Source organism: Canis lupus, chromosome 16 (assembly GCF_048164855.1).
Source record: "Canis lupus baileyi chromosome 16, mCanLup2.hap1, whole genome shotgun sequence".
Classification (NCBI taxonomy): Eukaryota; Metazoa; Chordata; class Mammalia; order Carnivora; family Canidae; genus Canis; species Canis lupus.
This window is the reverse complement of record NC_132853.1, coordinates 15,702,229-15,826,686: the sequence shown is the minus strand read 5'-3', so window position 1 is coordinate 15,826,686 and position 124,458 is coordinate 15,702,229. Positions and strand designations below refer to the sequence as shown.

At 49.5% G+C, this 124,458-nt stretch overlaps 1 protein-coding gene and 1 long non-coding RNA gene across 2 annotated transcripts; one reads left to right on the top strand and one right to left on the bottom strand.

Annotated features, from left to right (window-relative positions):
* Window positions 1–3,067: 3,067 nt before the first annotated feature.
* On the top strand, window positions 3,068–104,971 carry RPH3AL (rabphilin 3A like (without C2 domains)). Its single transcript, XM_072779141.1, is given in 10 exon segments — window positions 3,068–3,086; window positions 16,130–16,241; window positions 21,556–21,699; window positions 25,107–25,236; window positions 51,390–51,476; window positions 78,041–78,215; window positions 98,931–99,044; window positions 101,954–102,069; window positions 102,071–102,100; window positions 103,831–104,971. Coding segments are annotated over 9 exon segments (1,056 nt in total). The 5' UTR covers window positions 3,068–3,086; window positions 16,130–16,164; the 3' UTR covers window positions 104,014–104,971.
* On the bottom strand, window positions 20,640–28,470 carry LOC140606165 (uncharacterized). The gene is made up of 2 exons (XR_012008554.1): window positions 28,260–28,470; window positions 20,640–26,130 (listed from the first exon to the last, which is right to left on the bottom strand). It is a non-coding gene; the product is annotated as an uncharacterized lncRNA (long non-coding RNA).
* Window positions 104,972–124,458: the final 19,487 nt, after the last annotated feature.

Here is a 124,458-nt window from a genome sequence, read left to right as displayed (position 1 = left end):
ACATTGGGTTGTTCCCACAGCCTTTTGGCCATTGTAGACAGTGCTGCTATGAACATTCTTTGGGGGACACACCTAGCAGTGGAGCCGTTGAGTCATATGGTAATTCTGTATTTAACTTTTTTTGTTTTTTTAAGATTTTATTTTATTTTAAAGATTTTATTTATTTATCCATGAGAGGCACACACACACACACACACACACACACACACACGGCAGAGACACAGGCAGAGGGAGAAGCAGGCTCTATGCAGGGAGCCTGAAGCAGGACTCGATCCCAGTACTTCAGGATCACAGCCCTGAGCCAAAGGCAGACGCTCAACCACTGAGCCACCCAGATGTCCCTAATAAGAATTTTAATGAGAAATTTTTTAAAAGATTGTATTTATTTATTCATGAGACACAGGGGGAGAGAGAGAGAGGCAGAGACACAGGCAGAGGAGAAGCAGGCCCCATGCAGGGAGCCTGACGTGGGACTGGATCCCAGGTCTCCAGGTTCCGGCCCTGGGCTGAAGGTGGCGCTAAACTGCTGAGCCACCCGGGCTGCCCAGATTTGCAAATATTTTATCTCATTCTATGGGTTATCTTTTCACCTTCTCGAGAGTGCCCTTTGGTGCACTGAAGTTTTTAATGTTGATGATGGCCAAATTTTCTGGTATTTTTTTCTTTTGTTCCTTATGCTTTTAGTGTCATATCTAAGAAACTGCTGCTAAATTTGAGGTTGTAAAGATTTACCTGTATAGGGGTGCCTGGGTAGCTCAGTCAGTTAAGCATCTGTGTTCAGCTTAGGTCATTCCCAAGGTTCTAGGATTGAGCTCCACATTGGGCTCCCTGCTCAGTGGGGACTCTTCTCCTTCTGCCTCTGCCCTTCTCCCTGCTCATACTCTCTCTCTCTCTCTCAAATAAATAAACAAAATCTTTTAAAAAAAGATTTGCCCCTATATTTTCTTCTAAGAGATTTTTAAAAAATATTTTATTTATTTATTCATGAGAGATACAGAGAGAGATGCAGAGACACAAGCAGAGGGAGAAGCAGGCTCCATGCAGGGAGCCTGATGTGGGACTCGATTCCGGAACTCCAGGATCACACCCTGAGCCAAAGGCAGACACTCAACCACTGAGACACCCAGGTGTCCCTCTTCTAAGAGTTTTGAAGTGTTAGTTCTTCAATCCATTTGGAGTTACTATTTTTAAATGGTGTGAGGTAAGGGTCCAACTTCATACTTCTGCATATGGCTACCCTGTTGTCACAGCAGCATTTGTTGAAAGGAGTCTTCTTTCCCCATTGAATGGTCTTGACACCTTTGTCTAAAATCAGTTGGTCATAGATGTATGGGTTTATTCCTAGACTCTTAATTCTATTCCATTGCACGTGTTTTGTTTTTTTGTTTTTTTTTCCATTGCACGTGTTTTGAGCATCGTCCAGGCATGAGTCTTGTCCCACTCCCAGGGAGCTTTTGGTCTGATAGGAAAAGTCAGACACATTCATAAGCCATCAGAAATTGGCACATGCTGGGAAGGGGTAAAAAGTAAGTGTTTATGAAGATGTCAAGGAGGGAGTAGTTGCTTCAGGCTGGGATAGTGGGTATGGAGGAGGGGGCAGCGAGAGAGAGCCTGGAGGAGGAGTGGGCTTAGACACAGGGGATGATGCCAAGTGTTTCTGTGTGTCTGGAGACAAATTTGGCAAGGTAGAGTAGAGCCTGTGGATGGCCATGAACTTCTAGGTGAAGATGTTGGGCTTGATTTGGAAGTGTCTGAGTAGAGCCTGGCCTTTGTCGGGCCCATCTGGTGGCAGGGTAGGTTACATCTGGGCGGGGGAGCCTGGACAGGTGAACCACTTAGGATCAGAGGGTGATTGGTGTCTGGGTGAGCTCCTGGGCTAGGCAGTGGGAATGGTGAGGAGCAGGGGTGTCACAGACCTGTGACTTTGTGCCACACTGCTCTGTGGGCCATAGACTGGGCCAGAGCAGCCTGCAAGTGCTGCTATGACCCAGGTAACCCTGAGCCTTTTCAGAACTGTTTGGCCAGTTTCTCCATGTCTCAGTTTCTTTGAACTCCTGGCATACTCCCTTGTGCTGGGAACACAGAAGATGGTTGGGTCTGTTGTTTTCATAAGATGTCACATGCCATAGCCAGGGCTCCTTGGGGGACAGAGAGGGTGACAGAAAGGGCCAGGGGCCAGCTGGATGGCCTTGAGGCTGCAGCTCTTGTGTCCAGTCTCAGGCTGCTTCTCTGGAAGGGGATGATGGTCAAGCCATTCCCTTAGGGATTGTGATGAATTTCAGTAGGTCAGCCTACGGCAAGTACTGGCAGATTGTCCATGCCCCGTAAAGCCAACTGCTTTCCCTTTCCAATCAGATAGCTCAGGGCCAGGGATGAACATTTGCAGATACATTTTAATTTGTAGGCTGCTTCTAAAATCCTCAAAAACTATGGCAAGATGCTGGTGGTCCTGTTTGGCTTTTTCCCTGCTCATCTCCTCTGTGCTATGCCATGCTCTGGGGATGATTCCCTCTCTCATCCGGAGTCCTTAGCAGTCCTCACCATGGGCATTCATCAGGGCACCCCTATTTGTTTGGGGTCTAAGCCTCTACCAGGGGAACAGGGAGATGCAGAGAAGTTGACAGCTGGCACCTGGCAGCGCAGTACTTAACCTTGAAGTTGGAACAGAGAAACGTCTGTTTGTGTTTCCATGAACGAGAGGGGACAGCTGGCTGGCAGATAGCAGGCTAGGTCAGCTGGGGCTTGCCTTGGCTGCTGGCTTTAAACAAATAGCCAGGGCCAGGGTTCCCACCCAGGCTCTGGTGAAGTGGGTGGAAGAAGAGTAGAGAAGTACCTGGCAGAGCCTGAGAAGAACCACCTGAGAGCTGGTGTCCTAGCAGGACTGGGGGCGGGGTGGGGGTGGTGGGCACTGGGGGTGGCAGCGGTGCAGAAGCTGATCCAGGGACCTGGAGGACTGCCCCTGGCAGCATACCTGAAGATTGGGACTTTACCAAGCAGGTGAGAAGGGGTGAACATGCTTTCCTTCCAGAGGTTTCTCTGCTTCACAGAGAAGTTTCTACTGGGCTCCTCCAACAAGCTGCTCCCAGGTGCGAACTAAACTCAGATTTCCTTTGCAAAAATTGTTTGTCTACGACTTTTCAGACACACACAAATTACATCCATGGAAGCAGGCTTGCCTTTCTGTACTGAAAGATAAGCAGCACTAACACCCTTTACTGTGTACCCTAAGCCAGGTGCCTGGCGGCCCTGGAGGACTTGAGCATTTTCTGAGCAGAGTCCCTGGGGCCACAGATACCTGATTATCCTGATAAAGCTTGTTTTCTCCTGGTAATGTTAATCGAGCTCTAATTCTATCTCCTGTTCTTTTTTTGTGCCATCGACCACCTTTCTTTGATAGTCTGGTGAATCCTGTGGAACCTTTCTCGAGATAATGATTTTTTTAAAGATTTAATTTATTTATTCATGAGAGACAGAGAGAGAGAGAGAGAAAGAGAGAGAGAGGCAGAGACACGGGCAGAGGGAGAAGCAGGAGCCCAATGCAGGACTCCATCCCGGGACTCCAGGATCATGCCCTGGGCCGGAGGCAGGTGCTAAACTACTGAGCGACCCAGGGATCCCAAGATAATGATTTTAAATGCACAAACAGGATTACAGAGGAGCTAATTATATTGACTTAGAGTTATCAGAATATTTTTTTAAAAACAAGCTTTAGATACAGTAATCTATATCCTTGGTTTTTGAATCATTAAGTAAACGACTTCACAATAGGTCTAATAACTATTCTAATTTTGAAGTAGCGATGAACATGAATAATATTTTGAGATATCTACAATTCTGTGATATGTAAATATCTGTTGATCTGTTAACCACCGAGCCATGGGTACTGATGATATGACTGTGATGTGTTGCCTACATTCATAGTGAAAGAAAATAGACAATTTCAGTTGCAGGTTAATGAAAATAAAGGTATAACTTATTCCCATCTGAGTTCATGGCTCCCCTGTTAAGAGCTCCCAAGAGAAGCAATGACCAAAGGAGGTTGTTTTCTTGAATCCTCATTTTGAATCAACTGTGATGGCTTTCTTAGATTTAGACTCCTCTCCTAGTTTTCTGCACTAAGAAACTCCAGGGGGCATTTTAGACCAACTGTGCGTACACACGCAAGGGCCCTCCCCCCAGGGCAGGGAGGGCTTCGGTTTCTGGCATTGCCCTGTGTTGCAGGTTGAATTCTGTCCCCCAGAGGGATATGTTGAATTCCCAGCCCCAGCCCCTCTGAATGTGGCCTTATTGGGAAATGAGGGCACTGCAGTTGTCATTGGTTATGGGGAGGTCACCCTGGAGTCTCCCTGTCTCCTTCCTGTATAGTGAAAGACACAGGGGAAGAAGACCATGTGAAGAGACTGGAATGACACAGCTTCAAGCCAAGGAGCATCAAGGATTGCTGTGCAAACCCCAGCAGCCAGGAGAGAGGCATGGGGCAGATTCCTCTTTAGGTCCTTCAGAGAGAGTTTGGCCCCGTCAACATCTCAGCTTTGGACTTCTGAGCTCCAGAACTGTGTAAGCCTCCCAGTTTGTGGTAAACAGATGGAGCAGCCCTAGGAGACTGATGCTGTGTGGTCCCGTGGGGGATGGCCCACCGCTGGGGCCTGGCAGCCAGCCTGTGAAGCTTCCCTCCCTCTGTACGCTTGCAGGTTGTGTCTGGCCCAGGGGGTCTGGTTACTCGGTAGTGGGGCCCCACCAACAGTGCCTGCTTTGATCTAGGACATGTCCCTGCCCTGTTTTAGACCTTTCAGAAATGACAAAAGCGAGCTGTGCCTCTAGGGACATGTAGGCAGAGCTTGTGGCTGTTAAAATTGGAGGGCTGGCTCTAGAAGTGAGAGGGAGAAGTGGGATGCTTTGCATCTCATTTTGGTTGGAGGCTTTCCATAGCATTTCATCCTGGGAATAAGAAAACGGTTTCGGTTAGACAAAAAGACGGGCAGGGGCTTGGGCCCAACAGAGTGGGCATTGTGGATGAGGATTCACTTCCATAGGGGGAGGCACTGCCGACATCAGGGAGGCCCCCTACCACCTGAGACTTTCTGGGGGGCACAAAGAACTGCCCCAGCTCACCCAGCAGCAGACTCAGACATACGGTCAACACTCAGGGCTGGCTTGTTGAATGAATGAGGGCAATGGAGCCAAAAGTACCTGCTTCTTGCCTTTCTGAGGACCACAGCAGACTCAGCTCTGTGATTCAGTGGGGATAGGCCACGGAACAGGCCACAGGGTGTCCAGGATTGGCTGGCCTGGAAGACCACAGACAAGAAAGGCTGTGGGAATGCAAGCAGGGGCTGCTGGGTCTTACAGAGCCCCACCTAGAAGGAGGAATGTGGGCAGGAGCCAGAAGGACAGGTAGGGTGCCTAACTTATCCTTGGAAAATATTGCTGAAATAAATTCACCCACAGTACCACACTGTACTCCTCTAATACAGGGACTCTGCATTTCCCACATGGGTACATGTTGGGGATATCGTGCTATCATTGTGTTTACCACTCGTTCTACTTCTTGAAACTAATTTTGCCGTAAACCTTTTTCTGGGTCATTTGTTATTTGTGATATTAATTGTGCCTTTGTGCCCAGATCTGGTATGGTTGACTATTCTCAAGAGTTGGGGTCCTTCTGTATTTCCTGTGGTTCTAGTTGGGGAAAACCACTTTGCAGAGGAGGCCAGAGGCAGGGTGCTTGAGGCCCATGCAGTGGATGGGCCTGTGTGTGTTTGAGGAAATGTGAGAGTCACACTGTGAGGCCTTTGGTTCAAGACCAGGGAGGCCAGGTGTTAGTCCCTGGGCTGCGGTAAACTCTTGAAAGTTAGTGTTGGGTCCACAGAGGTGTACGCATACCTGCTAAGTTCTGAGCACTGTGCTAGCCCCGGGACACTGAGGTGTATCCTGGGAGCTGTGGTCTTCATACAGGTGACGGAGGTAAAGACCCCCCAGGATACAAAGGGGGATGAAATGCTGTGGGAAGGCAAGGGAGGTAGAATCCAAACAGGAGCTGGATGGGAAGGAGGGAGGGAATTCCCGGAGGAGGTGGTACCAGGCCTCTGCAGGTAGATAGTGTGCAGGAATGACACTTTACATGTGAAGTTCTGGAGAAAGAGCTGAGCAGTCAGAATGTGTCCAGGTGCCCAGTGGCTGGAGTGTGAGTTTTGTGGAGGGATGCAGTAATTGGTGAGACTGGAAGGGTAGCTTGGGCCAGATCATAGATGACCTTGAGTGTGGCTTCTGGGTTTTTTTCCTTTGGCAGTGGGGAGCCATCGAAGGTTTTTGAACAAGGGAATCACATGTCCTGACCTGAGCTTTAAGGAAGACCTCTCTGGCTGCAAGGGAATGGTGTGAGGCCTCAGGAGGTCCAAAGGCTTTTGCCACAATCAGGGCAAGAGAGATCAAGAAGTGAACAGGGAGGGGTGAAGAGTCATCCAAGGAAACAGATCTGTCAGGACGCCTGCTGACAGAGTGGGTTCTAGGGATGTTTGTCAGGCACTAGCTTCCTCGGGATTCCTGTCTCGTCTCCCAAGCCCTCAAGCCTTGCCTCATGCATAATTAGCCCAAGACACCATAGAGAGATTCCTTCTGGTTTCAGACAGGCCTTTGAGGCTTCCGGTCTGGATCTTTCATCCTCCTGGTGTGGTGTGACAGGTGGAGGAAAGGTGGATGTCTCAGCTCACCTTATCTTACTATTAGCATGGTGCCCGTATCATGGTAACAGAACAGATGTCAGGGCCTGTTGCTAAGGGTTCCCTGGAATATTAATACCTGGGCGTAGAGCTGAGGGCTCTTACAGGCATCTCGGAGGCCTTGGGAAGCACCAGCTTGGGGGCAAGTATTTTTTATATTCATCTCTGCTTTTTCTTCCTCCATTTCCCTACCTTGTCTGCTCCCCACCCTCTACCCTGGCCAATCACAGCTAGCTTGTCTTGGGATGGCAAACTGGACAGTAGCGGATGTATAGCCCCTCTCCCAGGCTGCCCCAGGCAGGCATGGTTGAAGGCACACAGCAGTATGTTCCCCCAGAAGCTGGATACAGGCTCTGAATCCTTCCCAGGGCAGCTCTCTGGATGTTGGCTCAGACTTGGCACCAGGATGAAGCCTCTTTTCCAGCCTGGCACTGGCCACCTGAGAAGGCTCCAGGCCCTTCCTCCACCCTCTGTCCTCACTCTGGACAGAGTGAGGGCGGGAGTAAATGGATTCTGTTGGCCCCTCGTGTCTCCTGTTTGCCTCCCTCACCTGGTCTGTCGGCCTTCTCACCACTCACAATTTTGTCTTTTTTTTTTTTTTTTTTTTTATGATAGTCGCACACAGAGAGAGAGAGAGGCAGAGACACAGGCAGAGGGAGAAGCAGGCTCCATGCACCAGGAGCCCGACGTGGGATTCAATCCCAGGTCTCCAGGATCGTGCCCTGGGCCAAAGGCAGGCGCTAAACCACTGCGCCACCCAGGGATCCCCTCACCACTCACAGTTTTGAAAGTCAAACTCCAGACAGCTCTAGGAGGGGTTTGGCTGGATATTGAGGTCCAGGTCGGGATTTTATTTACCAGATATAATTTGTATCAGTTATATGTTTCCGTGATAATGCTGCATGACAACCACCCCCAAACTTGACAGTGTACGGCACTTATTTATTGTTCCTAAGTCGGTGGGTCAGCTGTCTGTGGCTCTTGGCTGGACCCCACATTTCATTCATTGTGCTTCGGCAGTGAGAAAACCTCCTGCGCCTCACATGGAGGGATGTGTGTTCACTTATCCTCTCACTGGCTGTTTGGAGCAGCCGTGTACTGTGCTTGCTGCTGACTTGTATTTGCCTTTGCATGTGGTGTCCCCTCCTAGACCCTGTGGTCTCTTTGAGCCTGTCCATTTGGTCTGCTTTGTTCCCACTGTTTTCTCTGTATCATTTCTTCTCTTTCCACAAAGTTGTCTATCCACACCTGGGGGAGTCATCAACAAAATCAAGGAGGCAGAAAATGCCAGGGTCCAAAGGCAGGAGACTGAAGCACACCAAGGACAGGTTATTAGCTTTGGTAACGAGGGCAGTTGCCTCTCATCCCCATCCTGGCCCTGGCAGGCAGAGCAGAGAGCCCCAGGGTGTGTGTGTGTGTGTGTGTGTGTGTGTGTAATCCTTCTCAAAGGGCAGATTGTTTGGTAGCTCACCACCCTCTGTTACCTCAGAGAGAGTGTGGGCTGCAGTGTTTCCCAGCTCTGTTAAAGCAGTTGTAAGTTTTGGAAGGTTGGGGGTCTGACAACGGTGTTTTCTTGGATGATTAGTGATGATTGTGCTGCTCTGGGTGCTTTTTTAAAAATATTTTATTTATTTATTTGAGAGAGAGTGAGTGAGAGAGCACGAGCAGGGGCAGAAGGAGAAGCAGACTCTGTGGAACGGAGAGCCCGATGCAGAGCTCAACCCCAGGACCCCAGGATCATGACCTGAGCCAAAGGCAGATGCTTAACCTATTGAGCTACCCAGGCGTCCCAGGAGTGTGCTTTTATCTCATCCTCACCAGGAACCTGGGGTGGAGGGAGAGCCCCTGGCCCTTTTTGGAGGAGAACATTGGCTGGAGGGGTGTTCTGTGACCACCTGGGTCACTTGGGGCTCTGTGTTCAGCTCTGTGTTCACTCTACTGGATTCTGAGCGCATGAAACCCTTTAAGGGGCAGAAGGTTTCTTTCAAGTAGATATGAATGTTTGTGGAGAGGAGACCTTTTTATTTTATTTTATTTTATTTTATTTTATTTTATTTTATTTTATTTTATTTTATTTATTTTTTAAAGATTTTATTTATTCATGAGAGACACAGAAAGAGAGAGGCAGAGACACAGGCAGAGTGAGAAGCAGGCTCTGTGCAGGGAGCCTGATGTGGGACTCGATCTCTGGACTCCAGGATCACTCTCCTAGCCAAAGGCAAATGCTCAACTGCTGAGCCACCCAGGCGTTCAGAGAGGAGGCCTTTTTAGTGATTACAGGACTATGTGCATTATAAAACCAACTTGGGAGTGTTCCAGATAAGCTTTTCCATCTTGGAATCCTGGGATCGAAAATACAAAATCCGCATGAGGCCAATAAGACAGAGCTACAACTCTGTCACTACAAGAAGAAGTGGACCATTCTAGAAGCACCTTCAAGAGAGTAGGCTGAGGCCCGTGAGTGATGGCTTTGAGCGGCTATAAATGTCAGTGTGGTAAAAGTTGCTTCAACAATATATTAGAGAAAAAGTATACTTTGCCTTTGAGGAATTTGTACTAAGGAAATGATCAGAGATAGGCACAGAGGTTCATCTCCCTGATACCTATTTTTGTGTTGAATATAAACATAATAGAACAGGGAGGCCTCAGTGACTCAGCAGTTGAGCATCTGCCTTCAATTCAGGGTGTAATCCTGGAGACCTGGAATCGAGTCCTGCATCGGGCTCCCTGCATGGAGCCTGCTTCTCCCTCTGCCTGTGTCTCTGCCTCTCTCTGTGTCTCTCATGAATAAATAAAATCTTTAAAAATATATAATAGAACAAAATTGGAAACAATCTGTGTGCTCCCAAGAAGGAAAATGATAAAATACAGAATGCTAAGTTACAATTAAAACCCATGTTTTTGAGAAATTTTAATACTGTGAGAAAGTACAGCGTGAGAAGAAAACAGCAAACAGGACGTGTAGTGAGAATCGATTTTATTTGAAATCTCTACAGAAATACCTGGATAAAATTGGGAGGCCTCCTACTGAGATGTCAGGAGTCTTCCTCTGGGTGGGTGATGATGTGTGTGGGCTGGTTTTCCCTGTGATACCCCGTAGACCCTAGGAGACGCTGTGTGCAGGTGCGTCATGGCCATTGCCCCTCAGAGACAGCCAGCCATGACTGTAGTGTTTGCTGGTGGTGACTAACACCCAGGGTGATGAGCTTTGGACTTGAGGGAGAGGAGAATTAGGTCTCCTGCAAGAATGAGTTGGCTTTCACAGATCTGCCTCAGAAAGTTGCTGGAGGCTCCAGAACCTCCTTCTTCCCCCACCCTGAAATGTATCAGGAAATCCTAGGCAGGCATTTCCTGTTCCTGGTTCCTGGTTCCACCCACACACACACCCCACACACACCGTGAGGCCCCCTGAGCCCATGGGCTCCTGAGGGCACAGCCTCTGCTAGCTTGGCTAGTCTCACTCAGCAAGATAAAGGTGGCACCTGGAGGCTCAACGTCCTAGTGGAGACCTTAGGGCACGCTGGTCTCTTGAGGGGAGGTGGCTCAGCTGCCAAGCCACTGGGTGCTGACTACCCTGTGGGGAGTCCTGAGGAACAAAGTGTTTTGTGAGTGAACAAGTCACAGAGCATGGTTGGAACCCAACTCTGCTCTGTTGTCTGAATTACTCCTTATCTGGGAACAGCCATCTCTCTGATGAAGTCAGTTCCACCCAACAGAGTCACTGAGCACCTGCTTTGTAGCAGGCCCTGCGCTGGGCTCCAGGATGGAGAGAGGAGGAGACACAGGCCCCTAGGAGCCCACAGGCCTGTCGGGGAGGAGAGAGGAGCAGACTGTCAGTAGAGCAGGACTCTGGGTCCCCAGGTGTGAGCCCACCTCCCCCAGGAAGTCTTCTTTCCTCAGCAGAACACACAAGCACATGTGCACATACACACACAGGTGCGCACACGTGCACAAATGCACACCACATAACCTCTCTCCTTCCCACTTACAGCTGGAAGGACTTCAGGGACAGGCCTGGCCCCAGCAGCCTGTTCTCCCCTTGTTTCCAGAGGAGGCCAGAGCTCCATGCAGCCCTCTTTCCACAGAACGTGTGGCCTTGCTTCTCTCTAGGCCCTTGGCTGAGTCCCTCTTTCCCCCTGAGGAATTGCCAGGGGGAATCTCCTGCCTTTTCACTTGCCTCCTTCTAGCCCCTGTGTGGTTCCCTCATCAGTTGATTTTGGCCAGGCATTAGCATTGGTTAAGACAAGGGTGTGGCCCACATTCAGCTCCCCTAACACTGCTCTTTGGAAGCTTGAAGGACCCAGCTCGTAAGAGGGCACAGGTCTGGGGAAGGGGGCCTCCCTGGCCCTCTTCCCAGAGTCCCCAATGGAGGGGGGCCCAGCCCAGGGTGTGTGAGCACACAGTGGTTCTGGATGAAGAGGGTTAAGGAAGCCGGGAATGGGGCTTGGCTGGAGAGTCCGGAAGCTGGTGGTTCAGACTGAAGAGATTTGGAGAACCTACGCTGCCTTTGTTGGCAGTTCTTAAAATGTGGCTCCTGGAGCTGCCCTTCCCTCTCACCATCTGTCCCGAGGCTGCTCTGTGTGGGTGGAGGACAAGTGTGCCTTAGGAGACGTGTGTTAGGTGCAGCCTGGGCAGAAGCCCCAGTTCTCTCCCCGAGCTACCCCTGTGGACACGCTCAGCCGGGATCTTAGCATCATTGAAGACCTGGCCAGCCAGTGTTCACAGCCCCAGGCCTGGGAGTTGACCTCCGCCTCCTAAGTCTGGGTGGGGGATAGAGGGATGCCTTTTTGCTCCCGCCCAGGGGACTAGGCTAGGGTGGGGCTCACTTCCCACCTCCCAGGTTGGAGCAGCCACCAGCCTCCTGCCCCAGGTCCGGTCTCCCGTCTCCCCACCTCCACCCCCTTGCCTCCCTGCGCAGATTGGCAGGGAGGGTTGACAGCTCAGATTGCTCAGGGCAGTATCTCCAGCCTGTCCATCTCAGCCTTTTTGGGGACCTATGAGAAAACCAAGGCCCGAGGAAGATAACTGACCGGTTCCTGGCCTTCCAGTAGGTCTGCATAAAAGCCAGACTCTCTCGGATCTCTTTTCTCTCTTCTTGGAGTCTTTCTTCCCCCTTCCTTTTTTACCCCAAATCCTCCCTCTGCCCTATGGCAGAAGGTGATCCAATGCAGAGATGTTACTATGGAAAGAAGGGTTAGTGGACCAGCACAGTTAGCTGTGTGACCTCACCTCAGTCTCTTAACCTCTCTTGTTTCTCTTCTGTCCAACAGGAAAAGCAGTGATTAGATTCAGGAAGAACAGAGCAGAGTAGCCTGTGGGTCATTGCAGAGTTGTTTGACCTAAAGTTTTCAAAAGAAAAGAGGAATAGAACTCAAACAAGGGGTTGGGGGGTTGTGGCACCTGGGTGGCTCAGTCAGTTAAGTGTCTGCCTTTGGCTCAGGTCATGATCCCAGGGTGCTGGGGTGGAGCCCAGGATTGGGCTCTCCACTCAGCAGAGTCTTGTCTCTCTCCACTCTACCCCCACTCATGCTTTCTCTCAATGGCTCTCTCAAATAAATAAATAAAAATCTTTTTTTAAAATGAATTCAAATAAGTCAGAGGAAGGATAAATGTTAGCTTGAAAGTTTTCTTGACAGTGATCCCTAAGGATTTTGCCCTCTTTAGAAGTAACCCAAAGGGGACAAAAGGGACTCATTCCCTAAAGATTGATTTTGGCCTGTGAAGAACTGCTGCCTCTCTACTCCAGTGATGTTGTCTTCTCCTGGATGTCCCCACCTGTCCTCACCAGAAAGGAGGTGAAGGTTTGAGTGTGAGAGCATAGGACCCCTTCTTTCTCCTCAACCCCCCACTCCAGCTCCATACACTCACTGTTTAGAAGCTTCTGCAGAAGATGGAATTCCCACCCTGAGGTTCCCTGGCTTGCTCCAAACTTCTGGGGTCTCCACTGGTGTGCCCCTGCTTCTATGGGGGTGCCTAGTAGAGCAAAGGGGCCACCCCTTTCCTCACTGTGTCCAGCTGCTACTAGACAGGCAGGACGGCTTGGGACCCTCCAGTCCTGGGAGCTGTGGCCCGGGATGTGGCGCCCCCTGCAGGTTGTGGCAGGAGCGGTGGCATCTGTGAGATGATCATAAATGGCCAACTGGATGCCCAGTTTACCCAGGCACAGCCTCCTGATCAGGGAGGCCCCTCATCACTTTTCTTTCTTTCTTTTTTTTAAGGTTTTATTTATTTATTTGAGAGAGAGAGTGAGTGAGAGCCCAGGGTGGTGGAAGACAAGAGGAGGAGCAGATTCCCCACTGAGCAGGGAGCCTAACATGGGACAAGGTCCCAAGGACCCTGGGATCATGACCTGAGCCAAAGACAGACCCTCAACTGACTGAGTCACCCAGGTGCCCCACTTCAATTTCCTGAAACTCGTATTCTTTTAAAAAATAATAAACAGGGCTAATGAATTATAGTATGTTCTAAACGTTTACTTGGAATAGAGTAATGCTTTTCACACCCACCTGGCAGTGTGATTGTGCTATTCACAAGATAACAGATTCTGGAAAACAGCAAAACAAACCATAGAGCACTGAAGGCTGGAAGTGAGATGCTGGTTTGCACTTGTTTGATGAGTGTGTCATTTTGACTCTCTGTTTTCCTGGATCATATGTTAGCCTTACTTGGGAGAAGGTCAAGACTTTCGATTTGAGGAGGCTTTTGGGATGGTGGCATCCTAGTGCCAGGCCTGGCCATGGGGTCTCCACACGTGGCTCTTTAGGGTCTGGATGTGCCCAGGGCTCTCTCCAAGGTGGCCCACAGAGGAGAGCAGGTGCTTGGATGTACTACACACGGGATAGAGAGACCACTGCAGTCAAGGTCATGGGTTTGGTCTCTGTGTGGATCAGTTGGCTACTGTCAACACGCTGCCCCCTGCTGGTCACTATAAAAATCGGTGACCTTGGTCTGGCACAGTAGGTCTCAAACTGATCCAGGGATCCCTGGGGCGGGGGGAGGGGGGGGTATCTCCAACACCTTTCAGGAAATCCACAAGGTCAAAACTATTTTCATAATAATAATAAAATCCTGCATCCTATCCTCTCAAATATACAGAAAAGGATAAGTTCATTAGTATGGTTTCAGATGCCACATTAGAACTAATCTTTAAAAAAAAAAAAAAAAAAAAAAAAAAAAAAAAAAAAAAAAAAAAAAGAACTAATCTTTAAGAAAGTACCATCTGTTGAATTCTGGTACAGTATGAAAGAAGAATATCCACAATTAACTGGAAAGACTGTGAAAATACTCCTCCTTTTTCCAGGAGTACATATTTGTGAGAGTCTAGATGTCCTTCATGCACTTTAACAAAACCGCATAATCACAAAAGATTGAACAAGAAATCAGATATGAACATCCAGCTGACTTTTGTTAAACTAAACATTACACAGATTTTTGAAAATGTGATACATAGCTGTTATTTTCATTAGTTGCTTTTGTTCTGGAAAATATAGCTTTTTATTACTTTTTATTTTTATTTTTATTTTTTTAATTTACTTATTTATGATAGTCACACAGAGAGAGAGAGAGAGAGAGAGGCAGAGACAACAGGCAGAGGGAGAAGCAGGCTCCATGCACCGGGAGCCCAACGTGGGATTCGATCCCGGGTCTCCAGGATCGCACCCTGGGCCAAAGGCAGGCGCTAAACCGCTGCGCCACCCAGGGATCCCCTTATTTTTATTTTTTAAATATTTTATTTATTCATGAGAGACAGAGGGAGAGATAGAGAGAGAGGCAGAGACACAGGCAGAGGGAGAAGCAGGCTCCATGCTGGAAGCCTGACTCGCGACTCGATCCCGAGACTCCAGGATCACACCCTGGGCCAAAGGCAGGCGCTAAACTTCTGAGCCACCCAGGGATCCCCTGGAAAACATAGCTTTTTAAATAAAATATGTGAGCATCTAATATGTTTATTGTTTTTTGATCAGTATTTCACCTTTATGGCCAAATAATATTCCATTGTGTATAGATACACCATATGATACCCATTTATCAGTTGGCAGACATTTGAATTATTTCCACTTTTGGCTGTTGTGAATAATGCTGCTATGAACATCCATATACAAGTTTTGGTGTGGGCATGTTTTTACTTCTCTTGCATATATACCTAGAAGTAGTTTCTGGGTCATATGGCAATTCCATTTAACATTTAAGGCACTGGATGCCTCATGGCTCAGTCAGTTAAGTATCCACCTTTGGCTCAGGTCATGATCTTAGGGTCCTGGGATTGAGCCCTACATCAGGCTGTCTGCTTAGGGAGTCTGCTCCTTCCTCTACCCCTGCTACTCCCTCTGCTTGTGCTCTCTCCCCCTCTCTCTATCAAATAAATAAGTAAACTCTTTAAAAGAAATGTAAGGCACTGCCAGACTAATTTCAGTAATTTAAAATAAATTCAGTAATTTTTAAGAGTATGAAGGATTCCTGTGTTTGAGATCTATTGGTCTAGATTGGATTGGACCAGGGGAGTGTGGATAACTCAGTGCAGGCTTTCATCTTTGCTCTGGGATTGAGTTCCCCCTTTTTTCTCCCCCCAACACTCTCTCTCTCTCTCTCTCTCTCTCTCTCTCTTCTTTCAGAATACGTGAGCAGTAGCCTTATACTAGATAATCCAAGAGCTGGTCATAGCCTTGATAGCAAGGAGAAAGGCAGCTGAGCTAGACTGTACATGTCAAACCAACAGGAAGTTCTGAAGCAGGGTTGGCTCCCTGCAGAATTCCCAAGGGTACCATCTTCATCGTAGTCTTGGTGGACTGTGCCAGGGTACCCCTACAGTTGTACAGGGTGGCAGTCCTGGCTGTAGCTGCTGCTCCCCACCCTCCTTCCTGCTCTGGGGAGCACTGTGATGGCCAGCAGAACATGCTGGGGAGAAGAACCCATGAAGATGGCCAATTTTAGCTGCACCATGGGCCTGGAGGTGCCACGATGGGTCCCCCAGGTTTGAGAGTGGTATAAGGGTTCCCCGGGTTGTCTAGATGCGTGCACCCTGGACCTAGCCCCTCCTGCTAAGCACTGTGCTCAGTACAGTAGGGGCTGTGCTTGGGAGGAGCAGAAGTCAGGAGGCTACCAGCCAAGTTGAAGATTACTGAGATGTGCTTCTTCCCCCCTCTTTCTGCTTCTGACTTGTGATGTCCTGCCAGTCATGTCCAATTTGGTCACTTAGCTACGTGAGCCACCTAGTTAACCCTCCCAGAATTATGATCCTTTTGAAAGAGGAGCTTTGAGGGAACAGTATTTAGTTGGAGGATTCTGATGGCAAGGCATCCACAGGTGGCCAGGTTTGGGGATGCACTGGAGTGCCTGGTGCGTGAGGGACCCTGGCTGCCATCTGCACCCCAGCTGATGATGTGCTCTTTGTTTTTCCCTTCTCACCTCAGATGTGACTCTCTGTCCTGGCTGGGCACTCCAAGCCATGGCTGACACCATCTTTGGTAGTGGGAACGACCAGTGGGTTTGCCCCAACGATCGGCAGCTTGCCCTGCGAGCCAAGTGAGTACCTCCAAGACACTGCCCGGCCTTCCCTTCCCTACCTCTCCCCAATTCCTTCTTTTTTAGGGGCAAGACTCAATATCAGGGACTCAGAAAGAGGCATTTGGAGACAAGTGCATGTCTAATGCACACCACACTCCAGGCCCCGCGGTCAGCACTTAACAGCCATTCACTTATTTAACTGCCATATGGAATTGACCCTCATTTTTACGAGGAAGAAAGGGAGGCTGAGCCCCTTGCCCAATGGCAGGGTTGGGACCCACACTTAGGCCCACCTGTCTCCCATGGCTACAGCAGGCTACAGGGGATCAAACCACTTCCTCTGCCTTCTCTGCTGAGAGTATAAATCCCCATCACTGAGCCTTTGGTCCCCAAACCCCCGGAGGTAGGAAGCCTTGGATACTTGGATACCTACTTCATGGTGAATGCCTGGCACTTACAGGACAGAGTAAAGGCTTGTTAAGTGAACGAAGTGTTGCCGTCTGGGCTGAAACACACAGTCCACCTCAAAGCATCCCCAGTCTCTTTTGTGCCCTGTCAGGGTCTCTCTGGTTCTTGTTTTTTCCCTTAGGATCCCAGTTTTCCTGTCCCCCCCGGCCCCATCCTGGTGGCCCCTCAGATGCAGTTAGGTTAGGCCATCTCTACCTACTTTCCTCCCATGGCCAGAGGCCTGGGCCTCCTGGATGCCTTTCCTGCCTTTCAGTCTTCCCCATCTATCCAGGGATTTGGAGGTCCCTGGTGTCTGGTAAGCCCAAGAATGCCTCTCTATCTGTCAAACCATGCCAATTATGGAAGCCAGCATTTCCCAAATGGGACCAAGTTCAAGAAATTTGCAATTAGATGTTATAGGCCTGCAGGGGGACAGAGCTGAAACATCAAAGACAGATAGAAAAACTAATCCAAAATGCCCAAGAGTTGAGTCCTGCCTCATTTGCAGGAATCTCTGTGCAACAGTTAATTTGTTCCTCTCTCTGGGATGGTTTAGCTCTGTTTGGCCCCTGCACAGCCCCCATAGGGGAGAGACCAGGGAAGAAGCCAGCCCCTCTCCCTCTCTGCTCTGATCCCAGGCAAGATGATGTGTCCTCCCTGGCAGGATACAAGGAGCTGGGGAGAGCTGTGCTCTTGTACCAGGGCCTAGTGTGACCCCTGGCAGCCCCTTTGGCATTTCCATCAGTTCTCCCTGACCTTGTCTTGCACTCAGCAGCAGCCAGAAGCTGTTGTAGCATCTTTGAATAGAGCAAATGCTTTGATCTCCTCCCCAGGGTGTGCTGCCTTGTAATGCCAGGCTCCTTGTAATGCCAGGCTCCGTAAAGAAGAGTACTACAAATCTTGCATCTGGGTGCTGTGCCCTGAGGGTTCCTCTGGGAGGTCCGGGGAAGTTACGTTCCCTGGCTTCAACTCAGGTCTGTCCTCCAGAACCATCAGACATTTTCTAAACCCCTACTATGTCCCAGGCACTGATTGCACAGCAGTGAACAAGATGAACATGGTCCTTCATCTTAAGGCACTGATGGGGAGACGTGAACATTATACATGTAATTACCCATGTGTAGCTACTTCTACAGTGGAAACAGGCAGTGGAGTGAAGACAGATGCTGACTTAATCTGGGGGTATATAGAGGCTTGCCTGAGAATGTGATGTTTGAGTCCTGGAGGAGGGATAAATATTAGATGGACATAGGGGGAAGAAGATTCTAAACAGAAGGAAGAACATGTGCAAAGGCCCTGAGGTAGAAGGAACAGAATGAATAGAGGGCCTGACAGGAGGCCTGTGTGGCTTGAATGCAGAATGAGGTGGTAAGCAGGGTAAAAGGAAGTTGAGGAAGTGGGCAGGGGCCAGATGGTGTAGGACTGGTCCTCCAGACACATTCTAGAGGAAGAGACAGAGGATTCCACCTGGCCTTGAAATAATGTTTAATCCCCATGATGGACCCATGCTTGGGCCTTCTGGGAGCTCTGAGAATGAACTCAACCCATCTTGAAGGTGATCTTCACCAGGAATCTTTTTTTTTTTTTTAAGGTTTTGTTTATTTATTCATGAGAGACACACACACACACACACACACACACACACACACACACAGAGTCAGAGACATAGGCAGAGGGAGAAGCAGGCTGCCTGCTGGGAGCCGGATGCTGGACTCAATCCGAAGACCCCAGGATCATGCCCTAAGCCAAAGGCAGACGCTCAACCACTGAGCCACCTAGGTGTCCCTTCATCAGAAATCTAAATGAAGTCTTTTTTTTAAAGGTTTTATTTATTTATTTTGGGGGGAGGGCATGAGTGGGAGGGCTGGTAAGAGGGAGAGGGAGAGAGAGAATCTCAAGTAGATACCACACTGAGCACAAAGCCTGACAGGGGCCTCCATTCAAGATCATGACCTGAGCCAAACCCAAGAGTTGGACGTGTAACTGACTGAGCCACCCAGGCATCCCCTAAAAGAAGTCTTAAAAAAGAACAGGAGTAGCCTAGTGGACAGGAGGTTTGGGAGGTGGGCAGGCACTGCAGATGGAGGGTGCAGCATAAGCAAAGGCTTGGCTGCAACCCAGAACACAAGGAACTAGGGGCAGCTTTGGCAACCTGTGTGAGGCCAGGGCAGCTGAGAGATGAGGGCACTGTATGGGGGGCCGTACAGATGGGGGGCACCAGGTGCCACTGAAGATTCTTCCTTGGAGCTTACAACCACAGCTACATTTGCTGGCCAGGAGTTGGCCACCTTTGGCAATATGGTGGGGCCTTTAGGGGAACAGGATGCTCAGAGGCAACCAAGGCCAGATGTGGGAATTGCAGTCTGACTGGACAGGAGCAGTGGGCCAGGGGAAGAGGTTGAATGAGAGGACAGATTGTCAGGGCTTGGTTGGTGACCAGATGGAGGCAGAAAAGGAGGCTGAGAGGATGCCCCAGGGAAGCCTGGAGGGTCTGGCAGCAGCCACTGGCCATGGACTCCTTGGGTCAGGAGGCTGGCCAACCTCTGACTTGACTTCACAGAGCCATGTAACTGCTCTCAGCCTCTTTACCCCACTGAGAAAAGGAGAGGCCCAAGGGGAGGCCTGCCTGATAGGATGACAGGAGGGCCTGGTGCAAAAGGAGGTGTCCCATGCCCTGGACTGGCACCACGCCCACAGCTAGCTGGGTAAGAACTGTACTCCCAGGATACAGGGTGGTGCCATGCCTTCCCATTTCTGTGCTCCTTGGTCTGCCTTTTCCCTATGTGGTGCAGCTCTGAGCTTGAGGACCCTGTTTCTCAGTTCTCCTTCCCTGGCCCAGGGGGTCACACATGGAGGGCATCCTGGCCAATCACTAACTGCCCGGTCCCTCAAATGCTCAGGTGGAGAAAACATGCAGGTTGGGATGGGAGCATGCTCCTTTTCAGGGCCTAAACCCATTGAGTCTGCTCGGGAGATGGAGGAAAGGTGGGTGTGTGCTCTCCTGCCCTTTCCAAGGACTGGCCTCCCCTCCTCTGTCCCCCAGCCCCACTCCTTTCCCATTGTTGGCATCCCCCAGCCCTATGAGGACTGCTCCAAAAGTATTCATCTAGGGCAGTGCTGCTTTTTTTTTTTTTTTAAAGAGTTTATTTATTCATAAGAGACACACAGAGAAAGAGGCAGAGACATTAGCAGAGGGAGAAGAAGGCTCCCTGCAGGGAGCCCAATGTGGGACTCAATCCCAAGACCCTGGGACTACCACTAGAGCTGAAGGCAGATGCTCAACCCCTGAGCCACCCAGGTGCCCCTAGGGCAGTGCTTCTCTTTGAATTGGAGACATAAGCAGTCTAGAAGTCTGGAGACCTTCGGTGCAGCACATGACTATTATGTCTTTGCACCTTTGCACATGTGGCTTTCTCTGCCTGCACACCGTCTCCTTCTTTCCATTGGCCAAGTTCCTGTTCATCCTGCAAAACCTTTCATGAGCACTGCCTCTTTGGTCTAGCCATTCCTGATGGTTCTACCCATGAGAATTACAGTAATCATCATTAACCACCACTGATTAAGCAATTGGGCATTTGCTATATGCAGAGCACTTTGCATACCCTGCCTCATTTAATCTGCATGGCTTCTTTTAAAGAGACAGATCAGGTAATCTGGGATGAGCAGCTGCCCACATTCTCACGGCTGGGAAGGGACAGAGCCTAAGATAAGACCATCCAGTAGACTCCAGTCTGAGCCTCTCACCTTAATCAGCCTGCTCTCCTTACAGAGAAAGGACATGTTCTTTAGCTCTCCTAACTTACACAGTGTCGACAGTACATGAACTGTTGGTTGCGGTAGCTCGGATCAGGCAGTGATATGAGACCACCAGTGTCAGCTCATGACAGGGAACCGCCAGGAAGGCATCCACATCCTCATCCTCCTGCCCTGTGTCCCGCATTGAGGACCCTTGGATGCTGTCACTTCTTCTTTTTTTTTTTTTTTTAAGATTTTATTTATTCATTTTATTCATGAGAGAGAGAGAGAGAGGCAGAGATACGGGCAGAGGGAGAAGCAGGCTCCTCACAGGGAGCCCAATGCGGGACTCGATCCTGGGACCCCGAGATCACATCCTGAGCCAAAGGCAGACGCTCAATCCCTGAGCCCCCCAGGCGTCCCTGTTGTTGTCACTTTTTAGGGAAGTGGGTTTAAGGAAGTAGGGGCTGCCCTCCTGCCCTTCAAACCCTCTAGTTTTCAAACTGCTCTGTGCATCTCCTTTTATATTCAGGGTTCATTTTTAATCTAATTACCATTCTTTCCTGTTCCATAGTAAGTTCCATTTCCCTTATATGCCTCAGATCTCTGTCTTTTTTTTTTCTTTTAAGATTATTGATTGATTGATTTGAGAGATGGAGTGTAAGAGAGAAAGAGAGCATAAACAGCGGGGAAAGGTAGAAGGAGAAGCAGACTCCCTGCCAAGCAGGGAACCCGATTCAGGGCTTGATCCCAGGACCCCAGGATCATGACCCGAGCCAAAGGCAGATGCTTAACCAACTGAGTGACCCAGGTGCCCTCAGATCTCAGCCTTGATGACCTTCTATGCTCTTCCTTCAAAGCCCCACGTGCTGTGGCAGTGGCCTTCTCTGTTTGTCCAGTGGGTCACACCCCATGCTCCTGTCTCTTGTGGTGCTAAGGTGGCACTGCCATCTTTGTGAGGCCCAGTGGCTGGCAGGTGGTCAGAGCCAGCATTCGAAACCTCTGCCCTGTTCCCTGAACCCTTCTCCCTGACACACTGCACCTGGGCTGTTCCCAGACTGTTCTCAGCAGGGGCTTTGTGAAGTGGCACTATGGGGAGGCCTGAGTTTGCACTGTGGTGGCCTCAAGGCTGGCTGTGTTCTCTCTCCAGGCTGCAGACAGGCTGGTCTGTGCACACCTACCAGACAGAGAAGCAGAGGAAGAGCCAATGCCTCAGCCCAGCCGAGGTGGAGGCCATCCTGCGGGTCATCCAGAGGGCAGAGCGGCTGGATGTCATGGAGCAGCAGAGAATTGGGTAAGGGCTGCTTCTGAGCTGGGGTAGAAGCAAGATCCTGGAGAGGGAAGCAAAGTCCTTTTGTGTCAGATCCATGGGCTGAGAGTGGCGCCCTGAGTCCTAGTGACTGCTACCCCTGGGAGTGAGTCTGCTCTGCCCGAACACTTCTGAGGTGTAGATGTGTAACCCAGCCCCACAAAGCCTTAATACACTCCTCTGTAAGAAGTGGATAGTGGCTCCTGTGTGGGCCCCAGGCCATGGGGGGGATGAATGAGCATGGTGACATGCATCAGGGGCTCTTCACTTCACATACAGGAAGGTTGGCTGTGGTTCAGCCAGAGGAGGGATTCAAGTTGGAATTGAACCTAGACCTCCGTGTCCCAGTGAGGGTTCCAAGAGAAGAGCTGCTCTCCAGCATGTGTTCTAAGCTCTTCTCCTGGCCCCCTGCACCCAGAGCTGACTTCTGTACAGCCTGCAGACAGTTTGTTGTGTCCATTGTTTAATTACAAAAGCAGTTCATACCTCCTAGAAAATTGGAAAAACACAGAAAAGCACAAATGCAGTTCACTACACTGGGCAGGAATTCATTTGATTTTGCTCTCCTTGTTCTTTTAGTCGTCTTTTAGTAGTCTTTTGTTTATCAAATGTAAGATCATTTAAGAAGTCAGACCTTAATAGAAACGCATAGTTCTAAATGTGAAAGCACCACTACAAAGACCACTGCTGCCCAGTTTGTTGTATGTGCCTTGATAACGCGGACATACTAAGGGCAGTTTATTACAAAAATGGTGTATATCAGACAGACTGATTGTCTTTAGCTCTTTCCTTATCTAAGCTGGCTAACCCTGTCCCCTGCCTAATCCTTCCAGGATCCTGCAAGAAGCTGTGCAGCCCCAAGCTCATGACTGACATGCCAGCACCCCCTGTGTCCCTTGGGCTCCCCCAGGAAGGCATGCTGGGAGCTGGCAGGGGGTGCTTCATGTGGGTCCTCCCACGTAGCAGGAAGTGTTTGCACCCCCTCATCCATCTGTCTGGCCCCCATTGTGAACACTGGTTTTGACAGAGCTAGGGAATGCCCCAGAAGGCAGTGCCTCAGATTAAATGTCTCAGAAGGAGGAGGTGTATCCTATGGGTTTCCATGAGTTAGAAGGCATGGGCTGTACTGACGTGGGTCCCTGAGAGCAGGCAGTTCAGGCCCGAGGTGGGGCTGGGCTTCAGCAAGGCCCCTGGGTGAGAGACAGTGGAAGGGACCTCTGTGGAAGTCAGGAGTGCTTGCTGGAGGGCATGTAGGGAGAGGCACCTTCCCCTTGGCCTCCCAGGGAGAGCCTGATCACCTCAGGGGAGAGTATAGTATGAGATGAGGGCCTAGGCGTTGGGAACCACCTCTTAGGAACTATGTAATTCTGGTGGAAAGTGACTTTACATCTCTGGACCTCAGTCTTCTTGACTTTAAAATGGGGGGAAATAGCATCCTCCTCCCTGGGAGGGTTGAGATAATGTATCTGTGCTCTGTCCTCTGTTCGTTCATTCAGAAATTTTCACTGAGTGTCCCCTGGGTACTGGAGATACAGGCCAACAAAACGGAAGTGGCCACCAGTTTAGTGAGGGTCATAGTGTTGCCATGAAAAGAGGGGTCATAGTGGGCTGAGAGGCCATGGGACCCTGAGGAGAGTCACCTACCTTGGCTTAGCAGGGTTCTGGGATGGGCTCCTGGACACTCAGCAGCACAGGTTCAAAAAAAAGCTCATTTTTCTTTCTTCCTCTAGCTGCTTCCTCTACCCACTTGCTCAAACCAAAACCTCTGTATCACCCCAGATCTCTCTCTTACCTCCTCGCCCCCTATCTCCATGGATGTTGCCTCTGTCTCCCAGACTCAGTGCCCATTCACTGGGCCTCCTACCACCTCCTGCTGGCTTCCTCACCTGCCCTCCCCCACTGTAGTCCTGGCTTTCCATGGCTGCTGGAGTGAGATTTTAAAAATGCTGCGCGAGGGCAGCCGGAGCGGCTCAGCAGTTGAGCATCTGCCTTTGGCTCAGGGCGTGATCCTGGAGTTCCAGGATCGAGTCCCACATTGGGCTCCCTGCATGGAGCCTGCTTCTCCCTCTACCTATGTCTCTGCCTTTCTCTGTGTGTGTCTCTCATGAATAAATAAATAAAATATTTAAAAAAATAAAAATGCCACTTGGGGACACCTGGCTGGCTCAGTCAGAACAGCCTGTGACTCTTGATCTTAGGGTCCTGAGTTTGAGTCCTGCATCAGTGTAGAGATTACTTAAATGAATAAATAAATACAAACTTTTAAAAATTACAATAAAAATTTTAAATGTCCCTTAGATCAAATCAGCCCTCTAACTAAAACTCTTCAGTGGTGGGGCACCTAGGTTGGCTCAGTGGTGAAGCATCTGCCTTCCACTCAGGTCGTAGTCCTGGGGTCCTGAGATCAAGTCCTGCATCTGGCTCTCCGCAGGGAGCTTGCTTCTTCCTCTAACTATGTCTGCCTCTCTCTCTCTCTGTCTCTTGTGAATAGATAAATAAAATCTTAAAAAACAAACAAAAAACTCTTCAGTGGCTTCATGTTGATCTTAGAAAATAATCTAAATTCCATTCTGTGTCTATAAAACCCATGTAATCTATCCGGTCCCTTCCTCATCCCTCCAGCCTCCTTTTATCCCAGGCTCTGGCAGGCTCACAAGGCAGTTGCCACACTGGCCTCCCTGCTGTTCTAATGTGCCAAGGCCTTTGTCTTTGCCCCCTGCCCTGCCTTCCCTCTGCCTGGAGTGCCCTCCACCTCCACCTCCACTTCACCCTACCCCCACCCCTGCCCTGCTCTTTACCTGATTTGGCCTTGTTATCCTTTAGCTCTCAGTTCACATGTTCTCAGAGGGGCCTTCACTGATCACCACCTGACATGCCCTCCCCATCAGTCTTCTCCCCAGTCTGGAGCTGTTTCCAAGATACCGTATCTTCCTCTTTCCTTTGTTTTTCACTCTAGTTTTCCTGGTACCTATCTTCCATGTGTTTTAAGCCTCGAGTTATTTTGGCCAACAAAACAGAGATAGAAACTTCCGTCCTGAGATTACACTGGGTGAGACACTTATTTGATTTCATAGCACTTCCCTTGTCTGAAGTCAGTTTGCTTGTTGACTTGTTTATGGACTTTATTAAACGTAAGTTCTGTGAGAGCAGGGATCATGTCTGTCTATCTCTGGCTTGCTTGCTGCAATATTCCTAGGGTGTGGCACGTTGTTGGTACTCAATAGTTGGTGAGTGAATGAATGATTAGGAGGTAGCCTAGAAAAGAAGTGGGGCAGGGAACAGTACCCCAGGTGAGGGAACAGCACATGGGCCATGTAGGGAGCCATACCTGGGCAGTGGTCAGGTTGAAGATAGGAAACATTCCATCTGACTCTGTGTGTCCTGTGTTGCAGACGCCTGGTGGAGCGGCTGGAGACCATGAGGCAGAATGTGATGGGGAATGGCCTTTCCCAGTGTCTGCTCTGTGGGGAGGTACTGGGCTTCCTGGGCAGCTCATCAGTGTTCTGCAAAGACTGCAGGAAGGTAAGGCCCTTCTCTGGCTACCCAGTCTGGACCTGTTCTGTGGCTTTGCACCCTGGCTTCCATGAGTGTATGTTGTATGTGTCTGTGTGTGTCCATGTATGCATGTGTATGCACATGGTATCCTGTGCTGCTCGGCAAGAAGAATTAGGGCCTAAGGTTGAATGGCCTGGCTTCTAGGGCCAACCCTGGGGAGTGGACCTCTGGATCCCACAGACCTGGGTATAAGTCTAGCTATTTCACTAGCTGGATGACCTCAGAAAACTTGTCTAATATATTGAGCCCTATCTTCCGCATCTGTAAGATATAGATAATGATAACATGTACCTTAGAAAATCATAATGATTAATTATATGCATAGGCCTTAAAAACTTTGGCACATAAGTACTCAGTGAATTTTATTAATCATTATAAAGGAATAAAATTCTCCTCAGGACCAATCATTGTGCTAGGATTATGCTCCTTATTCTCTTGATCTGCTCTTGACCCCTGACCCCTCAAATGAGAATGATCTTTGCTGCAAAGTCAAATGGATTTTTCCCTTTTCTTATACTCCACTGATTACTCTAAATTATGCCCCATATTAAATTGTTACATGTTGAGTCCAAGACTTCTTTAAAATAACTTTTTTTTTTTTCTGGAGTTTCTAATTGTCTTTTCTTGTTGACTCAAGTATAATATGCCTTCTAATCCTCAGGATTATTTAGCATCTCAATTTTACTCTATTGCGTGGAGCCTACATTTTTTTCTCCCTTTTAGACTTTTAGTTCTACTCCAGCATAGACTAATTGCTGCATAGCTGTTATCATGGTCTTCCCTTTACTGCCCTCCTAGGTTAGAGAGCTGTTTCCAAGATACTGTATCTTCCTCTTTCCTTTGTTTTTCACTCTAGTTTTCCTGGTGGAACCAAAAACAAATAATGATCAAATAAATAAGAATATTTCAGGAAATAAATAGTACATTCTAGGAAGAAATAACAGGAAATAGAAGATTGGTGATGGGGCATGGTGGGTGGTTAGAGCTAAGAGGACCATGGAATATAGAGAAGACAAAGAAGTAAACATGGACTTAGCCACATGGAAGTCATTGGCAACCTTATTAAGATCATTTTGAGTGGCAATTAAAAGCTGGATGAGAGAATCCAGATGCAAAAAGGTCAATATACCAAACTAGTAAGTGGAAAAGCCAGGATTCGGCTAAGGTCATTTTTCCGTGTTTTGTAACATGTGGTGAACTGGGCTAAGGAATGTGGATTTGCTGGTGAAGGGTCCCAAGAACAGTGGAGATGTGGGAGGGGCCTGGATGACAGGATAAGGGTGGGCACCTTCCATAGTCCCTGAACTAGATACTAACATAGGCAGCAGGCAAAGGGACTTGGAATGTCTTGCTCCCAGCCCTTGGGTAGATTAGGTTATACTTTGTGACTTCTGTCTGGGAGAATGGGGCCCAGCAGCCTGTTTCCACTCTCTGCCCCTCAACCCCACTGTAAATGCTGTAAATGTTCAGGTTTATAGGACCATGATGAAGGAGCAGAGCCTTGTCTCTTCCTCTAGAAGTCTAAGACGTCTGCTATTGGGGCAGGCTGCTGTCCTGACTGCCAAAGGGTCCTTGGAGAACCAGGCAGTCTGGGACTGCCACTGTTGTCTCCCCTCCCCTCCACTCTTCTAGATGCTCTTGACACTCACTACCCCATGATACCCTGGAACACTGGGCTGGTGCAGTTTGAAATTGTTCTTATTTTGCAGCAGGCTGAGGACCTAGTCTTGGCTTGGGCAGCAAGGTGAGGAGGCCTTTAAGTTTCCAAGAGGAGTTGCTCCTGGGTAGAAGTGGGAGGAAAGGGTGCTAGCTGGGGCCACAGCTGAATAGTGGGCATTGTGCGTTTTCTTCTCCATCCTCAAGAAAAGCATGTCACCTGTTTGCTCATTCATTCATTCTGCAAATAGTAGAGGGCCTGCTGTGTGCAAGGCCTGTTCTAGGTACTAGCAATAGTATGAATGAGAGAGACAAAACCCTTGCTCTCATGGTGATTTTTTTCCAGGAGTGAGAGAAGGGAGACAACAGACAAATAAAATACTGTCAAGTAGACTGAGGGCTCTGTAGTAAATTGAGGGCAGTGTGGTAGGGTATGGCCAGGAGTGCCTCTCTGAGCTCAGACCTGAGCATAAGCAGAAGCCAGTTCTGGGAAGATCTGAATGGAAAAGGGTTCCAGGCAGAGGAAGCAGCAAGCATGAAGTTCCTGAGGTGGAAACCCACTGGGCATGTTCAAGGAGCTAATGAAGGCATCGGAGACATGCCCATCACACAAGAGCTTCGTAAGTCAAGGTCAGGAGTTGAGATTTGATTCTAACCTTCATGGGATGCCACTGGAGTGTTTTAAGCAGGGTGTGATGTGATCTAATTTGTCTTTGTGAGGGATGAGCCTAGCTGCTATCTGGCGAGTGGATTGCGGAGGGACATAAAGTAACAGTGGGAGATAAGTTAGGCACTGCCTGTCATTAGGGGTGAGACAGTGGGGCTGGAGACAAGGTAGCACAGTGTGGGGGTCACATGTTAAGAAAGTCCATCTTTTCACTGTATCTGAGCAGGTGGGTGATTGAGGGTCCCGGGAGGAAAAGTGGGTTCTAGACTACAGACAGGCCAGAGCAAGGGATCACTTGGTCCATCCCGTGTGATGGGTGACTGTGGTCCTTCTGGGCTTGCCAGTAAGTGCCGTTTCAGTGCCCACGGGTATGGGTTGCAGCCCCAGCTGGACTACAGCACAGTGTCCTCATACGAGTCACTTAACCTCTCTGGGCTTCTGTTTCTTTAACTGTAAATGGGATAGGAAAGCTACTTATATCACCATTGGATGGGTGTGAGGAGGAGATGAGCTAAGAGGGCTCATCTCAGGCTCAGAGGAAGCCTTTAGCGGAGTGTAGGGTCCATTTCAAACACCCAGTATGGGATACCTGTTGCTGTTATTATTAAATCCACTCCAAGGTTCTAGCTTTTGAGACTGCCCACGTGTTACAAAGAATGGAACTGACCTTTCACAAAGCTCCGGTAGATTTGGTGACCCCACTGGTCTTAGCTCAGGCTGCCATGACAAAATACCACACACTGGACAGCTTCAGGAACAGAAATTTGTTTCTCACTGTCGGCTGATCGACTTTCTAGCAAACCCCCATCCTGGCTAGTCTTCTCATGTGGCAGCAAGCCAGCTCTGGCCTCTCTCTTTTTTATAAAAGGACACCAGGCCTCCTGGATCAGGGCCCCAGCCTTATGACCTCATTTAACCTTAATTACCTCCTACAGAAACTGTCTCCAGGACAGTCACAATGGGGGTTAGGGCTTTAATATTTGAATTTTGAGAGGCTACAATTCAGTCCATAACTCCCCACATTTTCCTTGTTTTAACTCATGTTTTCTTTTTTTTTTAACTCATGTTTTCTTGAACTTAAAATTGAAGTTCCCCACAATTAGTCTCATATTTCTGATAATTTATATAAACCTCCCAGATATCTTTTTAGCCCTCCAGCATTGGATGTCCTGAGCCAACAGAGAGATGCCTTGGCTTTTGTACAGTACCTCATATAAATGTTAACACTCAGTCACTTAACTGTTGTGGGCTAATTCTGGGTTAGGGGAATCCAAAAGGAGAAGTGTCTAGAACAGTCATTTCCCTCAGGTCCGGATGGTCAAGGTGGGCACTGTATTCTCTAGAGTGGTACTCTACCTGGCTGGACCCAGGTTCCAGGATGAGAGCAATTGAGAGATCTGCCTGTAGGAGCTGGCTCCTGGAAGCTGGGTGGGCTTCTGAGAGGCTGAGAGTAGCACAAAGGGTGTTTGGAGGAGGGAAGGACAGCACAGAGCAGGAAACAGGCTGGGCAGGGACCTGTCAGTGAGGATGTAGGCCCTGAGGGCAAGTAGAAGGGGGCTGAAAGAAGGAAGGACCCAGGAGAAGGCATCAGATTTGACTTGGGAACAGGAACCTTGGGGGAGGGGCAGGGCAAGATCCTGGGGACTGGAAGGCCTGGGGCAGAGCTGAGATCTTTGGGAAGGAGAAGGGGGTTGTTAGAAGGAAGAGTTATTTGAGGACAAAGCTGCATTTGAGCAGAGTGGGCAGGTCTATAGGGCATTAGGTCCACCAGGAAATAGTCAAAGAGATGCAGACAAATCCCCTGGGGTCATTCTATCAGATGGTGGTCACTTAGGAGCCAAGTCCCAGAAGAGTCAGGAGCAAGGCCCAGACTTAACCTTACAGCCCTTCGGAACATCTGGGAGTGGAGGGACAGTGGCCTCCATTCAGTCATCCAGCAAGTATTTATTGTAGGTCTGTGTTTGCAAGCCCTGGGAATACAGCGTAAAGACACACAGACCCCTGCTCTGAGAGGGGAGTGTTAAATGGTTGTGGATAATTAATTACAGTTGTAATTGGGGTTACTGAGGCAGCCCTGGGGGCTGAGAGAGTCTAACAGGGCACTGGACCTAGTGGGGGTACCTCAGGAACCCTCTACTCTGGGCTCACCAATTTCTGAGGAGCTTCCCCTGTTTATCTCCATGTCCACCTTCCACCTCCTTCCCTTTTGCCTGGAGCCCTGGGTGCTGGGAGGTGTGCATGTAGGGGCAGGCTGCAGAGAGGGGATACTGGGAGATCTCTGACATGGGATGCATCTAGATCTAAGGCTCAGGTGCTCTTGGCCACATGGAGCTGTCCCCAGCAAGAGCCTTGGTGTATTTAGCCATAAGCTAATGAGTGTGCCAGTAGAGCCTGTGATGCCAGTCCTTGATGCCACGTCTGTCCCCTCTGTAATTGGGCCTGCACGCCCAGGCTGCCAGCCCTCATTATCGAGGGCCGTGGTGGGAAGGGAAAGGGGCTGGCTGGTTAATTAGAGAGGCCTGGTGCTTCTGATTGCTTAGAAGCTGAGTCAGCCAGCCTTTGGTTTGATTGAGAGTGTTTCCACCAACCATGGGGAGCCAGACAAGGCTGCAGGAGAACCAGCCTGAGCCCCAGATGGCACTGTCACTATGCAGGGGAAGCAATTGCATTTTTTCTGGTCTTAGCCAAAATGTGTTCCATGGTTTGGGCACAGAGGGGCCTGCCCATGAAGCTGTGGGCTCTATAATGTATGCTGAGTCCCTGGGGAAAAGGGACTCTTTATATTTGGGTCAAAGCCCTTAGAGGAAGTCCAGTTCATTGGGTTGTCAGGGATCTAGCCTGGTCTAGGGAAGCATGGAGGGAAGGGACCATGGCTGAACCAGATTCCTTGATTCCTGCCCCCCACCAAGGCTCTGAGGTGGTATGTCCTGCAAAAGTCAGCCCAGACCCACAGCCAGGGGAGCCTCCAGGAACCTGGGGCTGCTAATCTCATCTAGAGGGCCCACCTCCATGACCTCATCTCACCTTAGTCGCCTCCCAAAGTCTCCCCTCCAAACACCATCCCAGTGGGGGGTAGAACTGTAACACATGATGGGCAGCCCCAGTAGCTCAGCGGTATAGCGCCACCTTTAGCCCAGGGTGTGTGATCCTGGAGACCCGGGATCGAGTCCCACGTCGGGCTCCCTGCATGGAGCCTGCTTCTCCCTCTACCTGTGTCTGCCTCTCTCTCTCTCTCTGTGTCTCTCATGAATAAATAAATACATAAATCTTAAAAAAAAAAAAAAAAAAAAAAAGAACTGTAACACATGAGTTTTGAGGGGGTACCTTCAGTCCCTGGTACCTACTGAACAGAAGCTCTGGGGGTGGGGATATTGATCTGTGCTTAACAAACACTCCAGGAGAAGCCGATTGTCTTTGGTTTGAAAACCTCTGCTGTAAGGTCCCAGACCCAGACACAGCTAAGGACAGTGTTAAAATCCCTCTGCTCTTCCCACTCCCCTTGTCCTCCCCCACACTTCCCCACCCTCACCCCTGCACCACACACCCACCACCAGCTCAGGGTCCCCCCACCCTCCTTCAGGCTGTCCTTGCCCTTGCAAACAGTAGACACCGAGGCTGTGGTCTTTCAGTCCTTGTGATGTCCTCTAGGGTTTTTAAAGCTCTTTCACAAAACTCATCCTTTTTGATCTTCAGGACAAAGCTGTAGGGAGAGCACGAGTGGTGACACTGTTCCCCAGCCACACAGATGGAGAGCAGTGGTTCATCTGAGGTCACGTGGCCTACTTGGGTTCCCCACCCCCCCCGCCAGGTGGTGGGGAGCTGGGTCCCCCAGGGGTGTTCGCTGGGCCATGCTATGTCTCCACACCCTCAGGCCAGAGCAGTCACAGCATTTCCCTTCCTTGGAGAAGCAGGGCTGTCTTTCAAAAGAATGCAGGAGAAGTATATTCATGGGTTAAATATGGAGAATTTTTCTCTAAAATCACGAATAAGACAAGTTTTATGGATCTTTATCACTGCTTCTATCCACATAGAACCAGCAGCCAGGCCAGGGCAATCAGGCAAGGAAGGAAATGTATGGTATACAGGTTGGAGAAGCATAGCTAAAGCTGTCATTATCTGTGAATAACATCGTTATGTAACTAGAAAGTCTGACAGAATCTAAATACAAATGTGTACAATTAGTAGGTGAATTCATTAACAGGGTTGTTGTATACAAGTTCAATACAGGTGTAAGAAAATCAGTATTTCCATACATCTGAGACAGAAATGAGAGAAAATAAGTACAATTTAGTACAAGGGAGCCACTGATATGCAGAGAATGGTCTTTTGAATAAATAAGGCAAAGCTATCTGGATATTCATGTGGAAGAAAATGTATCTTGACTTTTACCTCACACTAGTCACAAAAGTCAACCTGCAATTGATTTCAGATTTACATGTGAAAGGTAAAATGATAAATATTTTTGGAGGAAAGATAGACCAATCAATAAAGAATGCAGGGGAAGTCACATTAAAGTCGAAGAGTGAGTGCCTGTGTCAGCATGGAAGATGCATTTGGGGACCCCACACACACCCAGATGGCCCTGTCAGGGGACCACCCTCCCACCTGTACTCTGCCTAGTGCCAGCAGTGTGGTTAGCTGGCTGCCCTCACCACCACTGGGGGAAACAGCTTTCTAGCCACCCTCCAAGCCCTTCAGAAGCAGCCTGAATGTTCTCAGGATGTACCCAATGCAAAAGCTAAATACCTGCAGCGGGATGGAACCTACCTCGAGGGGCCAAGGGCCTATGTGGGCAGGAGAAGGGAGCAGCCCTTTGGAGCCAGCTCAGCTCCCTAGGCCTGTCCTTGCAAATGAAATTGACTTTCATGAAGGGCTGTCTCTCTCCAGAATTCTGTCCTTCATTCATTCTGTGGTGTTAATTGTGTACTGACAATATGCAGGCCATGGAGGTACCTGTGATGAACAAGGCAGGAGGCAGCCCTGTGCTCATAAGCAATGCTCATAACCCTGACAATCAGTACTTCTCTCATGTCATACCAGATACTGGTCTAAGGGCTTTTCACACATTCACTTACTCAGTCCTCCTAACAACCCTATGGGGGCAGCACTGTTAGCATCATCCTTTTACAGGTGGGGAAACTGAGGCACTGAGTGGTTAAACCTTGCCCAACGTCATTCAGCAAGTTAGTTATGGAGTGAGGATTTGAAATCACGCAGGCTGGTTCTGAGCATCCTGGCTGTGCGCTGTGGCCCTACCTCACCTCTGTAGAGTATATGGCCTAGAAAGGCAAGATGGACAAGAATAGCTAAATACAATAATTTCAGAAAGCGGTGGGCAAAACATGAAGAGCAGAGGGAGGCACAGCAACTGCCAGTTGGACGAGAGGAGGAAGGAGCTATTTTATTTTGGACACACAGCATGGGTCTCTATGAGATGACATTCGAGCTGAGACAGTGACAAGACACTTACATTGGATCTGAAGAAAGTGTCCCAGGCCAAGGGGTGTGTGGACGAGGTGCTGGTGGGGGGGAGAGTGAGGCACAAGTGAGAAGCAGAAGGAAGAAGGCCAGGGAGCCTGGGGAGGGAGAGGGCCCCACGAATGACCCCTCAAATCTCTGTAGTCTGCCCCTCGCTTGGCCTACAGAGTGGGGCTGCCCCACCCTGCTCCTTGGATTGACTTGAGTCCCTCAAGACAAGAGGTAATTTTTTCAAATGTTGTTTAATTTGTAGGTAAAACGTACATAACAAAAAATTTACGATTTTAACCGTTTTTAAGTATATAGTCTAGGGGCATTAAGTACATTCACACTGCTGTCCTACCATCTCCAGAACTTTCTTATCTTGCAAAATGGAAACTCTGCATCCATTAACACTAACTTCCATTCCCACCCACCCAGTCCCTGGCACCTGCCACCCTCCTTTCCATCTCTAGGAGTCTGACTTCTTCAGGTGCTCATGTAAACAGAATCATACAGTGTTTGTCCTTTTGTGACTGGCTTCTTTCACTTAGCATGATGTCCTCAAGGTCCGTCCACGTGGTAGCTGGTGTCAGAATTTCCTGCCTTTTTAAGGCCAAATAATATTCCACTGGGTGTATGTAACACACTCTGTTGATTCATGAATCAGTTGATGGAAACATGGGTTGTTTCCACATTTTAGCTGTTGTGAATAGTGCCTCGATGAAAATGAGTTGTGCAAATCTCTCTTCAGGGCTCTGCTTTCCATCCTTTCCAGAAGTGGAATTGCTGGATCATGTGGTAATTCTGTGTCTAATTTCTGAGGAGCTGTCCTCCTGGTCTCTGTGGCAGTCGCCCCATTTTCACAGTGCCACCAGGGTGCAGGAAGGCTAGGAGGGAATGGTTTTCCCCGCACAACCTGCCCCTTGGATGAGACAGCTGTAGGTCACTCGGGACGCCCTGTCCCCCTTCTTAGCCTCCCTCCAGTGGCTCTGCTCTGGCCCATGGGGGAGGCAGCCTCATCTCCTCACCTTGTCCTTACTCCTCCATGACCTAATTCAGATGTAGAAGACGTGCATTGGTGCCTCATTACCAAGATGGATTTTTTCATTCGGCTTACTCATGTTTCCTTAATTCCTGGGAAAAATCACTTAATTCGCCTGCCCTGCAGGCCTGCTCTTGCTGCTTGTGCATTGCCCAGGCTACTTGGCAGGAATTGACTTGGCTGCTCTTGCCAAGATCGGAGGATTGGACCAGACACCACACAGCATCTTGGAACATCTGCCTTGCTCCGGAGTCTAAGGGACAGAATATCTCCATCCGGGCACACATCTCTGTTGCTGCTCTGGTGCCCATGTGGTGCCTGTGGCATGGCTCCCCTTCCCCGACCCTGGCTTCCTTTTTGCTATTGTATGCAGTTCCAAGCCCATTCTGTTCACCCTGTCAGGCCACTACCCTTCAACTCAGGGTCATCAGAACAAAGGCCCCAGAGGAGCTGCCAAGCAAGGGTGGCCTCTGGGAACCATGCAACCTCCAGAGGTCAAGCCCTACAGCTTCCCAGGGAGAGAGGGCAGAGTTGTGGCTATTGGGTCACTTCCGGCAGCCCTTTGGAGACCCTCCCACTTAGATCACCTTCGTGCCAAGCCCCACCCCCTGGTGACTGGACAGTGCAGTGTGATGTGAGAACTGTGTGGCTCAGAGGTGTGGATGTGGAGTGATGGAAGTGGGAGGGCTGCAGAGTATAGCTGGTTCTCAGCCGGGCCAGGCCCAGGAGGGTGGGCACCAAGGCGCCAGAGGAGGGCATTTCAGGAGACATAGCTGTGTAGAAGCAGGGTGAGTGGAAGTGCTGGCACTGGTTGCTGGTGGTTGAGGGTGTGGGAGAGTCAGCAGGGGAGGGAGGGGTAAGAGGCAGGCTGGAGGAGGGAAGGAAGGGGGCGGGGCTGCTGAGGATCCTGTAGGCAGCAAAGCCATCAAAGAGTGTTAAACAGGGATGACAAACAGGTGGGTCTTTGCAGAGGTTCCATCCAGAGGCACATTTGGAGGAGGGTATGCTTAGTGGGTTGGAGAGCCTGTTGGATGCTGAATTATCCAAGTAGCAATAATGAGGGTCTGAATTCAGAGAGGAACCAGGATGGAGACTCAAAAGACAGTTATGAGTTATAAATAACGAAAGCTGTCAGGGATTGAGAGCCCACTGAATTACCAGCCACCCTGGGAGGTCATGATCCCTACTTTGCAGGTGAAGAAACAGGTGTATGGGAGTTAATCCCTCATCTGGCCACACGAGGGTCAGTGGCCAGGTCTGGCAGCCTTGACCTCTGTGCTATGCTTGTGCTCAGGGCCTGGCCTGCTGGGCTGGGCTGGGCAGGGGCAGGCATGGGGAGGGGCTGGTGGGACTGTTTGGGGCATGTGGGTGCCGATGGGACTGAGATCCTTGGGGGAAGTCATGTGAACCGTGTGGTCTGTGGGCAAGATCCCAGGCCACGAGATTTAAAGAGGGACCCTGGAGGGAGATGAGCAGCCCAGACGTTGGGATGTCAGGGCCACGGGCGGGGGGGCAGATGTGACCGAAGTGACATGGGAGAAAGTAAAGGTCTGGGTTGAATAGAAGACTCCCACCACATGCAGCATGGTGGAAAGGTAGGGGGCAGCTGTCTTCTTCCTTTGAACCTGCCTAAATGACCTACCTGGAGATATTTCTGTGACTTCCTGTCACCACGTGGGTGTCATACTTTTGAAGTGTTGGGGCCTCTCTGTACAGCAGGTGAACCAGGCTGGGTACCTGCTAGGTATAGTCAGATCACCCAGGTGTAAAGGAGTCACACTGAGAAGTACTGATCCATATAAATGTCAGAGAAGCTGCCTGGTAGGGTGTTGGGGGGCAGAGGACATTGCAGAGAGCTAGGCCTGGGGGGTTTCTCCCCAGCCATGAGATATGCACCACCCATCCTCCTGATTGGCCCTTGTGGAGCCCCTTCAGCAGAACCAAGAGCTCAGGGTTCTTGACCGTGCCCTGACTCTGCCAGCGTCTGCACTTCCAGCTCTGAACGTGTTTCCAGAATTCACAACTCCTGTCCCCTACAGGCTGTGCACTCTGGAGCCTATACCAAGCATCCTGGGGACCCTGCCTATGCCCTGTTCCTCTCCCGCACCAGGGACCAAGAGCTGGGGTCAATAACTATTTTTGTACCATCTTTGAACTAGAATAGTTTTTACCTTTGTAAATGGTTTGGGGGGGGAGGGAATCAAAAGAATATCTTGTGACACACAAATGTTACATGAAATTTAAGTTTCAACATCCATAAAGTTCTGTTGGAACAAACTCTGCCCATTCATGTACATATGGCTACTTTGGCTTGACAGTGGCACCATTGAGTAGTTATGACAGCCTAAAATATTTATCTTCTGGCCATTTACCAAAAAACTGTGCCAACCTGTTAGCCCCTGCCCAGGGCGCCAGGCCTCTGAGAAGTGAGAAGGGGTGTGTAACTTCCTTCCCCTCCTTGCTATGTGTTGTGGGTGGCCAGGGTTTTTGCTGGGGCTCCAGAGTAAAAGGATTTAGTAAGATAACCTTCCCTTATTTGTATTAGTTCTGTTTTCCTGGAGTTTTACTTTTTTATGATTTTATTTGAGAGTGAGAGAGCACATACACAAGCAGTGGGGAGAGGCAGAGGGAGAAGTGGACTGCCCGCTGAGCAGCGAGCCCCTTGCAGGACATGATCCCAGGACTTTGGGCTCATGACCTGAGCTGAAGGCAGACACTTCACCAACTGAGCTAACCGGGCACCCCTCCCCTTGGAATTTTATTTATTTATTTTTTAATTTTTATTATTATTTTTTTCCCCTTGGAATTTTAAAAAGTACTTTTCAGCATCTCATAGAGGTTGAGAGCCCTGACTTCCGGCTGCCTGGGTTCTCCTCCTCCCTTGGGCACATTGCCTCCCCTCTCTACCTTAGTTTCCTGACCTGGACATGAAAACTCCTGATAGCAGCTACCTCACGAGGTGGTAGGAGGGTCGGAATGAGTGACATGTATGGTAAGCTCTTAGAAACAATGCCCAGCACATGGTACCTGCACAACCATTCTAAAAGTCAAATACAGAGTATATAAAATTCAACTCCACACACCCATCCTTCACAGCCTGAGCGTTTGTCCTTCTGCACCCTTCTCTCTGTGCATGCATACAAGTGGACACAGTGACCCAATAGCCACCCACATGCACTTAAATGGGGCCATAATATACTCTTTATACTGTAGTTTCCTTTTTCCCCCCCACTTATTAACATCAAAGATCCCTCCCCTTCAGGTCTGTACATGGAATCTACTTCCTTCTGTGGGAGCTCTATGATGAAGGGGATCTTTCACACTTCCCTGAGGCCCTTCTCTTCAGGCTGCTTGCATACCCTTTGGAGGTCAGGACACAGGTGGGATGCTGGGCCATCCTCTGTCCCCCATCCCCATTAGGTGTGGACTCTTCTCCTCTCCCAGGGCCACAGCCCACCCTGCAGCTCAGCTCTGCTGCTTTCCTCTGCATAGGCCTTTCCCACACACAAACCCCAGCCCCCCATGCCTGAAATCCAGTTGGGGCATGGGTCAGGTTCTTTCTCAGAAGGGAATCCGATGGTGGACACAGCCAGTGGGTGTGGTGGGAGCAGTGGTGCCTGGCCCTGTAGGTGACAGATGCCACATCTGTGTCAGTGGTACCCACACCTGTGGCAAGGGGACCCATAATCAGGAGAGCCGGCTGCAGATGCAACTCTGTTCTGATGGCCCCAGGTGATTCTGAGTCAGAATCCCTACCATCCCCCACTCCCAGGCCTTGGTCCTCCCCCTGTAGAAGGTAGTAGGGTCCAGGTGAGCATGTCTCTCGGGCCCTTCCAGCACCTTCCTCCTGTGACGCTTAGGCTGCGTCAGCCAGCATCATTCCTGCCCCAGACCTGCTCCCCAGGGGCCAGTGCCCGCCTTGCAGATCAGGGAGCAACAGCTGAGAGCTAAACCTCATTTTTCGAGCCTCCAGAACACAGTTGGGCTTGTTTTTTTAAAGCCATCATCAGTTTATTTCCTAGTCTGCTTTGGCTCAGGCTGTGATTGCATCTGTGTCCTCTCAGTAGGAGGAAGCCAGTGTGGGGGTTGGCATGTGCTTCTGGGAGCTGCTCTGCCTCCGATGTTTCTCTGATGCCATGTGGCCCTCACATCCCCCCTCAGAGGTAGGGTAGGCAAAAGGCAATGATTATACCCATTTTCTAGATGGAGAGATAAGCTAAGTGAGAACTACTCTCACTGCTTGGTTCAAAACTTTGCCCACATACCCTGTGGGAAGTAGAGAGAGCTAAAGACATACAGGAGGGTATCCCTGGGTGGCTCAGTGGTTTAGCGCCTGCCTTCAGCCCAGGGTGTGATCCTGGAGTCCCGGGATTGAGTCCCACATCGGGCTCCCGGCATGGAGCCTGCTTCTCCCTCTGCCTGTGTCTCTACCTCTCTCTATGTCTATCATAAATAAATGAATAAATCTTTAAAAAAATAAAATAAAATAAAATAAAATAAAGACATACAGGAGACCACCACCGCCACCGCCGCCCCCCCACCAAAGGAAGATGGTCTCTAGTGCCAGCTTGCCCATGGGGTACCAAAGGTGTTGACTGCATAACCCCTAGAGCCGAGTATCACAGAATGCTGCAGCCCTCAATCCTAACACTGCCCCCTCGAAGCAGACTCATCACAGAGTGATCCTGGGGCCTTAGCCTAGTTCATCACACCCCTGAGGTATCTGGGTGGCAAGACGTGCGGGGGAGATCTGCAGGGAGTTGTTAGGGACCAGAGTCACTGTGAGGACAGATCCTCACTGAGCAGGCAAACGCTTCTGCAGGCTTGGGGGGTATTGGGGACCCTGGTCAGGCCTCTTCCCTGAGGACACCTGTCCAGCACCCCCTTGAGCCCCTTGCCACCTGAGCTCAGTGGCTCTTTTCCTCAGGTCTGGTCAGCGTAGCTTTGAGAGCACGTCGACAGCAGGAAGCAGTGTTGGCAAATCGGTTTAGTGGCTGTTACCAAGAACAGTAATTTTGTGCAGCCTCTTGTCCTCTGTTGTGGTAAATAGCAGATAATGACATTTCCAGTTGGTGGTGTGGCCCTCGCCTCTCCGGCTGTGCCCTGCAAGCCGCCACGCTTTGGAGGGCCTGCGATTCTTCATTGCTCTCAAACGGCCTCTGTTTTTCCTTTCACAACATTTCCCTCCCAGCTGTTTGCTGTTCACTGACCTTAACTGGAGGTGGATTTAGCCAGTTCTCCATTTCCCCATGGGGGGAGCACAGGGCACCTCTCCTGCTGAGGGGAGTCTGGGGGCTGGGGGGAGCTGACTCTCCTCTTGTGGCTCCCAGTAGGCCCAGCTTCCAAACCAAGAAAGAACCAGGGCTTTCTCAGAGACAGCTTGGGGGCTTCGTAACTTCCATTCCAAGCCCATTCCTCACCCTTATCACCCCACCTTTCGTGGGAGGGATGACTCTCCCAGGTGACAGATGGAGAAGCTGAGGAGGCCAAGAGGAGTTCCTGAGACCCCTCTGGGAGTTTCCAGACATGGCCAGGAGTGGGGTTGCCCCAGTGGGGCCTCCCCGCCCAGTTCCTGCCTGCTTATAGTAGAGTCTCATTTGCTTTCCAGCAAATGAGACTCTATTATTTGCTGGAAATAGTAGAGTATAATAAAATAATACATTTGCTTTCCTCTGCTTCTTTGCTCTGTCATCTTGCTTAGGTGGGATTGATGGCTCCCTACTGCCTACAGAATAAAGTCTAACCATCCCCGTATGGTATCCAGGGCCTCAGTTTGTTCCCTGGGCACAAACTGCTGACTTGAGCAACAGAGACAAACCCCCTGTGCTGGGAGTTCTGAGGCCTGAGGATTGGGCCTGGCTCCACTCCCCTTGGTGCTCTGTTCCTGCACCCCATCAGGGCCCCTTCTCAATTATTAGTGCTGCTGCTCCTGGAATGTTTTGAAGCCCTGGGGTGTTTGTCTAGCCTGCTGTATTTTTTCAAGTAAAAAAAAAAAAAATTGGTTCCAACAACAGGTATTATTTTGGCTTCAAGGATGTTTACTGTGTCCCAGGCACTGGAGGGAAAGGGTATTTTCACTTAAACTGACCTTTGGAGAGCTACGATAATCCTGCAAAGTCAGAGAAGGCAGTCCTAACCCCCAGATGGAAGGTGGGGGCTCCCGAGAGGCCAGAATGTCTTATGCTGAGTTGGTGGGGGCAGGGCTGGGGGACGGCTGGGGTCTCCTGACTTTCACCAGGGAGCAGCTGCTGCTGGCTTGGCTTCTGTCGGACCCTGATTGGCCATCCCTTGTCTCCCCAACCCTCTCCTATCTCCCAATCTGGTCTTTTTGGCCAAAGCAACTTGAGTTTATTGAACGACTGGCAGTCGTGTCCAGCTTCGGGCCCCATGGATGTGCTCTGGGTCCCCATCTGCCTCTCCCCAGGTGCTGGTCCCCGTGGCAGCCCCTACCCCTTCTGTGCTGTCCCTCTCCATCAGCTCCTATCCGTAAGAGCCCAAGTGTTCAAGTCCCCTTCAGACTAAACAATTTGTTGAGCACCAACAGCACCGTCCAAGTTCTAGAGCCCCGTCAGAGAATGAGGCACGCCCTCCTGAAGCCCCTTCTAGAGCTGGTGAAATTGACAGTAGACAGCACACAGATCACTATAGAAAATTCACTGATGTCCAAGGCCTCTCCACCGCCCTTAAGTACCCAGGCTCAGCCCTCTCTCCCCAGCCCTGGTCCTGTGTATCTGCTACCACCAGGCAGCTCTTCCAAGGGAGTCCACACACACTGCAAATAGCATGTCCAAAGCCAATTATCCAGGCTGACTCTCACCCTGCCCCATTAACTCCACCACCATATGCATCCTGTTTTTCATGCTAGCAGCCTCAGAATGACCTGGAGTCCTTCCTTTGCCTTACCTCCCTTACCCAGCCAGGAGTTGGAATTCCATAGGCATCTGGGAATGTTCCAGAAAAAGCATCTTTGCCAAGAATGTGGAAGACAGATCAACTGGGAAAGTGACTGAATCACTCTCAGCGAAGGCACTTTTTCTGAAACGGAGATCTACTCTGTCCCTCTCTCCTTAAAAGCCATGGAATCCCAGCTATGCAGCAGCCTGTGCTTGTCCTGAGCCCCCTCCATATTTTCCTAGCCAACGTCATGCTAGCTACCTGCTAAAGTTGAGCATTTGGATGCAAACCATGTCCTTTTTCTCCAAGGAGTCGTTATCTCAGGGGGCACAGTCATGGGAGAGGCAATTTCAGTATGATACAGTCAGCACTCTAGAAATGTCTATTCATTATGGAAATGCACAGGAAGGAGTTAACTAGTGCTTTGCTGGGAGGTAAATCAAGGAAGGAGCCTTGGAGGAGGAGATACTTGCATTGTGCCTGAAGGATACACAAAAGTTTGCTAGGCATGAAGCAAGAAAAAGCACGTAAGTCCCTAGAGTGTTGGAAGCAGACAGTGGGGCAGGGGGTGGGCTTGGAGGGGCTGAAGAGTTAAGGAGGGGCCAGATTCTCAGGGGTGTGTGCGTGTTTTCTTTTCTCTCTGCCGGAAGCCTCACTGTGCTTGTAGCCTGGCCCAGGACCTGGCAGTAGCAGGGCCTTGGGAAGTGTTTATTGAACCCCCTTGACCTGCATTATCTCTGGCCTGCAGCTAAGATCGCTGCCCACCAAATTCTTAGGAAAGGGATGGTGGAGGCTTAACAGAACACTCACCTTACCATAAAGATTTCAAGCCTTCCAACTGGGGGTTGTGACATCAGGGTCTTTGGAGGTTAGGCCCACACTGGTCACATGCCCTGGAGGCATGGAGTTTCTGAGCTAGGATCTGTTGGGCATACCTGGCCAAAGGCTCCTTGCATGGCCAGTGCTGACCACACCGAATATCCCGCCTCCAAGGTATGGCTTTGTGGCAGCCCCTGAGGAGCCAGGATTACATGCAGCTATTACTTCAGGGGATGCTGAAAGGGACAGGGCATTTTCAAGATGCTAGACGTAAGGAGGTTAAAAAAAAAAAAAAAAAATCCAGTCTCTTCCTCAGCTGTGGTTCTGAGAGCCAGGTTCCTTTAATAGAACCCGAGCCAAATTTCTACCAGGTGGCAGGAGTGCCTCCCAGTGAGAAATTGTCTGTGAGAGGCCTGGGCCTAGGGCTTCTGGAAAGCAGAGATTGATTATGCAAGCATGGCTGGGCTGAGGGAGGCCAGAGCTGGCTCTGGGACTTTTAATTCCGTGTATTCATATTCCTGGCATGGCCAGTGTCTGTCTCAGAAAGTGGGCTATTTATTTTCAGACCACCATTGTTCATAGGATCACTCTGTCCACTGGTTTTCTCCCAGTGACTCGGTTTCCTGGGCCCTATAAGCATCCTTCTTAACAAGAGTGTAGGTGGAAGGGGGCATCATAGAGGGCACAGGCAGGAGACAAGATCAGGACCAGAATCCCAGCCCAACTCTCCACTTCCTACCCTTGTATGACCCCAGATGAGTTACCTAAGCTGTCTGCCCCATTCCTGTCATTGTTAAATGAATAATCCATATGAAGCACTCATCCCCTGCCAAGCACACGGTATGTATTATATAAGCTCTTACTTTTATTATTATGGACCCAGGTCCCCACCCTGACTCTGCCACTTCCTTGTAACATGAACTTGGCCAAGTCACCCAGCATCTCTGGGCCTTCAATCCCTCATCCACAACATTCAGATCATAAAACCACCCTCACAGGGCTGTTGCAAATGTAGACGAGATTGAATGTAATAATGATAATGTGTGTTAAGCGCTGAGCATGGTGCCAGGCACAGAATAAAGTGCTCAATAAATGGTGGCTATTATCATTATTATGAGTTGTAATTCTAAGTAACCACCCAACAGGGAGCAAGATGGATGTAAGCCGGCTCCCTCCACCACCTGGGCCTCACTCCATCCTGATGGCACAGAGATGGAAAGCTACTGGCTGCTGTGTGACAGGAGGTCCTGAGAGCCTGTTGGTCAGAGCCTCAGCCTCCAGAGATTCAGTGGAGCCCAGTGGACCTGCAGCTAGGAGTCGGGGACAAAATGTGCTCAGCCAGGCCTCCACCACCATCAGTTCCAGGAGTCCAGGCTGGCAAGCAGGGTGCAAAAGCCAGGAGTCCTTCCCCTGCGTTGGAAGGAGCTAGTGAGGGCTCAGGATTCTAGTCCCAGGACTTGTTAGAGCCAAGCAGGAGGAGGCAGGTCATGTTCGGAGCTTATAGAGAGCTTGCTGGTGGAACTCCATCGACCACGTATATTCTTCTCCCTTGGCCGCTTGGCTCAGGGACAGGGGAGCCCCAAGGTGCATACCGGGCCCGGGAGGTTTTAGGAGGGTTGTGTTCAGGGACCTGATAGGACCATTCTCAGAGGAGTGGCAAGTTCTGAGACACACATTGTTTCCCATGTTTGTCTGGAAAAGAGGCAAAAGTCGGACACACGGGGTCTGGTCTGAAAGGTGATGCTGAGGATAAGCAGAACCTGAAAGAGTTAGTGGGGTTGAGGGGGCAGGTGGGGCAGCATCCATACCCCCACCCCTGACAGCCTGGCAGCTTCATCTTACCCAAAGTAGCTATATCCCCGTCAGACATGCACTATGGGGCTTGAGCCCAGAGATGACCCAAAGCCGCATGTAAGCACAACTTCTTATCATGCGCTTATGAATGTTAACAATCCAGAGATGATTCTGTTGCTTTTTTGAACCCCCCTGTCCACTCAGGGCTCAGTGCTGACTGGCTGGGGTGAGGTGTTCCTGAAATCTGCCGTGGTTTCTTTCAAATGGGAGAGGCAGCTGGGGGCTGGGGCCTGGGGGTGGCTGATGGGCAGACGTCGGTGGCTCATCTGGTGGAGGTGGGCCTGCTCAAAGCTGACTGTGAAGCCTCCCGGAATCTTGGGTGAAGAGGGGAGACCTGGCCCTGCATGGCCCTGCACCTGCCACCCACAGCCAGGTTGGAGAGAGCAGGTGTTTCCTGGGCTGGGCATATGGGGGGAGCACGGAGAGAGTTGACTTCCCTCCGAAATTCTTCTCCTGTTGTCTTCTGGCTTCTGTCTCTGAAGGAGCAGCAGAAGGCTGGCATTGTCAAGGCTGCATGTCTTTGGGCCCCAGTGACTCCATGTTTGTAGGTGGTCAGAGCTAAAGTCAGTGTGCCTTCAGCCCCACTGGCCCCCAGGCTGTGTCCCACTGAATGGGAAGGACACAGCGCCAGGCTGTGTCCTCTCCCACTTTAGGCTTGACCTAGTCTGCAGCCCCGGAGAGGGGCCAGCTCTGCTTGTGTGGGGGCGAGGGTGGGGTGAAGGCTTGGGTGAGTATCTGCTTAAGCAGCTACCTGGGGCCCAAATAGCTTGAGGTTCACATCCCAGCTCCCCTTTGTCAAGTTACTAACCCTCAAGCCTCAGATCCCTCATATATGAAACAGGGAAAGTAATGCCCACCTTCTAGGTTATTATAAAAATTAGTAAGATTCTACATAAAACACTTGTAGTTTGGTGTCTGGTGTAGCATAAGTGCTCAGTAAAGTGTATAAATATTTATAATATGTACCTCAGTATCTCAGCTATCTGAGGTCCTTTGACAGCAGGACCTGGGTTCCAGATACTGAATGTGTGGCCACAAGTCCATCCCCAGCCCCTGCATTCCTGGCCCCTGGGGCAGGTGAAGCACCTCCTAACCTGCCTCACGACTCCAGGGTTGAGCAGTGCTGAGCCTGTGATGGGGAGGGGGGTGGTCAGTGACTCAGTGACACCATCTGGGAGAGGCTGGGGGACAAGGCTGACTGTTGACATTTGAGCCATAGTCAGCCAAAAAGCCCGGTCTCCTGCCTATTCATGCATGTGCTTTCAGTTTCTTTAATCCTTCCTGACCCACAAAAATCCAGATCCAGCCAGAAAATGAACTTGGGGCGAGTGATTTCCCAAAGCATTTAGCATAGGCTTCTTTTAAATAGGAATTCTGCTTAACCATTTAAAATAGATTTTGACTTAGCACAATGTGATTTACATTTGGGGCACTATCCTTCCATATATTTTCCTGTACATGTATTGATTTCTAAATAGATACAGGCACTTATACATATTTATATGGTGGAGAATCACACCATGCATGCTGTTTATAACATGCTTTTAAATTTAATTTATTGTGAGTATTGCTCCATTTCAGTACAAATACAGCTTCACTGTGATTGTTTTCACTCTTTTGGTTTCCATTGTCAGCATTTTTATTGCTGCATAGCTTTCTCCAGCAAAAGCAGGTTGTTCGTTGTTGAGGATTTGATCTCTAGCCCTGGGAGCACATTGTGTGATCTGAGGGGCATGCTTGCAGGCTTGGTCTTCACGTGGCTTCATACAGGTGCTACAGTGATTCGGGTGGGGCCGTTTCTTCCCCCATTCCATGGGGATAGGAAGGCCACTCCGTGAGTATCACAGCAGCATTGGTCCTCACGATGGCATCTCTCCTCCAGATTACCCTGAGATGATGGGAACTCTTAGGAAAGTCCTTTCCTCGATGAGTTTTGTCAGTTCATAAACTCCTCCGTTCAGTGGGACCTCACTGAGTCATTGTGGACAAGGGGTCATGCCTTGTTCATCCCCTTCCTTCCTAGAACAGAGCCTTACTTCCAGTATCAAGTGTGTGCTGAATTTTTTGTAAAGATTTTATTTATTTATTCATGAGAGACACAGAGGGAGATGCAGAGACATGGGCAGAGGGAGAAGCAGACTCCCTATGGTGGGGGGATGCAGGACTTGATCCCAGGACCCAGGATCATGACCTGAAGCTAAAGGCAGACGCTCAAGCACTGAGCCACCCAGGCATCCCTAGTGTTTGTTGAATTGAAGCATCAAATATCTTAAAATTAGCCATCTTCAATATTCATTTCTACAGCACAGCGGACATCTTCTGGTCTCCTTGCATGGAACATTTGAGCACATTTTCATCTCTTTTTGCTTGACTGAGCATCACAAGTGTGGCTTTCTGTGTGATAACTGATAATGCTGTGAAGCTCTCAGGACCCGTTGAGGGGTGTATGGCTGTTTCCCACTTGCTAAATGCTCTCAGACCTCTGTTCCTGGGAGGTGTTGGAGTCTGCATGCCCTGCAGCGTCATTCCTGCCCAGTGCTGGTGCTGCGCCCCCTCCCTTCTCCTAATTGGCAGTAGGTTGGGAACCCCCAGAGAGCATGGGATCTCCCTGAAACAGGTCAGGGGCTCACACTGAGGATGAGAAAGCCTGGCCTGGGAGTAAAGTGCGTGAGCTCTGGTGCATGTGACTCATAGACCTTGTACTTTTGCTTCTTGGCTGTGGTGTGGGAAGGTGATGCTGTTGGATTGCAATGCGCATTTTCAGGGAGTAGAGGGGTAACTGAAGTGGCCAGGATTATGAGGATGTTGAAGAGAGCACCCAATGAGATCTTGGGCTGAGTCTGCACACACAGGTGGCCTGTAGGGTGTACCCTGGGGCAGCAGGCAGAAGCAGTCAAACAAAGGGTGGGGGACACATCCCTCCCACCACACCATCCTTAACAAAGGACCCCAGTGTCATTTCTTCTGTGACTAGGGCTGCCTCGATTCATGCCCCATATACCCTAACAGTGAGGCCCACCTGGCCAGCATCCCTACCACCTTGGACACTGCCCTACATATGGGCTCTCCTGTTGCCCTGCTGGTGAACATCGCTTGGTGTGGACAGGAGTGCACACCCTGGCTTGTGGTGTATACTGTTTCCTGCCTCTGGGTGTCTCATCTCCCCAACAAATTGGCACATTCTAGGAAGGACTATGTCTTGCCTCCTCAATTATAATACTAAAAGTATCTCCTATTTATTTGTTCATTTATTCATTTCGCAGATATTCATTGTGACAGTCATGGAAACAGGAAAGTGAACAGAAATGGACATGGCCTCCACAGTTGGGGATATGACAGCCTAGTAGAGGCAGTGACAGTGGAGGGCAAAAATCTTGACCGTGACAATGGAGGAAAAGAGGCAAGAGCCTGTTATGGAAGCTCCAATGGGGTAAGAAGTCAGGGAACACTTCCTTGATGAAGTGGTGTTTTTGCTGAGGTCTGAAGGATGCATAGGTTAACAATGAGAGAGTATGGCCTAGTATATCCCAGACAGAGGGAGCAGCATATGCAAAGGTCTTATGGCAGAGGCAGCAAGTGAGGACCAGGGACTAAAGGCAAACCAGCAAGGCTAGGTCTCAGCACGTGGAGAGCAAGGTAGTAAAACAGGGGAGAGGGATGTAAACTGAGGCAGATGAGGAAAGCCCAGCCTGAGCAGGTGTTGCACAGCATGTAAAAGCAGGTGGTCTTCATCCAGAAAACAGTGGGAAGACTCTGGAGCCTTTTAAGCTGGCAGGGACAGGAGAAATGACATGATTAGATTTGCATCTTGAAAAGATCACTCCTGCTGCTATGCCGGGAACCAACTGGAAGCTGGCCAAGATAGGGGTGAGGAGATCTACTGGGAGGCCGCAGTGCAGGCCGGGCACTGGAGGTGACCACAGGGTGGAGTAGGGGCACGGTAGAGGGGAGGTGACAGTGTCAGGTGAGATGTAGAGTTCTTAGTAGTGGGTTGTTTGGTGGGAAGGAGGGAGCATGGGGACCAAGGATGATTCTGGGTTTGCTTGTGTGACTGATGAGTGTTGGCACCCTTCACTGAAACAGGTGTGCAGGAAAGAACGGTGCTTGTTGCTGCTCTTTACCACGCAGTGTGCTAAGCACTTTCATGAATCATCTCCCTTGATCCTTCCAACAGTGGCAGGAGTCTGCCTATTACCACCATTTTATGAGCAAGGAAATGAGGCTCAGGGAAACTTAGAAACAATCCCAAGGTTGCATCTAAATGGTGGACTGTGCTTTCTTGCCCCAAAGCCTGTGTTCCGTGGACTGTGTCCTGAGCCACCCCTCTGAGCTGGAACACAGAGTTGTAAGAGGAAGGTGTAAGGGCAAGGAGAGAACAAGGGCAGGCTGCAGGCCTGAGACTTTGTCACTTCTGCTTGGAGGCAGGCACAGGAGCTAGACTCGTGTTATTTCACTCTTGGACACAGTTCTAGGCTGCAGGAAGCAAGAGACAGCCACGCCCGGGAAGCTGGTACCAGCTCCCCCTAGGGCAATTCTGCTCAGTGGAAGCTCAATTCCCCAGGCAGAGAAGTCAGTGAGCACCTCAGGCCCGGAGACCATCCCGACATAATGGCGCGGTGTTCCCTTTCCACCGAGTCGATATTGTGGCTGGCTTGCCCTCTCTGTCCCTGGCTTTTTAAAATGCCACCTGCCTAATTTTCTTTATTGGAACCTAGGAACAAAGACCAAGCCCATAAGGTGAAAGGTCTCATTATTCACATATTGATCCAAGATTTAATAGAGCAGCAATTGTGTATTATTTGAACTGGAGCATGATATCTTTTTGCTGGCTTGGATTCCCCAGCCAGAGATGCTGCAGGCATGTGAAGACAACAGCGCAATAGCGAGACCTGTGGCTCAACCAGCGATGGCTGGTCACCTGAAAACAGGCTTGTGCATGGGCTGGAGCAGATGTGTCCTGTTGTGCCACCTGTGCCACCTCTGAACCCCCCACAGCACTCCACAGGACAAGAGGCAGGGGGACATTTGGGACATGCATCCCATCCCTCTTCCTGCCCTCCAGACTGGGAGTTGACCAACAACAGCCTTTAACCCAGCCTCGAGTGCCACTGGTCCATGCCACTCCTGTCCCCAGACTGGATGGGTCTGTGGGTAGAAGACAATACAGCTGTTATGCACTCTGTTCTAGTTTCTTGCATTGCCCCTGGTAGCACAGATGTTCATTCAGCCAGATATTTATAGAGGGCATGTGCCCACCCACCCTCCTAGCCTCACGTCCAGGTGTTGGCTCCTAGAACCTGTGTCATGCAGCTGGTAAGCAGTGTGGCTGCTCCCCCATCCCCAGCAAAGCCTTGTCTCAGGGTCATCCTGCGTTGCCCTCTCTGCCTATTCGAGAGGCATCAGCCCCACTCCCAGGGACATGAACCAGCTCCCTGGAGAGCCATGGGCATCAGCTGGGCACCTGGGCAGGGGAGGGAGTTATCCAACTCTTCCTGGAAGAAATGGTGGAAGAGATCTGGAAGAAGGGAGCCTCCTAAATCCTGACTGCCCCCAGCAAGCTGGGGTTCTTGGGCAATCGCGAACACTTCCGAGCCTCAGTTTCCTCATCTTTATAATGGAGATGGTGATATCCCCGCCCTCATTCATACTTTGTCGTCAGGGTCCCAGTGCATGGCACATGCCATTGCTCAATAAATGGTAGCAACTGGTCCCCTACTCTCTCGTTATTCCTCGCACCTTCATTTCACTGGGAGGAGGAGAGCATGCTGGGAGGGCGAGCTGTCATCCTACCCTCTAAACAGTAGGAAAATCTTGCTTCTCTGGGAGGACCACACTTACTTTCACACATGTCCCATTTTATTTATTTTTTTTTAAGATTTTATTTATTTATTCATGATAGATAGAGAGGCAGAGACACAGACAGAGGAGAAGCAGGCTCCATGCAGGGAGCCTGATGTGAGACTCGATCCTGGGACTCCAGTTTCACAACCTGGACCGAAGGCAGGCGCCAAACTGCTAAGCCACCCAGGGATCCCCACATGTCCCATTTTATACAGGATGGTGGGAATTAGCAAGGAAAACAGCCAACTGGCTTCAGTGCTTCCTACCTCTCTCTTTCCCCCCAGCAAGAAAGGTCCACATTAGGTTTTTTGGAGGCCCACCTGATGGGCTTATGGGAGCCCCTGTCCTAGGTGGTAGAACAGTTGTCAGGTGGGGTAGGAGGAATCCCCAGACTAGGTCAGAGAGGTCAGCCCAGGGCTTTTGGCCCCTGGTGACACAAGCCCCAGCCTGTCACAGATTTCCAAGCCCAGGCCTGGTACAGAAGTGGCTGGGCCTCTTCCCCCTCTGAGGGACTGTGGGAGCCCAGGAGGGAGAGAAGCACAGCAGTGAGCAGCCCAGACAGCACTCACTGACCCCTTCCCAGATGGGGAACCACACCACCCAAGACCCCAAGCATAGGACCTTCACAAGAGCTGGGTAGATGTCTCTTCTAGCCCCGACAGACAAGAGCTTGAAGCAGATTCCATTTTATTTGGAGAAATAAAAGTGACACTTCTCATACCTGAGTGTCAAATGATAGAAAATGTCTACCCCCCACAAATGTATCACAGCTTTCCTTCTGCTGAGAGCTGAGTCCCACCTCCTGCAGCGCTGGGCTCAGCCACCTGAGCCGGGTGACGACATGTTCTGGGAAGCCAAGTTGGTGACATTTTCCTCTCGGAGGAGAGTGTGCTTCTTGCTCAGTTGGCAGCCTGCAGAAAAGGCCAAGCTACAGCTCTGGACTTCCCTGGGTGGCGGGAGACAGGAGAGAGCCCCCCAGCCTGGCAGAGACCGGGCAGCTGCCCTGCGGTAGGAAGATTGATTAGCCGGTGGGACAGCTCTCTGAGGAGGACGCACTGTCACTGAATCATCCTCTGCCTGGGTTTGCTGGAAACTCATCTCAGCCTCACGAAGTCTCCCTTTGCTTCCCTGTGGATTTCATTTGACCTTGCCCACCCCCGCTTGTTGCTATGTGTTTCAGAGAAGCAAGATGGAAATGATGCAGAGGTTAGGAACTTAGGCAACACCATAGAAGGAAAAACACTGCAGAAATTAGGTTCTGGTTACTTGTGTGTCTGTCTAAAGAAAATAATATAATGGCTCTAGAGTCATACCTAAGTGCATTATTTACCTGCTATGTGAACTGGGGCAAATTTTCAAACTACTCTGACCCCAGATTGCTCACCTGTGAAATGGGCCTAATATTTACATAATAGGATTCCTGGAATCATTCTGTGGGCAACGGGGCATAAAGCTGTCACTGGTGTTTCTCACTCAATCACCTTCTTACCTTGTCAGGCACAGGTGTGAGGTTTTTGTGCAGTTATATACAAAAGTGTGTTTTCTGTGTTGAATAATATCATTTCCTGGCTGCATTACCAAGTATTGACACAATCTGCTAAGTCAAGGCCACATCATATTCTGTTGTTTGCCTGGTGATCCAAACAGAACGTAATGGGGATAGTAGTGATGACTTTATATCGTGGTGAATGCATGGATGGGTACATCCATTGTGCCCCAAAGCCAGCTACAGATGATCTGTGCCCTCTGAGTTGGGTACTCTGACAGCCTAAAGCTAACACCATCCCCTTGGAAGATGCCAAAGGGCTCCTTGATTAGATTTCTCAGCCCCTAAGCTGAGGAGGAATTAGCTGAAGTGCTTACATTCCCATGTCCTCTCTCTTGTAGAAAGTCTGCACCAAATGTGGAATTGAGGCCTCCCCTGGCCAGAAGCGGCCTCTGTGGCTATGTAAGATCTGCAGTGAGCAGAGAGAGGTAGGATGCCCAGGACAACAGGTGGAGGTGGGCTGGGGCAGGTCCGAGCACACTTGCACTTGGGGAAATTCATGGGTGGTCGCTGAAAGGGCCTTCTTTAAAGGCCAAGGAGGACCTACCAAGCATGGCCAAGGAGCAGGGTGGGGAGGGCTAGCCTGAGCTATAGTGAGTGCTTGCCTGTTCCATAGTGGAGAGCTGGCATGCGCCTTGGTTCTGCTTTGCCTGGGTTCTGTGGTCTCAGTGGGAAGCCCCTCACACTGTGTGTAGGTACATGCAGCATTTTGGGCAAGGTTATTATTATTGTAATAGTAACGGCTATCCCAGGTTGAGGGTTTACTAAATTTAGTGCCACTGCACTAAATTCTTTACATAAATAAATTTGTTTCATCCTGACACAACCCCATAGGTGGGTGCTATTATTACCCTCTTTTATTGATGGAAAAATGGAGACACAAGAGATTAACTTAGGGGCACAGTGCTAGTTAATGGAAGAGCTAGAAACCAAACATAGCCGTGGTCTGCTGTGGGACCAAAGTCCCTTCTGATGCGATGTTTCCATAATTCTAGTTCTGACCCCATTTTAGGAGAAGAAATCAAGGCTCAGTGAGTTCTCTGAGGCAATCATGATCAGGGACTCAAAGTAGGTCTCCTAACCCCAAACCCAGAGCCCCCTTCACTGCACCAGGATCAGGGCTAAAACAGAGCAGGACATTGGCAGGCAGCTTCTCTCTGGAGAGGGTCATGAGATGGGGAGTGTGGTAACAGAACAATCCCAGCACCAGGGAGTAGATCCCCTGCTTTTCCAGATGTGGAGTTATTTTTTTCACTTAACTCGCTTGGCAACCAATAATGGGCTTTTAATCTGAGGATCCATAAAAGGTCTTCAGTTATGGGAGATTTTCAGCCATGCTGTCCTTACATGTTGCTCTCCTGCTAATGCATGTCTCCTCTTCTGGAAGTCCCGTTGGATACTTTGTAGAGCCTCAGTCCATCCTCCTGGAGCTCCCAACAGCTCTTTCCTGTTTCTTTCTTTATCTTGCTGGGATACTTTCTGGAGAGTCTTTAGTTCACTAAACCTTAGAGGTTAACTCCCAACTGTTGGTTTTGTCGGATGCCATTCTTAGCGTCTGCTTTCCTCAGGTGTTTTTGGAATTTGCGTTTGTACACTTGAGTGGGAGTCCATCTGTCTCCCTTCCCACCATCTCCACCCAGCTGTCCTTGCGAAAAGATCTTGCATTTCCTCCACCCAGGTCCTGGGTCCCTCTTCTCACCTCCCATGTCAGTGCAGAGCCGGGTGTCTTGGGTTAGCGATGGGCTTTGTGTCCATAGTGACAGTGCCCAGAGCTGAGCATCACTACGTCAGGCAGCTTAGCCAGGCCCTGGATGTGTGTGTGCTACTTCCAGCTGCCTCAGCGGTCACATTCTTGGTCTTGGGCCAGGAGGCAGTCTCTGCTTTTTTCAGCCTCCTTCTCAAGGTGGGAAATCCCTTCACCAGTTCCCATTTTCAGTGACTCTGGCTCTTGGGCCCCACCCCCCAGGCACCACTTTTAACCCCTGTTCCCTGGCTTTTGGCTTCCTCCATCTGCTTCTGTACCCAGACCCCAGCAGGCTCTGTCTTCAGCCCCTCAAAATAGTAACTTTGGAGTTTCTGATCTGTTGGATAGGTAGATAGATCTTATTTTTAAACACAGATAAGTTTTCTGTTTGTTTTTAGAATATTTTTATCTGTCACTGCTGTGTTTTTGGAACAGAGAAGGTCTTAAGAGTATGGATCAACACTTTGTCTTGCCCAGAGGTACCTGATTTCTCTCCCTGAAATGGAGATGAAAGCACCAATTTCCTAGAGGTGTCATGGAAATCAGCAAGGTCACTGAAGCGTATAAAATGCACAGAATGTCTGGCCTAGGATAGGTACTTCGTAATATCAGAGGCCTCCCTCTCACCCAGCCAGAAATCCCACCTTGAACCTGAGGTCCTTCTGGTCTTGGAGGTGGGGGGCTCCCTTTTTAAGATGCAGATACCAACTGTCAGGAGAAAGGAAATCCCTCCAGAGATTATCCTGTGGCAGACACTGAGCAGGATGAAGTGCCGGTCACCCCTCCACCTGCCAAGCTGTGGGAGGACAGAGAGGAAGGAGCTATCCGGGAAAAGGAGGTGGAAGACAAATTTAGCAAACAGAACACTTTAGTGGAGCATTGAGGAGGCAGCTGCCCCTGACCAGCCCCCCACAGGGTGCCCTCACACCCCCTCACCTTCCTGAGCTGCCACGCACAGGGCCCACCACTGGCCCATCCTAATCTTCAGAGTGCTCTGGTGCCCAGAAAAGTCCAAAATAACTTAGGGTGAATTTTCTTATCTCTTCTAAGGCAAAGAATATGAGGCTGTGCATTATGCTATCAGTTTGTCCTTGAATTTCTAGAGGTTGATATAACTTAGCAGGACCAGGAATGGCCCATTTCCTCTCTGCAGCACTGGGCACACAGTGGACAGCTGGGAGGGTGAGTGTGTAGACAGGCTGTGAAAGTGCATGTGTCTAGGCATCTGGGTGCCTGTGGGGACCATACCTGGATGCTGCATTTCCCTGCCTGCTTTTGGGGTGAGAGAGTGACAGGGTAATTGGTTTTCTCATGCCTTTTTGTCTTAAAAAATTATCTAATCACAAGAAGATAGAGCATTTAGAATGTCATTTTAAGTGCCGCACATAGCTGATTCTGAGTCTGTGATAACACTGTCCTGCAGCAGAAGCCACATCCAATGGGAGAACTTGAATTTTCCAATGGAAACTCTTACTGCTATGCCCAGACACTCCTGTCTATCTTTCCTTTTGATGCTTCCCTTCTGTCCTCTCTGACTGTAATTGTATGTTATTTTTTCTGGATACTGGTTAAATGTCCCTGGGGCTGTCACGTTGGTTTGCTGCCCACCTTATGTACCTCAGTGGTACAGCAGTGCGAACTGCAGCCCCTAATCTTTTTTTTTTTTTTAAGATTTTATTTATTTATTCATGAGAGACACAGAGAGAGAGGCAGAGACACAGGCAGAGGGAGAAGCCGGCTCCCTGCAGGGAGCCTGACATGGGACTCGATCCCAGGTCTCCAAGATCAGGCCCTGGGCTGAAGGCGGCGCTAAACTGCTGAGCCACCCGGGCTGCCATGCAGTCCCTAATCTAATGCATATATTTATTCAAGCATTCAACACGTATTTATTGAGCATCTTCTATGTGCCAGGCAAAATAACTCTCTTGTGGGGAAAGGAGATCACAGACACCCTAAAGTAAATTCTGGCATGTTACAGATGGTGACAAAATGCTCAGGACAAAGAGCAGGGTGCTGAAAACATTGGTAGCTGCTATATTTTACATGGGAGTCAGGGAAGGGCTTACTGACAAGATGACGTTGGAGACACTATGTGGCTATGTGATCGGAACATATTCCAAGTGGAGGGTACAGTGAGTGCAAAGGCCCTGAAGTAGGTGTGTCCTTGGTGGGTTTGAGGAGCAGCAAGGAGACCAGTGTGACTGGATGAGGAGGTCAGAGTAAGGCCAGGGTCAGAGCAGGTTGGTCCTTCTAGACCATTATAAGGACTTTGGATTTTACTCTAAGTGAAATGGGGAACCCATGGAGGGTCTTGAGTAGAGGAGAGACATGACCCGAATCCTCTCCCTCTTTTTATTTTTAATTTTATTTATTTATTTGAGAGAGATGGAGAGAACGAGCACACACACAGAGCGAGAGGGAGAAGCAGGCTCCCCATTGAGCAGGGAGCCCAATGCAGGGGTTGATCCCAGGACCCTGAGATCACGACCTGAGCAGAGGGCAGATGCGACTGAGCCACCCAGGTGCCCCTCCTCTCCCTCTTTTTAAAGGATGCTCTGGCTATATTGTTTTGAGAATAAATCATGTACTATAATGTCAGTGTTTCATCTCTCCTAATCATGTTATTTAAGTTCTTAGCTGTTGTTACTCTCAGAAGTTTTCGTTTTAAAAATTTTTTTTAGGGGACGCCTGGGTGGCTCAGCTGTTAAGTGTCTGCCTTTGGCTCAGCATGTGATCCTGGATTCCTAGGATCGAGTCCCACATTGGGCTCCTTGCATAGAGCCTGCTTCTCTCTCTGCCTATGTCTCTGCCTCTCTCTGTGTCTCTCATGAATAAATAAATAAAATCTTTAAAAAATAATAAAAATAATAAATTTTTTAAAATTTTAAAGTTTTTTTTTATTTTTAAGTGACCTCTTTCCCCATTGCAGGGCTCAAACACACCACTGAGATCAGGAGTTACATGCTCTACTGACTCAGCCAGCCAGGCGCCCCAAAGTTTTCCTTTTTTTTGAAACATTATATACATTTTACTCTTTTCTGATTATGAAATTAATATGAATCATTGACATTTACAGTGTATTAAAAAACAGAAATATCCCCCAAATCGAAAATCTTATGATTCAGAGACAATCACTGCTAACATCTTGGCATGTTTACTTCTGACTTTTTTTCTGACTTTTTTTCTTTATTGAACCTGTGTTTTAAAATTAACATTATATCGTAAGTAGTTCCAAAATAATCAGTAACTCTTTGTAAATATTCTGCCATATGGCTATTTCTTTTAATTTAGGATATCTAAGTTACTTCCTTTTTTTCCCTTCTTTTTAACAACCGCAGTATACATCTGTACACAACTCTTTGCCTAAATTTTAAATTATATCCTCAGAATGGGTTCTTAGAAGGGGAAAATAAACACCAGCATTTATATTCCCTCTTTTCTTATAGGCTCTCAAGTTACTATTTTGATTCATCCAATAATTAGCTGGTATATAATTTTATGTAATTGTAAATAAGGGCACATGGATGGTGTTTTCTGAGTCTTTTGCTATCTAATAATAACTCTTGCTTTTATTCTTTAATTTTTCAAAAATATTTATTTGATAAAGAGAGAGAGCAGGGGAGGGGGCTGAGGGAGGAGAGAGAAATCTCAAGCACACTCCCCGCTGAGCACAGAACCAGAAAACATGCAGCTCCATCTTACAACCCCAATCGACTGAGCCACCCAGGCACCCCAGTAGTTCTTGCCTTTACACAAAAAGACAAATTGACTGATGGTAGAATTGATAATAATCTTTCCCACTCAAAATTCTGTGCCCCTGTTGTCTGCCAACCATATGTGGAAAGAATCACCATGAGGGAGAGTCAGCAAATGTAACAGCTAGGATTGGTGTCTATAAAACTGGGGATAATAGAGAAATTAAGAGATATAAATACATTTTTTAAATTAGTGAAATAAAAGAGATAAGAGACAGAGGAGAAACCACACTGAACAAATAGGACCTTTAAAAAGGGAATCAGCAAATTTGAAAAATACCCATTGAAACGTTTTCATTTCTAAAAATGAGAAATGTTATAAATTTAAAAACTCAACTGAACCATGCTTCAGTAATTTTGTAAAGCAATAAACCTTGTCATTCCCATTAGCAGCCACACACGTTTCCTTACCATTTGCTTCTTACTGTTTTTGATTTTTGATCTCTGGTTGGCACACCCAACAGCCTGGAGTCCCGAGTCTTTATTTCTGCTATACCAACTGTCGTGAATATGAAGTCTTTGTGACCACACAAAACTACAATCCTTACCCAATTAGCCTTTTTTCAATTTGCTTCTAGGTAAGCTTTCGATCTCTGAACTCCTTCCCCCCACCCCCATCTCCATTCCCTCCCTGAACAGGCACACTTTGTGGTCACTTTCCTGACTTCTTTGTGGTCAAATGAATAAACTCAGACATGTGTTCAAGATTTAAATAACCAGAAGGGACAAGCCATGAGAGACTCCTGACTCTGGGAAACAAAGAGTTGTGGAAGGGAGGAGGGTGAGGGGACAGGGTAACTGGGTGATGGGCACTAAGGAGGGCACTTGATGGGATGAGCACTGGGTGTTATACTATATGTTGGCAAATGGAATTTAAAAAAACAAAACAAAACCAGAAGGGGGAATGAAGCAGCCCTCGGTAGACTGGTTAAATGGCACATCAGGCAGGACCACAGAACCCCAAGACAGACTTTGTGAGCCAGAGGACCATTTCAAGGATGCAGCTGAGCCTACAAGTAGATGAAGCCCGTTAAGAGAAAACTGAGAAAAAGAGAAGGCGGGATGACAAGATCCAGTGCACAACAGAAAGTAGTTTTCACGCAAGCACAGACATGGGGGAGAAGTCTAGAGCCAGACTTTGCTTTTATTCCTCTTTAAATAAGCTATGGACATGTTTTATATATATATTAGCCTTTAATCTCGATTCATTAAAAAAAAAAATAGAGTGGCACACACTCAAAGTTACACTGTAACCCATGGAGAAGTTAATTAGATTCTAAATTCCCCAGGATTGGGGATCCCTGGATGGCTCAGTTGTTCAGCGCCTGCCTTTGGCCCAGGGCGTGACCCCTGGAGACCAGGGATCGGGTCCCTGCATGGAGTCTGCTTCACCCTCTGCCTGTGTCTCTGCCTCTCAGTCTCTCTGTTTCTCATGAATAAATAAATAAAATCTTTAAAAAAATAAATTCCCCAGGATTCTAGAAACCTTTCCTCTAGCTCTTTTTAGGGCCTGTAGCTCTGGAGTAAGTCTTTGAGGATGCAGGCATTCTCCAAGGCAGCTGAGCTGGAGAGGGGAGAAGACCAATTTAAGCAATTGAAAGCTGATTAATACAATTAGAGCACATGCTCTGCCTTCCCAGTTTCATTCCACATCCTGATTATAACTCAGCAGAGTCCGGGAAGGGGGAGGGGGGCCATGGACACTTACTCTGTTTCCTGCAGTGCTCTGCACATGAAAGGTGCTCAGGAAACATTTGCTGATTGAAAGAGACATTTGCAAAAAAGGAAAGCCGGTTCCTTGTTCAGATCACTTTAGAACCTTTTCCCAGCAGGGCGCTTTTGATTTGATTTTCCCCCAAAGTCTCATCGCAGCTGGCCCTGGCTGGGGTCCTACACTGATGCCCATTGGTGCCGAGTCTGTATTCTCATCTCCTGGCCCCTCTCTTCTGTTTGTTGATTGACTGAAAGAGGGGCTTCTGAAGTAGGAAAGTGGCTTCACATGGTGGTCTTTAACTCATCTCTCAATTGCACAGCCTGGATGGTGACCAGTACAGCCCGGGTAGGCCCCGTGGAGGGTCCACCTTGGCACAGGCTTGCAGGAAGCCAGGAGAAGCAAGAGCTCCTCAACGGCAAGCCAGCACCAGTGGGGAGCAGCTGTGCCAACCAAGCCCGGCACCCTCATGGCGCCTGCCTTCCAGGCTGGCAGCCTGTGCTCACTGCCATCTGCTTCCCCACGCTGGTTCTCTCCTGGTCCTGCTGTTACTTGCAGTTTGGATTTTTGCTGCAAACAGCTTTGCCAGAGGAACCCCCCCGGAGGCCCACAAGCGCACTCAGGAGTGGGTGGCTGGCACTGGAGCAGGCAGGCGAGCGGCTGCTTGAGTGCCCCACCATCTGTGTCTGGCTCTGGACTGCTGTCACAGCGTCCCGGGGGGACCCGGGTGGTCAGACTTCCTCATTGTGTTGGTCACCTCCCACACTCCATGGCTCTGCCAAGCCAACCATCAGTACAGGCTCCTGGCCTCCCACACATGTAGAAGTGGCAGGAGGAGTAGGATGCTGGGGCCCACCAGCCCCCCTTCCTCCTGTAGGGTGTGGGGGCAGAGTAGTCCCCCCCACTTCCCTGCCCCTTATTTGGGGTGCCTACCTGTGCCTGTGTCTATGTGCTGGAGAAAGAACATTCAGAGTTGCTCTCCAGTCCAAGAGGACTTTGTCACCACTGTGCTCTAGTCTACTGGGCCAGTTGTCCTGCCCATGCATGCCAAAGGAATCCAGTCTGGCACCCACTGTGGGCTAGACAGTGAATATCTAGCTTTATCCTCTCAGGAGCCCAGTGAGGTACTCATTGTAGTCCTATGTGACAGATGGGGAAACTGAGAAAGGAGATCACTTGCCCAAAGACCCCAAGTGGTAATCAATAGAACCAGGGCTTGAAGCTCTTTGAGAAGATAAGATGTGAACAAAGACCTAGAGAAGGTATAGCAGGGAGGCCAGGGGCCGTCCAGGATGGGGACACACTGTACCGTGTTCACAGAGCAGCATGGAGCCAGTGAAATTCTTCGCCTTCCACGTTCAAGGTCCTGGGTTCTACTGAGGTGGGGGCAGGAAGGCTTGAGTACTAGAGGCTTTTTGGCTACAGGGAGTAGGGAAATTAGTTGACATGGCCTGATATGAAGCCCCACCAGGAGCATGGCCCACAGCTCCTAGCACTTGGCTCTGTCACACCAATATCCCTCTAGCCCCTGCTTACTCAGCCACCCCAGGGTACTCAGCAGCCTGTGGAGTTAGGAATCATGTGACCAGCCTTGAGTATAACAAGGTGCAGACCGGCTTCACTGTCCCTCTGGATGTGTTGGTATAATAGTGTCGTGACACCACAGCCTAGCTCCCCCAGGCTCCCCCTGTCTTGGGCCTCTATGACCTGGTTTTCCTTGCCATGGTACCCTCCTGGGGCGGTGGGCAAAAAGCTAGGGAGAAAGCATATAATTTGGTCGTTTTCCTGCATTAATTTGAATAAAATTTTGAATAATCAGATTTTCCTGCCCATTTTTCAGATGTCAAATGACATTGGCTAGTACAGTTGTGCCCTTCTCCCTAGCAAGTGGTTTTGCAGATGGAGACTAGGGAGTAGAGTGTGACTGCATCCTTCAGGAAGTATTTATTAAGCTCCTAGGTGGTGCCAGCCCTGGAAAAACACATCCATCCCCTCTTCTAAGGAAATAACTCAAGACACATAACATACCACAGTGCCAGAAAACCGTCTATCAAAAAAGGAAGCAGAAAAGAACCGGCCTTTATTGGGATCCTCCTCTGAAGCAGGCATGGGGCTCTGTGTCTCATTTTCCAGCCAAATGGAAGCTCTGGGATGTTAAGTGACAAGCCCAAGGAGACACAGCGAAGACACAAAGAACTGGGATTTGAACCTGTCCGACTGGTTCTTGCCACTAGGTCAGCTTCCTGCTCCTGGTTTTCTACCAAACCTGTGACCACTTCTCTCAAGAATAGGCCCTCACCCCTTCCTATTCCAGGACAGCTCTGGGGCTGGAGGAAGACAGGATAAATAAATAGAGGCCCTCAGCCTTTCTCCCCTTCTTTGCCAAAGTGGTCATCCCCCAATGTCTGGGGGACTCCTAGCTCTCTGCCTCACTTCTTCTTGCTTTGACTTTGTAAGTAATTACATCCCAGACTGGGCTGATGTACCCAGAACTGAAGCCCAGCCTGGCCCTGACCACTTTCTAATAATGATTTGCATCTCTGAGCCTGGTCCCAGCACCTGGTTGTCCCCTTGTCCCTTGAATTTTTTCTCACTGCTCCCAAGATGCATCAAATTGAGGGTCATGTCATGGTCGTGGGCCAGGTCCTGATGCTCTCTTGTCTACAAACTAAATCAGAGGGGCCCATTCAGTAGCATCCTTGGCTGGTTCATCTCCACACTGCCCCTGGACTTTGTGAGTATCATCTTCTATGCAAGATGCTCCACCTCACACCCCACTCCCAGTTGTACGACCTAGAGAAACTTTCACAAGGCTCCCTAGGAAGCATGACCAAGAATGCATGTAGCAGCATATTCTGTAACAACAAAAAAATTGGAGACTACCCAATTGGCCTTTCATGGTGCAATGGATAGATAAATCGTGGCTATAAAATAATAGCAGTCGGGAACCCTGGGTGGCGCAGCGGTTTGGCGCCTGCCTTTGGCCCAGGGCGCGATCCTGGAGACCCGGGATCGAATCCCACGTCAGGCTCCCGGTGCATGGAGCCTGCTTCTCCCTCTGCCTGTGTCTATGCCTCTCTCTCTCTCTGTGTGACTATCATAAATAAATAAAAATTTAAAAAAATTATTTAAAAAAAAAAAAAAAATAATAGCAGTGAAAAAAAAAAGAACTTCAGCTAAACTCATCAAAGGATAAATTGAAAACACAATAAGCAAAAGAAAAAAATTTACCAACGAATACATTGATTCAAGAATATGATCAAACAAGTAATAGTAAATATTAATTTTATTTAGAAATGCACACAAAAAACAAAATGTTTTTTGTTATTGTTGTTGTTGAATAGAAAAGTGAGGGACTGCTTAATGCAAGATTCCCAGTGCTTACCTCTGGAAGACAAAGAGGGCTTAAAGAGGCCTCTCAGATTCAGTAATATTTAATTTCTCCATGAGTTCACAGGTGCTGAGTTGAGTATGTTTCTTTGAAGTGTACTATGTCTTTATGTACTTTAGTATGGATGCTGGATTTCACAGGCACACCTCTTAAATATAACAAGGGATCGCAAAAGTCAGACCCCCAAAAAGCTTGAATCAGTGATAGGAACAAAAACTTTAGGGATATCTGGGTGGCTCAGTGGTTGGGCATCTGCCTTTGGCTCAGGTCATGATTCTGGGTTCCTGGGATCAAGTCCTGCATCAGGCTCCCCACAGAAAGCCTGCTTCTCCCTCAGCCTATGTATGTCTCTGCCTCTCTCTCTCTCTCTCTCATGAATAAATAAAATCTTAAAAAAAAATTTTTTTTAAAGCTCTTCCAGAAGGCAGGGACAAAAGAGCTGAAAACAGTAAGAGACACTACAGTGAATCTGGAAGATGGATGGCCATGGAACCTCAGAATTCTAGGTTTTCCCCCAAGAAGGGACAAGACCAATTGGAAATGAAGCAATAATCAAATCCACAGCTGAGGAAAGCATTCCTGCAAGGCCCACGAGCCCTGCCAGGGAGTGGTCAGCCCAGAAATGCTGTCATATTGGCTTTGGAATATGTTTCTGAAACTGTGTTTAAACATAGGCATGTTTGTTGTTCTGGGAATTGAATCAAAATCATAAAGCTCCTCTGAAAAGACCTGGCTGGGTCTAATTGGCCTGTCCAATTTTCTGATTCCAGCTCTATTCATTTCCCGTGTATGGCCCACTCCATCTGGGGACAGAGGCGTGCTCTGCAGCCAAACACCACTGGAACACGCTTGTCCTCTCAAATCTGTCTTGGACCCGAGAAGATAGTTAAATATTTTGGATTCAAAGGGATTTCATGCTGCATGCAAATGAAGAGTGCGAGGGGGCCTATATGCAGTGTTGACAAAGCAAGTAATTAAGAACAGTTGTGAAAGAGTATCATTAGCCTGCATGGATTTGTTGAATTCCGGAGACCATTCTGAATACGGGGAGAAGATGGCCTGTGGGACCAGAGAGAGAGGGGAGATGGGGTCCCTGTTTTCAGTGGCTTGCAGGGACCTTTGCACAGTGCAGGTAATGAGGGAGATGCAGGGCTAGACACCTTGGGGGCACACAGCCCCACAGCCCGCAGACGTGGAGAGCCATTGTTGGGAGCCACCTCCCTCTGAGGCTGGCAAGTAATTGTGCAGAATTACCTCACCAGTAATTGTGCAGAAGCTTCACTGGAGCAAGCCCCTCGCCAGAGGTTAATGGAAGCCAAAGCATTTCCTTTGGTTCAGAAATAATCTAGCCAAGGTGTTTAAATTATCTGTCAAGAAAACAGCACTCTCAGAAGATTTTGCTCACTGCATTTTTTTCCGTTCTACTATGCTGGCAAATTGGCTTGCCTTCCAGATTGACCTGGTTACTCAAAACCCACTTGAAATGAAAAAGAAAATTCACAAGGGCTCCCTCCTGCTCTTGGGGCCACCTGCTCCTGGGGTGAGGGAGGAGCTGCCTGCAGTGGGGTTGCAGAAAGGGTCATCAAGTGTGTGCTCCATCTTTGCTGGGGCTTAATTTCCCACCTACCTCCTGGTGAGATGCAGGCCTGGCCCCAGGGTGGGGAGCTGGCCAGCCATCAGCAGTACCCAAAGAACTGGAGGCTTTTCAGACAGGGTGAGCAGGGTGAGCTCGAGGACAGTGGAGGCTTTCTCTCTGACTCACCAATACACACACCACACACACACCTGGAGGTTTTAAAGTAGCATTCTTTAAAATGCAAATACACAAATACTCCTGAGAGGAGTCTCATTTAGTTTTCTGCTAAAGCCTCAGTTCTGAGTTAGCACTTCCCAAGGGATAAGTGGAGAGCCTGGGGGAGGAGGAGAGCTCTGTCCCGCTGCCCTGGTGCTTCTCAAAGCCCACTGTTGGCTCAGGATTGATTACTCACACTCTACATCACAGACTGAAGGTTTCACCCCAGGTGCTTGGGGGATGGATGTAGGGAAGCTGCATCAGCGCGGAACAGCTCACGAAGGCAGAGCATGAACACTCTCATGTGGAAGGAAAACATGGACACAGACCCCAGCCTGGTATGGATTTATGCCTTGGACCACTCATTTGCAAGAACATTTGATCTTTTCTTCTCCGAGGCTCTGTCTTAACACATAGGAGGTGCTGAATAAATGTTATTTGAATAAATTAATATCTACTCACTCTGTCTTCAGGGGTTGACCGCCAGCTTCAGCTTTCTGAAGGAGGGGAAGCAAGCAATGAGGAAAAGATGGCTGCTCTAAAACTCAATTTCTGCTCAAAGCAAAAATGGCAAGAACAAGGAGAAAATTTTTAAAACCGAGAGAGAGAGAGACAGAGAGAGAGACAGAGAGAGAGAAAGGGAGGGAAGAAGGAAGAGGAAAAAAAAAACTCAAAAATCATGTATTTTGGTGTGACAAAACTTTTCCCTAGTTTAAATTCTGCTGATTGTCTTAAAGGGACAGATAAGTATATATATATAGATATACATATATATATACATATATATATGTATATATATATACACACATATTAGTGTTTAAATATTTAAGCCAGTATTTGTCTAATTGCTTATATTATAATAGAAACAGTGTCTAATAACTTCCCTTGCTGCTGAGGATGAGGAGTCCAAAGCTTTTTTTCAGCCACTTTTTTTAACTTCTTTAAATTCAGTTAATTAACATATAGTATATTATTAGTGTCAGAGATAGAGTTCAGTGATTCATCTGTTGTATATAATACCCAGTTCTCATTACATTACATACCCTCCTTAATGCCCATCACCCAGTTACCCCATCCCACCACCCCCTCCTCTCCAGCAACCCTTGGTTTGTTTCCTATAATTTAGAGTCTCTCTCTCTGATGTTGTCTTGTTTTATTCTCCCTCCCTTCCCTTATGGTTGTCGCCTGTTGTGTTTCTTAAATTTCACATATGAGTGAAATCATAAGCATGATACCCTCTAGTTCCATTCATGTCGTTGCAAATGGCAAGGTTTCATTTTTTGTTGGCTGAATAGTATTCCATTGTATATATGTACACCACATCTTCTTTATCCATTCATCTGTTGATGGACATCTGTACATTTGTATTTTGGGGTAAATACCCAATAGTACAATTGCTAGGGCATAGGTAGCTCTATTTTCAACTTTTTGAGGAACCTCCATACTGTTTTCCAGAATGGCTGCACCAGCTTGCATTCCCACCAACAGTGTACGAGGGTTCCCCTTTTTCTGCATCCTCACCAACATCAGTCATTTCCTGACTTGAAATACGTTGTGGTTTTGATTTTTATTTCCCTAGTGCCAAGTGATGTTGAGCATTTTTTCATGTGTCTCTTGGCCATTTGTATGTCTTCATTGGAGAAATGTCTGTTCATGTCTTCAGCCCATTTCTTGATTGGATTATTTGTTCTTTGGGTGTTGATTTTGGCAAGTTCTTTATAGATCTTGGATACTAGCCCTTTATCTGACAATTCTTTGCAAAAATCTTCTCCCATCCCATTGGTTGTCTTTTGGTTTTGTCAACTGTTTCCTTTGTTGTGCAAAAGCTTTTTATCTTGATGAAATCCTAATAGTTCATTTTTGCCTTTGTTTCTTGCCTTTGGTGATGTGGTCTAAAAGAAGTTACTATGGCTGAGGTCACAAAGGTTGCTGCCTGTGTTCTCCTCTAGGATTTTGATGGATTTCTGTTTCACACTTAGGTCTTTAATCCATTCTGAGTCTATTTTTGTGTATGGTTTAAGAAAATGGTCTGGTTTCATTCTTCTGCATGTGGCTGTCCAATTTTCCCAACACCATTTGTTGAGGAGACTGTCTTTTCTCCATTGGATATTCTTCCCTGCTTTGTCGAAGATTAGTTGACCATAGAGTTGAGGTTCCATTTCTGGGTCCTCTATTCTGTTCCATTGATCTGTGTCTATTTTTGTGCCAGTACCACACTATCTTGATGGTTATTACAGCTTTGTAATATAGCCTGACATCTGGAATTATGATGCCACCAGCTTTGATTTTCCTTTTCAACATTCCTTCGGCTATTTGGGGTCTTTTCTGGTTCCATACAAATTTTAGGATTATTTATTCCAGCTCTGTGGAAAATGCTGATGATATTTTGATAGGAATAGCATTGAATGTATAGATTGCTCTAGGTAGTATAAACATTTTATTTTATTTTATTTTTTTAAATTTTTATTTATTTATGATAGTCACAGAGAGAGAGAGAGAGAGAGAGAGAGAGAGGCAGAGACACAGGCAGAGGGAGAAGCAGGCTCCATGCACCGGGAGCCCGATGTGGGATTCGATCCCGGGTCTCCAGGATCGCGCCCTGGGCCAAAGGCAGGCGCCAAACCGCTGCACCACCCAGGGATCCCATTTTTTTTTTAATTTTTATTTATTTTTTTTAATTTTTATAACATTTTAACAATATTTGTTCTTCCAATCCATGAGCATGGAATGTTTTTCTATTTCTTGGTATCTTCCTCAATTTCTTTCATGAGTGTTCTATAGTTTTCTGAGTACAGATCCTTTCTCTCTTTGGTTAGGTTTATTCCAAAGTATCTTATGGTTTGAAGCCACATTTCACTTTTCTTGAGACAATCTGAAATCTGGGGTCAGATTATTTTTGTTAACTGATTATTTTACATCAATATTTTAAGCATCATTTCCTTCACATTTTTTATCATTTTGTAGTTATACATACACTAGTTATTTAGACTAAACTCTGTCTTTATTTCATTGATCATTTCATTTTCTGGTACCACGAGTTCCTCATTCATGAGCTTTTTATTTTAATTCATCTGTTGATCAAATGAACTCTACTTCTGAGCAATTTTTTTAGGCAGACTGGATGCACCTGATTTCTGTTTTTTGCTAATGTGATCCACAGTACCTTTTCAGGACAAGAATCGCAGCCACCTTCTGGATCACAGAGGCACCCAGTTTCCTGGAGTATGTAGAGGTTGCTGTTGTAGGCATTACAGCTGACAGAGGGCTCCCTGGGCTGCCTCTGTGGTAACAGGCCTTGGGGACCTGCTCCCTGCCCCCACTCACTGCTCATGTTGAACAAATGCACACGGTCAAGTCCATGCCAGAGTCACACACACTGTGTAAACGCTGAGTCTCCTTGCTCCTTGAGTAGGGCAGCAAGTTATCAAGCTGCCAGCCAGAACTTTAAGGTAGGATGATCCCAATCTGGTTTGAGCGACAGCATTACCAGCACGAACTGGTAGTAAAACGTATATGTGCATTGCACTAGCACATCTCATGTCAGCTTGCCTTGCTCAGTATCAGCTTGTCGCCTTGGCTGTAATTATGGCTTTTCATACTCAGCTTGTCACCACGGAAACCTGGTCAAAGGGTACTGGCCAGCTGTCTTTGAGAGCAGTCTCCCTCTAACCCAATGCTCCTGGCCCTTCCTGTTTTCTGAGGGATCCAGCTCTGCCTGCCTTTTATGCTTGGAAGCCCTGGTTCCCTTTGAAAAACTGTTCAAGTTTTTCCCATCTCTGACTCCTGGAGGTTAGATGGGTACAGTGACATCTGAGGGGGAACTTGGCTTTCTTCAGGGACAGAAATTTCAGTAATATGAACTCATGCAGGTGTTTTTCAACTAAGCATAGTTTGGTTCTTTTCCTATCCTGTGCTACTACAAAAATTTTTAATTACCGGGCACTTGGGTGGCTCAGTGGTTGAACGTCTTGCCTTTGACTCAGGTCGTGATCTCGGGGTCCTGGGATTGAGTCCCGTATTGGGCTCCCAGTAGGGAGACTGCTTCTTCCTCTGCCTATGTCTCTGCCTCTCTCTGTGACTCTCATGAATAAATAAATAAGATCTTTTTTAAAAATTTAATTACTGCTTTCTTTTCCTTTCCTGAACTACCAACTTTTCTCTCTTAATCACATCCAGGTTCAGTATACTAGCCATAGATGGCCCAACTCCACATGTGTCCACCTGCCATGCAGCCCAGGAATTCAATAACATGAACATCCAATGACCAATTTGTTAGAACTTTAATATTTTTTTTTTACTTTATTTATTTGACAGAGAGAGAATGAGCACAAGCAGGGGGAGCAGCAGGCAGAGGGAGAGGGAGAAGCAGGCTTCCCTCTGAGCAGGGATCCCAATGTAGAGCTCAATCCCAGGACCCCAGGATCATGACCTGAGCTGAAGGAAGACACTTAACCAACTGAGCCACCCAGGCTCTCCTTTATTGGGGTTTCTATGGGAAAGGCAAGGTAGGGCAGGGTACTTATCTTCAGATTGGCTAGTTTAAGCAGTTTAGGGAGGCATTGGGGAATAGGGAGGGACCCTGGGTGATTTACAGTAGAGGAGTTTGGCGTGGTATGTGAGGGTTAGCTGAGGCAGTGGTGTAGTGTGGACTCAGGATTGGCCGGAGGGTTTGCAACATGACTTTCACAGGCCTGCAAAAGCCACATCACAGGATAAATAGCAACATCTTTGGCCATTATTTTGGCCATGTGATTAATGGATGCCAGATAGACAAATAAAGAATCTAAGAAAAGTTAGAGCACTTTGTCTCCAGGTTAGTGCAGGTTGAGAAATCTATAAATAGCATTTAATTTAGCAAACCCGTATATGATTTTATGAGAGGGTAAAGAGGGCAGATCCCAGAGCTAGACTGCCTGGGTTCCAGTTTTGTCCTTTTCTTCCCTGTTCTCTCTGCACCTGGTGTGTCCTTGTCTGTAAAATAGAGCTGATGGTAGTACCTACAGCATAGGATAATGCTGAGGGTTAAATAAGTTATTGTATTTAAAATTCTTAGGACAGTGCCTGACATATACCAAGTGCTCAGTAATTATTGGGGATTTGAATTTTTAAAAATTTGTATATAAACATTAAACAGCTCAGGGTCAAATGGTATGTGAAGATCACATTTTGGTAACTACCTTGACCCCTGCATCCCCCAAATGAAAATGATCCTAATAACATGACCTGATGCATTCCTTTTTAATTTTTCATTTCTGAAAAAAAAAATTTTTCATTTCTGTCACATTTTAATTTACCTAATATTTAGATCATGACCTTTCCGATCTGATTTTTAATTTTCCCTCAAGGTTTTTATTGATTTTTTTCTAATGACAAAAGAATCATGAAACTTATGTCCTTTTATGCAGCTCCTTTTTTTTAAAGATTTTATTTATTTATTTGAGAGAGAGCATGAGCAGGGGAGAGAGGAAAAGGGAGAAGCAGGCTTCCCAAGAAGGAGGGAGCCGGACGTGGGACTCAATCCCAGGACCCTAGGATCATGACCTGAGCGGAAGGCAAATACTCAACCGACTAAGCCCCCCAGGTGCCCTTTTGTGCAACTTTACCTTTATCTTCTGTTGTACAGAGCCTTCTCTTGCCGTGTCAGAAACCCCTGCACAACCTTCCCAGCTCCAGCCTGCACTAGTTACTGAGAGCCAGCCTCATGGGATCTCCTTCCACTGCCCTCCTGAGTTGGAGACACTGTTTCTAGGATCCCAGTGTCTTCCTCTTTCTTATTTTTCACCAGTATTTTGCTGGAACCCATCTGTACAAACCCATACAAAGAAAAGTTTGGAGTCCTTGCAAGTCTAAAAATGTCTCTATTCTGCTCTCATGTTTGATTGATAGTTTGATAGAATTCTAGATGCATGGTTTTTTTAGCGTCTAGTATTGCTGATGATAAGACTGATGTTGTTCTGATTCTGGTTTCCTCATAGGCCTGTTTTTTTCTTTCTGGAAGTTTCAGGATCTTCTTTTTATATTTGGAACTAAATGATTTTATGAGTATGTGTGTCTATTGCTTTTTACTTTTCATTTTTCCTGCCTTATATTCAATAAAAATCTTTTAATCTAAAGACACGTTCTTCTTCAGTGCCTGGAGATTTTTTTCATTTTTCTCTCTCTGGGGAGTCTATTATTAGGAAATAGACCCCTCAAATTGAGCATTTTTGTCCCTTATCACTTCTTTTTTTTTTAAGATTTTATTTATTCATGAGAAACACAAAGGCAGAGACATAGGCAGAGGGAGAAGCAGGCTCCCTGCAGGGAGCCCAATGCAGGGCTCGATCCTAGGACCCCAGGAACAAGACCTGAGCTGAAGGCAGCAGCTCAACCACTGAGCCACCCAGGTGACCCTGTCCCTTATCACTGTTTTTTTTTAAAGATTTTTATTTATTTATTCATGAGAGACACAGAGAGAGGCAGAGACACAGGCAGAGAAGCAGGCTTCATGCAGGGAGCCCTACACGGGACTCAATCCCAGGACTCTAGGATCATGCCCTGGGCCAAAGAGAGGAGCCCAACCACTGAGCCACTCAGGCGCCCCCCCCCCCCCACCCTTATCACTTCTTTTACATTTTTCTGTTTATCTTTGTGCTCCACATTCCAAATGGCCTCATTTTTATCTTTGAGCCTTTATTTTACATTTTTATATTTCTGCACTGTATTCTTCCTAGGAGCCTTTTCCTTTCTAATTATTTCGTTTAAGTCCCTGAATTTAACTCTATTGCTTTATTCAATTAGTTATCAACATACCTGATTGTTTCTTTTTTTAGGAGTGTCTAAACAGAGGATAGGTGACCTACTGGAGGCAAGGAGCCTTAAATGGCTTAAAACGACAACATTCCTTTGCTTGTGATCCAGCAGTTTGGGCTGGGCTCAGCAAGGAGGTTGAGCAGGGCTCATCCAAGGGTTGCAGGCCTGGACAATTCAATAGGGAGGGACCCAGGAAGGCTCACTCCTCTGCTGGTGGCACTCGCTATGGCTGGGGTGTCTTGGTTGTCCACCGGGCCTCTCATCTCATCCACTGGACAAGGCAGTCTCTCGTGGTGGCCAAGGTGTTCCCAGACGGTGAGAAAGGAAACTGCTGGGCCTCTTGAGGTCTGGTCAGAAGTCCCATGGCACCACCACCACATTCTGTTGGTCAAAACAAGTCACCCGCCTAGAGCAGGTGGGGGACATAGACCTCACCATTTGATGGGACGAGAGGAAAATAACTGGGGGCCATTTTTCATCTTCTACAGCCTCCTGAGAATCTTCTCCTGTGTTGTCCTCAGCTCAGGCTGCCATAACTAGAGAGCGTAGACAGGATCCTTAAACAACAAGTTTACTGCTCATGGTTCTGGAGGCTGGAGTCCTAGATCAAAGTACTGTCAGGGTTCCCTGTGAGAGTGCTCTTCCTGGCTCACAGATGTCAGCCACCTCTCTATGTCCTTACACAGAGGAGAGAGATGAAAGCCCTCTGGTGTCTCTTCTAGGGCACTAATCCCACGATGAGGGGCCCACCCTTATAGCCCCATCTAGCCCTCACCACTGCCCAAAGGCCCATGTTCCAACACTGCCCCCTAGGGCTTCAACATATGAATTGGGGCATGGGGCACAGCTTAGTCTATGACACCCTCTAAGCCAGTGCTTCTCTTAAGTAACCTGAGTTACATAAAGCCTTGAAATTTGGATGTGCTCAGTAGCCTCAGATGACAGATTTTTGTGTGCTATCATGCATTGGGGCCCCTGTATGCATCCTACCAGTATGGAGTTTTGAGCTTTTGATCTGGTGCGGGAAACAGGCGTACATAATTTTGTGTGCATTGCAGTGGGAGACCTGACAGTTCTGTGGAAGCTTCTGGATAATAGTAATTTCCTAAAGGCTGGATTTCTTTATCCTAGCCCATGGAGGGAAGAAGGAAAAGCATGTACAAAAACCTGGAAGCAAGCTTAATGTGACCAGGGAGTGAGAGTGGCTGTGTCTGGCTGATCCCAAGCATGGACCAGGAGGAGGCAAGAGATGAGTCTGGTGAGGGTGGCAAGGATGGCAGAGTTCTGGGGTCCTGTTGGTCATGCTAACAGGAGTTTTGCTTGCCTGGTAGAGCTCCTGGCAGGCTGGCACTCTGTGCATATGTGTGTGTGTGTGTTCAGGTAACTGAAGGGGGAAGGCTGTCCGGCCTCTCTGCCAGGTGGGTTGCCCCTTTAAGAGCCCTTTTTTAAAATACCAAAGTGTAAGCAAGAAAACTTCTCTATAATAGGCCATTTCTTTTTTTTCTTTTTTTCTTTTATTTCTTTTCTTTTCTTTTCTTTTCTTTTTTTTTTTTTTTTTTTTTTTTTTATAGGCCATTTCTTGTGGCTTTTCAAGACTGGACCAGCCGGAAGCTTGTTAAGCAGACAGAACTTGTCTCCCCAAAGACAGAGTCCCATGTTCTGTCCCCTGAGGATGATTCCTTTTCTTTGCCTTCTTCGTTCATTCATCCGTTTTGTTAGTCAGCAGCATTCTTGCCTCACACAGGCTCCTCGTGGGGTCCTGGGAGTACAGGGGTGGCACAGACACAGCCTTGCCATTGGGCTCAGCTCCATGTGGCCTCCAAGAGCATGGCAGAGGTGCTCTTGTTCTGCACCAGGTGGCACAGAAGACTTCCTAGGGGCAGTGTCACAGTCTTGGTGGGAGATGAGGATGAAGGGCATCACAAGTAGAAGGAACAGCATGTGCAAAGTCTGCAAACTGTACCCCTGCTCCGACCCAGGTGTGGACTTCTTGCCTGAATCTGTGCAGGTGCATTCCAGAGTTGCTTGGGAGGCAAGAAGAGGTGGTAACATTCAGAAGGGGTGGGGCAGTGGGCAAGGACAGAGGTCTTGGGCTGTCCTTTGCCCACCCTCCTCAGTGACTGGTCCCCTAGGATCCTCTTCTTCCCAATGGGGCCTGGCAATCACCACCTTCTCCAGCCACAGCCATTTAGGAAATGCCAATGATTAGCAATTGTTATCATGGTAATTAAAATTCCCTGGGAACGGCTTGGCTAATATCCATCAGCAGTCAGGTTGGCTGTGAACTGAAATCCTAATGAAAACCTTGAAGCAGAGCACAAAGCAGTGCTATGGGGAGGATTTAATGCTGCTGGCCACTCCTGTGAGTGCCATGGCGGCTGTGTGGGTCTTTTCTTATTAAATGGCATTTTCAAGATTGGCTGTTGTGCTGGCCTTATCACAGTAAACCACACATGAGGAGCCAACTAGGGTTTTGCAGATCCCACAGCTTCACTAGAAAGTGAAGGTTTTCCAATCTGTGGAGGGCATTTCTTGCTACTGTTCTTGGAGAGGTGGCTGGGTGTTGGGCCATGCAGTGGGTGATAGGCCTGGATGCACAGAGCAGACATCATGTGATTAAAAGCTACAGTTGTGCATTTTGCAGGGTGGAATGGGCAGCAAGGCTAGAGAAGGTCTGAGGATGGCCATGGATTGACATGAAGGGAAGAGGGGTGGCAGCTCAGAATTCAGCCCAGCTGGGGTCCCTTATGCCTCACCTCAGCAGTCCTGCTCTCCCATGGGGAAGGCAGTTTCCAAAACACCATGTTTCATGCACTCCTACCCAGGAGGGCCCCTCCATATTGGCCCCACCTGTGTGCTCCAGTACCCCTACAGTGGGGTCTCAGGAACTGCAGCTCCTCAAGCTGGTCCAGGACCATGGGCCTTTCTGGTCTCAGTCTTGGTCCTTCTGCCTGGACCACCGTGCCAACGGGAGAGAAGGAGGCAGACCCCAGGCCCCATGACCATGGACTCAGGTAGAATGACTGACCTCCTGGGCCCCAGGGAGGTGCTGCAGGCCTGGCAACCCCATGGGGTCATTGCCCTGCTGAGTATAAATATCAGAATGAATTATATGAACCTTATGGGAGGATTTATAGATAAAAAATGATCAAATACCAAAAAAACCATTGATTATCAGCATGTTCATGCAATTCACCCTAATACTTTGGATCTTGGCCTCTTTATCCTATTTTCTAAAAGCACTTTACTGATTAGTATTTTTTAAGCATGGGGGAGGGGTAGAGGTGGATTGTTGCAACGGAAGATGAGGCTGAGGACATGGGGACTGCTGGCCGTGACATTCCAGGGGAGCCAGGGGCAGCCAGGGGCACATTGGTGCTTGATGAGGAGCTGGGAGCGCACAGCCAGGGAGGTTCACTGCCGCTTGCTCTTCACTGGCAGGCCCTGCTAAGCACTTCTCCTTTATCCTTCTTTAATCTGAAACAATAAATCCATTTGATTAATTACAAGAATTTAGGTGAGAAACCCTCAGGCCACATCTCCAGAAAGGTGGCAACTATATAGATTGGGCACGTTCCAGCAAACTACCTATAACTCTACTTCAGCCATACAGCCCGTGTTTGCTGAGCACCTATTGTGTGTCAAGCCTGTGCTAGAAATTTGAAGATACAGTGGTGAACACAGTGCCCTGGACCTGCCCCCCTGGAGTTTAAGTCAAGTGGTTTCTAAAAATGAAAGGACCAGGGCAGCCCAGGTGACTCAGCGGTTTAGCGCCACCTTCAGCCCAGGGCCTGATCCTAGAGACTTGGGATTGAGTCTCACATCGGGTTCCCTGCATGGAGCCTGCTGCACCCTCTCTGCCTGTTTCTCTGCCGCTGTTGCTCTTGCACGCGCGTGCGCGCTCTCTCTCTCTCTCTCTCTCTCTCTCAGGAATAAATAATAAATAAAATCTTTAAAATAAATAAATAAATAAATGAAAGGACCAGCCAAAAGGTAGACATGACCCAAGTGTCCATCAATGGATGAATAACTAGACAAAATGTGATGCATACCTGCAATGGAACACCATTCAACCTCAAAAAGGAAGAAAATTCTGACACAGGGTTGCAACACCTGAGGTTATTATGCTAAGTGAAAAAAGCCAGTCACAAAAAAGATCAATACCATACAATTCCATTCATATGAAATATCTAGAGTAATCAAATTCTTTCTGAGTCAGATTATCAGAAAGTAGAATGGTGGCTGTCAGGGGCTGGCGGGGCACAGAGGAATAGAGAATTGTTTAATGGGTGCAGGGTCTGTTTTACAAAGGAAGTTCTAGAGACTGGGTGTACAACATGAGTGTGTTTAACACTACTGAACTATATACCTAGAGATAGCTAAGATGGTAAATTTTATGTTATGGATATTTTCTGCTATTAAAACTTAATTTTAATTGAAAACAAAAAAGGAAAGAAAGGACTATGCACACACATAGACCAGAACTGTTGTCCCAGCTCGGCAGGAACTGCCCAGGAGCCCAAGATGAGGCCTTAAGGAGGATCAGTGATGTGTCTGGCCCTGTGGAACCCCCGAATGCAGCTCTATAGCATTTCTTGGTCTCTCCCACTGAAAGCCACATAACAGTGATGTAGTTTACATCTCATTGAGTCACCCTTGATGTTGTCCTGCCCACTCCCCTTCAAACAGCACATGTGACAGTGTGCCCCATCCCCAGGATGGGGACAGTGGGGTCCCCATCCTCCCTGCTATGGCACTTAACTCTGGTGGCCTTGGGTCCTAACAAGCACCTTCCCCACACCCAACAGCCCATGGGAACTGCTCCTGAGCAGGGCCCCAAGGCCAGACCCTAGATCCCACCAGGAAGTGTAGTGTGGGCTTCCCACCTTGAAGACGCTTAGCACTTCACTGGATATTCAACTTTTCTTCCTGGAGGGTGGTCTGATGATATATGTCATCATCTAAATATACACATCTCTTGACCTGGCAGATCCGCCCCTTGGAGTGTTTTCTAAGGCCGAAACTGACACCTGTCTGATGTGTGTGCTAAGACGATCGTTGCAGCACTGTTAACAAGAGTGATAATCTGGAAGCAACTTAAATATCTATGAGTGGAGGGCTGGTTTAATTAAGTTTAATAAGTCCAAACAATGAAGCTATTAAATAATGGCAGTGGAGACCACCATTACTTATTAACACAAAACAGTTGCTGTGATACATAGTTAGGAGAGAGGCAAACACAGGTTGCATCTACATGATCCTTCAAAAAAATTGCATATATACCCCAGGTATACAGTTGGCTCTTGAAGGCTTGCTTCATTTGTTCCCTCTGAGGCCCAGTGCATGTTGGGGGGCAGGAGGCTGGTACGCTCAGGGTGACAGGTGCTCAGACCTTTGCTCAGCACAGGGAGGCCAAGTGAGCTCCTCACTGGCCACCAGTGGCTTCATGGGCTTGGGCACATGTTCTCAGAAACCATGTGGCAGCTGTGCAAAGACAGGGTGGCCTTGGCAGTCACAGCAGCTCCCTTCTCTCTAGGCACCCAGTCTGCAGGACACTTAGAGTCCATGGTGATGTCTGCCCTGCTGAGGCTTTACTCACCACTCAGCCACACTTAGTGAGCATCTTCTTTGCTTCTGTAAACACTGGGATGAGACTCTGGGGCCTCCGGTGTGGAATAGAGGCCAATAGAATGGTGGGCTGGCCTTGGGCGAGTTGCTTAAGTTGTCAGAGCCTCGGTTTTCCCATCTGGAAAGTGGGGATAATAAGAGCTTCCTCAAAGAATTTCTCACTGGATGCCTCTGGGAATGGGGAGGAGACTTTAATTTTGCACTCTGTGAATTTTAGACCATGTATACACGCTGTCAATTCAAATAAATACTTCCCATAGGAGGGCCATGAGAGGACCGGAAAGGATTTTTTAAAGGGGGCTCCATGAGCCATTCAACCCCTTCAAGCCAGAGACAGGGTTGGGACTCAGTGGCACTGTGTCTGGCACTCTGGAGCATAAAGAGATGACTCATGATAGTTGAGTGATTCCGGTGCTGCACAGTTAGGTGCTGAGTCTACACAGACCAATTACTAGGGTTGAGCATCTGTAGGAAAACTTGTTGAGTAGATTCCAAGTGGGAAACACCACTTGGTGTTTTTTGGCTCTGATGGAGAACTCTTTGTATATTGGCACATTCAAGGCTCTGACAAGTCCTGCAGTAATGCTTGGTTTAACCACCTAGTGCTTCCCAAGTGTACATGATCAAAAACCTTTGTGTGTGTGTGTGGGGGGGGGGTCCAGTCCATGTTAATATCTCACAGAATTAATGTACAGAGGAAGACTGAGGATTAGGAAAACTTGTCCTAGAGAAAAGCAGGGTACCCTCTGGCCTTCTGATTTTAAATTATCTCTTTTGAGGGATGCTTGAGTGACTCAGTTGGTGAAGCATCCAACTCTTGATTTCGGCTCAGGTCATGATCTCAAGGTTGTGAGATCAAGCCCCATAGTAGGCTCCACACTGGGCATGGAACCTGCTTAAGATTCTCTCTCTTATCTCCTTCTGCCCCTACCCCCTCTCTTTCCTTCCTTCCTTCCTTCCTGAATGAATGAATTCTGTATTTTGAGTAGGGAACATGGTCCACTAGTTGCTAAACTTCCATGTTTGTCAGATGAGAGGAAGAGGGTGATCATGATAATCACAAGCATCACATCTGTGAAATGGCTGCTCATGCCTGGCACTGGGCCATGGGACCTTACATTCATTCAAGAGTTTGGTCCTTGGGCAGCCCCGGTGGCGCAGCAGTTTGGCGCCGCCTGCAGCCTGGGGTGTGATCCTGGAGACCTGGGATTGAGTCCCACATCAGGCTCCCTGCATGGAGCCTGCTTCTCCCTCTGCCTATGTCTCTGCCTCTCTCTCTCTCTCTCTCTGTGTTTATGAATAAATAAATAAAATCTAAAAAAAAAAAAAAAAAAAAAAGGAAAGATACGAAAAAAAAAAAAAAAGAGTTTGGTCCTTGGGATGCCTGAGTGACTCAGTCAGTTGAGTGTCTGCATTCAGCTCAGGTCGTGATCTTGGAGTCCTGAGATTGGGCCCCTCATTGGGGTTCCTGCTCAGTAGGAAGGCTGCTTCTCCCTCTGCCTCCTGTGATTTCTCTGGCTCTCACTCTCTCTCAAATAAAATAAAATCTTAAAAAAAAAAAAAATCTCATGGCTGCTCTATGAGGTGGGCACTGTTCCTACATTCCACCTACTGATGATGAAACTAGGGATCCAGAAGGCTGATGTGTCCAAATCTCACAGCTGCCAGGTGACAGATCCAGGGCTCAAACCCAGGCTGTTTGCTCTAGCAAACCAAGGCTTGCTCTTCCCTGAGAAGGCCACATTCCTTCACACTCTTCTGATCTTACTAAATACCCTGAATATATTTACTTCAGTGGAAAAGAGATTATGGAGTACTTGGTGTTTCTTGAAGTAGGCATTAAGAGTTCAGGGGTCTTATCTCCGTGCTGCTCTGAATTCTAATCTGGGGTTCTCAGAGGTCTGCCCCGCCCCCCCCCCCCCCCCCCGCCCCGTGCCTTCCCAGACATAGTCTCATCCCTGGGGAGCTCTCTGGGACAGCTTTGAGTACTGTGCTGTCACCCAGCCCTGGCTCGCTCTGCCCCAGAGCCTTGAGGGAAGGGGCGGCAAGAGGAATGCAATTGGCATCTACTGAGTGTTAAGCACTTTCCAACAGGGGAGGAGGGTGGGTGTGCGTGGGAGCATGGCACAGGGAAGGCTGCTCTGCACCCCTTGCTCTAAGCAGATGTCACCCCTGCCAGGTCTGGAAGAGGTCAGGGGCCTGGTTCTACAAAGGGCTCCCCAAGTACATCCTGCCACTGAAGACCCCCGGCCGGGCTGATGACTCCCACTTCCGACCTTTGCCCATGGAGCCCACCGAGCCAAAGCCCAGAAGCATTGAGACTAGTCGCATCTACACATGGGCCCGAGGGAGAGGTAAGTCCCCTCTGGCCCCCTCTACTGGGAGAGCAACTGTCCGCTAGCCGGGCAGTGCCATGGGCACCAGGCCAGCGTCTGCCATACCCTCCAGGTGGCTCATACTGGTGCTTCGTCCCTCCCTGTGCCCTTGTGTGGGCAGTGGGGCCTTAGAACAGTGACTGCTCGAAGCAGGAGGATCCACTGGAGGCCATTTCACAAACAAGCGCTAATTTGGGGCTGGGGATGCTGTGAGCACTATGGATCTTTGCAGAAATGTGATTCCCTCAAGGTTTTTTGCAGAGTATGAAAATGCATCTTTCCAAAGTTGGCCTGTACCATCTCTTCTTGGTGCTTGTCTTGCATCTCAATAAGGGAAGACTCCTGGAGTCCCTGGTCCTAATGAGCAAAATGACTTCATGCCCAGGGCCCTTTGGTATTCATGGAGGTTACGCTACTGTGATTGCATCCCGGGCAGCCGCCGTCAGAAGGGGAGCTCAGCCCCACCAGCGGGAGCATTCCTGATGTGGTAGATGACCCTCCACAGCTTGCATGAGGCTTGCATGTTCATGATTTTAATTTTTAAAATTCTCATCTCACAACAGGCTCCGGAGGTGACCAGGGCAGGTATTTAAGTCCTGTTTTGTGAATGTGTAGCCTGAGGCCCCAAGAAGAGGAGGCACTTACTGAGCCCCTGTATGGCTGAGCTGAGACCAAAAGGCAGCGTCCTGTCCTCTGGGCCCTGGCTCCTTCTGTCCTAAAGGGTCCAAGTTTCAGCCCAAGACTTAGAGACTGAGGGTCCTTAATGAGAGAGAGCAGTCAGAGGGACAAGCGGCTTACCTGATGCTGGGGCGGGCAGGCAGACGTGAAGGGCTCTTAGAGATTTCTGTCTTTGGATTATGAGTTGGCATCTATCTTTATCTCGTTTGGGCTTTTTTTCCTCTCTTGTTGCAAAAGTAAGGTGTGTTTATTATAAAGTGTTGAAGGTTGTCAAATGATACTATGTAGAAGGTAAAAATCTGCTATAGGGCAGCCCCTTCAGACAGGACTGGTATTAACAGCTGGGCCTCTGTTCTCCTGAAATCTCCTCAGCATCCCCCGGCTCTTTCTGCAAAGGGCCCTCCTCCCTAATTCTGTCGGACTCCATTTACACTTCTCATTCCCATAAGTTTGCCTCTCCTGCCATCACTGCCACGGCAAAGCCCTTGTAGGACTGTGGGCAAGTGCGGGTGGGCCCTGGGCCGGCAGGCAGAGGAGCAAGCCCTGCTGGGACTGGCCCCCAGGAGAGGAGCCCGAAATGGGGTTTGATGGGGAAGGGGCTCCCTCCTCTACTCAGTCCCATTTCCACCCTTGAGCTGGGGCTTTCTCCTGCCCCATCCCTGTCAGGGCACATCTTTGTCCTTCGGGCTCAGGGGGGACATTGCAGCTAGGGAAACAATGTGGCTTCAAGTGGGTTGAGGTGGGGGGCCCTGTCTGCTCAGACTCAGCACAGAGCACGCATCCATGCACACACACATACAGACACACCCCTGGGGAGGGCAGAGCCTCCATCTCCTCGATCACGCAGGCACAGATGGCCTTTTAATAATGCGAGCGAGGAGGCCAGCGGCCCACATGCTTGCAGCCAGCACGGCTTATTAACTGAGTTTGCACTGTGGCCAGGCTAGGCTATGTGGAGGTCTCCCTGTGAACTTGAGCTCCTTCTGCAGATTGAGTCAGAGGCCTCCAGGACCCCAGAGCATGAGGCAGTGCATCTTTCCTGCCAGGTCCAGGGCCCGGCGGCATGTTGCAGCTATGTGACCACCCACCTTTTCCTGCCAAGCAGGAGGAGGTGGCCCAGATGGATGACCTATGTGTCTTGCCTGTGGACAGCAGAAGGGTGAGGGCTGCTGGCCCCAGGCTGGTTGGGGAGGCCCAGGGAGCATCTGCACACACCCAGAAATGGGACACACTGGGGGTGCATGGGGGTACCTGAACTCAAAGAAACCCACAGTCAAGAGGAGAGGAAGGAAGAATCGGAGCTGGCAGAGGAGACAAAGTAGGAGGCATTGCTGAGGAGGGAGGAGGAAAGCCAAGAGATTCTAAGCCACAGGAACCAGGGAACCAGAGCACCAGGCATTTGCAAGGAGGGAGCCACTAACAAGCCAACTGCTCCTGAACAGCTTCCACGCCTGATCCTGTGGTCCTCTGATTGGCCTATGTGGAAGCCAGGATCTGTGCTTTCCTTTTTTTTTTTTTTTAAGATTTTATTTTATTTATTTATTTATTCATGAGAGACACACACACAGAGAGAGAGGCAGAGACACAGGCAGAGGGAGAAGCAGGCCCCATGCAGGGAACCCGACGTGGGACTCCCGGGTCTCCAGGATCAGGCCCTGGGCTGAAGGTGGCACTAAACCGCTGAGCCGCCCGGGCTGCCCAGATCTGTGCTTTCCAATTGAGTTGGGGTCCCCTGGCCATTGCAGACATGGCCATGTACTCACAGAGGCATTCAGGTGGCTACTGGACACCTGTAGGGGACTAGAGGCCCTAGGCCAACTGGAACCATCCTTATAGCCTTCCTTATAGCTGGTCCAGGGCCTGGGGGTTAGGGAGGGCAGCCCCATGCAAGCCCTTCTGTGGCTTTCTGGTGGTGTACATGACCTAGAGGTCAAGTCTGTGGCAGCCACAAGGGAAATGTTGGCCTGGCCTGTCTGGGAAGTCTCCCAAGCTGGGGGGGCTGCTGCCTCAGCCCCAATTCCTTTTCAAGCTGGTCTCCAGGCTGTCAGACTCCTGACAGCAGACAGCCCTCAGCTGGCAGCCTTGGGAGGCTGGCGTGGGGGCACCCCTGGGCCTTCCCAGACCACTGACAGCTGGGGAGCCAATAAGCATTTTTCTGGCTCCAAGAGTGGCTTCCCCTCCCCCGCCCCACCATGATGCCTGGGTGCCTGGCAGCTGGCTGGGGTCAAAGCTGTAGTTTGTGGTCCAGATTAGGGCCTGTCGGGTAAGCCCAGCCCAAACTGAGCTCAGGGCCGGGCGGAAATACAGTGATCTGCATTGGGGTGTGGACCCCCACCACCCTGGAAGCTGCCTATGAGCAGGGCCCTGTCTGTCCTGAATAGGCCAATTTCTTACCACCTAGCATGGGAGGTGCATGGGACAGATGCTTCTTAGGTCAATGAGTGGATGAAGGAATGGATGAACCACCCACTCCCTGCTAAGATATTTGAAAAACTGTAGAAGGATTTTCCTTAGGGCCTGCAGGCTCCCCTGGATCAGAGTTCTGTTCTGGGCAGCCCCAAGAGACCCTTGAAGACTATTCAAACCACCCCCACTCCCAGGCTCTGCCTCTGGGAACCCTAGGGTCATCATCCCTCTCCTGCCCCACAGTCCCTGCTTCCCAGGGAGAAAGCTGCTCCTGCGGGTGCCTGAGTGGCTCAGTGGATTTAGCATCTGCTCAGGTCATGATCTCAGGGTCCTGGGATCTAGCCCGACATCAGGTTCCCTGCTCAGTGGAGAGCCTGTTTCTCCCTCTCCCTCTGCCCCTCCCCACCCTTGCTTGTGTGTTCTCTCTCTTTCTTCCTCTCTCAAATAAATTAAAAAAAAAAAAAAAAAAAAAAAAGCTGCTCTCTTCTTCCCCTGCCCCTGTTCTTCCCTTCCTCTCTCACTCTTTCATTCTCCCTCTCCCTCTCTCTCTCTCTCTCTCTGCCCTTGCACTCGTACACCTGTGACTTCCAGCTTCTTCCCCAGTCCACCCCACCCTACTTTCTTTCTCGTGCCCTGTTACAAGAGGAAGAATAATCAACACATATAAGCCATGAACTTTTCAGGCCATAGGTCAATCAGGTAATATATATTGATGTTTTTGAGGCAGGTTCCTTTTTTTTCTCCTTTAAATTTTTTGTACTAATTTTTTAAAAAGATAGATTGATTGATTTTAGAGTGTGAGTAGGGGGGAGGGACAGAGGCAGAGGGAGGGAGAAAATCTCAAGCAGACTCCACACTGGGTGCGGAACCCAATGTGAGGCTCAATCCCACAACCCCAAGATCATGACTGGAGCTGAAATCAAAGAGCCGCTTAACAGACTGAGCCACCCAGGTGCTCCATGTTGATTTTTAATTACATAAGTATACATAATATATTTTAACAAGTTAAGCAATTCAAAAATGTATGAAAATTTAAAATCTCTTCTGCTTGCTGTCATCCCCAACCCCTTTGTCCCTATTCCTACAAACACTTTATGTAGGATTGGTTCTTTGTTTTATTGCTTTTAACAACAAAAATAGGCTCTTACCTATAACTCTGCATGTTACTTTTTTCACTTAAAAGAACATCGTGAACATCCCTCCAAATTAATAGATATTTTACTTTATTCTTTTTCATGTTACCATGTATTATGATTTAATTATTCATCTATTGATGGACATTTCAAATTGTTTCTGGCTTTTCACTGATGCAGGCAATACTGAGAAGTCTTTAAGTGTATATGATGCTTTTATTTCCATGGGGTGGGTTTCCAAAAATGGGATGTGTGTTTCAAATTTTCATACACATTTGAGGTGGCTGGGTGGCTCAGTTGGTTGAGTATCTGATTCTTGATTTCGGCTTAGGTCATGATCTCAGGGTTCTGAGCTCGAGCCCCATGGCAGGCTCCAAGTCAGCAGGGAGTCTGCTGGAGATTCTCTCTCTCCTGCCCCTCCCTCCTGCTTGTGTGTGTTCTCTCTCTCTTTCTCTCTCTCTTTCTCTCTCTCTCTCTCTCTCAAATGAATAAATCTTGGTGCTTGCTTTGGTAGCACAGATACTAAAAATTACCTGTTTTAATCCATTCCTCATTTTTTATTAAGTGGTTTATTTTCTCATATTAATTTGTCAGTGCTGCTCTTGTGTTAGGGATGGTAAATGGCTAACAATGCTTTCCTCCTTGACTTCCCATTTTGTTTGACCTTAGTCTTTACTCATAGTATTTGGCCATTCAAAACCTGTTCCTTTTCATTTTTGTGAAGTCAAGTGTGTCTTTTGTTGGTTTTGTGGTTTCTAGGTTTCCTGTCTTAATTCTAAATGTCTTCCTCTCCAAGATTAAAGAAGTATATGCTAAATTTAAAAAATTAATATAAGAATAAAAGGAAATTAAATAACATGATAAAATTACCAAAGAAGAAAAGAATCTAACACCAAGTATTATATTCATTGGTAAAGAACTGAAGCCATGTTCTATTGAGATGCAAATCCCCACCCCATCACCACCATCACTTGACAGTGTTTCATAGTCTTTAACTAATATAATAAGGCAAGGAAATAATCTGTTGCTGTTGAAAAAAGAAGAAATGATCTTATTTGCAGATGATGTGGTTGCATACTAAGAAAACCCAAGAGAACCTACTAAAACAACCTAGTGGGTTTAATAAGACAGTTTGGGAACTGACAGGATACAAAGTAAACCGGTAGTTTATACCCCCCCCCCCCAAAAAAAAAAACAGTAGTTTTACTCTATGCTGACAATTTAGAAGGAGCAATGGGAAAATTCACTCATCTTTGCAACAAAAATGATGCCTAGAAGTGAAATTGAAAAGACAATTAGAAAAAAAAAAAGACAATTAGAGGTCTAACTTGAAGAAAATTATATAGAGTCTTATCAAAGGACCAAAAGTAAGACACAAACAGAGAGGCAAAGATCTTGATTCCTTCAAATTAATAAGTGTAATAATTCCTGTCTGATTGCCAGTGGAGGTTTTAGGAAGGAATGGATTCAAAAGTTTCTTTTATCCACTAGATAAACAAAATGTGGCATAATCATGCAGTGGAATATTATTCAGCCTTAAAAAGGAATTGAACTACAGACATAGGCTACAATGTGCACACTCTATGCTAAGTGAAAGATGCCAGAGACAAAGGTCATACAACGCATTACTCCAATTCTACGAAATGTTCAGAACAGCCAAATCCGCGGAGACAGAAAGTAGATTCCGGATTGCCAGGGCCAGGGAAGCAGGGGTCAGGGGAGCAATTGCTAATGGGTACAGAGAACATGTGACAAAGATGTTCTGGAACCTGGATAGTGCCGATAGTTGCACGACTCAACAAACATACTAAAAAACCACAGAATCATACACTTTCAAAGAGTGAAGTTTATGGTATATGAGTTATATTTCAATTTAACAAAATGGTTTGCTTGTTTTTTTTTAAGTGTGGCAAGATAGTAGAAGGAGCTGCCTGACCAAATGATAAGGGTTACTATAAAGTGACTATAATCAATAGAAATAGTATAGTATTGGCACCAGAATAAATAGAATATTTATTTATAGAATAAGTGAATAGAATAGAGAAGTAGAACAGAATAGAGAAGTAATAGACCTAAGGATGTATGGAAGCTGAACATAGGTAGTTTTTCAATTCAGTGAGAAAATAACAGGTTTATGTAACAACCGGAATTAGCATAATTAGATTTCCACCCCATTCCATGTGTATTCAGAAACACACTGCAGATAGATTAAAGATCTAAATGTTAAGGGCACCTGGGTAGCTCAGTTGGTTGAGCATCCGACTTTTGCTGCCAGCTCAGGTTACTATCTCAGGGTCCTGAGATGGAGCCTGCCTAAGATTCTTTTTCCCTCTGCCCCTCCCTACCCCTACCTCTCTTTAAATAAAAAATAAAAAATAAAAATAAATAAAAATAAAAACCTAAATGTTTTTTAGGGCATCTGGATGGCTCAGTGGTGGAGCATCTATCTTTGGCTCAGGTTGTGATCCTGGGGTCCTGGAATCGAGTCCCACATCAGGCTCCCTGCATAGAGCCTGCTTTTCCCTCTGCCTATGTCTCTGCCTCTCCCTCTGTGTCTCTCATGAATAAATAAATAATATCTTTAAAAAAAAAAAAAGACAAAGAATGCATTAGAGAAATATCCAAACTATTTTTTTCTGCTGTGTTATCTCAAAGAGAGCTGGTGACACTCTAGCACCTGCGGGACAGACTGGCTGACTACCTGAGTTTGCTACTCTCTTCCTCTTCTGGACAGTGGGTATTCCTGTGGGGCAAGCATTTGCCTGTAGACCCCTCAGTGAGCCCTCTGCAAGCTTGCTTATACCAGGTCATTCGTTCTTTCCCCAGAATGGGGTAGGGAACAGTGTGACCTGAGTGGCCCTGGGGTGACCTGCATACTTCTGGGAGAGGTCCACCCTCCCACTTGATCAGTCTAAATGGAGTGTGTGTGTTACATACTACTTTTCAGTGGCAGATCATTGCTCCAAGTGTATGGCAACAATGACCAAAGCCAGCTTTTGCACACTCGTGAGTCTCATTGTTCCCCTGTGAAATAAAAGGTGTAAAATGTAGAACCAGTACTGTGGGTTCTTGGGTCTTTATTGCTGTAGAGCTCGGCCCACTTCTTCAGCAAACTTCTTTCCTTTGAGCTGGATTCCCACCTTTGGGCTATGTACAGAGGTATTTGCTGGCAGTAGTGGTGGTGGGTACCATATTAATCAGATTACTTTTCTGGTCATATGTTAGAAAGTTTAGAGAAGGCGCCCACAACTTTGGTTCAGCAGCTCCGTAATGCCCTTTCCCTCATGGTCACAAGATGGTTGCTGCAGTTCCAGCCATCATTATAAATGGAAGAAAGTTAAAAGGGGAGCCTGAAAAATCAAGCCTTCCACTTCTGCAGCCTTGCATTATAATAGAAGGAGGCAATGGGGAGGGGCTGGTACTGGACACTGGATGAGCCTAATTCCCTATAAGAGCTAGAGAGACGGACACCTGGGTGCCTCAGTGATTGAGCATCTATCTGCCTTTGGCTCAGGATGTGATCCAGGAGTCACCGGATCAAGTCCCAGCTCAGGGTCCCCACAGGAGGCCTGCTTCTCCCTCTGCCTGTGTCTCTGCCTCTCTCTCTCTCTCTCTCTCTGGGTCTCTCATGAGCAAATAAAATCTTAAAAAAAAAAAAAAGACAGAGAGAGAGCTGAATTTATCTGACTGAAGTCATTATTCTCAGATAGGATTTTGTGCTTCTCTCTCTCCAGTGGCAAAGATCCTTAACATGATGGGGCTTCTTATTTTCTTCAGCCTCCACCTCTGACTAGAGGCAACATTACTCTGGATCTGCTCTGTGATTGGTCTGCCCCAACCTACCCAAGTGGGTCTGAGCTCCTGAAATTAGAGGCCTGAAGCCCTGAGTCTAGAGTCCATATACTGTTCACAGGGCTTCCTAGGATCTGTATACTTTTCTCAGATGGGAACCAGAGAGATGAGTGACCCTGGCTTGGGAAGCTTTGCTGTGTTAGCCTCTCCCTGGGAGCCTGGGGCTGGGCAGGTGGGAGGGGACCCCTTGTCTAAAGCCTTCATCACTGCCCTGTGGCCTGGCCGGATTAGGGAGGCCCTTTCATTTTGCCTTCCACCCTAGACCCCATAAAGCCCTACCCACAGGGTACAAATACCCATTTCCTCCCACTCCATCTCCTCCAAGATGGATAAGAAACCATGGTAGGCCAAAAGGCCCCTGGCTGAGGCAAAAGCAGACCTCTAAAGCTCCCATGGCCATGGAGCAAGTGCACTTTCCCATCCCATCTCCATGAGGCTGTATCACTGTCCCTCTGCAGGGACGCCCTCCCCCACCTCCCGCCCTCTGGCAGCCCATGAGCAGAGCAGGGGCTTCCTGGATTTGAACAGATTTACACACCAGTTGACTTTCAAGGTCTGTTCCAGAAAAATACTTCAAGGTTTTGGATTTGTTCCAGTTGGATCGTTTTGAGAAAAATAGAGGGGTTTCATTATCGCTTCATTGGTTCACTACATTTTAAGCAATTTTTTAAAAATCCTCAGCTGCAGTTCTGTTTGCAGTCCAGAAAAGCAAGCTTTAGGGTTGCTTGGGCTGAGCGGTCTGGTTCAAGTCAGGCTACACATGTTTGCCCTGGGCCAGCCTTCCTGAAGAACCCGGCTGGCCCACCTACCCCTATGCCACCACGTTCCTTGGGTGCCATGTTGGCACAGCTGGAGTTCTGTGGGTGCTCAGCCAGCCCGTGGGGGCAGCTTCAGGATGGATGAGGAGGGGGAAGCTGTCCTAGAGGCTGCGGCCAAGAAGCCTCTGAATCCCAGCCTGTTCCCCCCAGCCCCCCGAATTTAACACCGACTAGGCTATTGCCCAAATCACCACGAACACTGGCTGTCCCCATTCAGACTTGGCAAGAGGATATTTGGTTGCCAGGAACAGAGACCACCGAGGCCAGCTCAAGTAGAGGGATCAGTGCCAGGCACTCGGGGAGGTCTTCCAGAGCAGGGAAGGAGATAAGGCTTGCAAGCCCTGTGGTGGAGAGGAGTATGGCAGCGGCCACTTCTGCTTCTCAGGGAACTCTTAGATCAGCTCCATCTTCAGTCTCACATCTGCATATGCCCTTCCTCTGGCCTGCTCTCCTCGGAACCCCACATCTGCACTCAAGGAGGAGGTGATAGGCCCAACTCATTCCTACTCAGGCTGTCCTTTTTGCATATAGCTTGTGTCCTATCAGATATAATAGATGACATGGCTAGTTAGGGCTACTTTCCCTGAAAGCAGGCTGGGACAGCATAGGAAGGAATTCGCATATCTTGCTCAGTAGCCGCTGAGTCACAGAATTGGGTATCTTGTATCTGATATGGTAGTGAGTTCCCTATCTTTGGGAGCATTCGAGAAGAGACGGGCTATGATAGTGAGGATGCTATGCTTTAGATACTGAGAGAAATTCAATATGGATTTGTTACTGTGTGCCCAGAGTTAGCCCCCATACTGTGATCAGGGCTGGAGAGATGGGGATACAAGATAGAGAAGTCCACATGGCTCCTGAAAGCTTGGGACCAGAGACCTCTGTCTCGGTAGTGCAGAGCTGCAGCCAACTGAGCTAATCAGCAGTTCGGTGGCAGCCGTTTTTCCATCAAACCCATATGCTGTTTCCTGACTTCTTAACGCAGCGTGCTATTTATACCAGTAGATCCATTCATTCTTAATGAGCCACGGTTGTAGATTGTAAAATGTTTTATTTTCATACAGGATTGCTCACTGCCCAGAGCCAGCTGTTGCTATGCCACCTTCCTTCTTCTTCTGTTCCTAAGAAATTAGCATTTTGGAAGCTACTCCGAGTGCTCAGCTGCCCTCTCCCACCCACGACTCAACACCCCCTCCCCCAACGTTTCCCCAGCAGACTCTGGACTTGCCATTTCTGTCACATTGGCCCAAAAATGGCATGTGAACTCCCTGCAGCCTTTGGAGCAGCTGGGAGGGTATGTTTGTGCAGGGGGGCCAGGCTGGCTGAGGCTTGGAGAAAGAAGCAGAGGACATCAGAGCAGGAAGGCTTCCAGGTTGGGAGGTGGGATGCCATCTGTCCTCCAAGGGTTAGACATTTGCTGGTGTTAGCGGTTGCAAACTGGTGGAGCAGTGACTCGATCTGGCTCACTGCTTTACATTCACTGACAACTTTTTTAAACATGGAGAATTCTTACTAAAAAATTATGGAATTCTGGCTACTTTTTTGAAAATCAGAATGTCTGCCAATACTTCCCCCTCCTTGGACAAATTGAACAGGCTTAAGTAGCAGCTTCCCCCTCCACGCTGGGCTCGCAGTCTTGGGTTTACCGTGGTCCCCACCATTCTCTGGTGTCCCTTGGCACTCTGATCACCACCTTACACGGTTATTAAGAAGAAAGTGAAATAGTTCTTGTTTCCACATCCCTACAAAAGGAGGGGCAAGGGGCACCTGGGTGGCTCAGCGGTTGAGCATTGCCTTCGGCTCAGGGCATGATCCTGGGGTCCTGGGATCAAGTCCCACATTGGGCTCCCCGCCGGGAGTCTGCTCTCCCTCTGCCTATGTTTCTGCCTCTCTCTCTGTGTCTCTCGTGAATAAATAAATTAAAATCTTTATTAAAAAAAGAGGAACAATAGGAATTAGACCAGTGGGAGCATCTGTTGCAACAAAAGTGGACACACTTCTCTGTGGAAATCACTACTCATATCCAGAAATATCATAATAAGTATATCAAAATAAATATCATATCCAGCCCACGTCACCCACTGACCCTTTGACCAGCCAAGGACAGGCCTGATCGTATCACATCTGTGCATTCCCACTCCTAGTCCTGATCCCAGGCTAGGGAAATGAGTTTTTGGAAGTCCTTCCTTCTCTCTGGACTCTGGTTGCCCCAAGAATAGGATGGAGACCAGGGAGCCAGGACAGAGTCTGTTCTCTTCCAGCTTTCATATCTTACGGTTCCAAATCCAAGGGAAGGAAACTTTCTGGAGAAATTTCTGGCAGGTGGTGAGGTAGCTTGCAGATCGTACACTAAGGCTGCCCGTCTTGCAGAGATCAGCCTCCTTTCAGCACTGACCCTGCCCTCTGTGCATACACGTGGGTACGCGTGTACACACATACACACACACACACACACACACAGTCCCTAGTGTGTACTGCCAGTGGAGCCCCTCAGACCCCCGAGTACCTCGTGCCACCCCCACCACACCTGTGCATGGTGCTTGTGGTAAGTGCTCACTAAGTGTCTATCAACTGACTGAATCTTCCTTTCAAAGTTCTGTCCCCGGGATCATGTCACTCACTTAATCATGGCCTTCTCTGTCGTGTCCATTTTACTCCTTGCATGGCTTCTGGAGTCCTAGGGTGGTGGAAGTACCTGGTAGTTTTTTATATATAAAGTTAATAGAAACCACTAAACACACCACACACACACACACGAGCCAGGAGGTTTAGAGAGGAGGGCGGGAGAGGCTTCTAGCCATCTGAGAAGGCACTGTGGGTCCCTCACAGAACCCCAGACACCCCCTGGCTCAGGTCTGCATGGTGTAGGTCTGCTGTTTGGGTCCAGAAGGTAAATAAAGAAGAGTCAGAGACAGCGCTGTCTGGGGCTCCCACCAGCCATTTGGGGAACTGAATGTTATCCTTCTCCATGAGCAGGAGAAGGTGATGGGGATGGTGCTAGGTTGCCCAAACCCCTGTGGACCACACCAGGGCAAACACCCATAGTCAGGCAGTTGGCAGTCTTCTCACGTGGCCACCATTTCTCCACGCTCTGAGGGCCCGGGTGCTGTTTGCCTGTAGGTCTGTGCAGGTGAAAGAGGCAGCCTCAGGCCTCAGTGCTGAGTGGCCAAATAAAATCAGCAACAACTGTAGCTGCCAAGGATTGCATGGTTGCTCACTGCAGCCTGTGCCAGGCTCTGTGCACTCCTTGTTTCATGGAATCCCCAGATAACTGGGGCGGGGCAGTGGGGGGAGCTACTCTTGTCCCATTGCATAGTAGGGCATGGAGAGGTGATCTCAGTGTGGACAGAGGGATCCCCTCAGTGTTCAGGAAACTCTGTCCTTTCCCTAAATCCCAGGGAAGTAGAGGCTTGGCCATCTCTTATGTGGCTGTATTTTGAAAGAAAAACCCATGCATACTAATTTGTCTTGACCTTCAGAGCCCTTGGTGAAGCCAAACACGAGCCCAATGCCAGTGTTTGGGAATGGGAGGGCCACCCTCAGAACAGAAGCACCTCGGCTGCACTGCACTCCTGCCCCAGAAGCCCTCCTGCTTATCCTGGGCATCCTCACTGGCTTGGGGATTGATTCCCCAAGAGCAGAAGGCCCTCGTTAGCCACACCACAGAGGTCGGGGGCATGGCTGTCCATTCTGATTTGTCCAAGCCAGTAATAACCTCAGTTGATTAGCCAATTCCAAGTGCAAGGCAAGGTCTTAGGCCTCTTTGTCCCCACTCCCACCCCATCTGAATGGACACAGGGAAGCAGGGCTTCCAGCCAGCCTCTGGCTTTGGTTCAGTAGATGTGCACAGAGTTCCTGTCACAGCCTCCAGGGGCCAGGCAGGGCTGGGCTCCAACCCTGTGAGGTGCGCACCCTCTCCAGCTATTCACCTGTCTCACTGTGGGAACCTATAACCCCATCCTACCCACTCTAGATTTCTCAGCCTTCAGGGGCCTAGCTGAAGTGAATAAACCTGGGCCTGCCTGCCCTGTCTGACTCCAGTAAAGCCCAAGGAGATAGCCATGCCAACTTGGCTCCGTTCTTCCGCAGCTGTCTCCTGGGGTCTTCTGTCCATCATAGGTGAAGCCTGGCCTGGCACACAGGCTGAGCTGATTCCCCACTGCTGACCTGGCAACCACAGCAAGGAGAAGAGAGTCTGGCCGAGCCCAGATCTCCATGCAGGACAGGAGGCCAGGCCTCTCCTGCCTCACTTGTCTCTGGGTCCACCCAGGGTCCAGGTAGATCCAGCAGCCCACCCCAACCCCTAGGCTCTGAGTCTCTGCTTAGGTGCAGGAGCCGGAAGGATGAACCCAGAGGCCAGGAAGGCTAGACCCTTAAGGAATGGACTCTCTCTCTCTCTCCTCAGTGAGGCCTGAGGAGAGAGAGAAAGAGACCCAGAGACAGATGAGTGGAGATGCCAAGAGATGAGACAGGAGAGAGAGAACCTGATTGAAAGCAGAAAGAGGAACCAAGAGAAAACCAGGAAGCCCCAGAACACAAAGACACACCAGACATACAAGGCAGAACGAGGGAAAGCAAAGGCAGAGAGGGGCTTTTTAAAACATCAGCCTTAAAAGAGGCACCAAGAGACCAACTAAAAGATGAAGGCCCAAAGACCCACAGAGGCAGAAGGAGACAGAGAGAGAGCTGTGGTCAAGGACAGAACCAAGGCACATTCTGCATCCCAGCAAAGGCAGGAAACATGTACTTCCCTGACTTCCCTTCTCCCTGAACACTCTCTGCCTCCCCTTGAGAGTATCCGGTTCTCTCTGGAGGAAGCTGTTCTTGTCTTCTATCCACCCACCTCTCATTCTATCTGGAGCTCCTCCAGCAAAGCCAGGACTACAGGATTTCAGTGCTGGTGACCACATCACTATTGATTGATTCGTCTTCATTACCCAGTGCCTCCTGTCTGTCTGCGAGCCCAAAGGAGGTAGTTAATTAAAATCAATGGGGCACGCACAAACAATCCCAGGAAACCCTCCATCCCCCAGCTGTCAGTTCCCAGCCTGGTCTGTGTTATCCCTACTGGTGTCCTTGGTGGCAGCCCAGGAGGGAGACCAAGGCAAAGGGCCTCCCTTGGTGCCACAGGCTCACCCACGCTTTGAGGTGGTCCTGTGATACCTCTACTTCTTCCTTCACAGAGAAGGAATGGCCTCCCCTGGCCTTGAGGCCACCTTTCTCCTTGTCCGGGCCCTGGAGGGAGTTTGCCAAACAAAGGAAGAACCTGTTCCTCTGGCTTGGCCTTGGATTTGAAAGAAGAGCAGGCTCTCTGTGAGCAGTGCATCATCCCTCCCACCTACCACCACCAGCCCAGGGCCCATCACCCCATGTCTGTGACAAGCAGCCTCTGACAGCCCCTCCCCCCATTAGTCTGTCCCTGGCTCCACCAGCAGCCTGGCTTGTCCCACTTGAGTGTCCTTGAAGCAGGAGGAGGCTGTGAGGAGGCGCCTGCCTGATGGGGAGTCCACCTCTTCTGGAGATGGAGCTGGCTCACCACCACTGTGCCAACCGTGCCGACTGCCGTCCGGTCCTGCTGTCTCTGTACAGTGAGTGCCCTGTCCTCTCCTGGGAGGTTCTTCCAGGAAGCAGTCAGGTATTTACTGAGTGCCTGCTTGACTGAAGGCTCAGTGCTGGGAGCCCAGAAGAAGCCAGATGCAGATTAGGATGCGGCCCTGCCCTCAAGTGGTTCCTGGTACAGTTGGGGAAATGAAGGCAGGCATCCATGGTAAAGAAATGCAATGCCAGGCAGTGTCTGGGGGGCCAGAAGAGCTGCCCCAGCAGTCATGGGGAGAGCGAGGAAAGGCCTGTCTTCCATCTCTTCTTCCCCAGGCCAGAGACACTTTTCAGTAGAGGCACGATTTAAATAGGTTCCTGGAGGATGAACTGGAATCGAATTTTTAAAAATATATACAGTCTTGCATAGTTTTTTGAACTTGTAATGCTTTTTGTCCTGCTCGATCATATTTCCTTGGGGTGGCTATTGTCTCTGTTTTCCACATGAGAAGATTGAGGCTCAGAGAGATGAAGGTCTTTGCTCAGGAATGTTAGAGGCTGGACTCCACCCACGATGTGCGGAGGGAGCAGGGAGCCTCGCACTCACATCGCAGCACCTACCTCTGAAAGGAAAGGCCCAGACAGAAGCCTGGGAAGGGCATGTTACGGAGACTGAGGAGGAGCTGGCATGCCTGGAGAGGGGAACTCCTGAGGGAGCAGAGCCCTTAGGGCAAGGCCAGACTGCGGGGTGCCCTGCCTGCTGAGTGGGGAGGAAAGAGCAGAGGTGTCAGCAGGAGCTAGGCCTGGGCTCACATCTCAGCTCAGCCTGCAAATGGCCCCTGAAGGCATCTCGTGCCTCCAATGTCCTGTGCAACACAACCTAGAAATCTAAGTCCCCTTGGGGAAGGCGAGTCCACCCCTGTGAGGTTGGCCCTGGCACCAAACATTCTAACTCCAGAGGCCAGCCACGCGCCATGTGGTGTGGGCCACGAATTCAGGAAGAGTCCCTCAAGTAAAAAGCTCCTACCATGTGCTAGATACCTGTGTTACGTTACTGATGATACTAACAACCCAGAAAAGGGCCCAACCAGGCCAGTGCCTCTTCACCACCCCATACCTTCCTCCTGCTACCACCAGAGCCCCAGACTTGGGAGGCATCTCAGTGGGATTCAGTCTGCAAGCCTGGCTCTATTTAGAAGTGAGGCAGCTCTCGCCTGTCCCAGGGGACAGTCCTGCGGCTCCCCTCTGCAGCCTGGTAGGCAGAGTAAGGCTAATTGGGGATGTCTATGCATTCCCCAGGGCCTTATCATCTTCCCTTTACATTAAAAAAAATTATTTTGTTTTTAGTATGCAAAATTTTCCACCATCTGCTTTGCCTTGGCAGAATGTTTGCTGAAAATATCTCTCTTCCTCTCTAATTCCCGTAGTTTTGGGGGGCCTTTGGAAGCCTCCAAGTGGAACAGCAGCAGCTCGCAAGTGCCTCCCAGGCTCCTGGGCTGTTCTTGTGCCAGGCAGGCGGATGTTGTGGCCCAGAAGTCACATCACCCCATCTCTTAACCAGAGAGGAACACTGGGATCCCTCTACTGATGAAATAGAGCTAATCTGAAGTTGAATCCTAGGATTCAGACCGAGTAGCTGTCCAGGTTGGATTCTCTGTGTGTGACCCCTGAGAGATGCCCAGGGTCACAAAGAGAGGTGGTGGCAGAGAAGAGCCAGAAATTAGGTCACCCCAAATCCCAGTATGGTGCTATGAGGTCAAGTGGTCAGCATCCTACCTCTCGCCTGGACCATCCCAGGCGAGGTGTCTTCACAGGATGGCAGCTGCCACATGTGTCCTTTGAGGGAGTCAGAAAAGACTTTCCAAAAGGGAAGACTTCCCCCCACCTTCATGTACCAAAACTCTAAGTTTCCATGGTGACAGTCAAATTGCAGATCCATCTAAGAGTGAGCCAGGAAAGAAAAAAATCTGGCCTATCCCCAGAGAAGTGGGCATGGCTGGCACTGGGGCCGGCCGCTGCTAAGGATGAGAGCCAAGCAGAGGGGGGCACCCCTTCTGGGGCATGATGGGAAAATCTCAGAGATGACAGCTCCCTAAGCAAGAGGTCCAGGGTCTCAGGCCACAGGAGTGGGGGAGGCCCAACCTCCTCCCTGCCTCCTGGCAGAGCCCAGGTGAGTCCATTTGGTGACTCCTCCTTCTTGGGAGGACAAGTGGGACAGTCTTCTCCCTGGTGTTTTCCCAACTTCGATCTGAAAAATGAGGCGTGGGTTGAAGGCAAGCACTCATCGCCAAGCCATCCTAGACTGTCTTTGGGGAATTAGAAGGGAACAATCAGCCTTCAGACACACAGAGTGTTCTGTTGAGGATGGAAGAGCAAGGGCCAGAAGATTTATGAGCTTGAAAGCTTTGTTAATAGACCTGGAAGATTTACAATCACAGCTGCCGCGCAGCGAGAAAGGTGGCAATCAGCAATCCAATGGCAAATTAGCCCAGGTTTGGGTTTTATGGTGACACCCTTCCCCATTGTCTCCTTTGGAGCTCCAAGTATTTTGTGCTCTCTGTCACCGGCACAAGAGCACCAAAGGACCCAGGCATTGTTTCAACATTCGGGTGCTGCACATTGCCCACCCCTCCTCCCCCTGCCCCAGCTGTGGGCTGGCCCCAGGATGATCCTGCATTCCAGATCAGGAAGAACGGCTGCCAGAGACAAGGGGAAGCCAGTGTGGACAGGAGTCCTGGCTCTCCTCAGGGACTTCTGTCTGCCTAACAGGCTACCAGACCCTCTGCTGATTCCTTTACAGCTGCCCCCTCAAGGGTCTCCCTTGGTGGGGGCACCACTTGCTACCTCTAGCCTACCTCCCACTCCCTTTATCTGGGGACCCACAGGGTTGGTGCTTAGTCAGTGACCGAGTGAGTCAAAAATATGTAAATGCCTATAAAACCAACGCTGCAAGGTCCAGTCGGGGGAGTCGTGATCAAAGAAACCCAATCTGGGACCCGCAAAGCAATTGCAAAATAAATCAGGCCTTTGCATTTTTCAGATACTATGAAGGGGCATGTGGATCACAGCCCCTCTGAATTCCCTCTTGATTCTACAGCACGAAAGCCCAAAAAGCCAAAGCAAAACTCTTTCTCATGAAGGCAAGGAGGGAAAGAGCAGAAAAGGCAAGATCCTTGAGCAGATAGAGGAAGAAAAAGCTGGGAAAAATCAGGTTAGCATCACTCTCGCCCCGCCTGTGTGGGCCTGGCTGTGCAGGAAAAGCACATCATTCACAGTGTGCTTTGGCCCCTACTAGGAGCCTGGGAGTCTGCTGGGGGAAGCGCACACGTGCACACACACATACACACACACGCACACATGTACACACACACACACTCTGAAAGCAGAGAGTGGCTGTAGCAGAATGCATAGGGCATTCAGCCAGCCAGGCACAGGAGATAAGGAAGGCTCCCTGGAAGAGATGGTGTCCAAAAGGAGCCAGGAAAGGGGCACCTGGCTGGCTCAGTCATTACATTTTTTTTTTTAATTTATTTATGATAGTCACAGAGAGAGAGAGAGAGAGAGGCAGGCTCCATGCACTGGGAGCCCGACGTGGGATTCGATCCAGGGTCTCCAGGATCGCGCCCTGGGCCAAAGGCAGTCACCAAACCGCTGCGCCACCCAGGGATCCCTGGCTCAGTCATTACAGCATGCGACTCTTGACCTTGAGATTGTGAGTTCAAGCCCCATGTTGAGTGTTGAGATAACTAAAAAAATAATATGAGCCAGAAGAAGAGCCATGAGCAGGGCATTCTGGGCGGTAGGAAGTAACTTGCTGTAGGAGGTACCGACCAGCAGTTTGGTAAGAATTCAGCCATGTGGAAAAACCTGGGTAAGATTGTGCAGGATGGGAGCGTGTACGTGGCTCAGTCAGTTAAGCATCTGCCTTTGGCTCAGGTCACGATCCCAGGATGCTGGGACTCAGCCCTACATGGGCTCCCTGCTCAGTGGGGAGTCTGCTTCTTCCTCTGCCCCTCCCGCTCTTTATGCTCTCTCTCTCTCTCTCTCTCAAATAAATAAATGCAATCTTGAAAAAAAAAAAGATTGTGCAGAACAAGGCTCAAGAAGTAGATGAAGAACAGGGCCATGGGCATGTAGGTTACAGGGAGCTTCTAAGACGGGTAAGCTAGTATTTGTGTGTTAGTTGGAGCATTCCCCTCTGTGCAGAGAGAGGTGCCCACAGGTGGGGCCCAGGTGGGAAGCTATTGAAGGAGTCCAGGCTGGAGACACTGAGCTCTTGAGCTAATCAAGGGCTGTGGCCAAGGTGAGGAGGCCACTGTTTGAAGAACTGTTTAGGAGGCAAAGCTGGCAGAATGTGGGGTGAGGGGGAGAAAAGAGTGAAGTAGTCCTCAGTGCTTCCCGAAGCACCTACTAGGTACCAGATGCTCTGCTATGGAAGCACACGGTTGACAATCTCCTAGAGCTGAAATGTTTGGCCAGCTCCATCTGTCTGGTTGCCCAAATTCTGTGACCTGTGACTCCTTTTGACATGGGCTGAAGGCACAAAGGCTTTCCAAAAGACCCTTCCGGGTAGAAGCTACATGACACAAGTCCTGCCACTGCTGCTCCAGTGCCCACAGCGGATTTCCCTACCTGATCAGGCTCTCCTTGCTGTGGGCTGCTAATGCTGTCTCAGGGCCCTCCTCTACACACTGCTCCACAAGGAGCCCGGACCATCAGATGAAACCTCTTAGCCACTCTTGGCATAGACCGATTTTATTTCCAGTCTCATCTCCCACCAGACTGGTCCCTGTGGCATAGGGTTGATTGGCAGTAGTGCCATCTGGGCACCTGGCACTGTGCCAAGCAGAGTGCCCAAACTCTCCTCAGCTCCCTCTGTAATCAGCATTTTGCACACTCACTAGCAAGGCACACTGACTCTTACCCCATCCACCAGGTCAGTCATCTGTGAGTGCTCCTTACCTGTGATCCCAAACCTTTCTGTGCTGTTGAACTTGTTATTAGAGTTACATCGCATAATCAAATGTTATGTAAACAGATGAAAAGAGCCAGGAAAGACAGAGTTGTTTCATTAAAACCAGGACTTTGGAAAGTCTTGATAGAAGCCTACTTGCTTAAAAAAGCTATTGGACCAGGTGTGGGCAGGACAACTGTAAAAAGCAAGAGAAAGAAATGGAACAGCAGAGAGGGATTCTAGGGATTTGCTAGTGTCTAAGCTGTGCTGCAGTTTAGAGACACTAAGCACAGGGATCACAGACGGTGCAATGTGGGTGCAGCTCGGACATGAAAGACCATGTGGGCCCTATCTCAAAGCCCTCCATCAGAGGATTGGTGAATGGATGTACATGTCTATGCTTAAAATCAATATAGGATGTTTAATCTATTAATACATCCTGTATAATGACTCTCATGATTGACCAACCAGCCAAATATGGTCCCATTTAGTCCAGAAAAGAAGATTTCTACCACAGTGGGAGTTCCCCATGAGAGCTCCCTGCCCTCCCCTCTCCTGGAACACCAGCCCCATCAGTCTGGCTCCCCTCTGCATTCACAAGGCCCTGTTGTGAATTCCTAGACGAACTGAAATGAGGGCCCAGGCCTCCCCACTTCATTCCTTCCAGCAAAATCACAGTGGTTACAAACACAAGGTGTAGAGCCAGCTGCCAGGGTAATCGTCCGAGCTCTCCCACTTACTACCTTGGGCAAGTGCTTTGGGTTCCTCACCTGTAAAATGAGCACAGTCCTGTCTTCCAGGGATGTTCTGAGGCTTCAGCAAGCTAGCATATGTAGAGTGTCAGGAGTGCTTCATAAGGGCTGGCGAGGACTGGAAATTTTGTTACAAGCAGAGCTGCTTTGCCTCATTAAAAGGTAGAGCAGCATTGCACCCCTGAGCGTTACCGGGTACAAGCCTCAGAGAGGTTGTGCCTGCACCAAAGAGGATAATTGGCTCCTCCTCCAGCGAGAGGCTTCTGAGTCTGCCCCTGGGATGGGGTCACACATGGAGGCCGCTGGCTGAGGGGCCAGCCCTCCCCGCTGGTGCCAGTCACTCTGGCCCCGAGTCAGGGCCTCCTCACACCAGGACTTGCCTCTTCGGCTGACAGAACTGCCATCCCTGTCCCCAGGCCACTTTTCTGTGTCCCAAACACAAGGACCAGCTGAAGTCGTGTGCCGCTTTGTCCAGGCAGAGGGGAGGCCTGCCCCAGCCCCTCCGTCCCATGTGTCTGCTGAGAGTGACTGGTCAGGGTAATCTCCTATGCCTGTGTCTGTTCCAGTGGTTTCCAGTGACAGCGACAGTGACTCGGATCTCAGCTCCTCTAGCCTGGAGGACCGACTTCCTCTGTCGGTGGTCAAGGAGCCCAAAAGTGACAAACCCTACAGTGAACCAGGTAAGCACAGCAAGGATACTGCTTGTTTCTGAAGCCCCCCTGGTGCAGATGGCTTTGCTGCTTCCTCAGATCATGGCTCCCCAGCTAATGTCTACAGAGCCACTCTCAATGAGGAAGGAGGAGGGGGCCTGAGGCTGGGATGGCTAGGAGCTAAAGTGTTAGCACCACTGCAGAGCAGGACAGAAAGCAGACCCCGCTGTACTTGCAAGGGTGGAGGGAGGAGGGCAGACCCAGCTGTGTGTGCAGGGGTGGAGGGAGGGAGGCAGACCTAGCCAGCCTGCCTGCACACCCAGAATTCCTCAGTCTCCCTGTGAGCATTCCCTAGATGAGATTGTGTCTCGTGAACGCTGAGAGCTGCAAAAAATCAGGTATGCAGTTCCTTGAGCTAGCTCAGCTCTGCCATGAAACCACAGTGGGGCCCTGAACACATATCTTGACCTCTTGGGCTCCTGTCCCCTTCTGTTCAGCACAAATGTGATGGAGCAGGTGGTCCCCCAAGTGTCTTCCGGATTTAACACCAGAGCTCTCCTCTGTGACCTCATATGGAAGAGAGTTAACAGGGCCTTGAGGCTGGTGCAGAGATAGCCTGGGGGCACATTTTTCTTTCCTTTAAACACTGGAAGGGCCTTCCTGGGAAAAGGACCAATGTCATTCAGAATTACTGCAGAGGTTAGAACCAGAATATTTGAAAGTTCAGGGAGGCTGATTTTAGTGCATAAGCAGAGAGCTTTATAATAACTTTCCAAACTGGAACACCTCAGGGTGCTGTCCTAGGACCAAGGCTGAGTGATCTCCTAGAGCTGTTATGGAAGAAATTCCTGGTGGAGGCTGAATTCAGGCTAGATGGGAGATGGCAAATGCCTAGCACACGTACTTCCACTCCCACTCCTGTGCCCTTGGCAGACATTACTAGTTGATCATGGTACTCTCCCACAGAGCCTGACATGGCCTCAGAGTCCTCCTCCGCATAGTTTTCCAAGTGGTTAGTATCAGGTGGAAACAGCACAAGAGACGACACCAGCTTCTGGACCAGATGATCTCTTAGGCTTCTCAAGCTAAAGATTCTATCTTAGAAAAGTATAAAAGAGGGGCACCTGAGTAGCTCAATGGTTGAGTGTCTGCCTTCGGCTCAGGGCATGATCCCAGGGTTTGGGGATCGAGTCCCACACTGGGCTCCCTGTAAGGAGTCTGCTTCTCCCTCTGTCTATGTCTCTGCCTCTCTCTCTCTCTCTCTTTCTCTGTGTGTGTGTGTGTGTGTCTCATGAATAAATAAAGAAAATCTTTAAAAAGAAAGGAAAGGAAAGGAAAGGAAAGGAAAGGAAAGGAAAGGAAAGGAAAGGAAAGGAAAGGAAAGAAGGAAGGAAGGAAGGAAGGAAGGAAGGAAGGAAGGAAGGAAGGAAGGAAGAAGGAAGGTAGAAAGAAGGGAGGGAGGAAGGGAGGAGGAAGGGAGAAGGGAGGAAGGAGGAGGAATAGAGAAGGAAGGGAGGAAGGGAGGAGGAGGGAAGAGGAAGGAAGGGAAGGGAAGGAAATGAAAGGAAGGAAGGAAACCTACTTGCCAGCCTTGGTTTCCAGGGCAGGTTTTATAACCTGTTCCCCTTATAGAGCTCTTAAACCCCACTAACACCAGCTCTCAGCTATGACCAGGGTGGTCTGGGAGACAGGGAGAAGATGGAGTGCAGTATTACAGGTCCCGCCTCTGTGCTCCCAGACAGCAAGGTAGCAACCATATCTGAAGGAAGTTTCCTTAGTTAATAAAGGCAGCAATGAATAACCCCATTGGTGGGGGGGAGCCTGGGTGGCTCAGCTGGTTGGTGTCCAACTCTAGATCTCAGCTCAGATCTTTTTTTTTTTTCCTTAAAGATCTTATTTATTCATGAGAGACACAGAGGGAGAAGCAGAGACATAGGCAGATGGAGAAGCAGACTCCCTGCAGGGAGCCCAATGTGGGCCTTGATCCAAGGACCCTCCAATCAGGACCTGAGCCACCCAGGTGCCCCTCAGCTCAGGTCTTTTTTTTTTTTTTTTTAAAGATTTTAAAAATTTATTTATTCATGAGAGACACAGAGAGAGAGAGAGAGAGGGAGAGGCAGAGACACAGTCAGAGGGAGAAACAGGCTCCATGCAGGGAGCCCAACATGGGACTTGATCCCGGGTCTCCAGGATCACACCCCAGGCCAAAGGCAGCACTAAACCACTGAGCCACCCAGGCTGCCCTCAGCTCAGGTCTTGATCTCATGATGGTGAGTTCAAGCCCCATATTAGGCTCCACAGCCAGCTTTTAAAGAAAAAACCCATGGCGGGGGGCACCTAGCTGGCTCAGTCAGTAGAGCATGCAACTCTTGATTTCAAGGTCGTGAATTCAAGCCCCACATTGGATATAGAGATTACTTAAATATATAAATAAGTTTTTTAAAATGTCATTGGGTTAATGGAGATATATACCTTTCCCCCTCATTCTATAAAGGCAAGAAAAACTCCTCCTCACTGTAAGTTTTCATGTTGATGACTTGTTCCTTACTGAACCAATCTGGGGACCTATGTAGTGGCCTTTATATATCCTGAACCAATTAGCACTGGCCAGAGAGGAAGATCTCACTAGAACATGGCAACCACGTGGGGGCAGAGGGTTGATGGGCTCTGAGCAGACAATCCCACAGATACCTACCACAGTTCTAGATGAGAAGATTTGTTTGTTTTTAAGTAGACTCCACACTGAGTGTGGAGCCCAACATGGGGCTCGAACTCATGACCCTGAGATTGAGACTTAAGCTGAGATCAAGAGTTGGATCCCCAACTGATTGAGCCACCCAGGTGTCCCACAAATGAGAAGACTTTAGACTAGCTCCTTATCAGTCTGAGATCATCCTTGTCTCTGTTCAAGGCCCAAAGAGCACCCATGTCTCTTGCAGGTGGCAGTGTGGAGTCCCCCAGGATGGGGCCTGCCCGCCGGCCCAGCCACCTCTCAGGAAGCCAGAGCAGCCTGGCAAGTGAGACTGGAATGGGCTCTGCAGACCCACAGCTGGGCACCCCATCCTGGCCAGACCCAAAGGGCCCCAGTGAGTACCAAGCCATACCTTCTAACCTACCGGCCTCTCCCTCTTCTGCTTCCCCATGCTCCTCCTCCTTCCTTACTCAATCCACCCAAACTGGAGAGTGCTAGATGATATTTGCAATTCTCTGTTTATTGAGCGCTGTGCCAGGCACTGGGGGGAACAGAGGTGAGCCAGACCCCACCCCTGCCTGCAATGAACAGAGAAAGGGACCCAAAATAATAAGGGGAACCACCCCTATCCATTCTTAGTAATCCTAACAATGGTTCTTACCATCCTCTGCTTTGTGAAACATGTCATTTTTCAAAGCATCTACCCATCTCCACAGTAGCCTTAGTAACTACTGTTTCAGGAACACCTGCCATGCACCAGGCAACCAGTCCTCACCAGGCCCAATCGTGTGCCCAGCCTGGGCAGGTACAACACAGTCCCTGACCTTCAGAAAGGTCACCTACCTACAACTACCTACCACGTGGCTGAAGAAGCCCAATCAATTCACCCAAAACAACCCAGACCTAAATCAGTGTGAGAATTCAGATCCACAAGAGCTGGTGGCGTGGAGCCTAGCCTGCCCTCGCACCCCTAAGGGCCACTTGCATTCTGTTGGAGCAGTAGATGGAAAGCTTATTATCCCCATTTGATGGGTATGGAAACTAAGGGTGGGAACCCAGGCTCTATCCCACCAGGCCCACTGCCCCTACCTGACCAACCTGGGATCATCGTGCAATGGGGGTGGGCAGGCTGAGGGTCCTCAGTCCTGCCCTCAGTCTCCTTCAAGAAAAAAGCCCCAGCTGGACCTGGGACCTCTGGGCCAGAAGACCCCGGGACATGTAGTGCACACATGGATCTGCACAGCAGCTGACCTCCCCAGGGGTCCGAGGACAGCTCACTGCGGGAATCTGCATGCAAGCCTGCGGGAGCCCCCCGCCCCAGTGCCCGCACCTGCTCCCTGTCTTCCCTCCTCCCCCTCTCTACCGTCATAATGCCAGGAAGCTGCAGGGCAGGGCACGTAAGAGAGGCCACAGGTGGGCAGGTCTCTGGGAGAGGTAGGCCCCTTGGCAGGGCCGTGGAGCAGACCAGCTCCCCTCCGCCTGGCCTCCTGAAATCCTCCGCAGAGGACAGTTTGGAATCAACCACGTTTGTGTCCCAGCCCTACCACCCACAGACACGTGAGCTTGGGCAAGCCATCAGATTCAACCATAGGAAATTTCCTTTGATCCTTTGATCAAAAATAGTCAAGTATTGGCATCGATCTGACTCAACCTAATATCTCATCTCACTGACCCTGTTTCCATTATTGCAAAAGTGGGGACCAGCTGTGTTCCTCATAGGGCCACGAGGAGGGTGAGATGAAACATATATCCAATAAGGGGGAGGCCATGTGGCCCAGAGCCTAGAAGGGGCCCGGGGCTTGTGAGACAACCCGAGGGGAGTTTTAGACTCCACGTCGTTTGTTCTTCCTGGCATCTAAGATCGCCCGTGTTCGCTGCCCCCGTCTCAATGGCCACGCTGAAGCACAGGGAGTAGATGATTTGTTGGCAGCGACAGCGGAAGGAGCAGAGCTCTGCTGGAGCGTGTGTCCCCTGCCCAGGGCACCAGCCCCAGTCCTCCCCGCCCACCCCCGTTTAGGGGCAGAAAGGGAAGCTGCTTCAGGTGCAGGCTGGAGCCCGCCTGTCACTGGGGAGGATCCCCGCCTCTGCTCACCCTATAGTGGCCTTTTTTTCTCTCCCCTGAAGGCAAGAAGCACACCTGGACAATCCCCCGCTGCTGACACGGCCTCCGAAGCTCCGTCCGCCAGCCCTGGCACGGGCCCGCTTGGTGCAGGGAGCAGATGTCCCAGTGGAAGAGTTCGAGGGAGAAAGCAAGCTGGGTGGGTCTGGGGAGCGGTGTTGGAGCCCTCAGTGGACCAGCCCTGTTAGACGTGACCTCAGACCCAGCAAACCAGTGTTTGGGGGTGCTGAGTCTCCTTTCCCCCCACTCAGTGCCTTTCTGCACCCTTCTGTCCTGGGAGGCACCCCCCACTGCCACAACCCTCAGCCATGACCTTTATTTATTCTCTACCGCTCGCCTCCGCTCCCTCCCCCAGGCTACCTCCACGTTCATTTTAGGTTTGTCCTTGTCCTGGGTTGGGCCAGAAGGGCCTACAGCCCCAACTCAGGGGGCCCTCCCATATGCACTGCGGTTTCGGAGGACACTGGACTGGGCTTTCTCCATATTTGTATTAATGGAAGAGGAATCCATCCCTGAACATTGCCCTTCCAGGCTGAACTTGGCCCCAAGAGATGAGCAGCAGATCCTAGAGAGTGAAGGTCGCCTGCCCTTTGCTCGAGACTGGCTCAGGAGCAGTATCCAGACCTGGCTCTCACTTGGGTTCCTTGTGGAACCCCTCTGACAGCCTCCCCAGGCTCTGCTCAGCCTCTCCCCAGCTTGTGGAGTGGGGAAGGGTTCTAGTGGATACTATGAGTTCACTCATTGAAGAACAGCCTTCTGTTGCATCCCCAGGTGGGGTACAAGGCCCCCCGAAGCCTTTAATTCACTTCTCTTCAGTAGGTTTGATTTGGCATGAAAAATAATTAATTCAGCATGTGAGCAAATGCTTCTGGAAAATGAAGACAGAGATTGAAAGAGATTGAGAATGTGTGTGTGTGTGTGTGTGTGTGCGCGCGCACGCGCGTGCATGTGTTTTGTGTCCATATCTTTTCTTCCTGCCCCTCATCCACCACCCCTCATACCTGGTCCTTGAAAGTCCTCTCTGGGCTCTTAGGCCCCCACCATTAGTTTTTTGGCTCTTGCCGCTGGCAGATGGTAAAAAGACTGTTTTCCCTGTGACAAGTTACGCTTCAGAATTCTAACAATAAAAATTAGAATTTGCATTGAGCCAGTGTGCTGATCAAAAGGCTGTAGTCACTTGTGTTTCCGAGATGCATCGATAGACAAATGGATGGAAGAGAATGTCGTATGTTGACCGCTGGAGCGCTCTCTGAGCCACAGTGAAAGGAATGAGCTCGGTCTCCGTGTGGTAGAGCTCACAAACCTGGTGTTGAATGGAAAAACAAGGCCATTCACATTTAGAAAAAAAAATTAACCAAATGAATTGTATGAACTTCTGTGCACAGATGTGAAAATGCTTGTAAAGCAGACAGGGACTTGTGGTTAAATACACTGGGCTGGATACATTTATATCTCCTCTGCCCCCCAGGCTCTATCAGAGTAACCTAAAGGAATGAAATGCGTGAATTACAAAGCCAGAAAGGAGAGGAGAGGTCTGAAAACTTTGAAAGATGGAAGAGTATACTTTGTTTAGTGCCAGCTTCCCCAGCTCCCCAAAATGTCTGCAGGGGAGAAAGGCAGCCATGAACCAGTCCATTTGCTTTGCAGAATCCACCAAATTGGAGAACTTGGAGGGACCAGGTGTTCCTAAGGTGGAAACTAGGATGGATATGAAAGTCATATTGGTTGCAAGCACTGAGACCCCCAAGTCCCTTTCCCTAGCCCACAGGGCCCTTCCCTGGCCCTGGGAGAAAACAGGTTTACTGTTGGCCAAGGGTGAACTAGAAAGTTGGTACTGGGGACCCCAAGCCCAGCCAAAGGCTGGAGGGAGGCAGCAGTTAATGGAGAGACCCTCCATCCTCTCCCCCTCCAACACCTGGCTATTCTCCATCTACCCACCCCCCAGGCAAGATGTTACTCAGCCCATCACTGGAGAACTGACTAAAGAGAAAAGATGGACATAGATCCTGCTGTCAGCAACTCCCCCTTCTCTGCCCAGTCACCCCCTGCAAGGCCTCCTTTCCGCAAGCCCCACCTGCACGTACAATTTAGCTTGTAGCTTGGCTGTGTTACACTCAATTGAAACAGCCAAAGGCACCAACAGTTGACCAAAACCAACAACTAAAAATACAGAGATTCTAATAAACAGGAAGAAGGAGTTAGGGAACAACCCTCTGAAGACACCTACCCATGAAACAGGAAAAGAATGTTATTTAGTTATTCAGTTATTTATGTTTAGAGAAAAATCAAGCAAGTGAAGGGGGAGGGGGCAGAGGGAGAGAGCATCCCCAGGCTGACTCACCGCTGAGTGCAGAGGCCAATGTGGGGCTCGATCTCATGACCCTGAGATCATGACTTGACCTGAAACCAAGAGTTGGTTGCTTAACTCCCTGAGCCACCCACGTGTCCCTTTTTATTTTTTATTTTTTTAACACTTCCTTCTTAAAAAAAATAACATTCTTAGGGTGCCTGGGTGACTTAGTCAGTTAAGCATCCGACTCTTGATTTTGGCTCAGATCACAATCTCAGGGTCCTGGGATTGAGACCCAAGTCAGGCCCCATGCTTGTCAGGGAGTCTGAGGATTTTCTCTCCCTCTCCTTTTCTCCCTGCTCACATTCTCCCTCTTTCAAATAAATAAATAAATCTTTTTAAAAAAGAAAAAGGAAGTGTTAAGACTCTTAAAAATTAAAATATAGGAACCCCTGGATGGCTCAGCGGTTGAGCGTCTGCCTTTGGCTTGGGTCATGATCCCTGGGTCCTGGGATCCAGTCCCACATCAGGCTGGAGGACCACACTCTGTAGCACCAGTCTAGGGCAGTGGTTGTCACCACTGGCTATTAACTGGAATTGCCTGGGACGTTTTACAAGCACATCACACCAGTCTTCCCCTCCTCCACCTCCCCGAGAGATTCTGATTTCATCAATTTGGGGCATAGCCTTGATAGTAGGATTCTAGGGACGCCTTGGTGGCTCCATGGTTGACTGGGGTCCTGGGATCAAGTCCCACATCAGGCTCCCCTGCCTGCTTCTCCCTCTGCCTTTGTCTCTGCCTCTATGTCTCTCATGAAAAGATAAATAAAATCTTTTTTTAAAAAATTGGGGGCACAGGGGATCCCTGGGTGGCTCAGCAGTTGAGTGTCTGCCTTCAGCCCAGGGCGTGATCCTGGAGTCTGGGGATCCAGTCCCACATCGGGTTCCCTGCATGGAGCCTGCTTCTCCTTCTGCCTGTGTCTCTGCCTCTCTCTCTGTGTGTCTCTCATGAATAAATAAAATCTTAAAAAAAAATTGGGAGCACAACCTTGATAGTAGGATTCTGTGAACCTCCATACATGACTCCAATGTGCTAGTGAAACTGAGAACCATTTTCATACAGAAGCTCCTCTAAGTGGGCTCCAGGAGATGTGGACAGAGTGTTAATTTAGAGCAGTACCTTTTTATTAGCTAAAAATTGAAAACAACCTACAAAAAAAAAAAAAAAGAAAGAAAGAAAACAACCTACATAGCATCAACAGAAGAATAGATGCATAAGTGGTGATACAGTGTAGTCAAACAATGGAATATCATGCTGGTGGAAATGAGTGGGTATTCTCAGCGTAGATGACTCTACAACCATGAGCTAAGAAACAGATGGCAGAAAAATACATACTTTATGACACCATCTATATATAGATTCTAAAACAGGGAGAAATGACATATATTAACATATATTTTATGCAGCGAAAGAATAAATGCACAGGAAGGATAAACAACAGATCTCAAGGCATGTCTTGAGAAGACAGGGCCAGCTAAGGGGGGGTTTCAACGTGTTAATGTTTTAATGTCAATGATGGATAGATGGTTTTGCAATATTTATATTATAATACTTCATTATTACATATGCATTATTTTTATAGGTCTGAAATCTTTCAATATTAAACAATTTAAGGAACTATAGCAAGACTTCTTATCATGAAGTTTCAGGATTCTGGGATTAAAAATCTGAAAGGGAAAAAGAGAAAAAAACCAACAAGTCACATACCAAGGATCAGGGATTTTAAATGACACTAAAATTCTCAAAGCAGATTTTGAAGTAATATCTTCTGAATTCTGGGACACCTGGGTTCCTCAGTAATTGAACATCTGCCTTGGGCTCAAGTCATGATCCTGGGGTCCTGGGATTGAGTTCTGCTTCGGGCTCTCCACAGGTACCCTGCTTCTCCCTCTACCTATGTCTGTGCCTCTTTCTCTGTGTCTCTCATGAATAAATAAATAAAATCTTTTTGAAAAGAAAAAGATCTGAATTCTGATAAGAAATTGTTTCTTTTTTTTTTTTTTAATTTATTTATTTATCAGAGACACACAGAGAGAGGCAGAGACACAGGCAGAGGGAGAAGCAGGCTCCCTGTGAGGAGCCCGATGCAGGACTCCATCCCGGGACTTTGGGATCGCGTCCTGAGCTGAAGACAGATGTTCAACCACTGAGCCACCCAGGTGTCCCGATAGGAAATGGTTTCTAATCTAGATTTGTATCCAGCCAAATTTCAGTGATAGTAGAATAAAGATACTTTCAGAACGTGAGTTTTTTTAAAAATTTACCTCCCATACATTCTTTCTCAAACAGCTACTAGAGGATGTACCCCAACCAAACAAGAGAGAAAACTAGGAAAGTGGATATGGGGACACAGGAAACTGGAGATCCAAACAGGACAGGAGGAAAGAGAATCCCCAGTGTGATGGCAGTGGCTGCGTGCCAGGCTAGCAGCCAAGGCCAGCCAGCCCAGTCTGGAGCATGAGCACAGAGGAGGTATATAAGGATATAAAAGTATAAGAAGCACATGTGTTTTGGAGAGATTGTATATGGTATGATATTTTATATTGTGACATATAATATGTAATACTGAAAAATATATAAACTAAAAAAATCAAGAAATAGAATCAGCATGAAATTTCAGTTACAAACGTGAATACCACAGGAGGCCTGAGTGGCTCAGTGGTTGAGTGTCTGCCTTTGGCTTGGGGCATGATCCTGGAGTTCTGGGATCAAGTCCCATGTTGGGCTCCCTGTGATGAGGCTGTTTCTCCCTCTGTCTATGTCTCTGCCTCGCTCTTTCTGTGTCTCTTATGAATGAATAAATAATTAAAAAAAAACCACACACGTGAATACCAGCAGAGGGGTTAGGAATTCGAAGGTAGCCTAGAGAGGGACGTGAGGAAGGAGTTGCTGCCCTATGTTATAAACTTTGGAGGACGGTTGCCCTTATTTCATCTTATAGCATATTGCATTTCTAACACTGAACTCTTTTTAAAAGAAGAAACATGTCAAATTCAAAATAACTGCACAGGGTAGTAGTGAGAATCCTGAGGCCATAGCAGGTGAGGGAGAGGGAGCAATGAAGACCTTCCTGGTGAATATACAACCTGGGAGGTCTCTATCCAGATACTGGCCTGTGAATCTTTTTTTAAAGATTTTATTTATTTATTTTGGAAAGAGAGAGTCAAACATGAACAGGGGGAGGGGCAGAGGGAGAAGCAGACTCCCCATTGAGCAGAGAGCCCGATGCAGGGTTCGACCCCAGGACTCCAGGATCAGGATCATGACCAGAGTGGAAGGCAGATGCTTAACCAGCTGAGCCACCCAAGCTCCCTGCCTCTCACAAAAAATAAAATAAAAAAATAAAAAAAATAAATCTTTAAAAAAAATTAACTTTTAGAACTAGGCCTTTCCTGGCAGGGGGGTGGAAAATGTTATGTCATCTGCAAAAATCAGGGAGTAGAGACATGACCTGATTTGTCATCAGTACTGGATAACCCAAGTAGTCCCTAAGACACATAGCAAGTGGAGAGCTCATGAAGTTGGACACCTAGTTATAAATCCCACTCTACCACTTAGTAGCTGAAATTATGGGTACCTCTCTGTGCCTCAGCTTCCTCCACTATGAAATGGGATCATACTTCTCACAGGACCATCATGGAAATTCAAAGCCTGAAAGCACATATAAAACTCCAACCACTGCTATTACCTATGACTCCCGTAGAACTCAGATGTGGTGCTTGCCCCGCAAGGTGTTCAGATGACATAAGAATATGAGGGCCGTGGTTGCATGGAGTCGGGGGCATACTAGATACACTCTTCCCTTTGGGATAATGATGCTCATCTGCTTCCATCCAGTATTCACCGGGCAGCTGCCTGGTGTCAAGTGTAGGGCTAGAGGCTGAAGCTCAGGCGTGGACAAAACACGTGGTCCCTGCCCTCCGGTAGCATCAGAATCACCCGACGGGTTTGTTGAACACTGGGCACTGTCAATGCTCCTCACTGGGAGATCGCACCTCAAGAAGGACTGGTCTAGGGCAACCGGGTGGCTCAGCGGTTAAGCATCTGCCTTCAGCCCAGGGCGTGATCCTGGAGACCGGGGATCAAGTCCTGCGTCGGGCTCCCTGCATGGAGCCTGCTTCTCCCTCTGCCTGTGTCTCTGTGTCTCTCATGAATAAATGAATTTAAAATCTTAAAAAAAAAAAAAAAAAGGACTGGTCTGTGGGAGGCAGTTTACCTGCATTTTCTTGGACAGCCATCCCTAGGCCAACCCAGGCAGGGAAGCAGTGATGAGGACTGAACCGGCAGAGAAAACGCGGCCCCCACAAGCTGAGGGGACAAACCTCCGACAGAGTCCTGCTGCCATATCAGCAGGGGGACAGATGCGCTGCCTGGAGCCGAGAGCATGCACAGCCCAGCAGGTGAGGGCTGTTGTACCCACAAAGTGGGGCGAGATCTTCCCCAATGAGAAAACACCCCCTTCCAGGCATTGCAGCTCAAGGCTCCCAGAAGCCGGAGGTCTCTGTTTCTGCCTGTCTCTGCTTCTCCCATGAATTGTCTCTGTGTTCTGCTTGAGGGCGGGTACAGCAGGACTGAGAGAGAAGCTGCTGGGCGGGCTCCAGAGGGAGGCTCCCTGCTGGGCGGGCTCCCTGGCTTCCCTCGCTGCCCTCCCCAACCTCCTCACACCACTTTGTTTGCAGAGGACAAGCAGAGCCCTCAAGTCCACTGAGCCAGGGCCAGGGAGAAAGGGCGCATTTTGCTGCATAATATCCATCATGGGGGCGCCTGGGTGGCTCAGTTGGTTAAGCATCCACCTTCAGCTCAGGTCATGATCTCAGAGCCCTGCATTGGGCCCCCTGCTCAGTGGGGAGTCTGCTTCTCCCTCTGTCCCTGCTCCCCCAGCTCCTGCTGGTGCTCTCTCTCCTTCTCTCTCAAGTAAATAAAATCTTTAAAAAAAAACAAAACACCATTATAGCCACCATCTAGAGAGTCAATTACCTACCAGCTTTAGGGATCCTCACCCACCTATAAGGCAGATATTTCTATTGTTCCTGTTTAATAGAAGAGGAAACTGAGACCCAGAGGAGTCAAAAGAGCCCATATTGAATGCAGGGCAGTTGGATGCCAAAGACCACATTCAGTGCAGGGTGGGGGGTTAATAGGGATTCTGAGACTGGGGGAGCTGGGCACAGATAGAAGGGGAGTGGGGCTGTGTCAGCAGCACAGATCCCAACTTCTAGATAAATAGGGTAAAGTCAGCCACTTGTCCCACTGGGGTGTTTTTCCATTGCTAATGTAATAAATGAAAATTAGGCTCAGGCACAGCCCAGAGATTTTGCCCCCATGTTGGACGCTGTCCTGTGCCCGTGGCCCAGTGTGGCTGAGAACACCAGGCGCTCTCATAAATCATGCCTCTTGGGGACACCCGGGGTGGGTTCGGTAAAGTGGCTCTTTTCCGGCCACAATGTATAGGCAATTGCAGGCAGGGATGGATTTGGCTTAGAGGGTTTCCAAGAGCTTCCATCCATCAAGTAGCTTCTCGGGGCCTTTGGCACGAGGGCCTGTCTCTGGACTGCCCTGCAGCTCCTCCAAGGCCTAGGGGAGCTGCACCTGAACCTGGCTCCTGAACTCCAGGAGGGGGAGCTACCTTTCCTCAGCCCCCAGCACATCTTATTAGCCCCACAACTGTCTTGTCTTCCCATGCCACCTGCCTTTCTTTCCTTTTTCTCCCTATTGCAGCAAAATCCACAGAAGTTAACCATTTTAGCCATTTTTACATGTACAGTTCAGTGACATTAACTACCTTTACATAGTCAGGCGGCCATCCCCACCATCCATCTCCAGAACTTTTTGGTCATTTCAAATTGAACTCCACACCCACTGAGCAAGCCCCCCCCCCCCCCCCACTGCCGGGGAGCCAGCGCGCATCCCTCTACCTTTACAAGCTCCACTCTCCATGTACTTCGTGTACATGGACTCAGACGCCATGTGTTCTTTCACATCAGGCTTATTTTACTTCGTGGAATGTTTTCAAGGTCCATCCACGTTGTAACCTACGTCAGAATTTCCTTCCATCTTATGGCTGAAGAACTACTACTCTGTGAGTAGGGCCGGATCCTCCGTGGAGGCCGGATGAAGAGAGTCCTTCAGCTCTCCACTTGGGCTGGGGGCCGGAGCCCCTGCCTGGCAATGTGGGACATGGGCCCTCATCCTGGCCCTGCTGCCAGCCCTCTGCTTTTGTCACGCCCCATCCATGAGACGGGGGAACTGAACCAAATAGAAAGTTTTCTCTAATCATGTTCCCCAGAGTGCCTGGGGTGAGGGTGGGGGCACAGGAAGTCCTAGGGGGCAGTCTCAGACCCATGCCCACCCCTTCTGCCAACATAGGGGCTCCCCTTTGACCTGTTCTCAATCCTTGGTTCCACGGCAGGAAGGAGGCAGAGATGGCTAGGAACTGGCCTGTCTGGAACCCCCACCCCGAGCTGCCGACCTAAGTAGTCTGCCTCTCAGGAGGGAGGAGAAGCCTCCAGCATGAGGCTACCAGCTGGAGGGCCCAGCTGTGGGACAGGTGCCCCAGGGGCCAGCCAGAAACCCTTGCCTAGGGAGACAGACACCGAGCACCTACACACATGCACACGCTAGTGCAAACAGACACAGAAAGATTTAACCACTGACAAACTGTCTGACCGGTCGGTTCAGATTGCTCATCCAAAATGCCAGCACAGGCTCTTCTGCACCGAAGGATGGGACCAAAGGAAAACCCAGCACTGGCCTTGCCCACACCGCTACCGGGCAGAGACAGAGCCTCTGGCAAGGCTGTTCCCTGCAGAGAAGGGCCTGGATGCTCGGTGGATGATGCTCGATGTGTGTGCTCATCCCTGGCCCTTCCTCCGCAGCAGGCTCGAGGCCCCACTGCAGACAGCCAGGGCTCTGACCTGCCCGCACCCAGCCCCACCCCCGGCTGCCTGCGCAGAAAGCCAAGGAGAGCTCGCTCACCCCATCAGTCGGAAGGGGGAGGGGAAAGGACAGGACGGTGGGGCTGCCAGAGCCCCAGGAGACCCAGACAAGCTGCCCCCTAATCTTCACCCAGACAGGCGAGCTCTGGGCAGACCCCAGGATGTCTGCGGCTTGTTCGGGGCCAATTACTGGAGAAATAATTCAGCGTGCTCACCCCCTGCCTCTCAGCAGACACTCTTTGGGGACATTTTAATTCTGACTGTACCTGCAGAGCAGCTGACAAGTGAAGCCTCTCCCTTGCTCACTCCCTCCTTCCTGACTGCAAGCTCTCCAGCTCATCATGGTTCAGGAGGGCAGAGGAACAGAAGGCTGGGGGTTGTCTTCCTGCCCTCCCCCCATCAGCACACAGGCCTGCTCAGATCAGTGCCCGGGACTCACTGCCTGGACTCTGCTTGCACACTGTGTGCGTGCAGGGCTGGGTTCCCTGGCATCCAGACATCCCACCGACTTAAAGGCAGAGGCCTGGCCTTATTCATCTTTGGTTTAGCTGGCAAGAGATATTGCTGGATTAGAGGATCCCTGGGTGGCTCAGCAGTTTAGCACCGCCTTCAGCCCAGGGCGTGATCCTGGGGACCCAGGATCGAGTCCCACGTCGGGCTCCCTGCATGGATCCTGCTTCTCCCTGTGCCTGTGTCTCTGCCTCTCTCTCTGTGTCTCTCATGAATAAATAAATAAAATCTTTAAAAAAAGAGAGAGAAAGAGATTGGTAGATGGGAGGCAGACAGGTGGATGAGTGGGCAGACAGGGTAGAGAGAGGGAGGGAGAGAGGGATGGAACGGATCCCAAACGTGGCCTTTCCCATGTGCAGGGCTTTCCAAATCTAAACAGATGACTCAGCACCGTTCCCTGTGAAGCACAGCTGCTAATATCTGGGCGGTTGGCCCCGGGAGTCCCCCTAGGGAGGAACTGTCTTTGTTTAGGAAAATACTTTTTTTAAAAAACTTTTATTTATTTATTTTTAAAGATTTTATTTATTTATTCATGAGAGACACACAGAGACACAGAGAGAGGCAGAGACACAGGCAGAGGGAGAAGCAGGCTCCGTGCAGGGAGCCCGACGTGGGACCTGATCCCGGGTCTCCAGGATCACGCCCTCGGCTGAAGGCGGCACTAAATCGCTGAGCCACCCAGGCTGCCCTAGGAAATTACTTTTAAAGGCTGATGATCATAGATGATCCTAAGAACATGTTTCACCAGGGGACCGAGGCCAAAAAAAGATATCAGAAGTGAACAGGTATTTAATGAAGGGAAAGAGGTCAGAGGCCGAAACTAGAGAGATGGGGATCCCTGACTGTCACCCCTACTGCCCCCGACATGACCACTCTCCCCTCAGGGGTGGCAGAAGCAGCAGCGTGCCATGTTCTCTTTGGTGCCATGGGTGCTGCAGCAATAGAAGCCACTCCTCACCCCACCCTGATCGCCCCCAGGGTCACCTGCACACCCGGAAGCTTATGCATATGGATTTGAGTGAAGAAAGGCCCGAGTTTCACATCTGGATCTCTGTGGTTCAGAATCTTGAATAAGGAAACTTAAGTTTGTCCCCCAACAAGGAGTTCCCTCAGCCAGAGCAAGAGCTCAGAGCCCGAGTGACGCTGGCGCTCAGGATTATACAGAACCTTGGCAAAGGCTCTGGCCTTCCCCAGGGCGCTGAGGTGGGCTCTGAGAGCTTCCATCCTGGAGCCAGCTCGACCACCGTCCCAGTCTCCCCACAACTAAGAGGATGCCCAGGATGCACAATAAAAATGCCCAAGCCAGCAGAGTCCCTGGGCAGCCTGGGAAGAGCCCATGTCCATCTGAGTCACACATGCCACGGCTGGCTGCTAGACTAAACCCCTCCCGTACTCCCCCCGCCCCCCCCCATTAGTTCTCACAACCCTGAGAGGAAGGCATTAGTATTCCTCCCACTTTGCAGATGAAAAAACTGAGGCTGGGAGAGGGAAAGCAATTTACACAAGATAACACAGCCAGCACGGGGCCTGCACCCAAGGCTCCTGCTCTCAAGCTGTGTGCGCCTGTCCATGGTCTCTTGAGGATGCGCAACTGGTGGAAAACGGAAACTGAAGTCAGCATCCTTCCCAGCCTCACTCCAGGCCCTGGTCCAGGGCCACAGTCCCGTTTTCTGGAACCCTCCAGTGGCTTTGCCTTCCTTATGTCCCCTAGCTGTGGGCCCAAGGGGTGCTCTGCTACCCCCCACCATCAGCCAACAGGGCCCTGTGGAACCCCTCCACCACACACACACACACACACACACACACGCACGCACGCATGCACACGCACACGTGTGGAGTCAGCAGAAGCAAGAACGCCCCCTGCTTCCTGCCCTGGTTCTTACCCTCAGCCCCGTCCCCCATCTGACCACAGCACTCCTCCAGCCACGCCCCCAGTGGGAAGCAGCATTTTCAAGGGATTTCCAAACAGGGAATTCAAACAGCTCAGCATGGAATAGGCTCAAACAGAGTCAGCTAATGGAAATAACAAGATGATAAATTATGCCAGGGAAAGAGCAATTTTCCTTATACCCTGCTTGACTCAGAAAACAGTGATCACAGTAGAAATTGGAGGTGTCGGAGCTGGTATCTGGGAAGGAGGAATGAAAGCACTCTGCTGGCGCTGTCATGCCTCTCTAGGGGTGAGAGAGGAGGTGAGGTCAAGCCCAGGCCGGGCCCACGGCTGGCTGCCCCGAGAGGGATCCCCAGGCAGCAGAACCTGCGGCCCGCTGGCCCAAGAGGCTGGAGAGGCCACGGCGGGAAGCCCAGGCCCCGGGGACGGGCAGCAGAGCTGTGTCCTCTCCGGGGGCGCAGCGCGGCGGGATGGGAGGCCGGGAACCCCCGTGAGGACTCAGTCTCCGGGAGTAACAAGTGTGAACCCGTGCATGGCGCGGGCTTCAACACTGCCTCGTCCAAGGGGAGGGCGGGAAATGCCCTGACACCCACTGTTTCTGGCTCTGCCCACTCCCCAGAATCAGAGGGGGACACAGGATGGCTACCGGGCTCCGGGTGCAGGTTCAGCCAGCAAGGCCAGGACCGGAAGCAATTGGACCCATGGCCCCGGGGTACCGGGCCCACTCCAAGGGCCAGCTCCCAAAGAAAAGCTCATGCCCATGCTGATGTCTGCCTCCCACCAGCCGAGGCGCTCACCCTGGGGTGCTCTCCACTCTCTGTGAAGCTGCCAGAGAACTGATGTTCATCCTTTCTCTTGCCAGTGGGGTCTTGTTTTGGTTTTATGATTGCTTCCTAGCCAGTTTTATGGAAACTTCCTGAGATGTATTAAGAGCATCCTGTTTCTCCAGATCAGCCTATCAGTGTCTTGTCCATTTTGGTTGACCATACAGGGTGCTGTGGAAATGAGAGCTCTTTGCCCCCACACTAAATGACCCTCGGTTTTGGGGGCAGCAGCCTTCCCTCTAAGTGCTTTTGTTAGGGACACCTGGGTGGCTCAGTAGTTGAGCATCTGCCTTCGGTTCAGGTCATGATCCCAGTGTCCTGGTGATGGGAAAACACAGGGCTAGCTGAGGACAAGGCACGAGCCTGGGGCAACACATTGACAATCCTTGAAACAGGCAAAGGGACATTCCTCTACGGACTCAACTGACTCAACTGCCTGGATGTTATACTTTGCTAAGGGCAGAAGGGAATCTTAGCCCAACCCCCAGGATCCTGTAAGTCTACCTAAACATATAGAAATTCCTTTAGAAATTTCCTTTATCTCTAAACCCCCAAGATATATATTGGCCATCGATCATCCCCCAAGCACATGGCCCACCGATATTCATCTGAAGGGTCTCATGACTCAGGTTTTATTGGGCAGTAGTAAGTGACCTTTTCCCAACAATAGCTGCCCCCTCAAGGTCCTTGAAACCTTGCTTCCAAAATACCTTAGAGAGGACGCTATCCTCAAACCCCTCCCAACTCCCAGCCTCCCCTCACAGGCCCAAGAGTCCTGTCCCTAGGCTTTAATAAAACCACCATTTTGCACCAAAAATGTCTCAAGAATTCTTTTTTGGTCGTCGGCTCCAGACCTCACCTATTTTCCAAAACTTCATCACTGGGATTGAGCCCGCTTCAGGCTCCCTGCTTAGTGGCGAGCCTGCTTTCCCCTCTGCCTGCTTCCCCCTCTGTCTGCCGCTCCCCCTGCTTGCGCTTGCTCTCTCTGGCAAATAAATAAATAAAATCTTTTAAAAAATAAATAAATAAGTAAATGCTCTTGTTAGCAGACCAGCCCTCGGCAGTCCTCCCAGTTGCCTTTGGAACCTGATGCTCACTGCCCCCGGGGCTGGGGCTGGCGCAAGGGAGATAAACAAGCTTTACCAACTCATTGTTCTTAATTTGCAGTGAGGCCAAAGCTTGGGCTCTGAATTGAGCTCCGTTCTAAAGACTTTATTTTTTTTATTTTTTTTTTATTGTTCAGAGGCCTTTGATTCCTTCACTTCCTGGGAACTGGCTGAGTTCCCAGGGTTGAGGTTGCCTTGAAGTCTGATTGCTGAAGGAGAAAGAGTTTCCGTCCATTTTGTTGTTAACTCAATCCAGAGTCTGAGCTGGTAACATAGAAATTGCAAACATCCTGGATAGCATTTCCCCAACTAGATTGTCTTGGCAAATGCAAATATGAAACGGGGAAGGATAGATACAGGATAGGTCCCAGTTGCAGGCTGAGGTATGCCAAGTGGTGGTCATCCCAAAGAGACCCAAACTTTCAGGGGGGGCACAAACCAGAAAAAATCTCCCCCGGATTTGGGGACTAGCATGATGTTGCCCACATTTTTGTCTTGCCAAGTAAGAATATCAAATCATAACCACTGTAGAAGATCACTCTCGGGACACCTGGCTCAGTGGTTGAGTGTCTGCCTTTGGCTCGGGTCATGATCCGGGGATCGAGTCCCACATCGGGCTCCCTTTGAAGAGCCTGCTTCTCCCTCTGCCTGTGTCTCTGCCTAGCTCTCTGTCTCTCGTGAATAAATAAATAAAATCTAAAAAAAAGAGGCGGGGGGGGATTTAACCTTGTTTAAAACTTACTATGTTGTCCTCTGCTTTTCCTCTTTTACCATGGCTGGGCAAAGCCTTCGTCACGACCCGTCAGCTTCCTAGCCTTTGCAAACCACCAGGCAGGACCAAGACTTGGGAGCTAGATGCCAGAACTCCTGGGTCTGGGCCCAGGGCAGCTCCTGTGCTGTTGCATGGCATGGGGCTGGCTGTTCCCCAGCCAGCCAGAGCAGAGACACAGCCTGGCTTTGCATCAAGAGCTCTCTTCTTGTTAGTTGTAAGATCCTGCTAAAGACCTGCATGCCTCAGTTTCCCATCTATAATGGCAGCAGTGACCACGCACACCTCATGGGCCTATGATGAGGCCACATATCTGGCACACAGCGCCTGCTCACTCGATGTTTACTGGTGCTCTTTCTTTTTTGTTTTTAAACCATTTTATTTTTTTAAATTTTATTTACTTATTAGAGAGAGAGAGCATGAGCAGAGGGAGGAGCACAGAGAGAGGTGCTTTTCAATGAGCTCCCACAGTTCCTTGCAGGTCTGTGTATGTTCAAAAGAGCCTAGGGACAGGAATGATCATTGGGGACAGGAAGCATCCAGGCCAGGGAGCAGAGACACGGTGGATTGGACTCCTGGCAGTGCAAGGTGGGGCTGGCCCTGTGGCTCCAGCAGCTCCAGGAAGTCTCCAGAGACCATGCCCGGCTCCGCTGAAACTTTAACAAAGGTCCTCAGCAGGCATGGGGCAGAAGAGGGGGCTGTGGGTACAGAGGCGGGGCTGAAACCCCCTCTCCTACCATGCACACACGCACACACACACACACATGCACACACACCCATGCATGCATGTATGCACTCTGACAGTCTCTTCCCTCAGCACCAGAGGATCTCTGAACACTGACTCTGGTCAGCTGAGTGTGTGTACACTGTGCACACGTGGCCATGTGTGCACGTGAGCATGAATGTGCATTTGTATGGGTATGTGCAGATGTGTGCACAAGCATGTAAGCACATGCGGTCACATGTCCAAGTGTGGGTGTGCATGCACAGATACAGGTATATATGTGTTTTTGTGGTATATGCATGAGCACAAAAGAATTTAAAAGTTAGTTCTTTTTTTTTTTAAGATTTTATTTATTTATTCATGAGAGACACAGAGAGAGAGGCAGAGACACAGGCAGAGGGAGAAGCAGGCTCCATGCAGGGAACCTGATGCAGGACTCCAGGATCACACCCTGGGCCAAAGGCAGGTGCTAAACTGCTGAGCCCCCCGGGGATCCCCTTAAAATTCTGACCTCTCTCTCCCTCTCTCTCTCTTTCCATCCGTCCTCCCCTTCCTTTTTTCTCCTTTTCTCCCTTCCCTATAATAAAAAAAGACAAGCTGCAGAGGAGACTAGAAGAGGGCCAGGGGACCTGGAAGTCACAGGGCCATGGGTCTGAATGCCAGCTCGGCCAGTTCCCATCCAAAGCCTCAGAGTCCCTTCTGGGGGTGTTTGCTTGACAGACTGCACCACAGGCCAACGCGGGCTCTCGGACGCCGGAGCAGGCACACATGGGACTGTTGCATTGCAGGCTCTGGGCTCAGGAGGCCGCATTCACAGCCTGTCCTGCAGGTTTCTTGCAGTGTGAGCTCGGGTGGTTTCTCGCCCTCTCTGTGCCCCGTGTCCCGGTCTCTAAGAGACCCTCCCTGACACAGGGGCTGTCAGGGCTCAGTGAGTGATATACTGTGTGAACAGTGCTTGGCACACAGTGGGAGCTTTATAACGGCAGCCAGTAAAATGTGTGTTGAGAAGCATTTAGAGAAAAAGAGAAAACAAAAAACTATTTAGACTTTTCAGGAGGGATGAAACAGTTCTAAAATTGGATTGTGCGGATAGTTACACAACCATGTAAATTTACTAAAAATCATTATCTCGTACACAAAACGGTTGAGTTTTATAGCATATAAATTATGCCTCAATTAAAGCTGTTTTTTTAATAAGGCATTCAGAGCTGAGTTGCAGAATAATGCATGCAGTATTGTGCCATTTATGGACAGTTCTAAACTGTATAAAACAATACTGCTGTTATACAAATACCCATAGTAAAAATCTTGAAGGCTGCCCCGAGGGGACCCACATCAGCTGCATCATTATGTTCACTCGCGGGAGAGGGGGTTGGCCATGAGACCCAGGAAGGGAAAGTTTTATCTGTGGTATTTCACAATATGGACATTTTTAAAACTGGGAAATCCAGGCCATGGTGTCACAGAACCAGAGCACAAGGGGGCAGGAGAAGCTGAGAAGCGTGACTGAAGGACCCTTGCTGGAGGCTTGGCATCCAGAAGTCACTTCCTTATTTCAGGACTTTGGGGTGGAAATGTGATTATGCATCCGTGCTCCAGGCAATTTTCAAGCACTTTTTTTCTTTTTAAGTTGAAACCCTCAACAAACAAACAAACAAACAAACAAACATGAAAGGGTTCATTTTGTTGAGAATGTTTTGGGGTTTGTTATGTTAATCTCTATACTCTTATTTGTTGAAATTCAAAATAGTTAAAACAAGATAATGGCTTGCCTGCGGGCTGGGGTGAGGGTTGTAGAGGGTAATGAGACTCTTCTGGGACCACAGACTGAAGCGCACAGGAGGGGGGCAGAGCCCTGAGCATCACCTCGGTCCTCCCTCCTCAACCAGGGTGGCCCTGGGGTTACCTTGGCTGCTCTCAGTCCCCATGGGAGCAGCTGCACTGCAGCGGCCCCTCAGCCTCACCCCCTCCCCGGGCTCCCAGACGCACTGAGCGCTGGCAGACAGTTGCCAAAGGGGCCTCAGACAGCCTCCCTGATTTACCAGGCTCTCCACGTCTCCCTGCTGATGGATGACCTGTGCTTTCCCTCTCTCCTCCCTCTAAATGCTTCTGTCTCCAAGGCCACCCGCCCAGAGTGGGAGCACGTTCACAGGCGGGAGGAGCTGGGCGGGCTGGCAGGGCCTGGGCTGGCCTTCCGGCCTCCTTCCACCCAAGCTGCCCTGCCAGTAACCCCGGGGTCTCACCCACAGCCAGAGCTAGGCCTGGGGTGCTGTCTTGCTCAGATCCCTCCCCTTCAACTCCTGTGAACGGAGCTCCACCAGCAGGGTCCAGGCCCTGAGCTAGATCCCTGCCCCAAGGGAGCCCCTGGACAGTAAACAATGAGCACCCTTGGCTTCGGTGGGGTTGTCAGGCCTCTCTAGAAGAGGGTCTGGAACAGAGATCTAAAAGGTGAGAATGAGGCACCCATCAAGTGATTTGGTGTAAGAATATTTTAGAAAAGAAGCTGACTGGGGCCGCCTGGGTGGCTCAGTGGCTTAAGCAACTAATTTAGGCTCAGGTCATGATCTCGGGGTCCTGGATTGTGTCCCGTCTGGGGGCTCTCACTCGCAGGGCATCTGCTTCTCCCTCTGCCCCTGCCCCCTGCTCATGGTGCGCTCTCCCTATCTCTTTGTTTCTCTCTCAAATAAATAAAATATTTTAAAAAGAAAAGAAAGAAGGGAGGGAGGGAGGGAAAGAGAAAAGGAGCAGGCTAGTACAAATGCCCTGAGGCAAGCCCATGCTTCTGTTCAGGGGAGGATTGGATGAAGGAAATGAAATGGATTCCTCCTCAAGACTGAATACCCTCTGCCATGGCCCTGGAGGGCAAGGGGAGGTGTCAAGGTAGAGTCACCACCAGGGCCACCAGAACCCAGGCAGGGCCAAGGGAGGAGCCCCAGGAAACCCCCACTGGCTTACTGAGTGGGCTTTAAGCCTTGAACCTAAGGTTGCTTCTAGAGGATCCCAGATGGCAGGAGAGGGGACGACCACCCTCTCTGCCCCTCAGAGCAGAGGGAGGTAGGGAGCCTCAAGCCCTGACCCTGCCTCAAAATTACTGGATGACCTTGGACAGGTTGGGGCACCTCTCGGGACCTCGGTTTCCATGTTAGCCAAGATGTGCCATGCTTGTGGACCCTGCCTGCCCCTGACTGCAGAACCCTGGGAACGTGGGTGATTCCCAGGCCCCACTCCAGCTCCAGGCCTCTCTGAGGGTGAGTCCCGAGGACCTCCTGGGCGGTCCAAAGTCACCTGAAGTAACACCCCACATCTCAAGGGCCACAGAGATGGAGCGGTTCCCTCCAGGTCCTCAAGAAATTTGACCCTGTTGGGGAGACAGACTCTTAAACTAAAATCACCAGATGTGTGACAAGCCCTGTAACATGTCACGGACGTGGCCACAAGGGGACATGGTGGGAAGAACACCTGTGCTGGCGCGGAGGGCACCGAGGGGCTGGCTGCTCAGGGAGGGGTGAGGGCAGAGGCAGCCCCGCCAGCGGCTGTCTGGGCACCGGCCTGAGCAGCAGGAGAGGTGCCCAAGGAGTTGGAGGAGCCCTTCACTGTCCCTAACTCTTTGACTCTAAGTACAGATGCCACCAAGTGCTCCACACACTCGCCCAGAAGGCAGGCAGCATGGGGGCAAGGGGGGGGTGACAGCTGGGCCTCAGGCCCCCCCCCACCCCATCCCCTGGGCCCCTGCACACCACACGCTCCAGCCAACTCAACCAGAAACAGTTCTGCCAGCAGCCACACCTTCCCACATGGCCTTTAGTGCGGGCTGTGCCCCCTGCAAGGACCCCTTCTCGCTCTTCCACCGCCTTCACGAGGCTAACTCGTTCTCAGCCTTGGGTTTCGGGGACCCAGCAAGTGGGGCAAGGGAGGCAGGGCTGCTGCTGCTAACCCCACTCCCCCACACCGACCCTGGGTCCTCCGAAGAGCTGGGGGCGAGCCCTGAGGCCTACCCTGCAGGAGCCTGGGCCCCAGAACGGTTGTCCCATGCAGGCAGGGGATTGACCTGGGATTGACCATCACCGTGGGGGACAGTAAGCAAACCCCAGCCAGGCTCCAGACCCCCTAACACACTTGCAAAGAGCTGTGCTCTGTTATCTTCAGCTTAAATATGTGTGGCAAACTTGGATTGTCCGTGGAAGTTGGGGGACAGTCGCTGTCACAGCCAGGGTGATGGGGCTGAACACATCGGGACAGGGGATGGTTAAGAGCACAGATTCTGGAGCCAAACTGCCTGGGCTCAAATGTGGCTTCTGTCTCATTTCAGTTGGTGAGACCTTGGGCAACTGACTCACCCTCATGTACTTAATGAAAAATATTTCATTGTAATAACTACATGTTTATGTCAGTGTGCGGTAGAGAAATATAACTGACACATCGATTTCTGTCACAGGTGCTATTGTTAGGACAAAGCTAAGCTGGATATTTAAAGCAGCTTTAAGGCAAGTTGATTTGGGACACCTGGGTGGCTCAATGGTTGAGCCCTTTGGCCCAGGGCATGATCCTGGGGTCTTGGGATCGAGTCCCACATCAGGCTCCCTGCAGGAAGCCTGCTTCTCCTTATGCCTATGTCTCTGCCTCTCTCTCTGTGTCCCTCATGAATAAATAAATAAGATCTTTAAAAAAAAAATAAAACAAGTTGATTTGTAAAGAAAACTATAAAGTAAATAATGCAGGTCTCAGTTGAGAAGCTGGCTCATAAGCAACAGAGCCTGAGGAATGCCAGTGTCAGGGCCTGCTTAGCTCCGCTTTGGGGTTTCACAGGGGTAATGGTTTTCAAACTGTTCTTCAGACCTTGGGACCCCAGAAGCCTGGGCAGGTGGAGATGCATGGCCTATTGGGTGACAGAGTGGTCCATAGCAGCAGAGGGCCATGAAGGAAGCACCTCTGGACTGTGAGCCAGGCACTCCCACATCTGGTGCCTGATCCCTGCACCCTGTCTGGGCTCAAAGATGTGGTTTAGGAACATAGCAGGGCCCAGGGTGTGACCATGGGGGATGGTGACTGAAATGAAGCTACCAGGAAGGTGGTTGGTGGTTGAGGTGTCCAGGCCTGGATCTGTTGTGTTGGCCGCCAAGGCGTCGGGAGCCCCTGGAATGGCATGGATAGTGTGGGTGTTGACAGGGCCTGGGATGCGGGGGATGTGCTGGGAGGAGCCTCAGAGGGATTTGGGGAGACTCCACTGCCAGGGATGGAGGAGGGTGCTGAAATGGTGGGGAAGGCCCAGGTCTTCAGAAGTCTTACCTACAGAGGAGCAAGAATCTCTGAGCCCTAGGGACAGGGCTGAGAGGGAAGCCAGCAGTGGGAGGAAACGTGGAGCTAGGGAAGCTCAGAGATGCCTGGGCACCCAGGGCTCCGGTCTGTCGGTTGGTTGGGTCATTGTGGACAGGAGTCCCGCTGGGAGGTAGGCAGTGCTCGGCCAAGGGGAGGCCTCTGGAGCAGCCGCCTCAGCCCAGTGGAGGACCTGGGAAGTCACAGCGC